This window comes from Cheilinus undulatus, linkage group 7 (genome assembly GCF_018320785.1).
Source record: "Cheilinus undulatus linkage group 7, ASM1832078v1, whole genome shotgun sequence".
In the NCBI taxonomy this organism is placed as follows: Eukaryota; Metazoa; Chordata; class Actinopteri; order Labriformes; family Labridae; genus Cheilinus; species Cheilinus undulatus.
In genome coordinates this window covers 28689089-28810984 of record NC_054871.1, presented here as the reverse complement: position 1 = coordinate 28810984, position 121896 = coordinate 28689089, and the positions used below count along the sequence as shown (strand labels likewise).

At 39.1% G+C, this 121896-nt stretch overlaps 5 protein-coding genes across 9 annotated transcripts; 4 read left to right on the top strand and 1 right to left on the bottom strand.

The window, feature by feature from the left end:
• Positions 1 to 304: 304 nt before the first annotated feature.
• On the bottom strand, positions 305 to 20805 carry atcaya (ATCAY kinesin light chain interacting caytaxin a). Of its 3 annotated transcripts, none has more exons than XM_041791666.1 (13): positions 20365 to 20805; positions 15371 to 15470; positions 9792 to 9850; positions 9424 to 9672; positions 8764 to 8937; positions 8490 to 8592; positions 8169 to 8300; positions 6711 to 6797; positions 5469 to 5567; positions 5233 to 5268; positions 5043 to 5114; positions 4895 to 4953; positions 305 to 2473 (listed from the first exon to the last, which is right to left on the bottom strand). In XM_041791666.1, exons 2-12 carry the CDS (start codon positions 15445 to 15447, stop codon positions 4920 to 4922), a joined length of 1122 nt encoding a protein of 373 aa, XP_041647600.1. In that variant the 5' UTR covers positions 15448 to 15470; positions 20365 to 20805; the 3' UTR covers positions 305 to 2473; positions 4895 to 4919. The 3 variants fall into 3 exon arrangements, with proteins under 3 accessions (XP_041647600.1, XP_041647602.1, XP_041647603.1); XM_041791668.1 differs by having other exon boundaries at positions 5469 to 5531; XM_041791669.1 differs by lacking the exons at positions 15371 to 15470; positions 20365 to 20805 and adding an exon at positions 12668 to 12844.
• A 1188-nt stretch (positions 20806 to 21993) lies between these two features.
• On the top strand, positions 21994 to 49090 carry zfr2 (zinc finger RNA binding protein 2). 2 transcript variants are annotated; one of them, XM_041791269.1, is made up of 19 exons: positions 21994 to 22127; positions 26100 to 26355; positions 26662 to 26776; positions 28551 to 28778; positions 30284 to 30624; positions 30819 to 31007; positions 31264 to 31504; positions 32193 to 32374; positions 32540 to 32659; positions 35286 to 35431; positions 36196 to 36322; positions 36416 to 36621; positions 38939 to 39107; positions 40079 to 40253; positions 44460 to 44548; positions 45142 to 45237; positions 46606 to 46717; positions 46985 to 47082; positions 47406 to 49090. In XM_041791269.1, exons 1-19 carry the CDS (start codon positions 22075 to 22077, stop codon positions 47577 to 47579), a joined length of 3117 nt encoding a protein of 1038 aa, XP_041647203.1. In that variant the 5' UTR covers positions 21994 to 22074; the 3' UTR covers positions 47580 to 49090. The 2 variants fall into 2 exon arrangements, with proteins under 2 accessions (XP_041647203.1, XP_041647204.1); XM_041791270.1 differs by having other exon boundaries at positions 22075 to 22127; positions 26100 to 26340.
• A 165-nt stretch (positions 49091 to 49255) lies between these two features.
• On the top strand, positions 49256 to 70239 carry matk (megakaryocyte-associated tyrosine kinase). 2 transcript variants are annotated; one of them, XM_041791179.1, is made up of 13 exons: positions 49256 to 49463; positions 49730 to 49764; positions 51125 to 51238; positions 51335 to 51447; positions 52888 to 53107; positions 56296 to 56389; positions 56736 to 56801; positions 59993 to 60092; positions 60293 to 60377; positions 61111 to 61184; positions 61284 to 61479; positions 63073 to 63159; positions 64952 to 70239. In XM_041791179.1, exons 2-13 carry the CDS (start codon positions 49756 to 49758, stop codon positions 65171 to 65173), a joined length of 1380 nt encoding a protein of 459 aa, XP_041647113.1. In that variant the 5' UTR covers positions 49256 to 49463; positions 49730 to 49755; the 3' UTR covers positions 65174 to 70239. The 2 variants fall into 2 exon arrangements, with proteins under 2 accessions (XP_041647113.1, XP_041647112.1); XM_041791178.1 differs by having other exon boundaries at positions 51332 to 51447.
• A 10241-nt stretch (positions 70240 to 80480) lies between these two features.
• Positions 80481 to 90546, top strand: rx1 (retinal homeobox gene 1). The gene is made up of 4 exons (XM_041792075.1): positions 80481 to 80620; positions 81464 to 81791; positions 87453 to 87706; positions 90051 to 90546. The coding sequence occupies exons 2-4, from the start codon at positions 81479 to 81481 to the stop codon at positions 90540 to 90542; spliced, it is 1059 nt and encodes a 352-aa protein (XP_041648009.1). The 5' UTR covers positions 80481 to 80620; positions 81464 to 81478; the 3' UTR covers positions 90543 to 90546.
• A 14388-nt stretch (positions 90547 to 104934) lies between these two features.
• On the top strand, positions 104935 to 118902 carry enc3 (ectodermal-neural cortex 3). Its single transcript, XM_041791917.1, has 4 exons — positions 104935 to 105162; positions 106331 to 107365; positions 107459 to 108238; positions 117527 to 118902. The coding sequence occupies exons 2-3, from the start codon at positions 106343 to 106345 to the stop codon at positions 108203 to 108205; spliced, it is 1770 nt and encodes a 589-aa protein (XP_041647851.1). The 5' UTR covers positions 104935 to 105162; positions 106331 to 106342; the 3' UTR covers positions 108206 to 108238; positions 117527 to 118902.
• The last annotated feature ends 2994 nt before the right edge of the window (positions 118903 to 121896 follow it).

Genomic DNA, 121896 nt, shown 5'->3' with positions numbered 1-121896 from the left:
TAGCTTTTATTTACCTATTCTCATTTACCTGAACTTATTTACTTAAATACTTAAACAACTAACACAAAGTATCTAACAGATAGTTTAGTCTGCACATTGTTCTTATCATGCTCATAAATAGTGGGCCTTCTCGTTGTTCTGTAAAAGGGCTGCACCCACCGTCCTAACAGGCCACTTAGCAGGTCATAAAGGCTGTGAAAAAAAGTCACAGATCAAGTGTGAAGACGGACATTAAGATCTCTTGTTCCAATTGTTAGTTTGAAATAAAAGACGCTTTTTTGTTTTTATGAGAGGAATGGTTTATTCTGCTTTTTTTTTTTTACAAGACAGTGCCAACCATGTTAATCCAAAGAACCATGAATGATGGATCACTTGTACCATTTAAATATATGCAAACATTTTACAGCAGACAAATGGGAGGCAAATCATTACATAATAAAAAATATTGTGCTTTTATTGTCAAACTGACTTTTAAATCAGTTACTTCTATCAAACCTTGCTTGTCATACTGGATGTCAAAAACCTGTAAACCATAACGAGTACATCATGAAAGGCTAGACATTGCATTTCTTCACATTTTATGGATTTCTCTTAAACATTTTGTTCAAAAATAGGCACTCAGTTTAACCAACAAATCTGAAACTGACATCACCAGAGCACTATGCACTGCAGAGGTGGTTTAATTCATTAGGGAAGAGAAATTTTAATTGAACTGCTCAGGTTTGGTTTTTGGTGTAAAACAATCAGAACTGAGTAAGACAGAAATGTGGAGAATTTTGCAACATGTATGCACCAGGAAGAAAAAAATGAAATAAAAAAAACCCCACTGAAGCAGCACTTTAGATACAGAGTTCTAATTTCTGTACAACAGAAGTAAAGGCATGTTCATCCTCTACTTATAGCTACACGATGAGGAACAATATATGTTCTACTTTGAACAAGAAACTATCTATTCCTAAACACTGATCATGAATTATTAAATATAATTACAATTCAATAGTGCAAAACAAGGCAGGCGACACAGTTATGCAGTTCTTTACAAAAATAAAGAATTTTTTCCTCCTTTGTCCTCATGCTACTACATATGGAAGACATCAGAGAAAATCAATGCAACCTCAGATAATGTACAATCAATTATGTAATGGGATGTTTGTGAAATGTTGTTTAAACTTGTTTAAAACATGATAATATGATGACCAAATGTTCATTATAAACAACCACAGAACCATGTCACAGATTCTCTTCATAAACCAAGAATACTTTGTCTTTTGGAAAGAGGATCAAAATGTTTTACTTTCAGATGTGGCATTAATAATTCAGCAATGTGGGCTTTCAAAAACCTTTTCTCTATGAAACAGATCTGTAAAAAAATGATGACAAAAAAGTTTTAATGTGTAAAATATATTTGTGCATTTTGTTGTCATTGTGGCCACTCTGACAGACTGAATTCTTCTATGATCTCTTACTGTATATTGCATACAATATATACAGTGTGTATGCAAAATATATTTCTATATGGACTGCGGATATATGTTTACATGTAGAATGCATTGTGTAAATACAGTAAAATTGAATGAAAAAAAAGACTATATTGTTGTGTTGGATGGTGCAAACATGAGCATGATTCTTGCAGATTATGTCAGATTGGTTTTCCAGGCCAAACAATGCTTCTTTTAAAGCACAAGACAACTGAGGCACATCCTAACACAAAGCACAGCGTGGATGTAAGTACATTTAGATGTTTTTAAAATGCCAGTACAGCAAAAGAGAGGGCTTTAAAGGCCACAAGAATCAGCGGTTGTGAGGCAAAAATAAAGATGAAGGCATCTAAAGCACTTAAAAACCATTCTTAATATTTACATTGAGCATTCGTTACCCTCACACATGAAAAAAATGTGTGTGACCAGCTTCACTCTCCTACCACTGACATTAGCTCTTCATCTGTTACACCATGTTACTGTTAGACATCTCTGGTCACTTCAAGTGTTAAATCCTCTATACATACAGTATGTACATGTTACTAATGTCAGGCTAAAGCCATTTGTCTGTAACCATGTTTGTATGAACTAGAAATGACATCCCCAGCCTATTCTCAGTTAAATTCATGAACATAAAGTACACCTGTAAAATTCATCAACCCATAGTAAAGACTAGACACTCCTTCAAATGAAGTTACAAATGTGAAACTGCTTGTTTACAGGTGGTCCATCCGTTGTTGCCAAATCAGAAATTCTTCTTACCTGACCTAACTTTTACACAGCAGTGAAGTCATTCTAAAGTCAGTCTTCTGTTAATCTCTTCTCTGACTGCCTACTGATGTAATATGAGCAAAAATACAGACATGTGGACACAGAGCAGGTTAAAGCCAGTGAGAGTTTTCATGGTGACAAACTCTGGCAACCTCCAGCAGACAGGAAGAAAGAGAAGAAGCGCTCACCATCTTGATCACAAATGACAAAACATCGGCTGGATTCTGGCCAAAAAGCAGATATAGAATTGTGAGACCACTGTCAGGAATAAGTTTTATGTTTTAAAAATTAATATATCTCAGTGAAGATCTAAATATTGATAAGGATACAGGACAACAAAACATTTTATCCATCATGACTCAACAAAAACACACACTAAAGAAAAATGCTGTTCTTCAAGGGCTCACTTGGAGAGGCCTCTGGCTGCAGACTGTAGATCTCAGACACTCCCTCGTGCAAACACTACTGTGAGACCTTTTAAGGAGTTTTTTTTATTTAACTCTATTTATAAACTAAGTCTGGTGCCTGAGACCTGCGGTCTGCAGCCAGACTGTCTTGTCCACTTGAGGCTTGTTGCAGAAGCACACAACACGTTAAAATGCTAAATGTTTTATAGCAGAAATAAGTATTGTTACAACATGGTTAAAAAAGATTTTGGTCAGAATAGTTATATCTTTATGGGCACTTTTTTTTTTAGAACTCATCTGTTTTGGTTTTAAGAAGGATATGATTTCTGTAAAAGTAGGGACATGGCTGAAAGTCAGCACGGTGTACCAGGAGACTTAAAGCGCTGTATTTATGAATTAATCAGCCTTATTCCATGACAAATATTATGTATACTGAAGTTAAAAGCAGCCTGATCTGAGTGTCGATCCTTACTCTGATCTCTTTCACCAAAGTCAGAGTTGAAATCCTTTTAGCCTTTTGTTCTGCTCATGTGAACTGTAACTCATAACTGCTGTTTGAGTCTTATGACTTTTCAAAGAGACCTACAGCAAGACAGTTACAGCATGCTACTGTAAATATCCGTCTGCCAGGTGACTTCAAACAGCTCATACAGTATGTACGTCATCAACACTTTGACACCAAAAGGCTTTACTTGCTTATGTATGCTGTATGCTCTTTGAAGACATTTTTTCACTGTAAATTTCACTCTCAGTTCTGTCCTTTAAACAACTTAGTCAACAGTTCAATGTCATTTGATCTGGTTAAAAATAAACATAAGTATTTTGGTTTTGTTGTTAAAAACAGTAAAGTCTCAAGGACCCTTGCATAAAAAGGTCAGAGGAGCAATAAAAGTAAAGAAAGGAGTAATCCTGGGATGTTGCTCTGAAAGGCTGAGAGCTGGCATTCTACTTAACAATGGAGAACTATCAACCAAATGAAAGTGAATCAGGATGCAAACAAAAGTTTAAAAAGACTAAAGTCAAAGCCCTTTACATATACCTAACCCCCTGCAGACAAATCCTTCCCTTCAAATTCAATGTCTGCTCCTCTAACAATGGAGGAGATATTTTTGTCTTCTTTGTCAATGACCTATGGTGGTGACGATATGTCAAATGCATTTGGGTTGATAATGGAAATTGAAAACTAAAAGAACACTTTGTTTGGTTTTCAGTTTCCTATCAAATAAATGTCTCATAAGCAAAAAAAAATGTTCAGTGTTTTAACAGTGTTGTAACTCCAACAACCACTGGCACTTTCAGCTGAAAAGTCACCAGTTAACACAGTCACTTGTTAAAACACAACACTTGCTTATGTAATTTAAGCACAAATTACTGTTTTCTTTCTTATTATTGTAATTAGTTGATTAAAAAAAGCAACAAATACATTAATAAAACCAGGATGAACATATTTTATGAAGCTTTTTAATGTCAAATAATAAATAAGTTTACAGCCCCTTAATGACAGCAGACTGGAGCAGATGCTGAGATTATCACCTCTTCATAAGAAATAGAGGATGTTTCGTGAATCAGGAATCGGTAAGTGAAAATCGATTCTGAATCATATTGTGACGCATAGAATTGGAATTAATTTAATTTGTAAGAAACTTAAAGATTCACATCTCTAATACACTTCATGACTATGGGTGCAAGTTATGGCATTCTCACCCAAACTTTACGATTTTCAAATTTTCAGAAAGACAGGGGATTCAAATCAGTTTATGAATGACCATGGTTCTTTTACACTTCATTCTTTGACCATAAAAATGTAAAAAAAAAAAAAAAAATCCTTGTTTCACTTTATTAATAAAAGTAATTCTTGCACAGTGAAATGCATGTTTTTCTCTAAAAACCCTCAAAATAAACACATGCAAACCATTCTACTGGCAAAAAAGAGACAAATTGATTCAAATTTTCCATATTTGTGCTGATTTTAAATTGCATTGTGGGATATCTTCAAGAAGCCTATAATGATGTTACTTAATCTAACAAAGAACTCATCTATTCTGTTTGATTATGAAGCAATTTTTCTGAAATGACTGACAGTGAAATATTAATATGATCTTTAACCTCACATATATCAATATACCAAAACACTAAAGGTAATCATAATCCGTCTGAATTGGGATTTTAAGGACTTCTCCTGTGAATTCTGAAGCAAAGAACCACATGTAAATGAAATACAAAGTTGGTTAATATCACCTTCAGCTGCAGAGCTCTGTCCTTCTCACAATCCTTGATCTACGATGACTGACTTTGGCCTGAAATGATATAAAAAGAATTCAGTGGAAAAAAAAGGATGACTGTTCTCACCACTGATGTGTGAAAATAAAATCCAGGAAGGACTTACCTCTCTGACTTTTTAATTGGCTCCTGTGGGACTGACTGCTGCTGCTCCTGGCTTCTGCGCTCCTGCTCCATCCTACACACACACAACAGACACACATTTATATTGGTCAACTACTGAAAGCATGTAGTGGCCAATTTACTTACTTTAAATGCATAGAAAAATTAGGATGGGAAATTATACGTTTCCTTACCTTTCCTTCCGTGCTTTAATTCTCTCCTCATCAAATCTGTAAATAAATTCACACTGTGAGATCTCCTGTTAAATCAGTCATCCAGGTAAAGAACTAAAACACTCTTCTTATTAACATAGACCTAAACACACTAGATGCCACCTTTTCTGTGTTAGATTTACATCAGTAATTCTTTTCATTAGATGCAGCAGGATTTGAGGCTCCTTGTCTCCCTCTAGTAGGTAAGAGATACTTACTGCACCACACTCTCAGGGACATGGACGTGCTCCATGGGTACGATCTCTGCCAGTTCCTCCAGGCTGTGGACGTACTGGATCTTATTCATGAACTTCACACTGGAGAAAGCGACAGGGCAACAACAACAACACAACCACTGTAACAGTCTGCAAGTCACAGATGTCACAGGGATACATACCATGTTATACTTTACTCAGTTCAATTCAATTCAACAACTTTATTAATCCCTCAACTGGCAGTTGGTTCAGAGCAGCTTGTACATAAAAACATAGATAAAAACACAGTGACAAAGAAAGTAACAGTAAGTGTAAGCTAAAATACACAATAAGACCTAAAAAAACTGAATACTGATATAATTTAGGCTTAAAAGGCACTTGCAGGGTAAAAGACTGAAAGAGATATACATAGGATCCTAAGGAGCATTCAATAATCTGATTGCACATGAAATAAATGATTTTAAATGGCGGTTAGTTCTACACACAGATAAAACATAACGACGTTCTGATGGCAATAGAGAAAATTCACAGATAAGTACACACTCAGCCTTACGATGGATCTGCTGGTTACAAAAGGAATTTAAATCTCTCTGTTTAACACCAATGATTTTATAACAGACTTTAACAATACTGTTCAGACTGTTTCTGTCCTTCACCGATACACTGTGAAAGCAGCAGACGGAGGAAAAACAAAGAAGACTCTCAATAAAAGACTGATAGAAATGACACTGAATGACAGGATTGACTGAGAAAGAATTCAGTTTACGCAAAAGATAAATTCTCTGTTGCCTCTTCTTGACAATAGTCTCAGTTTTCACATCAAATTTAAATTGATCGTCTAAATATGTGCCCAAATATTTGTATGACCTTACAGTCTCAACTTTTTCATTCTCCTTAGTTTTTGGAACATTTAAATTTGAAAAGTTCTCATCATTTACTGTAATGATGTGTCACTATGGGCTACTGTCTAAACACACATTAGTTAGAATCAGAGCTAAAATTAGTTTAGAAAGTCACAGAACTCGTTTCATTACCAAATTAAAATACCTGTATTCATGAAGAAGAAAAGACACAGCTTATCACTGCTACTGATACTATATAGCATCTCTATATTTGCAACACATTTTGTGGACGCCTGACTTCCAAGAAAAGGCATTACATATGATTTGGTTTAAACATTTGACATTTGTACATGGAGTATGAGAATAACTTTTGTTTCTAAATATAAGATATTCACAGTATTACCTGATAAATGGCCTAGATATAGCCAAGACAGTGCGTATGAACCAGGTTGGATGAGCAATGACCAGAGACTTCAGGTTCTTCCTTAACCTGTCATCACAACAAAGAAAAAAAAATTTAGTCCGTTTACTGATTAAAACTTCAAAGGCTTTAGCTAAAATGCTTTACTTTCTCTGCTGTGGAGTACGGAGGCCCTGAGAGGCAGAGGTGGATAAATGCAAAGGCTAGCCAAGGCTACAGTCTAGGGGCCCCATGTGTGCAAGAACACCTGGACTGGCCAGACGATGAAAAATTTAAATTCACCTTAGAAATAGTTTTGACCCATGAGAGATATTTATTTTTTGACTCGCTGACTTTTTAGATACAAAGGGCCCAATTTAGCCTACCAAATCAGCAGCTGTCCCCCTGCACCCATGTTAATTAAGTCGGTTTAGAGTCAATGACATCACCATGGTCACAATGTCAAGATGCCAAAAAACTGAAAACTAAAAGCTGTTACCAGGCTGCATATGCATTTTAAATTTCTTTGTCGCGTAGCACGACTGTTAATATTTAACGTATACTTTTTGCTGTTTATAATAGTAAATGTGTAGTGTAGCCTGGTTTTATGGACAAAGTTACCTTATCTAAGAAAAGCATGATGAGGAAGAATTGAAGTATAGTTTAGTGGTCAATGACTCTTTATATGCCACTAGGCCTGCCACAGATTTGGCGGGGCCCTTGACGAACTAAGAGAATGGGCTATCCCAGCTGTCATTGGGCTGGTTGGCAGTCAGTCGCAGGGCTGACATATAGAAACAGACAACCAAACACGCTCACACTCACACCTACGGCAAATTTTGAGTCACCAGTTAACCCAATGAGCATGTTTTTTTGTGGTGGAAGGAAACTGGAGTACTACTAGAGAACCCACGCATGCACGGGAAGAACATGCAAACTCTGCACAGAAAGGCCCTCACTGGGAAGTGAACCAGGGTCCTTCTTGCTGTGAGACAACAGCGCCTGCGCCACCGTGCAGCCCTTCTAACCCCTCTTTTACCACATTATCTGCCTTTTTTTGCCACTTTTAACCCATTTTAATTCTGTATTAAGGAGAGAGGTTTACATTTTGATTAAGACTATATAATACGGTTACTGTTTTTAGAACAACTTTTTTAACAGATTTAATGAGATAATCAAGTCAAGATTTCAATAAAACAACTTAAATTACCTTTAACATAGGTAATCTTGATAAAATAAAATGTATGGATGATCTCTTGGGCTTCTGTAGAAGCACAACACCAGTAATCAAAACATTTCTTCTTAATGTAGATGAAGTCTGCTCATCCTCTACTGACTGACATCAAGTAACTGACATCTTTTCTGTCTATCAGTATTTGTATATTTAGTGATTTAAATAGAAATATAGGGGGTTATATGTATTAATAAGTGATGCATTTCAGTATTTTTTAGTTTTCCCACCTTCTGTCAATCATTTGGTAACATTTCTTGAGCCAGCTGATCCCGGGCATCTTATTCCGAGGAGTGCCTCCATTCATATAGATGATCAAGTAATCTTCAGCAACGAGCATCTCCAGACTGCTCACCACATACCTGAATGAAAAAGTACTGTGTCAAAGATGTGTTGTGAGAAAACAGATGTATAAAAAACACTGGAATTAAAGCTACAGGATCACGACACAGATCCTTTAATAGTAGTGCACAAGTACTGTATCATAGGCAAAAGATAAAGCAGAAAATCTTCCTTCCTTTTACACTAAAAGTCAGCCGTGTCAGACTCACATGAAGAGGTTTTCCATGATGTAGTGGTAGTCTGGGCAGCTGCTGTCAGGCAGGTAACAGGCAGAGAAAACAATGATGGCATTGAGGCCCTCACCATAATAACCTGGTGGGAGGAAGTGCCAGTTAGCAGTGAATAATGATTCAACCATGTACTGCAACGACAGTAACAGGGTATGCTAATGTAACTTATTTAAAACCAGTGCTGCTCTTGACTTTATGATGCTAGTTTTATAAAGGTTTTTATTTTTTGGTTCATCCCGGTCTGTTCACTGACCTCCGTGTGTGATGACCCGCAGATATGGTCTGATGACCTGCATGTCAATACGATGCTCCTGCTCTCCAATGATCACCGTCCTCCACAGACGTCCGTTGTTTCCATTCCCGTCATCATCTGCTTGTCCTGAGCCGGCATCTGGACCTGCTTTAGCTGAGGCCACTGGTGTGTCATCTGGACTCACAAAGACAGAGACAAACTAGGTTAGTTAATACAAAAAGACATATATTACCCAGTGCATATTGTCTGTATTAAGGCAAAGTAAACCCCTATTTAGGATTTAGAAAAAATAAGTAATACATTTGTAGATTTACTTGTATGGTCAATTTGAGCACCATAATAGCCATTTTGACTTTTTATAAAAGAAGAATTCATATATGGCTTGTATGAAACAAAATAAGGATTAAAGCAATGGCAATCAGGGAATAAATTTAAGTACCAAGAATTTAATGAGTAGAGAAAGAGCAGAAGAAAAGTAAAAATGGATAAAACAGCCAAACATGTCATATTTGTATTCATACAGATAATACTAATACAGGTCTGAGTATCTGTCTATTTCTATGATTAAAGGACATTTTTAAGCTCATTATGATAAGTAGAATTAAATCAACTATGACAGTGGAAAATCCTGAGACATGAAGGCGACTTTATCAGCTCTACCTTCCCACTCCAGCTCGTTGCCGTTGGTGATAAACTCCAGCGAGTCGGTCTCATCAGGCGTGTCGATGTCATCAACATTAATGTCCAGGTCATCTGGTGTATCCAGGAAGTCATCTGACAGTAGAGACCCCTCACTCTGATCCAGGGAGAGGTTCATCTCAGGGGCCACCAGGGTACGGCGTTTTCTGTGAGATGAGGGTACACCGCCACCTCCTCCAGGGGGGCTCACACTCAGGGTGTCAGGAGGAGCTGCAGCAAGACCATGGGAGTAAAGACAGATCCAGAGAATATAGCAAATGTTTTAATGGGAGGGTTGTGATGGTGTTAACATTATTTATAAGCAATCCAACCTCCATGCTGCTACTTACATGTCCTGTCGTCTGTGAGACCGCAGGAGGGATCCATTTCTCCGTACTCTGGTAGTGGTCTAGAGGTAAACATACACGAGTCAGTCAACATAAAAAAGCATATGGAAAAAGTTTATAATAGTGTTTAAGATGTACATTAATAAAGAGTGACAGGAATCAAACTCAATACTCAACAAAGGTTCATCTTGGGCCTTTTAAACTTAAGAAAACATTTCAGTTATGATTTTGTCTTTAAAAGACCAAAATATAACAGGTTTCAAACATTTCATACTTAAATAGAAAAATTAAACCTTTTAGCTTGACAATATCTGGGTGTGGTTAATATAACAGCATTGTTTTTGAAAGTTACTTAAATGTATAAAAGTTCTCATATTTTCTTTGTTTTATTAAAGAGCTGGTAAAATGACCGAATCATCCTAAGATACATCGGCATAGTTTCAAACAAGATGTAGGTAAGACAATATCCATGTTATCAATATGATTTATGTGGATGATGGCCAGAAAAAAATAGATGCCAGGCCTAATTCACCGTAAAAAGATTGTTTATTATGAGAACCACTGACATTAATGTGCTTATTGGCCAAAAGTTGATCTATTTTAATGTTTAGTCTAAATAGGGAATTATCCCTTTGTCCATCTTATTCTCTGAAGGATCAGTTATATAATTAATAAAAATGTGATGATATTGATCCTGTTTAATACCATAGCACAAAAGTAGAGGTCCCTTTATTAGGTAATGCTGTGTTTTAATTAACAAAAGATAAATTATTAAGATTATAATTATGATTTTGATCATTAATATGATTAATAGCATTTGCTGTCTTGCATTTCAATTTTTGTATTATAACTTATTAATCTCTACATATTTTATTTAGTTCTATTATGTTCTTTCTATTTCATTTCTATTCCTTTCTGTCTCTTCCCAATATTTTATAAATGCTTTTACATTTCTGGTCCTTAGGTCTCCTTTAAGTAGTTGGTTCATGTGTTGCCTGGATTGGTCTAGGTTATTCTGGGTTTTTATGATGTCTTTCTAACTTGACATGTTTCCCGTGTATATAATTTTCTCTTGGTATTTTATAGTGCTGTAGTTACAATGCTGGCTGACTTTTTCATGGGTTCTCTGTAGGGTTTTGTCTTTCTTGTTGTGTTTTGCTGTTTGTGTTACAATGCTTTGTCTAAATTGTGATTCTTCTGGTTGTCAAAGCACTTTGTAAATCTCTGTTTTTAAAGGTGCTATACAAATAAACTTTATATTATTATTATTATTATTATTATTATTATTATTATTATAAAGACATGCTCCTTGACATTGTAAATTGAACAATTAAGTTGGAAACATTTGAAAAGTGTTGGAAAAGGTGATAAGCGAGGAAAACTCGTCAGTGTTACCCACTTTCCCAAGTGTTGTCAACATATAAAAGCAAGTTAGTCGGTGCACTGTTTTTGTATTTTCAGATACCATGGATCCAGAGTTAATTTTGACAGCTATTTTTGATATTAGTTGTTGCCTTAAAGATAGAATGTTCATTAGTTTCAGTCACATTTTAGTCATTTCTACCCTTTCATATTTAGTCTAGTTTTAGTTGAAAAAAAAAAAAAACATTTCAGTCCAGTTGAAGTCCATTTCAGTCTTAACTTTTATTCAAACATTTATTCTCTTTGCCTGAATCTGGTGCCAAACCATACTTGTGTGTGTTCTAATCCCAGCCAAACCTGGGATCCCTGCTTTCTACCGCTGAGAGGCAGAACAGCTACAGAAAGGTTGTGTTTTGTTGGAAACTAAATTACATTTTGGTTTCATTTGAGTCTCCTTGACAAAAACTAAACTACTTCTCACAAGAGTTTTATTCATCAAATATCTATGTTTAGCGAGTTTAGTCGAGATCTTTTTGATGCGGAGAAACAGGGAAGTTTTTTCATTTTCAAAAGTGAATGCAATACACTTCTTCTCCATGCCTTATTTTGCATGACATATAAGACATACATGGGGCTGAGCACTGAACCGTGTGGAACCCCTAAAGCAACTTTCACTATTTCAGATATATAGTCTAATGTTGGCCTCATGATAAAACGTAACACTTTGAAAAAAGTGTCGCTCAATAGACCAGTCAGGGTGTGGATGTCTGGGTGATGACACTGATCTGGGAAAGAATCAAAAGGGGAAGCATGCAGAAGAGGATGGAGACGCTAATTATCTTCTCTCAAGGGAGAAGTGAAGATTACATGGCTGCCAGGCAGGGCGTGAGGGGAGGAGAAAGAAAGGAGAAAGGAGGAGGGAAAAAGTGTTAGTCTGCATACTGACAAAGTGGTGCAGCTTTCTTAACAAGCTGCCTGTTATTTACTGCTCACATCCTACCAGCACATAAGGAAGAGCAGGAGGTCAGAAATGTGTTTGTGTGCAGATCAGTGTGTTTATTTCAGGAAATAATAATAATATCCACATCAGATGCTCAAGTATGTTTTCTGCATCAGCAACGACACCTGAAACTGTAAACAAAATGGTGCAGCTTCACGGCTAAATTCAAGGCTGGGATAAAGCCTGATTGCAGTATCTTTGCTGCATTTCTGTAAAAGCCAACTCCCCTCTCAAGGAGGATGGTGTGTGACAGTATGTGTGCTCCTCCTGAGCCAACATCTCTGGCTTTAGCCCAGAAAAAACAGGCACTGATGAACAGCTCAACCCTTTCCCCAGGGAACCCCTACAGTGATTACTGGTGCAACGCTTCTTTAGTCAGAAATGAACCCCCCTTTTTACAAACATCACAGGTTAATGGATTCTTTTAACAAAGCATGGTAATCTCCTTTGTTCTTGTTAAGGCTACAATGTCATCCAGCTACAAACATCAATATCAGGATGGAGTAATGGTGCTTACCTTCAGGAAATAGCACACAGAGGATTCAGATGAGCTTTTTAATCCCACACACCTTAAAAATTGAATTGCTAACTCATGCCCTGTCTTCTCAGCTGATAACACAGAGCCCAGAGCAGAGCATTTCTCACAGGCTACCTTATTAATCCATATGATACGTCTCTGTCTGTCTTTAACCAAAACCTGCCTCCATTTTCCTGGCGATGCTCTGTTGTTGATCAGTGATGTAGCGTCACATGACGTAGCCTGAGACCATTTAGCTGCACCTGCTCCCTGGCTTCCTGCCTCCAAATCTGACAGAAGAGGAGGGAGGAGAACAAGGAGGGAGGAGGAGGAGGGAGCAGTGTATTGAGTGTCATCACACCTCTTTCCTGCTCTTTTTCTGCCAATCAAGCTCCCAACATCAGCCTTTGAACCTCATATACCCACAACTGAATGCGTATTTTCCTGTATCTTTTTCTCTTCTCTCAGGCAAAATATCATTGTACCATTACAGAATGTCCCACTGTCCTCATTAAAGCAACAGTTACTAAAACCTTCATACGCAAAATTAATCTCTGCTAATACTTACAAAGTAGAACTATTATTAAGGATATTATAAAGATAATAAGTCTCAACAAGAACAAATACATGGTTAAATACATGACACTGTTTCTAAATCTACCCAAATAACCTCCTGGAGGCCAATTGCAGCCTGTGGTTCACTTTAAATGGCCCACAGCAAATTCTTGAAATAAAATTAAATATTACCCACATCAAAACATAAACATGTGCTTAACTGTTTTGTATTCTTCTTACTTATTAACACTTGGTAGTGCTGCTGTGTTAATATTGTAAACAAACATTTTGACAAGAAAAAAGATTATGGCAGCAAATAGAGGCGTGGACCGTGCTCACTTGGCCCACTATCTGGCCCCTCTCAAGGTCTGATTTACAGAACATATCAGGCTCATCATCTTTAAGCACCAACGCACCTTTGCTACGTGGACTGTTGCTCTCATAATTACCAAGAGCCAATCAAGTAGTAGCCAGGACTGACAAGGGCTCCCCAGAAATCCCTGACAATGATTGGCTGTTTGATGTAGGCTGTTTTATTCCTTTAAGCAAATGCAATTACTAATCATACAGGGCCTGTAAAATATTCACCCCCTTGCAGCTACCGAGAAGCATCCCCACAGCATGATGCTGCCACCACAGTGCTTCACAGTAGGGATGGTGTGTTTGTGGTGATGTGCAGAGCAAAGAACTTTCTTCCAGTTGACCATGACATCTCCCACATGCCTTCTGGTGAACTCTAGGGGAGATTTAATGAGTTTTCTTCAACAGTGGCTTTCTCTTTGCCACTCTCCCCAAAAGATTTGACTAATTAAGAACCTGGGGAACAGTTGTTGTATGCAGAGTCTCTCCCATCTCAGCTGCTGAACCTTGTAACTCCTTCGGAGTATTCATAGGTGTCTTGGTGGCCTCTCTCACTAGTCTTTTTCTTGCATGGTCACTCAGTTTGTGAGGACAGCCTGATCCAGGTAGATTTACACATGTGCCATATTCCTTCCATTTCTTGATGATGGATTTAACTGAACTCCGAGAGATGTTCAGTGCCTTAGAAATGTTTTTGTATCCATCTCCTGTCTTTTACTTTTCAGTTATCTTTCCTCTCCGCTTCTTAGAGTGTTCTTTTGTCTTTATATGTAATGGTAGCCAGGAATACTGATTAACCAATGAGTACACCTTCCAGATACAGGTGCCTTTATACTACAATAACTTGAGACACATTCACTGCATTCAGGGGATTCCCATTTCACTAAATGTGAGACTACTAGAACCAAGTGGCTGGATCTCCGCTGAATGAGGCCAGTCACTTTAAAGGGGGTGAATATTTATGCAGTCAATTATTTTACTTTACATATTTTGTTTAATTGACATTACTTTGTAGAAAAATGTTTTCACTGTGACATTAAAGAGGTTTCAAGTGTTGTTTCTTTTGGCAAAAAAAGCCAAATTATATTGGCCATGATTGATTTATAAAACCAATAAAAGGTATAAACATCCAAAGTAATGAATGCTTTATACAGGCACTGTATCTTCACTTACATTGGATTGTTTTAAAAGGTTTCGACACCCTTGCTCTTGAGGAAGGAAATTCAAAATAATTAAAGCTCCTTTGAGCTTTCAGATAGTTTGGAGTTTTGCGCCCCCTGTGGACAAAGCACCTCTTTGCTGATCCTTTTCTTGCACATGGTAAGGTAGTGGTTTTTACTGAAAAAAAACCTCATCTTGCCCTCACAATAAATTTTTGCAATCTAAAAAATAAAAAGGGGTTCTTTCTACAGGGTGAGTTCTGACACCTATCCCACAGTTTTATTTATTTTCTGTATTTAACTAAAGAAATAATCTGTGCAGATGGTCTCTCTTTTTTGGGTCATGTGTAGGCATCCACATAAACTCAGTCTGTTTCACAACCTGCTAAAAAGTCCTCACAGGAGCTTCAAGCTAAGTTATTCATGCATAGATCAAAATTTGCTGCATATTCATCAAGACACACAAAACAAGAACATGCCGCATCACTGTAGGCAAAACACAGCTTAAGAGATGTTTTGAAGGTAAATCCTTGTCCACGGCTGCCTCAGAGGTTTCAAAGTTTAAAAATCAGCCATCTAGGATGGTTTAGTAGGAGAAATGAGAAGGAAATCAGAAGTTTTCTCTCACCTGGGAAAGTCTTCATCCTGCCACTCGTCTTTTACTTCCATGTTCTCCATTCGAAGCGTTGCCTCTGTAGTGCCCATCCCTCAGAGAGGAGAGCCAGGGCCTGGAGGTGTGAGAGGAAATGTTTATTCATGGGCACCAATAACAGAGGAAAACTGGCATTTAATCAGTGTACTTACTATACATTTAGGTCCATAGCAGCTCTAAGAAACACATGTCCACATTATAAAAGGTGTTAATACAAATTATTTTCATGACAATTGCTGCAGATCACATGTTTTTTTATCCCCTGTCCCGGTGAAGCACATGTGAGAGGCATGTGACTGACTCGGACAGAGCCCACTCTCTGAGCTTATGTGTAATATTATTTTCATATTCCTGTTAGGGTGGAATTCAGGAGGCCAATGAGGAGGATGCTGTGCAGACCTAATCCTTCTTCAATGAACCTTAATCCCACTGCTCCGATCTGACTGCTCAGTATTTGATCTCCACTTACACTGATGCTTTGTGTAACTGATTATATTATTAGGAAAAGTTCAGATTCCTTTGTTTGTTCCCAGGAGAATGGAAACAATGTGATTAATATCTAAAATACAATTACTGAGTGGACTCCACTCAAAGAAGAAGCACTATCTGTATAAAATTTACTTTAAATCCTGGTTTCCCTGTAGCCTCTGGTCAATTCCCCTGTTGTTTTAGTTATAGGAGATTCCCTTTGCTTCAGGGTTTACACTTAAAGTGAAGATGTTAGTGCTTCTTTGGGTGTAAATAAAAGAGTCTATTACAGGTGACTTGCCTGCCAATCAACAAATTTTGAATAAACACAAGGCACTTGTGCCCTACAAAGAGGATTAGAGCTCAGTGATGAAATCCCTACTCAATTACTATTTTTCTCCACAAGTAAACCATGCAGACCAATGGGCAGCAAGAAACCAACACTTCACCAGGGTTGTTAAGTGGAAACCCTCCATCGTCTGTGTTTCGTCCTGCAAGTCCCACGACACCTCCAGAGGGCTGAGCAATGATCTCCAGTGTCCCAGAGCCACCCCTCTCCATGCACTCTCCACCCACCATGCCAACACGGAGACATCAGTATCTTACCTACCTTACTGCTACCGGTTAACCCTTTATGGGGCAAGGAATATTTATGATCACTTTGGTAGATCAACTCTCCCCCAACTCTATGTGATACAGTAAAACCAGAATTATTTTTCTCAGTCAATCACTGGAGATCAGTCAAGTGATATCACTGCATCCGACAAATCAGCAGTGGCTCAGAGCATCTCAAACTTCCTGTTTCCTCCAGAACTTGAAAAGTGCAGTTTTACATCCCTTTTGGTCAAAAACAAATGGCTCTAACATTGTAACTAAAAGCGATAATTTGATGAAAGTCTCACATTATAAACGTGAATGGTAGCGCTAAATTTCGTGATAGGTTTACACCGCTTTTCACATTATTATGCAAATGACATTTTTCTCTTATTTTCTGAAATATTAATGCAAAGGACAGTCAGAGTATTTTTCAAGTCATCAGCCATTAGAGCATAATTCAAATGTTTTTGAACAAACTTCATAATGATAACCATTATTTTTTTTAAATAAAAACCCTAAAATGCACTTTTCCTTGTTATTAAGCACGACAGAGTTTTAAAACATTTTTTTGGTTGTAAAGAACTGAAAATGGTCATTTGTTGAATTTGCAGATTTGGAGGTCATATTTACTGAAATCAAAGCTATTTCAATCAAAAACATCTTAACAGGCCAAGTTCCATGTTAACATAAAGACCACTTCTTTGATACCACCTTCACTATTCTTGCATCCATTGAACTTGTGAGTTTTTGGAGAGTTTCTGCATGAATTTCTTTGCAGGTTGTCAGAAGATCCTCCCAGAGCTGCTGTTTTGATGTGAACTGACTCCCACCCTCATAGATCTTTAGCTTGAGGATGCTCCAGAGGTTCTCAATAGGGTTGAGGTCAGGGGAGGATGGGGGCCACACCATGAGTTTCTCTCCTTTTATGCCCATAGCAGCCAATGACACAGAGGTATTCTTTGCAGCATGAGATGGTGAATTGTCATGCATGAAGAAAATATTGCGACAGAAGGCACTGCTCTTCTTTTTGTACCATGGAAGAAAGTGGTCAGTCAGAAACTCCATATACTTTGCCGAGGTCATTTTCACACCTTCAGGGACCATAAAGGGGCCTACCAGCTCTCTCCTCATGAATCCAGCCCAGAACATGACTCTGCCACCTCCTTGCTGACACCACAGCCTTATTGGGACATGTTGGCCATCCACCAACCATCCACTACTCCTCCATCTGGACCATCCAGGGTTGCACGGCACTCATCAGTCAACAAGACTGTTTGAAAATGAGTCTTCATGTATTTCTGGGCCCACTGCAACCGTTTCTGCTTGTGAGCATTGGATAGGGGTGGCCGAATAGTAGGTTTATACTCGACTGCAAGCCTCTGGAGGATCCTACACCTTGAGGTTGGTGGGACTCCAGCCGCACCAGCAGCTTCAAATACCTGTTTGCTTCTTTGTAATGGTATTTTAGTATCTGCTCTCTTAATCTGATGAAATTGTTTGGCAGAAACGTTCCTCATTATGCCTTTATCTTCACAAAACCATCTGTGCTCTGAATCAGCCACAAATTTATTCACAGTACGATGATCACGATTAATTATTTGTGAAATATCTATGTTTTCATTCCTTGTCCAAGGCATTACTAACCTTGCAAAGCAGATCAATACGTCCGTTTCCTTGTTTTTCACTGGCGAATCCATCTTGCAAAGCTCCCATCTGAACTGTATGGGCCCGGTTAGAAAGTGACAGGACCAATCAGCGACGAGGGGTAGTACTTTCAGGCGCAGCAGAGTCGTGACGTAAACAAGCAGCAGCAAGAGCTGGTGCAGTTATGGAGGAAGAGATTAGGGTGGATGCTGCTAAAGCACTAGTTTTATCAGAACTTGACAACATTTCTTCGTTAAGAGAAGAACAAAGAACAGCAGTGAGTTGTTTAATTTTCAAAAACAACAAAAGTCATGTACTAACATGTCTGTAGTTGCCATTTTTCACGTTATTCCTCAGTAGGTGCACACGCGCAGCTCGATAGCAGCTACGTCATGTGTTTTGTTGCTCTGATTGGCCCGTAGAGATGTGACAGACAGAACGTTCATCCAATCACACTCCAAGTTTTTTCAAAGCCTCTGCCTTTTCTCAAACATTTCCTATTGAAGCTTTCCCAGATCTGGCGTGTCAGGTTAAGGAATAACACTATTTGATACTTTCGGCAGCAGAGAGATCCTTTTTCTTTCCAATATTGCTTGAAACCTGTGGCCTGCTTAATAATGTGGAAAAGTGCATTATGAGGTTTTTATTTTTAAAAAATAACAGTTATTATGAAGTTTGTTCAAAAACATTTGAATTATGCTCTAACAGCTGATTAATGACTTGAAAAATACTCTGTCATTTGCATAAATATTTTGGAAAATAAGAGAAAAATGTCATTTGCATAATAATGTGGAAAGCAGTGTGGTTTGATTTGGAGTTCTAGCAATTCCTGAAATTTTAGCGAGAAAAATGGAGGAACCATATTTGGGTATACAGCAGTTTAGGGGGGAAATAATGCAGGATGATAGTACTCTGTAATAAAGCTTCATGTTGCAACAGGTTTGTAAAAAATAAAGAGTGATCCAGTGGTAAACTTTACAAATACATAGAGAATTTCATGGTATAACTAATAGAATAGATGTGATTTGTGTTCAGTTGTATAACCCTATTTCAGTTCTTTTATAATTATATGGTTTGTGTCAGTTTTTTTTAACTATGAGCTTTATGTCCTACTACCTTAATTTAGACATTTAATATTTGTGATGTTTTTATGTTTTCTGGTTGAATTAAAAAGAAAAATAAGTGGAACAAATTGTGAAATATATGGGATTTTAATAAGTTTTACAAAAGTACAACAGTTTTATTTAACTGAAATGGCATAAATCAATTCTGATTTTAATTTTGAGCCTCATAACTGCTTAAATTCACTTAGTTTATCATTTATTACAGGCCTCCTGTTGGAATTACAAAATAAAACTGGTGGTTTCACCAGTACTTAAAGTATTCTAAAGCTAGTCATGTGCAAGTAAATACCCTTATACTTTATATTTGTTTATATATGGTCACTTCATTGACCTTTATTTTTGCCATAATAATGGTATGCGACAAAAGAACAGAAGCATTGGAATGTCCTCCAATAATATTCCAGGGCTTCAATTTTGAATTTCCAAGTATTTCAATGAGTGCCCTATAAGGGTAAAGGGCAAAAAAATACAACAAACCCAATGTGATCCTTTCACCTTTGTTTGAAGTACACAGTGTTGATCAAAGATCAGATAGCTTCTGTAATAATTCAAGAGAGAGCAGAGTGGCTTTGGTGGTTTTGGCTGCAACACTTGTGGCTGAGTATGAACAAGCAGACAGCCAAGCCTCACATAGAGGAAATGATTCATTTACATTGAAGCCAAGCCCATTAACACATTACATACTTGTTTGGATCAGGTCTTTCCTGAATTCTTCATGGCAATATCATTGAAAAATAAAGCATCAGTGTGCTACACCATGTCAGGGGTAAGAAACCAGATACATAATACATTATCATTTAAAGAAAACGGTGGGGTTTGTTCTTTTAGATAAAAATAAATTGTAAGTCAATGTAACTGAAAAATTCAATGGCATTTTAAGCTTTATAGACCCTGTTCTGGTAGATCACTGTTGTGTTCATGTCTAAAAAGGCATGAAAATGACATGAATCTCCACAAATATGCAGCACCTCAGCTTCACAGAAGAAAATGTCCCCACAGCCTTTCTAGGTCACCACAAATGGAGCAGCCAATCAAAAACCTAAGCTTATTTCATATCTTAGTGAAAAATCTTATTTGCATCCTTGTGCAGTAAGTGGAAAATAAATGCATACACGTTAACTGATTGAATATACTCACATGAGCGGCGTGAGATCCCACTTAAACCTCTCGCTTCTCTGAGTCTGTGTCCTTCCTCCTCCTCCTCATCCAAGGATGTAAAGCATCTAGAGGGGAAAGTCCTGATATTCCTCCTTACCCACAGAAAAAGCAGGGTTCAGGCTGAGATCTCTCCTCTCATTCACATGCACACTCACTAGTGCACAGACACAGTCATACAGTGTCCCCAATGTCAGCAGCTAGCCAGCAGCAGGTGTCTGAAGACAGGGGGCACCTCTGTGCTGGACCCCCTCTCCTCTCCTCCTCCGCCTCTGGCCACCTTTGTTGGGGGAAAGACTGGCCGTGAAGAGCGAGCTGACAGCCTGCCTCTCCGCTCCTACATCCACGCCACGGAGACACAAAATTCCTTTAATCAGAATGCATCTGCTCTGGCATCGTGATCTCCCTCTTTCTGTCTTCCTATTTTCTCTGCTTGTTGCTCCAAATGCATTTCCAAGGACTCTTCCCACCCCAAAACATCAAATGAAACCCTCATTTCAATCTCCCCTGTATCTAAATCTCTCTGTAGACAGCCTTTTATCCTTAAAGCAACTTAGAAAAAAGGAAAAGATTCTCTGTGTCCCTGTACTCCATTAGATTGGCTATTCTTACTGCTGGTTCAGTGGTCCTCTATGTGGCTGCTGTTCCCTGGCAACAGCATCTCTCTCTCCCCATCCATAGCGTCACCCTAACTCTATTATACTCTACTATATACTCTACTATACCCTAACTCTCACCCTATAAATGAATTATTCAGTCCCACATCCATGCAACCAATCACATCACCCCTGCTCAGTTTTCAGCAGCAAAACTTACTCTGCATTTTTCCATTGCAGGCATAATTAGGTTTTGGTAGCTGTACTAATCCTACAAGCTGCAGTAGTAATTATATTCGGGTTAATTCTTTTATCTGACATTTTTTTTATCCCTCCTAAGATTTACAGCCTAATTTTCTCCTCCAGTCCACAGTTCTGTTCCACTGCCTCCCTGCTGCCTGCATTTTCAAGGTCGTTTTAAACCGTAAAAACTATTTGTAACATTAAGTCTTCCTGGCATTCTTTATCAAGGTGACACATGGCCTGTCTACTTTACTGGCTCACTGCCGGGCCTGGTATTTGGCTTAACATTAGATTGCATCTTCATTAACTTATCGGTGCAAGCGTGACTAGCACACACGATAACCAGCAGAAACCGCATGTAAAGGAATTACATGCGAAGCAAGAGAACTACCGGTAATACACCTCCGTTTTCCGTGAACAGAGGCGTCAAAGAGAATAAACGTGATCAATCGCCTTTTCATCTTTTTTTTTTTATTAGAGTGTTACATTTAAAATTTGTGGCGTCGCTCTCCGTTGTTTTCCTTTGCCTCGCTTTTTCTTCCAAGCCAAAAAGTGTAACTATTTCCCTGCGCATGCGTGAATGTTGCGCAAAATTAAAAAAAAAAAAACACAGCATAAATACAAATACATATTGAGAAATTATTAAGTCAGCCAATATAATACAACTGAAAGATATTTTTTTTATTTTTATGTCCTTATAGCATACGAAACACGATTTTTTTTGTCATACGCAGTTCCGGTTTAACAGTCGGCTGTTTTCATTGGCTGCAGTAAAGCAGCGAACTATCTTGACAGCTAGTTGCAAGGTTTCCACTGCTGTCTGCCAGGAGTGTACTGTACTGGGGATGCCAAGATGGCTGCAAGCAACTATTTCGGCTTCACACATGGTGCCGGTCCGCAGTACAGGTAATTCAAATGATGTGGGTTGATGTCAGCGTGTCTTTTAAGTCTTAAGTATCAGTCGCTGGTTTGTTTATGTAGAGGCAGCATCACCGGAGCGGTTTCACTGCTTAGTCAGCTAGCTAGTTCTGTTAGCTAGCGCTAGCAGGCTGAGTTCGCAGGCCAACGCTTCCCGACACGCTGATTGACATTAGGTTAACCGAGTACGGCTATAAGCGGTCAGAAAGCTACTATTAATGGTAAAGATTTAAAGGAGCTGTATGCTTAACCTATCAAAACAACAGTAATTCTCAATGTCATGCAGCTGGTTAGAATATCTGGGTGCTGCTGTGATGAGTGAGATTGTGTCCAGTGAGTTTCAGGATTAATGGGGCTAGCTGTGGTCAAGCTGCTGAAGGTCCGGCTCTCATTATGAATGCTATGCTTTCAAACGAGGTGCAACCAAAAGATGCTTGTGTTAAGGCAGGAAATTTGCTCCGTTCAACATTAAAATCTTGCACTGGCTTGTGTTTTTTGCAGTGGTTTATGACAGATTAATTATGCACCTTATCAGTTTGACATTATATTTGGCATAATTAGCATACCACATCACACATGTGATCATTGTTGCGGTTATCAAACTGTAAAAGTTTACAGTTCTGTCCTTGGTTTGGGTATGTTGGCAACCATTCAGACCAGCAATCTTGACAAACAGGAATGGCCTGTTCTCTCTGCACCACATATTGCCTCATTTATTCCGTTTCACGTCTATATCACTGTATACGTTTACCTCAGTTCCACCAAAGCCCATAGTACCTATGGCTTGTTTTGTTATAATCCTAAATCTTGATTTTCCATTAACATATACATGCTCAAGTCAATAATTCTGAGCTGCATATAGCGCAGTAAGGGTTCCATTTAATGCTTACTATTAAGAGTTTTACATCATCTGTTATTAGATTTGGAAATATGACTACAATTTCACAACACTGTTATTGCTAGTGTTACTAATATTGCAATTTTTCCAAGTTATCTTAAATGAGGCTGGTTTTAGTTTTATGAAATAGGATCAGACAGGGCTGCCTTGTGTACAAAATTGTTTCTATAGCAATCAGTGAGTATTAATTTGTGTACATCAAGTGTTATACAATGCAGGGATTCATGGTGTAAAATGTTTCATATAGGGCCAGCCTGCTTGCAGATTTTGAAGGTGGGATGTCTCATAACAGACAGCTGAATGTTCTGCCAAACTTAATGATTTTCTTCCCTATTTCGGGCAAATATCAGAAATGATATATCAGGCTTGTTGAAAAGTGACTAACATCCTGGCATGTGGAATTAATGTTATGTAATTACTGAATCTTGACAATTCTTGCCCAGAGTATGAGAAGCATTTCTATCTAGGGACTTTTACAGTGCTGCTTAGACGATGGACTTTTCATTATCATATTTTTTCCTGAAAATACTTAGATTTCTACAGCAGAAAATGAATCAGTCATGGTGGTATTTCAGTACCGACATCATTTACACCACAGGGATCATAGTCTCAATACTCCTAAGGACAATTATTTTCCCCTTTAAAGGTCTAACTACAAGGACTTTAAGCACTGAAATCTCTGTTTGGTCCAGTACTTGCAACATTTTGAGGCAACACAGCCAGTGGTTTTACCAACTGGATGTGTTGTCATACTAAGAGAAAAAAGTTTCAATTTCATAATAACCCACCTGCAATCAGAGTATTTGAAATGGAAGAGACTGAATTAGTGGAATTAAAAAATCTCTGCACTTAATTTCAGTTCATGTGCTTACAAAACAGGGGCGGTCAAGAGGAATCAAGTTAATTGCGATTAATTTAGATCAACAATAAGTGCACTATTTTTACCTCCATCAAGGAGGTTAGCCCATATGATCAGGTGGTTTTGTTTGTTCGTTTGTTAGTTTGTTAGCAACATAACTCAGAAGTCATGGATGGATTTAAATGAAATTTTCAGGAAATGTCAGAAATGGCGTAAGGAAGAACTGATTAGATTTTGGGAGTGATCTGGGTGATCCAGGAATTTTCTAAAGGATTCTGTACTATTGGGAGATAGGGCTAATGGCTGAGGTCTGCGCTGTTACCACTTTACACCAGGAGATGGTGGGCATGAGTAACTTCAGTCCCAGCAGCATTTTTTGGTGTGTTTCTGTTCAAAGTTTTGGAGTTAATAGAGTTTGAAAGACGCACGTCCGGTCGAGGAGATGAGTCGGAACGTAACAGAGAGAAAGACAGCGAATTGTAGTGAGAATACTCACAATGCTGGGAGGAATAGAGAAATATTCACCTTCTGCCATGACTTTCAGTCGTCCGGTGAGACCATGGGTGCTTCCGCCATGACAGTCTACATGTAGCGAAGCCAATGCTTTGCCTCACTGGCCATGGTTACATGATGTTTTTTAATTCAGAATTAATTATTCAGAATTAAATAATTCAGAATTAAAGTATTCTCCTTCCAGTTTACATGGAAATAGTAATTCCAAATTGAGGTTTATGTGGAAAACACGTTCAAACGCCTTTATTCAGTTCCGCTTAAGGTCTGGGGGTTGGGAAGGGTTCTGATTGGACAGGGGGCAAACATGAGGTATTTATGTCTACCAGAAGAAAACAAACTCCGTCTGCTTCCGTCCATCCACTCTTTTCATTATATCCATATCTTCTAAGGCTCTTATTAAATAAATAGTCTCAGCTCGAGTCCAACGCTTGCTTATGGCGGCTATCCTGGAATATGTGTCCGCTAGTGCAGAATATGTGCGTCATCGCAACAGGACAAGGGAACGAGCTTGCGCAGAACAACCGGAATTAATTTAAAGAGGAATGAACGTATACATGATTGAGGAATTATTCAATTCGGATTTAAAATCAGAATAAACCAGCCACTTACTTCAGATTTAAGTTTAATTCGGAATGGTCATTTTCACTCAAAATTAGGTATTTACAAGTTCTTTTTAAAGAGGATTTAATTTTAATTCCGAATCAAAGGGGAATTAAAGCCCTCATGTAAACATAGCCATTGTGTCTCCACCCCATTGGGGAGGGAGTAATCAGCGAATTAGAATTTGGGAGTGAGGTTTCTTCACTATTGGGAAAATCCAAAATGACACAAAACAATTTTAAATGCAAAATGTGGGGATTTAAAAATGCAGTAAAAAGGGTGAAATTTATTGCAATTAACTAAAGAAATTCTGGGATTAATAGCTATTCAAAATTTTAATCTTTTGACAGCCCTATAAAAAAACATAAACTCGTTTGACATGTATAGTGTCATTTTAAACTGGTATAAACATGGCATGCCTCTATCATATATTAATAGATGTGATTTAAGATGTCTTAAGGCCTCAGCTTTCATGATACCAGATTTAAAACTTGGATAGGATTCTAGTTAAAATTGAAGGATACTGATACCTGTTTTAAAACCGCAGCGGCAAAAATAGAAATCTAGTTTTTAACTGCAGAAAATTGCAGGCAAACTCCTACACACTGTGTCAACACTCACTAAAACAATGGCAACATTTTAATACTTGTGTAATTTAGACAGTTTTTTCCTTCCAGCTTATAAATCCTCTCACTTTTCCTGTGTTGCCATTTTGATTTTCAAAGTTGTGGTTACAAGACTCAGACATTTGCATATTTTGGAGCAGCCCTTTTATTTATTAAAATATCGCATAGTTGCTACTACATCCAGGGCAGATGTTATTTGAATTAGCCTACATAATTTGCATGTCAGACAGGGGAGTGGACTGCTGTTGATGTAGACTTTAATGTGCCAGAGTACCTTAGTAGCATAGCTTTAATTGTTTTTTTGTTGTTGTTGTTTTTTTGTTATCAACATGAATTGATTAACCCTCAGTAAAGACTCAAAAAGTCACTTCTGTGGAGTTGAATGTTATCCTCAAGATTCCTTTGAAAGCTGCCCTAAAGTTGACCATTTTGCTTCGCATATCTTCTTTTCCTCTCTTCAACAGTACCCAGCCTCCCCCAGCCTACTCCCATCCCTCCACAGCCAGTTACAGCGTCCAACAGGCTCCGGCTGTGGCTCATGCTGTAACTGCATCCTACTCTCCAGCTCCTGTCCAGGCAGCCCGGCCCGTGGTCTCTGCCCCTTACCCTGCCTACCAGAGCCACCAAGCACCCCCTGACTATGCTTACAGGCAGCCAGATCCCCCAGCACCCCCACAGCCTACCACTACCCCGCAGACGTACCAGGTATACTCGGACACGGTCAGTCTGCTTTCTGCTTCTCTTATGATTTCTGCTTCTCAGTTTCTCATAGCATGGTGTGGTCCTATTGGATGTTATGTTACAGCTTTTGTGTTGGGACATTTAATCAAAATTTTAGTCACAACAGTCACAGACAACAATGCATGCTCCTTTTGCATCAGCTATCAGATATTTTTTTCTAATTTTTTTCACAATCAGAGATATATCATCTTGATTATTAAGATTTAAGTTTGCACACACTCACTGAAATGCTTCAAGATATGTTGCTTTTTGACTGGGCTAATGTACCTCCGTTAACACCAACAGGACAACTACAGCTACGGGCGCCCTGCAGCTGTGACTACCTATGACAATAAGCAGTACTACCAGACGAGTATAGCATCAGCTCAGAGGACCCCCACAGAGAACTACTACCAGACAGGTGAGCCACTTTATTACTACTGTCACATTTTGGACCAAATGTCTTTGTTATTAGAGGTAGTAAGTGCGAATGTTAGAGGGTAATTCAAGGATTTTATACATCAGAGCTTGTTTACAGGTCTTAGAGAGTGCTGCTGCTCTACATGGACCTTTTAAAAACTTGCTATAAAGGATGTCTGCCCAAGGCAACTTTATTGACTGCTAGGGCTGGGTGATACAGACCAAAAATCATATCTTAATATTTTTTAGCTGACTGGAAATACAAGACACCGTATAAAACTCAATAATGTTTCTTTAGAGAAATAGCTAAAAATAGAGTAGTTTCTGAATAAATCTACATGATCCAAATGACAGATTTCACACAGGAACTTTTATTAACAACCAGCTACACAAAGTCAACGTGTGCATGAAAAGGGACATATGAATAAAGTACCAAGAATGAAATTAAAAATGCTTGTTAAATAAAACAAATAAAATAAAAATTCTCACTTTATTCCAGACTTTTTAAATGCATTATATTGTGGTCAGCAAGCATACTGTCCTAGCATCAACATTGTCAACAAGCATACTACTCTTACTGTAAACAATCTTTGTACATCAGCATGACAATAATGATATAAACAATTTTGTTTTACCCTAGAATATATATAAAGTTTATCTCTATATCTTACAAACTTGGTATATTGCTTAGCCCGGTTGATTGCTGCTAGCTAAAGACACAAAAATCTCTTACTCATAGACTGTTTCTAAGAACAAGATACTGCAATTTTGTCTCAGATGTGGGATGGACATGCTGAACTGTTTTCAAACTGCATTCTTTCTTCTGGCCAGCAGAGGGTGACTGCACTGGATCTGAAGAAATGCAATCTTGTAAAAGCAAACTGAGAAATATCTCCCAACTTCTCAATTAATGCCCTATAGCAGTGAATGAAACGAGGTTAGAACACATCGTTAAGGTTTTCAGTAAAATTACTGGTATTAAATTACCTGATCTTTCTCTGACTTTTTACTAGAGGGCAACATCTAAGGCTCAGGACATCACAAAGTGTCCCGATCATCCTCTTCATGTTGAATTCGAGCGCTTACCCTCTAGCAGGGGATTAAGATTACCAAAGGTCAAATCAAGCAGGATGAAAAGTTCCTTCATCCCTCAAGCTATTACACAACTAGATTTAAAATGAACAATTGTGATGCGCTTTATCTTCATTATAGATGTCTTGAGATGTTTTTCTAATGAAGGTTCTGCTTTCAGTTATTCTTTAATATATTTCTATTGAATTTATGCATTTCAATGTTTTATCTGAATTTGTGTGATTGTGTTTCTCATGTTTCATGTTTTTGCCTGGCTGCAAAGCAAATTTCCCTTAGGGGACAATAAAGTTTAAGTTTGCTGTGATCATACAGTCTGAATGTCTGAGATTGTCCATGATTTGGTTGCAGTATCTTTTATTATAATATCTAGTCATGAATTTAAAGCACAGGTACTCATAGACTTCAGGTTTGTGGGGAAATGGATCATAAGTCCTGGTATTACTCCCCTTGTGCATTTTGAGGGTAAAAGAATTCATGTGGAGTTTATCTGCAGCTCAGTTGCGCATGAAATGAAGATCCTTTGTCAAAATCTTTGACAAATTCCAAAGGAAATCATTGAATGTCTCAGACCTCTCTTGCTTTTCTTTCTTCACTCTAATGAAAAAATTGTGACACCCTTCTCTTTCCCTGCCCCATAATCCTTATACCCCCCACCTACCCACAATTTTGTTTTTTTTTTTCAGTTGGAGTAAAGAGTGCGTACAGTCCGGCCCCCTCCACCGTGTACAGCCAGCCTCCTCCCCCTCAGCGGCAGGTAACTGCCCTGAAACCTCTTGTTCCATCCAGCTCTGTATCTAGCAGCTACAACATCTACCCAGTGTCTACCAGTGTCCAGCAGCCACCAACACCGATTTCATCATACACCCTCGGCTCGTCCTTCGGCTCTACTGTTGCTGCTACAACATACTCAGGTAATGACGAATTAGAGACAAGAAAAGAAACAGAACTTTACTCAATCATGGGGAGTTCATATTGGCTTAGCATGTATTTCTCCCTGTACCTACCAATTTAATACATCTCAATTAAAAAAAAAAGGCTCAAAATCCAAAATATGACCTAAGGTTGCTAGTCTGCACACAGTGTTTCTGCCAGGGTAAAAGAAGACAAAAACAAATAAGTTTAACAGAACTGGAAATTCTCCTTTTTTCTCTGTTGTGAGTAACGCGGCAATGTTTTGCCACCTGACAGAAACTAAGAAGTCCTAGTTTGATAACCTAAGTCAAAAGACTTTGAGCAATACCATTTAAATTCTCTTTTGCAACAGATATTCTGCTCTACACATCATGCAAGCATTTAACTGTACATTTTTAAGAATAGTTTGCAAAAAATCCTACTTTGCTTAACTTTGCACACGCATTTCTAATCAAAAATGAGAAATTATATAAAAGTGAACATTTGCTCAATAAAACAGTTCAGCATGAATTTGAAATATGAATGAAAATAATTACAGACATTTTTTCAAAATTGTTACTGACTTCACTAAACATGTTTACTCCATGCTTGTTTGGCAGAGTCGTGTTTTGTTGTCATTATTGCCTAAAGGCTGTAAGTTAAACAAAAAATATTCTCAGTTTACTACTGTGATTGAAATAGATAAAAGTATGTAAAAAAAACCTTTTTCATATCTTTCTTACATTTAAAAGTACATATTTCTTTATTTATATACATATCTTGTTGGTAAACAGAGACCCCGGCCTTCAGTGTAGTTCTTTCAACTCACCAATAACCTCTGAAATGCACAACAGATTTCACAAACCAAGTTTTTTCAAGTTTGCAATAACTGCTCCTGTGCACCATATCTCTTCCCTGTCTGTGTGCTGTACATATGAACCACTGTTGTTTTGATCAATTATGATTTTTAAAGGCTGATAGGGATGAATTAATTAATTTCATGATTTAAAAAATTTGCATAAAGAGTGTGATCAACCAGACCACATTGATAATACCAGGTGTTAAATGCTCCTTAGTGGCTACTGTGGGGTTGGTAGTTTTAACTACTGCACTTAAGCTGCCAGCTAACCACTGACATGCTAACCAGTTAGGAGCCTGTAAGTCCCAAAGCTCTTTGATCTCTTCTCTGGTAACTCTGGTAGGATTATTTTCTTGTGCTAATGTTTTTTCTAAGGATGTTTATCGTTTTATATGTAAAGGTTGAGGGTGATAAGGGCGGATGCCGAGCTACAGGATAAGGCATTTCTGAGTGTTGAGACAGACTTATACAAACATTCATACTTTACAAGACTTGAGGCCAGAGCTGCTTATTACACCCATGATATCTTTCAAAGCACGCTCTGGGATTGTCTTGTTTGGAGGCAGCTTATAGCTTCATGACTTCTGGCTGTTTTTCTTCGACCCACATCTTATATGCTTTTCTTCTCTCTTAAAGCTCTTTTCTCTATCATCCTCTGTCCCTCAGGCATTAGCTACTCCACTTATGATTCAACCGGCTACACCTCCACATCCACCCCCTCCTATTACCAGCCGACCCAGCAGAGTCTCACTCAGTCGCAGCCTCCGCCTCAACAGCCACAGCAGCCACAACAACCTCAACCCCAGCCACCCATCCAGCCCCCACCCAAGCAGCTCACTAGCTCTTCCTGGAGCAATTCAGGCAGCAACATGGTGACAGCTCCGGCCATGAACACGTACAAAAAGCCAACGTTTCACCAGAACAAGCTGCAGAAGCCTAAAGGACCCCCAAAGCAGCCCCAGCTCCATTACTGTGACATTTGTAAGATTAGCTGTGCAGGCCCTCAGGTAGGATTATTTTATTTGTTTCAGAAAATCTTCTCATACACAAGCTTTATTATGATGTGCAGTGGGAAAAAAATCAATAAAATAATAACCTCAGAGACCAGAATGACTGTCTAATGCCAATGCAAACACACCAGAAAATGCTCAATCATAGATTAGATACTGACTTATCAATTGCTTTTAATTTAATGTATCAGACGTACCGGGAGCACCTTGAGGGCCAGAAACACAAGAAAAAGGAGGCAGCCCTAAAATCTGGGGGCCAGTCTGGTGCCAGCAATGGACCCAGAGGGGTTCAGACTCAGTTGTGCTGTGAGTTATGTGACGTCTCCTGCACTGGAGTGGACGCCTATGCTGCACACATCCGTGGGGCCAAACACCAGAAGGTAAGCTCAGCTGTGTTGACCCTATCTTCAAGTGTTTCCATTCTTATTATTGTTTAAGAAAATATAGGCAGCTGTAGAAGCTATTGATGTGACATACTTTCCGTATTACACATGATGATAGTGTCCTCATGTGTTGTTCCATCTGAGCTGCCAAGCCTCGGAACTAAACCTTCCGTAGGGATTTGGGATGGGATTAAGTATCAGCTGCTTTAAATGGTTGAATCTACCTTTGTGTCTCTTCTTTAAACATGAAAAGGTGGTGAAACTTCACACCAAGCTGGGGAAACCTATACCTTCCACTGAGCCAGTGCTGGTGAATTCTCCTCCAGTTGTCACAACTTCGACAGCTGGGAAACCTCCAGTCTCTACGTCCACTCCTGCCTCCGCATCGACCACTACCACACCCACTGTGACCCTCAAACAGGCCACTTTGAATACAACAGTCAAAACAGCGGCACCAGCCAAGAAACCAACTCCCTCCAAAATAACTGTTATTTGTAAGTCCACTGATCATCTTTGTGTATTTTTTACTGAAATAATGGCATAACTTCTGATCAGTTATCGATTATAACACTGTGTAACTCATACACATTACACACAAAATGAATCAAGTTCAACCTCATTACATTTCATAATTACGTTTATTGGACTTAATGCTCACAGAGAGAGGAGTACTGTTACTGTACACAATTTACTTCATCAGGATTTTTTTTTTTTAAATTGGAAATTAGTTTTGCTTCATGATTGTTCAGAAAGGTGTGTGAAAAGTTAACCCTGGTGCTAAACTGCAGGGATGTGAGGGTTTGGATAGTATTTTGTGGCCACTCTTCAACCTTTTCATTAACAAAATATTGAACTGTGAAGCAATGTCTGACCAAAACTGACCACTGTGCAGCAGCATGAATGTTGAAATTTTAGATTCGCCCCTCTTTTTAAAACACAATAGTGCATGCAAACTTAATATGATTCTGCTCCAAGGAAACGGCATATCTTACAAACTTAAAGTCAAAGAAAACTTGAAGACAATGAATTTTGTTTGTTTTTGCTGCTCAAAAGAGTGCTGGCTAAAACAAATACTGATACTGATAATTACTGATTATCATCAGTCTTTGTAATAGGATTCAAGGTAGAAATTAAAAAGTTTTGTTCCTTGTCCGATCTGTTCAAATACTGTCTGCTGCATAGCCAACAAGCCTGCCAGCACTCCAGCAGCTGCAGCTCCAGCAGCCGTCGTGGTGGCTGCTAAGGTGGAGGAGCCAATGCAACAGTCGTCCCAGAAGATGGAGCCTCAGAGTGAAGATGAGGATGGTGACAGAGCTGGAGGCCAGAGGGACATCCAGCCTGTGGGACATGACTATGTAGAGGAGGTATGCAGAAATCAATCGTGACTATTTATTGTTAAGTACCAACAGTGATTGTGAAAATGGTTGAACGTCACAAAGTATCGTATTTTCATTATTAAGACTAAAACTATATGTTTTGTTAGTTGTCTGTACTGTACCTTTTTAATCTTAACTGCTTTTGTATTTTAGGTTCGTAATGATGACGGCAAAGTGATCCGATTCCACTGTAAACTGTGTGAGTGCAGCTTCAACGACCCCAATGCTAAAGACATGCATCTGAAAGGGAGAAGACACAGACTGCAGTACAAAGTAAGAGATTATAAACATACTGAGTTGATTCCTATCTGATCGGTTATCTAGATCAAGATACTGAACAGACTTCAGAAGCATACCTTCAGAGTTTATCTGTATTTCAATAACAAGAAATGTCTAACTGTGTTTTTTCCGACAGCATCTGAATAATACTCCAGAGATACCTATTCGCAATGAGAAACTAGCACAATTTAGAATTACTGATCTCTTTCCCCTCCACACACATCAACAGTGTTTAATAAGGAGTGATGTTACACATAGTCTAATTTAACATCTACATTTATACTGTCACAAATGGTTTTATTGCACAATCATTTGAAATGTAAGGCCATAAAAAGTCTTCAGAAGTCTTAATTTTATCAGTAAGAGGTCTTAATTTTTAGAAGGCACATTGACTAAGTCTGTCTTCACTCTTTGTTTTCCAGTCAACCTAATACAATTTTAATAATTGTTTTTTTGCCTGTGTGCTTTTCCATGTTGCAATTTATAGCAAAACCCGTGTGTCAGTTGCCATTTGTGAAAAAGTTTAAGAAAAGAAAGAGAAATGAATTTGGTAACAAAGAGAGGACTCATTGTTATTAAAGGTTGGGCCAGAAAACAGAGGAAGACGGTGGCAGTAACAAGACGGCTCAAAGATTCTCTTGTCCAGATGTTACATACTTCATACTTGCTCCTTCATGTCTGCATCTCTTCCCCTCTCTCTGTAGAATAATTAACTGGGATATCCTTTAGAAACTGATATTTAGCATCATTGCTTTTAATAGAGAAAATAGCAAACTCACATTAACAAATCAGCGTTTTCACACATTATTTATAAACGCTGATGTACCATGAGATTAATCAGTGCGCACGTTATGGACCAATTATTAACACCGTATATTGACATTTGAACACAGAAACAAGACAAATCATCTGAAAAGCTATAAAACTAGTTATTGATGCAGGGAGAGAAAGAAAGACGTAGCATCCTACGATCAGGGTTTCTAAGAGTTTAAAACATTTAAAGTGTGTAATGTATCAATTATGAAAAACGTGTAAGGTCTTACTGCGCAACATTAACATTAATCCCCTTGTTTTGGTGAAATCTGTAGATTATACTATCTCATGTTTGGCTTTCTGTGAGGTTAGCTTTAGATAGTCTTTGTTGTTTAGTCGTTGAGGTGGTAAACAGACCTCTTTTGTGTGATTTGTGTTGATACTAAACTACCTTGTTTTAAAATGGCCACGTTAAAAATCATAAATTCAGGCTTACTAGAATGTCGCCTTTATAAAGGAAATTACATGATTTTTGGGTTAATAGTTTTATTTCTAACTGAATTTCCTCCACAATTTTTTTGCATAAATATTTACCAGAACTCTGAGAATTCAGTGTTGGATGCTCAATTCAAGACCCCCGAACCTCTCTTTTGTGTTACATTGTTTGCTATAGTTAAACTGGAAAAGCACTCGGAGAGCGCAGACCTCTGCCATTAGCGCTATCTCCCAGTAGTAAGGAATCCTTTAAAAAATTCCTGGATCCAGATGGTGATCTGACTCATCCCAAAATCTAATCAGTTCTTCCTTATGCCATTTCTGACATTTCCTGAAAATTTCATCAAAATCTGTCCATGACTTTTTGAGTTATGTTGCTAACAAACAAACTAACTAACAAACTAACAAACCCTGCTGATCACGTAACCTCCTTGGCGGAGGTAATAAACTCTGCACTGTTGTAAAATGCCAATACATTTCCATAACCTATTAAAAAATCATCCGATTACTAGTTGGTTTTAGAGATGTAAGAAACATTTTATACATTGTGCTACAAGTTTTTGTTCTGTGCTACAAGATTTTCAACCTCTGTGGCACCAGTGCTATGGGCAAAAAAGTTAATACACAGCTCTGTATTTGTCCATTTGCAGTGGTAAAATTATGTATTAATTTTTTTCTAAGTTGAGGTCATAAAAAGTTGAGGTCATAAAAAGTCTTGAATTCGAATTTCAAAGTGTGTAGAAACTCTGACAATAGTAGCATACAGATAGCAGTGAAGCAGATCTTAAGGTTTCTCTGTAAATTTGTACACCTGTCAGCACTAAAGAGCTGTGTTCATGAGAAAATGCCTGAGGGCTTGATGTTGTAATGCTGCAATGATCAGCAGATGGCAGCAGTGGGACAGTTTATTCCATTATTGCCAGTAAAGTAAGGATGTCCATGTTCACTGCAAGTTGGTTAACATGAATGCAACCGCGTTTGTGTTATAGGATATATATTTTAGTTTTCATGTTGTAAGAAATGTGCAAACATAGGTGTGATACCTCATAAATACACAATTAATGCTTAATTGATGAGAAAATGTGTAGCTGAGGAGAGAACAACTTTGACTCATTTCTTAAGGCTGTCAGTGTTTTTTATCTTTTGTTTGTTTTGTTGTTATGTTTGGTTAATTTGTCTGTTTATTTTTAAGTCACAAGAAATAAAATTCTGACTTTGAGTAGAAGAAAGCTTAGATGGAAGAAATGTTATTTTTACTTCTGTAGAAATGGCTTGAGAATCAGCAGGATTACATACTGTCCACATTCCCTTTTATTACATTCTTTTTCATTCCTCTTATCATGCTTTTGTCTTTCTTTCTTTGTCTTTGTAGAAGAAAGTAAACCCAGAGCTCCCTGTTGAAATAAAGCCCAGTAACAGGGCCAGGAAGCTGCAGGAAAGCAAGCTGAAGAAACAGAAGCAGAAGGCACAACTGAAGAGACAAAGAGACGATGAGCAGCGCTGGCACATGGAGATGAGGTCATAACCATGTTTAGTAAACAAAGATTTGAGTTAAAGATAATATCAGTAAAGAGGAAGTCCTAAAGCGGACCTGCTGACTATTAGTTTGACGCATGTACACATGCACAAAGGGAAATTCAGGCCTCATTGCCTCATTTTATCAGCCTTTGTTCTGTTTTCTTGCTCAGTCACAGTTTTGTTGTATCTTAAAAATGCATCCACATAAATTTCTATGAATTGAATCTATGAAGGGTTTTTAGCATAAAAATGTGCATAGACTGATAATGAGCCTTATACCAAGCTTTCTACATGTTTAACAAGTCATGTGCTTTATCAGCTGTCTTAAAAGAGAATTTAACTTTGGTAACATGGGATTACCCTCCAGTTTTAACAGTTTTCTTAAACAAATGGTAAAATAATCATATTTCCCTTGATTAAAGAAGTATCGTTAGGTGTTACACCATGACTTTCCAATATTGAACTTTTTCACTATATTCCTATTTTCTGAGACACTGAATTTGGGGTTTTCAATATTTGTAAGCCATAATCACAGACTTTTTAAGAAATAAAGGCTTGAAATATTTCACTCTATGTGTAATGAGTCTATATAATATATGGGTATCACTTTCTGAAATGAGTAACAAAAAATATTGAACTTTTTTATGATAACCTAATTTTTTGAGATGTACCTGTATTCTTCTTTTAATATCAGCCTTAACATTTCCCTGAGGGGATAAATGATCTTTGATGAATGACATTAACAGCGTCCCGCTCTCCTGCAGGCGTTATGAGGAGGATATGTACTGGAGGAGGATTGAGGAGGAGCAGATGTACTGGGGGGACCAGAGACGCAGACTGGCTCCTCCACCTCTGATGAGTCGGCCTGGTATGCCGGTGCCCCCTCTACTGGTGAGCCATACAACTGCAGCATCTTCATTTTTTCACAAACCTAATAAATCTTTGACTTGTATAGATTACTGCATTACCCTCCTCTCCCCAAAGACATGTGTGCGTCGACCAGACTCTCCCGATGACCGTCACATCATGGCTAAACACTCGACCATTTACCCTGTAGAGGAAGAGCTGCAGGCTGTTCAGAGGATCGTCTCCCACTCTGAGAGGGCCCTCAAACTGGTATCAGACTCCTTGCTGGATAAGGAGACTCCAGTTGTTACCACAGCTGCTACTGAAGGAGGAGAGGAGAAAGGGTAAGGAGCACCGTTCAAAGGAGAATAGACAGTTCTTACTGAGCATGCTGGGAAATACATGTTAGTTGAAGCTTGATGTGGCTGGGCTGCTGAGAGCATTAACAGAATTAAATTATGCCTTAGATTCAGTAATCTGGATTATTTGGCTCAGCACAGCATTAAGCCGGTTCTTACGGCTACCAAATGAACATCTGTAACAATTAATGTTTTGTGAAATCAGCCTAATTTAGCAATGTTTTAACTGGTGTATGTTAATCTTAACCATATAATACACAGAAAAAAAGTGTTTTTCATGATCTTTGGTAGCCTGTAAATATTAATAATAATATGGCATAACAATATGAAGCAGTAGGTGTGTCGTGGCCAAGCAGAGTAGAGAAAAGATCATCCATTTTCTTCAGTAGTGACTTTAATAATAATTTTAAAAAGGGTGAAAATAGCTGTCTTGCTGGTAAATGACACATTACCCCTGTCAGCTGGAGGTCCACACATAGGCTCTTTCCCGCTCATTCGTATTTTTTATGATAGGAGGGGAGGCACATTAACTGGGCATAGCTGTTGTGGTGATTTCAGATGCTGTCTGACAAGTCTAAAAAGAAAAAGTGCCCTGAATTTGTGAATCTGCTCTTGACTCAGGGACCCAGTGTTAATTTTTGGAGATATTATGCTCATTTTTTGTCCCCTTTTAGTCACTTTCACTCTTGTTTTAGTCTAGATATAGTCAACTAAAAAAAATCTACATTTAGCTCTGTTATAGTCAGTAAAAAAACTCCTTACATTTTAGTCAGAACTTTTGTTCAAATAATTCATTTTCTTTGATCAATCTATCAATACTTACTTTACTTTAAAATACACTGAATGAAATGCTGACACACTTTGAATTTTCTCACCTCATCTCTGCTTGTGTTTTGACAGACTTTATACACAGTGAAGAAATATAATAGACTGAATGTCCAACATTTTAGTCTTCTTGACAAAAACTTAAATTACTTTTCATCAGAGTTTTTATTATCAAAGATATATTTTTAGCTTGTTTAAGTCTAGTCTCCCTCATGGAAAGAAAGGGTAGTCAGCTAACATTTTAGTCATAGATTTAGTTGACTAAATTAACACTACTGAGCTAACTGTGTGAGTATGTGCAGTCATATGACCAAAATATGAAACATATCCAAAGTACTTCCATCTGGTTAAAGATATGATTTTACTGTAATCAACCATCAAGTCCCACTGAAGACAAAACGACAAATGACGCACAATCAGATTAATTTCAGCCTAATTTCTAAGTGAGCTGTGTAACTCAAAATTGCTTGATGCTGCATAGTTTTAGTCCCAGCTTTTGTCTAGTAAACACACACTACAATTTCAAGTTTCAGTTTTTTGGTAAAGCCTCATTCCTGTTTTAGTTTTAGAAAAAGTTTTGTGTTTTATTTTTTTATTTCAGTAATATTCTTCAACAGTTATAGACTTATTTGGTACAATTTTGACTTTTATAAATGGGCCAAATTCAGCCTTTTTTGACCTATGTTTAAGGGATGCACGATATTGGAGTTTTAGGATAACCTAATTAACAAATTTCAGTCCTTATAACTCTCTTTAAAGTGTAAGGAATGATGATAAATATAAATAAACAACCAATAAAAATGTATGCTTCTAAAAAGTGGGCAAGTAATATGAGCAAATGAGATATTTATCTTGTAAAATGAATAAATCTTAATAGAAATAACTTAGGGCTGTGTCTACCAAAATATTTATTCCAACTCTTTTCAAAACCATAAGCTCTAAGAGTACCTGAGAAGCAAATAATTTTCAGACATAAACATACGTTCTAATTGTGGCCCTTTGTGTCCAAGAGGGCAAAGCTTAAGCACACAGGAAGAGCTGAAGGTCCTGCATCTTTTTGTGTGTTCGTGTGTTGTTGCTAAGGAAATAAGTCTTACAGCACTACCTGTTGTTGTTCTGTGGTTTTTTTCCACCTCTTCATGGTACGTGAACCAAATATGAACATTTCTCAACTCTTCCGAAAAAGCAAGCCTACTTCAGATGCTACATGCCTCTTCTGACTCAAGGTGATTTGGATATGTCATGCAAAGAACAAAGCTGATCTTAGGAAAACACTCTTTAGTTGACATATAGCATTTATTTGTTTGAAACACAGGTAATATCTTAGGAAAAGACAATTTAGGAAATGCTGTACATGCATAAAATGAGCAGTAAAATGCCCATTAATATAGATACCTCATCAGAGACTTATTTTAACATGCATTGTTTTTAAAATCATTCATACATGTCTGTATGTCCTCAATTCAACTCTCGACAGCTCAGAGAACTCGGGACGGCTGCTTAAAGGCGTCATGCGGGTGGGGATCCTCGCCAAAGGCCTACTGCTCCGTGGGGACAGAAATGTTGAGCTCATCCTGCTTACTGCAAAGAAACCCACGATCTCTTTACTGAAAAACATTGCAAAACAGCTGCCTAAGGAGCTGGAGGTATGAAAACTTACCATTAACAAACTATTTTAGGACATTTTTTGAGGCTGAGGGATGAAAGGATTGAGGTAAACTGGAATTCACAACACTTCCGATATAAAATGTTTTGACTATTCTTAAACCATTACAAGATTTCCAGGCAAGATGAACTGTTAAAACCCCTTTAAAAGACATAGAAAAGCTATTTTTGCCAGCGTAAGCAGTAGTTCCTGAAAATCATGTTATTATTGCTGTAGATTTTTATGAAGAAAGAAAAAAAATATTTTTTGTCATTTGAGGCTTATGACTTGTCATAAGAGCTGGATGAGAAGTTCCCTCTTAAAACTATCGTTCTGCAGAAAGATGTGAAAACCAGAACACAACAGGAGAAAAATTCCCCTGCATACTCACTTCTCTTTTGGAAGTACATTCGTCATGAGTGAACATGGACATCTGTCCCCCACAGCCAAAAACACAAGTTTAAAGCCGTTGGAGAGATTTCCTCATGTTCACAAATGTCTGAGCCCCTAACCTTAAGACAAAAATACTCCCTTGAGTTCACTGGTATTTCCTATGAGACGATTAGACTGCAGATAAAAGGTTGTGATGTGTTGTAATTCCTAACTCTTCCTCCCTCCTGCTTTAGCTTTAATGAGTGTTGTATTAAAGGTGCTTTTGACTGATCTTTAGATTCACTGCCTGGTTATGACACCTGAATCCTACAGAGTGAGATGGGGATTTTGTTCTGTTACTGCCCCATTGTTGTCCCTAATATTACAAATACAAGGGCATAATGACTTGCTGACAGATATATTTATGGTAATGTCATGACCCTGTTTAAATAAAGGAACAATATTGAGACAAAAATTGCATAATTCAGGGTTAAGAAAATACCAAAGTTGCCCTGCTTCCTTGCCAAACAAGGCTAGTCTTTGCCCACACACCCCTCCTCCTCTGTAGTGAGTAATCCCAAGTGTCCTTTTAACCGGCAGACTTTTTCTGAAGATCAGTATGAGGTGCAGGCTCACCCCGAGGAGGCGAACATCGTGATATTTTCAAGCAAGGAGCCCAAAATGCAGGTGACCATTTCTCTCACCTCGCCGCTGATGAGGGAGGACACTGCTGCTGAGAAGGACAAGCAGGCAGGAGGAAAAGCGGCTGAGAAAGGTTAGAGAAGCCAAAGCTTTCAGTACCAGACAACAAAGTGTAAGCAATGTGTGTTAAAACACTTATATAAATATATAAACCCCTTGTTCCACCCTTCACCTCAGTAACAGCCTAAATTTTAGGCAGAAAAGCTCGGAGGTGGGACTTTTAACTAAGCCCACTTTGAAAGTTTTTTTCTTTAACCTTTGAGATTATACTTAACTCACGCATTCATTTGTCCCACTCCTTTCATTTCCCCCATTTTCTGCAGTTACACCAGTTCCCAATTTCTTTATTTCTTTTACCACAACATGGGAATCAAAAGCCGGGCTCTCCGACCTTTCTGTGCCACTGGGGTGTGTGTTTATCTGGTGAACACATGCTCACATTAAACCTTTTCAGAAGCTCTGATGATAAATTGAAGTGATGATCAGTGTTGAGATAATGCCCAGGGATGAACCTGCTTCTAGCTTATTTCCAGACATGAGAGAACTCCTTTGCTTTCTTGCCATGATACGTATGAGGGGATTTTGAGGTCCAGAGACTTCCCATCCCCTTGTTCTCATCCCTGCGTCATTTGGTGGCATTATCAGAGATAAGGTGTTGGAGTGTCATTGGTTGCCTCACAATGATCAGTATTACAATCATAAGATTCATTACTTTGCAAATTACTGAACAATAAAGACAATGTTCAGGATCACTGTGTTGCAAATACCCCTCCACCTGCTCTTAAACTGTCAGTATTTTAATGTGTTTTTCCCATTTAGAAAACATGTTAGAAATGTTTTCTGTGGCGGCTGTGTTTTATTTTTTCCAATTTTGTTTGGGTTTGTTGATCAGTATCCCTTATTCTGTATCAGCAGACCTAGGCAAGCCAAAGGCTAACCTGAAGACCACACTTGTTCACATACCACTAAGAATAGAGCGTTTAAACGAACCTGGTTGCCCATGTTTGTTAAGCTTTTCTAGAGAAGGGCTTGGGGGCTTTCACCTCAAAGAAGCATGATAAATATGGGCATTTGGTTCTCAGTGGTATGGTAGTGTAGACTTCACAAAGTGGTTTTGTTTTTGTCATGTATTTCCCCTGTAAAAAGTTAACATATTCTGTTGTTGCTACAGTTGTAGTATTTGGAAAATTTTGAAAAGCCCCATTTGTGAAATATTTCCTCATCACAGACATTAGTGACCACAATCAGTGTTTGAGACAAACCTGTCATTCACCATTTTTGTATATGTGTCTACAATCTGACCTCAATCCAACACAAAAGCAACAATATTTTAAAGTAAATCATGTTCTGTTTGAAGTAATTTAAAACCTTTGTAGTATTCCTCAAAAGTCTTTTTTTAACTTTTGCTTTTTAAGTGTTATATTTTACCTGCTTGGCATGTTTCCATAATTTCTGATGAGTAAAGAAACCCCTTCAGTAATACAGTGAAGTAAAAATAATTTAAGATAACACTGGTCTATAGTTTGAATATTCACAAAGGGATCAGGCCCATGTTATGTTTTATACTATAAATGGCTAAAAAGCTCTGGACAAATCTGTTTTGTTTAGTACCTGTGACTGTCATTTAAATGCAACAAAAAAGGAAATCCACAAAACTCAGTGTCTGACTTTGTTCAATGACATATCTTCATGTGAATAATATAATTTTTACTAACTGAATGATAAGTTGATGCGATAATATGTTTTAATAGAATTGTGAAGATTGATCTTACAGTCTTCTCTGTAAAATGTTTCAACATTTTCTATTAGTTTTTATATCAGTATATTTTATCAGTACCATATTATAAACTTGGCACAAAAAGTAAGGAAATATGTGTTTGGTAGATTATTTTTTGTTGTAACTATGCTTCTTGGCAATAACTTTTATACCATTGGAAAGCTTGTTTACTACCCTTTTAAAGGGTGCCACATTTGTAAGGAGCATGCATTCTGCTCATGTGGGATGAGCAGCAAAGCTGAGTATGTGTGTTGCGCCCATGTAAAATGTGCCAAATCTTCTCTGCCAGTGTGGATAGGGCAACTTCAGGCTGGTGTTCTGCAAAACCAAGTTGCGGCAGTTTGGAGTGAGCCCTAGTACCATCTCCAAACTGAAGGCCAAGTTCCATAATGGGGGATGTCAGAGACGGGCCGCGAAGTTGGCGTCCCAAGAAGACAACACCCCAAGGTGATCGTTTCCTCACCCTGTCAGCACTTAGGTACCGTAGGCTGTCTTCTACAGATTTACAGTCAAGGTTTGCAGGACAATATGGCTGACGCCTCTCTGCCCAGACAATCCGGAACTGACTGCCATTACTGCCCTTCACCATCAGGCCTGTTTGTGCTGGTGTCGGCAACACATGCACTGGAACCTGAACATGTGCAGGAACGTTATGTTCAGTGATGAGTCCAGATTCTGCCTACAGCAGTTTGTTCGTAGGGTCAAAGTGTGTAGAAAACGCGGAGAGTGCCATGCTGATTGCTGCACCGATAGAGTAACATCTTTTGGAGGAGGCAGTGTGATGGTGTGGGGCGGCATCTCCCTCACTGGAAAAACGAGGCGTGTCATTGGAGGCAATCTCAATGCAGAGAGATATCGAGATGAGATTCTGCAACCAGTGGCAATCCCATATCTCTACAGTCTGGGACTGATCTCTGTCCTCCAAGATGACAATGCTCACTCCCACAGAGCGGGGTTTATCAGAGACTACCTCCAGAATTTGGAAGTGGAGAGGATGGAATGACCTGCCAGCAGTCGTGACCTTAACCCCATTGAACACTTGTGGGATCAGCTTGGGCGTGCTGTTAGTGTCAGAGTGACCAACACAACCACGTTGGCTGACTTGCGGCAAATGCTGGTTGAAGAATGGGATGCCATCTCACAGCAGTGTGTGACCAGGCTGATGACCAGCATGAGGAGGAGGTGCCAGGCTGTTGTGGCTGTGTGTGGTTCTTCCACACGCTGCTGAGGCTCCTGTTTGTTAAATGAATAAATTGTTAAAATGCCAATATGTCTTGTTTCTTCAAACGTCAATCATCCAATCCACCAAACACCAAACAAAAGTCAATGGCAGAATACGCTGTTTGGCATTGGCAGAGAAGATTTGGCACATTTTTCACGGGCGCAACCCACATACTCAGCTCTGCTGCTCATCCCACAAATGCGTGTTCCTTACAAATGTGGCTCCATTTAAAAGGGTAATGAACAGGCTTTCTAACAGTATAAGATTTATTGCCAAGAAGCATTATTACAACAAAGACAAATCTACCAAACACATATTTCCTTACTTTTTGTGCAAAGTTTAGTTTTTGAATTGACAAGCCTGCATATAGTAAGAGGGGAAACAACTTCTTGGTCTAAATTAAGGAACATGGTTTTACATATGTCATGTAGGAGGAGGGCCAAACGAAAAATAACCTTCATAAGAAAAAAGAGACATGAAAATATTTCAAAATATTTGTCTCGATCTCACTTGAATCTTTCCCAGGTAATTTTGTGGCACAGCGTAAGTGTGCAGGCACACTTAGGTTTATAGCCTTTAATTAAAAAGTTGTCATGACTTTTTCTCAGCAGACATTTTGACTCATCATTGCTGATTCGTGATCCTGTTAAACCTCACAGTAAACCATAAATGTGAAGCAGTGTGCTTATCCCTGCAGGGCTGTAATAATGGTATTAGGCATTTATTAGTTGCATTATGTTTGATGAGTCAAGTTGTGTCTGTAGAGAAAGAAACTTCCAGGCAGACGCTGAAGGGATCTGTCTGACGCTAAAAAAAAATCAAATGATTGACACCAAACATGTATGTGGTTGAGTTACCTCAAAATCAAAAATTCAAATATTAACCCAACCACTTTTTTCTCTGAACACGATGGATTTCCTTCTTTTTTGCATTTTTCTTTTAATCTAAAAAACACTGGTGATGGTACTTTTTTACAAGTTTTGTCCACTCAGAATACCTCATTAAAAATAATAAACAAGGTTTTCGTGTTGAATGTTTAAATGCTTTCCCTTCACTCATATCTTCCCTTCATTATTTTTCTCATAACAAAAAGCAGTAAAGAGCCCTTAGAGTTTAACAGGAGTCAAGAAATAAACACAAGCACCCATTTGTAAACCTTCCATCCCTGATGGGTTTTTCTTATTTAAAAAAAAAAACAAAAAAAAAAAAACTTTATTGTTGTAATAATTGTGTATCAGTGGGAGTGTAACTCATGAGTGAGTAAATGTTTTCTCCATCAGATGTGGCTGAGAAGGATCCTCCCGATCTTCTGAATAAGAAAAAATGTCTGGAGTACCTGGCAGCTCTACGTCACGCCAAGTGGTTTCAGGTAAATTCATCAGCACAGCTCAGACTCTGTCCTTCCTGTTAATGCATGACGTTAACACAGAGTAATCGAGAATTTTACAAGGTTTGTTTCCTTTTTTGGAAGAGGACAGAAAAAGTCTAAACAGATCTGTTTATCTAGCTACTGGTTATTATTATGAAGGATAACACATGACCAGTCTATTTAACGTTTCCTCAAATGATACTAATCAGCTTATGTGCTTAATGACCAAAACTAAGTGTAATTCAGCCTTTGATTAAGTTATCTGTGATTATTGTGCTTTCCAACTACGATTTGTTTACTTCCAGCAATAACTGACTTCTTGTGTCATGGACTGTAGCTTGTTTTGTACATGTTTGCTGTATTGTTTTGACGTTTTTATTGCCTTGGTTTGAAAATCCCTTTTTTAGCTACAAATACATACTATAAAATCTAACTAAAATTAGTTTTTAAATAAGATGCGATTTAAATTATTTTCATAAAAAAAATACTCAGCTGGCATGATGACATTGTATCTCACCTCATAGATTTTACTATCCACCTAAGGAAATACCTTCTTGGGTTTTTTTTATGTGTTTTTCCCCTCTCTTCTGAAGGCTCGTGCCAACGGGCTGCAGTCATGTGTGATCATCATTCGGGTGCTGAGAGATTTATGTCAGCGGGTTCCTACCTGGGGGAAGCTGCCTGGCTGGGTAAGATACCTCAACTGTCTCTCACAGTATTGCTTTTCTGTGTTGTGTTTGTGGTTTAGCACTGCTATCACCAAGTGGAAGACTGTTGTCTGGGGGTCTGGTTTTTGGGGGGATTGAGGACAGGCCAGGGGAACAAATTTTTGCTAGAAAAGCCTGAAAAGTGTATTTTGCATAATATGTGACCTTTAATTCGACAGAGGTCCAGTCAGTTGGTGCTAGTAGTCTCGCAATTAGTGAAATGGAATCCCCTGAGAACAGTGAATGTGTCTCAAGTAACTGTCGTATACAGACACCTGTGTCTGGAGGGTCTAGTCACTGGTTAGAACAACACCATGAGGACAAAAGATCACTCCCAAGCAACTCAGAAAAAAGGTTATGGAATATTGCACATGTAAATCTGCCTGGATCAGGCCGTCCTCACAAACTGAGTGACTATGCAAGAAGGAGACTAGTAAGAGAGGCCACCAAGACACCTGTGACTACTCTGAAGGAGTTACAAGCTTCAGCAGCTGAGATGGGAGAAACTCTTCATACAACCGTTACCCAGGTTCTTCACCAGTCAAAGCTACTGTTGAAGAAAACTGATATTAAATCTCATGGAGAGTTTGCCAAAAGGCATGCTGGAGATTCTATGGTCAAGTGGAAGAAAGTTCTTTGGTCTGATGAGACCAAAAATGTGCTTTTTGGCCAACAGACAAGACGTTATATTTGGCAGACACCAACCACTGCATATAACCACAAACACACCATCCCTACTATGAAGCACTGTGGTGGCAGCATCATGTTGTGGGGATGCCTATTGGCAGCTGGCCCTGGAAGGCTTGTAAAGGTAGAAGGTAAAATAAATGTGGCACAATATAGGAGGATCCTGGAGGACAATCTTATTCAGTCTACATGAGAACTATGGCTTGGGAGATTTATTTTCTAGCAAGACCATGACCTGAAACACATAGTGAAGGTACATTAAAGAGGCTTGCCTGCTGCTGTCATGGTGGTCATGTTTGAAAGTTTACAAAGGAAACAATGCCCCCAAGTTGGGATTCTGCCTGTGGCTTTGCTCTGATGGTGTGAGCGTGTGCAGTTGTACGACCTAAATATCAAATCCATCCAACCAGTCGCGAGCAGCTGATGAGGCTGTAGTCAGCCATTATGGCCCTAGGGACACTGATCATCAAACAATGGACAGTCAGGCTGAAAGTCGGCTTGTAATCCCACTGTGTACACTTGGCTTTAGGGAACAAGGATTATGGATTTCTTTTACAATAGAAAAGAAGATATTAGAAATGGGCTGCACCTGTAGAGCTCAGATGGTGGAGGAAGAGCTTCAGTTAGAGTGTTGTCTTTTATTTCTTTGTGTGTGCCCTGAAGGCGATGGAGCTGCTGGTGGAGAAGGTGATCAGCAGTGCCACAGGTCCACTCAGCCCAGGCGAAGCCATGCGCAGAGTCCTAGAGTGCATCTCCACAGGAATCCTGTTACAAGGTCAGAAAAATACAAACAGTATATCTGTGATGTTTGTATATCACAGATATACCGTTTGTATATCTGTGATATAAGAATAAGTGGATTACACCCTAGGATTTTTCATGTACACTTTGTGTCCAGTAGAATAAGTATTTGTTTGAATTCCAAGTTTGTTTTCTGCCTTCTTCTTGACACTTGATCTCACCGCGTAAGCTTTTCTTCCTCTAGTTTCAGGGACTTCTTCCCATTTTTCAATTTTAACTTGTTTCTCTTCCCCTCCCTCAGATGGACCAGGGTTAATGGACCCCTGTGAGAAAGAGCCTACAGATGCTTTAGAAAGCATGATGCTTCAAGCCAGAGAGGACATTACCGCCAGTGCACAGGTAAAAATACAGAGCATTTATGCCAGAGCCTCTGAAAGGTCCCAGCTTCTGATTCATTTATAAATTAGCACATTTCATACTGTGGGTCAAGACAGCAACAAGAACAGTCTTCTAGAGATATTTCTGTAACCACCTGATTGTAGAGGAAAGAACTACAACCACAACTCTAATAATAAACCCTTCTCTCCCCCTTGTTTCCTGTGTGACTCATTTTCTATTAGGGGTCCAAAAAGATCTAAAAGACAAAATATCTTGTCTAAAAGACAAAATATCTTCTTTTCTCACCTGTGTTCATGTGACTCTGTTGTTTGCTCTGGTTTCAGCATGCTCTGCGGCTGCTAGCTTTCCGTCAGATCCACAAAGTTCTGGGCATGGAGTCTCTGCCGGCCTCCAAGGCCAGTGCTCGAAATCGCAAGCGTCGACGGGATGGCAGCGACACTGGCGAGGGGGAGGGAGAGGGCAAAAAAGACAAGAAGGAAGAAACAGAGAGTGGTTGACCTCTGCCTCCAGAGCGGAGGCGTTTACTAGTTTAGAGACTGGTAGAATGTCACATGTTAAAATTTTCTTATCTTGAAAACAATCTTAACACGCAGCTATATACATATGAATATAACTGACCGTACATGCTACATGTCTGCTGTTGAAATGAGAGGAATAATGTGTTGGAGAAAGTGACTGAATAGTGAGATTCTGGACTGCAAATCCCCTCCCCTGGATAGTAACTTGACTTTATTGTGTGCAGAGAATATTGGCTCTGTAAAAAATGAAAATAACTGATTGCACATTTACTATAGACCTTTATCCCCAATTTATTCAAAATAATCAGGAAGCGGCATAGTTTTTGTGGTATAAAACCCTCTACACAAACCAACGGCACCCATTTATTTGCTGCTTTTCTCTTTATAGAAGAGTCTGAACCCTGCAGCTCTTTATTTCAACCATCAGACAGTTCAGGACTGAAGAGAATTTGTGCACGATATTTATACACTGAAATGTATTGTTTTAGTTGTTTTATTAATAAGAAATGGGGCTTCATGCTTTGTGACTGTGAAAGAGATCAGAGGAGACAGACTGTGTTTGGGATTTACATGCATAAAGATGTACTGTGATGTTTATAGTGCCTAAGACGACACATAAATGATAATTAGTGTGATGCTTTGTGTGAACCTTGCAAAGGTTTTCCTGAACCCTTCTTCGCTTCCTCTACCAAATTCTCCTGTAAAAAGTTTCCACATTTATTCCTAATATATTTTAAAAACTTGAAGGGAAGTTGAAAGAGTTGTGAAATCCAAAGGCTCTGCATCCCACCTGAAAAAGGAAACACTAAAATTACTTCCTCTTAAATAAAACAGTTAGGTTCTTTATATGAAACGTTCAGACACTTTGCTTTATGAAGCATCTCCCCTAAGATTATTTTTGCAGAGGTCACACTGGAGCATAAATGTATCTCTGAACAGAGAGAAGTCTTATTTTGCAGTCTGTAGCATGCTGAGGGAATGAAGCACTTAAGAAATGATGATATTACTGTATGCAGCCATAATTTTATCATTCAAATATTAATATTCCTAGTAATCTTTTTTCTTCCAGAGTAAAGTTAGCAGAAGAGAGAAGCTTTAGTTCTAAACATAAGACTGAATATCTACTGTATTGATTAAGTAGTCCTTTGACTTTCTTCCTTGTGCCTGCATCATGTTTGTGTGTTACAACAGAATAAGAGGAACATTAATGATTGAATATTGTCATGATTTTATTACACAAAGATGTGGGTCAGGGAAGGGACACGTTGCACAGCTCTTTTGGCTTAAAAGTGAGAGGCTTATTGTGCAGTTTTTAGTTTAAATTTTTCATTTACCAAGAGCATCATATATAAATACTGCTTATTTTATTTTTGAAGGATGTTGCAATCTGTTTTGTATTGTTCAAACTGAAAGTGTGAGCGTTGCTGTCTTATTATTTGAATGTCTTTGTAGTGTTGCCTAAAATTAAGGGGATATATTAAAACACTTTTAAGCCATTAAGTCTCTTGTCGTCTCTCTATGTGTCCTTAAATTTGAGTCAAATCAAAATGTGACCGACTATAAATACACAGAAAGAAGTCAGTCATAGCGTCACGTCTTGCGTCGCCTCATGAAATATGAAGCACACTTTACTAAATATTGAGGAAGTAGGCAGACAGGCTGTCACTACAGCTGCAGAGCATGTATCGGTGATGAATAGCTCCAGAATCGGTTCCTGATTTATGTTTTCATTGATTAAATTTTACACTTGAGTATCACCACGGAGTGATACGAAGAGGACACAGCTGCTGTTAAGGGTTTTTGAAGTCGCCATGGTTTTGCTTTTTCCTTTCCAATATTTTCTCTCCCGGCTGTCCTGAAGAGGTGAGTGCTGCCTGCAGGGACTGAAACATTTATTTCGAGCTGAAAGACAACAGCACAGTGTCACCTTCCCCCCGTTTACTTTTGATTAATGCGACAGGAGCAGTCATGCAAATACCCGCTAACATCTTCCCTACTGTCCTCGGCACTGTTTTCCTCGACAGCAGCAGCTCTTTGTTAAGCATTCATGTGACAGCGGTGTGTGCTTCAGTTGTTGTAGCTCTAAATTTGATGTTAATTGGTGAAAATTTCCCCTCTATTTATTACAGAATTGTCCTACCGCCCAGCCCAGCCCATGGCAAAGGTAGGTATAATGTGACTCACAGCTATGCCACTTATTCAGTAGTTGACTTTAGATAGGCTATCAATACAAGTAGCCAAATCTAATCCAATTTAATATCAGGTGTGTTATTTAGATTGGACGACGATTCCAAGATATCAAAACAAATGAGATTTAAACAACTAGGAAAAAATGAGTCTGAATTATTCAATTAATTAACAGTGAGATAAAATGTGTTGAATTTAAGCGGGGAGATATGGTAAAAACTTGAAATTTTGAGCTAAACATACCTCAGTGTTTGTTTTTTCCACCATTTTCCATCATTATCTAAATTTGGTGCTACTTTCTTTAGTTAAATGTAAAGAAATCAGCATGTAATAATCAGGGCTTTTACATTAACTTTTCCTCTCACTAGCGACTAGTGAACTAAAATTTCACCAGCCAATTTTCTTTGTTGGAAAAACTTTTATAAAGGGGTCGACTGATACTGTTTTTTCAGGGTAGCTGCCATTACAGATTATTGGTAGCTCATGAGAACAATAACTGGTATTTGGAACCAAAATATTATTATTATTAAAATATACAAAATGTAAGGAATTTTCAAAAGTAAAATTGCAGTTATTTAGGGGGAAAACAGACCCCTTAATGTACAAAATAGCCTTATTGAAATAGGCATCTACCACTGGCCCTAACAGCCAAACCCAGTTGGACTAAAGCACAGGATGCATCACTGATAAATACAGCCCGCTTAAGTGGCTAACTGAGAGTCACCACAATACTTCTTATGGCCGAAATCTACCTGTATTTGGCTGGTTGGCAGGTGTTAATGTCAAGCCCTGGTTAGAATAAATGGAGATGTTCTAATGCAGTTTTTCCTACATACAGATTCCAACCATCCTCCAATCCACTCTTAATAATTGCCCGATACCAAGTATCTTTTTTGTTTATTTGTTAATTTTGAACCTCTTTTATGAAAATAATAATGATAAACATACCCAAAAATAGCATTAAGCAAAGAAGAAAACAACAGAAAACTACTGCATCCATTGATTGTTTTTCTCCTTCCTCTCTCTTTTATTCCTCTCCTCTCCCTTGAAGCAGGTGTAGGCTAAAGTAGTCCTACCCCTTTTATCCAAAAATGAAATAAAGTAATTTGAAGGTTAGTTATGGTGTTATATTGGTGTATTGCTTTGTATAAACTACCACACTATAGACAGTAAGAGTGCCTGATACCAGTACTGGTACGACACTGGCTGTGAAACGACTCTAAAAAAGAACTTTAATGTAGCACATAGAACTTTTCTTTATAGTCTTCTATATTGTTATGTCTTGCCATTTTAGGCAGCCATTTTTATGACAGGTTTGTCTTTTTATTCTGCTGCAGATGAGCTGGGCTGCTGGTACTCAGTGTGTAGCCAAAGGGGACCACAGGAAACCAAAACCTGGAGAACTAGCGTACCACAAAGGAGACATCCTCACTATAGTTGTCACCAGCACGGTACTTTCATGTGTTAAAGAAGCTACACACAATGTTTGATTAGAATCTTTTAACAGTGAAGTTTTTCATCATATGACGATTCCTCTTTCCCAGAAGAAGGGATGTTACGTGGCCAAACACAACAGCACCGGAGAGGAGGGGCTCATAAACTCCACCAATGTGCGTGAAAGAGAGGCTCTGCGTGTGGACCCCAGCCTCAGCCTCATGCCGTGCGTCTCCTTTGAATTTTACACCTTTTCATTAACGTAGACACTCGACTTTTATTTTTCCCCCTCACATTAGTTGAATGCACCACTTTGCACAAGCACAAGCACAAGTATCTCTGTGACGCAGACACACTAGTTTCTATTTTTAGCTGTTGCTTTTGTCAATCTCTAGCAAACATCTTGTGACCCAACAGCTAATACGTGTGATTTACAAACCAACTTCATCACAGGATGAATCCACTTCCTTTTTTTCTGGTGTGAAAATTATCCTTATTTTTCTTTTTTTAAAGATAATTTTGGGGGATTTTATGCCTTTATTTTTATAGAGCAGGACAGTGGACAGAGAAAACAGGGATGACAGAGTAGGCAAGAGACTTACAAGAAAGGAGCAACAGGCCTGGACTTGAGCCTGAGCTGCCCACGCACATGGGGTGCAACCTAACCACAAGGCCAGTAGTGGGGAACTGGGGGCCTCATGTGGCCCCTCCTCCTCACTCAGTGGCCCTTGGGTTGATTTCAAAAATCAAGAAAAAAATGACATGAGGAAAACATAATAAAACCTACCATGAAAATGTGAAAAATAGGAACATTTCTAAAGTTATCTTTCATTACATTTAGACTATATGTTAAGTTCTTTATAAGAAGTTATACATAAAATTTGATTATAATTGGCTGTAATTGTTGCTGGTAAAACCTTTTATGTGCATTATTAAATGAATTTGTTTAAAAGACTCTACAAGTATATGCAAGAAAAATATACATAAATAACCAGTGAATTTTCAGATTCAGAAAACTTTTTCAGAAAATTGGCTCAACATACACTGCAATATATGAACCAAAGACAACACATTCCTAAAAATTGTAAAAATGGATAAAACAAGAAAATTATAAAAAAAGCCATATTTAAAATACTTTGTGCAAATATACCTTATATGAGTAGTGACAACCACAACTGTTGGGGAAATTTTTATTGTTAATTTAAGATGTTTATGTTAGTAGGAATAAAGGAATTTCAGTAACTGTTTTTCTTGGCTAGGGGGACTTTATAGCGACGATCTGTTATTAGAACTTGAAAAGATTTGTGCAGTGGGTGTGTGAGATCTGCTGTGATGGGTTATGTTTAATTGATCAAAAAGCAGCTTAATTTAATCTTAAAAGTAAACATGGTGGATTAGGAATTGTGATGAGAGCTATATATATTTGTCCCCTATGTTAAGAATATAGGTTTCCATAATTAACTACAGAGTATGCTGCACTTTGTACATAATTGGTCCTGTGGTGGTTAGAATAAAATCAGTGTGACCTTTAGAGTAACCATAGTTACCCATCCCTGCATTAGGCCATCTGAGGTCCCCACTCTTGTTTTTTATCCTCATGGTTAAACTGTTTGCACCTGTATAATGCTCTGACATGTGCTCATCAGCACACTTTGTCTTTGAATAGCTGGTTTCATGGAAAAATCTCCGGTCCAGAGGCAGTGTGCAAGCTGCTGCCATCTGAGGACGGTCTGTTCCTGGTCCGAGAGTCCATCCGCCACCCAGGCGACTACGTCCTGTGTGTCACTGTCGCTGGAAAGGTCGTCCATTACCGGGTGATTTACCAGGACAACAAGCTGACTATTGACAACACGGAGTATTTCTACAACCTTATCGACATGATAGAGGTAAGAGGCTTCTAGTTTGATTCTGTGGAGTCAGGACAAATCCCTGCAGACCTCTCATGTTATGATGAAAAAAATCATACACATACAGGTACATCTCAAAAAATTTGAATATCATGAAAAAGATCAATATTTTATGTCACTCATTTCAGAAAGTGAAACCCATATATTAAATAGACTCATTACACATAGAGTGAAATATTTCAAGCCTTTATTTCTTGAAATGTTGATGATTATGGCTTACAGATAAGAAAACCCTAAAATTCAGTGTCTCAAAAAATTAGAATATTACATAAGATCAATAAAAAAGGATATTTTAAACAGAAATGTCAGGCTTCTGAAAAGTATGTTCATTTCTATGCACTCAATACTTGGTTGGGTCTCCTTTTGCATGAATTACTGCATCAATGTGGCGTGGCATGGAGGCGATCAGCCTGTGGCACTGCTCAGGTGTAATGAAGCCCAGGTTACTTTGATAGCGGCCTTCAGGTCATCTGCATTGTTGGGTCTGGTGTCTCTCATCTTCCTCTTGACAATACCTCATAGATTCTCTATGGGGTTCAGGTCAGGCCAGTTTTCTGGCCAATCAAGCACAGTAACACCATGGTCATTGAAGCAGCTTTTGGTACCTTTGGCAGTGTGGGCAGGTGCCAAGTCCTGCTGGAAAATGAAATCAGCATCTCCATAAAGCTTGTCAGCAGAAGGAAGCATGAAGTACTCTAAAACTTCCTGGTAGATGGCTGCGTTGACTGTGGACTTCAGAAAACACAGTGGACCAACACCAGCAGATGCCATGGCAGCCCAAATCATCACTGACTGTGGAAACTTCACACTGGACTTCAAGCAATGTGGATTCTGTGTCTCTTCACTCTTCCTCCAGACTCTGGGACCTTGATTTCCAAATGACATGCAAAATTTACTTCCATCTGAAAAGAGGACTTTGGACTGCTGAGCAACAGTCCAGTTCTTTTTCTTCACAGCCCAGGTAAGATGCTTCTGATGTTGTCTCTGGTTCAGGAGTGGCTTGACACAAGGAATGCCACATTCGTAGCCCATGTCTAGGATTTGTCTGTGTGTAGTGGCTCTTGATGCGCTGACTCCAGCCTCAGTCCACTCCTTGTGAAGCTCCCCCAAATTCTTTAATGGATTTTGCTTGACAATCCTCTCAAGGCTGCGGTTATCCCTTATGCTGGTGCACCTTTTCCTACCACACTTTTTCCTTCCACTCAACTTTCTATGAATAAGCTTGGTTACTGCACTCTGTGAACAACCAGCTTCTTTAGCAATGACCTTTTGTGGCTTACTCTCCTTGTGGAGGGTGTCAATGTCTGTCTTCTGTACATCTGTCAAGTCTGGAGTCCTCCCCATGATTGTGTAGTCTACTGACCCAGACTGAGAGACCATCTAAAGGCTCAGGAAACCTTTGCAGGTGTTTTTCAGTTAATTGGCTGATTAGGGTGTGATGCCATGACTTTCCAATATTGAACTTTTTCACAATATTCTAATTTTCTGAGACTCTGAATTTTGGGTTTTCATTATCTATAAGCAATAACCATCAACATTTCAAGAAATAAAGGCTTGAAATATTTCACCCTATGTGTAATGAGTCTATATAATATATGGGTTTCACTTTCTGAAATGAGTGACATAAAATATTGATCTTTTTCATGATATTCTAATTTTTTGAGATGTACCTGTATTATAATATTTAATGACTAAACAAGCCATTGTCACAATTTAGAGATGTACTCTAGGTGCATGGCAGATAAGGGACAGAAAGTCTAGCAACACTCTTAAGTACCAAAAACAGCTTGATTTTGATCAATTAATTTAAATTGTGCCCCAATACTGAAACCTCGACTCGGGGCCAATCAGACAACAGCCAACTTTAAATAAAAATAATTCTCTTTTATATATGACAAGATTAGGCTTAACTTTAAGCTCCTGTTAGAAACTTTTTAGTCGTGGATCAGTTGTGGATCAGCACTTTGTCCTGATTTCTGATCCAGTGATCGAACCCATTATTAGATTAATATCAAATAACAGTGTAGTATCAATGCACACCTGACCACAAGCTAACATGATTTACAATATGAAGGGACAATTGAAATCTAAAAGAGAAAAGGGAAATACCACCATGCTAGGAGTTATTTGTACACCCTTGTATACGGGCTAAATAAAGCTGGAAAACGTACAGTTGTATAATTCATGAGGCATGAGGCATGATTAATTTATGGTAGAACATTTGTAAGAATTTTGAAACTATACAATTTTTTTGCAGGCTAAATGTATAACATTGCCCTGCTCAGGCAAAATACACCTCCCTCACTTTCATGTGATCATATGTGAGGTCTATTATGAAGAGACGTGAATGATTGTAGCACACTGTTTGTAATCGTACTGCCTTTTCAGTACATGAAGATTTGATCATTCTGGGTAAAGGCTGCGGTTCTTTGTATTTTTAGCTCTACAAGGAAGAGACAGGAGAACACATGATAAACTATAAAAGTGCATTGCCCTTTTATAGTTTATCTGTTTACAGCCTGTTTCCCCGCCTGTGTGTGTGCTTTTGTGTGTGAGGTGAACTAAAAGCTTTGCTGCTGTGGGCTTTGGGGATAGACTCCATTGAGATGGGCAGCTCTTGTTCAGGAACATCTTATCTCTGAGCCGCAGATGGCTGAAGGCCCGAGTCAAAGCAGTGGGCTAACCCCAGAGAGGAAACAGAGGGAGCTACAGATGAATGTTGGGTTAGAAATGCTCTGTTGCACTGATGGCAGTCAGCTGACAGAGTAAAAAACAGACTCTGATGTTTCACTCTTTTGATGCTCGTATTTTAATGAGGAAATTATTTTTGTGATTTTAAACTGACATCAAAAACATCTTTTCTGCCTGTTTTTCTTGTGACTTCTAAAGCTAAATATAGATTAACTATGTACTCATATTTCTTTGGTAAAGCCACAGTGTGGAAAAAAAGCTTCCTGTGTACTGTAGAGCTGTTCTTTTAAGGCTTAGGTGTCAACTTCAATGCACTTATTATCCTCTCCAGAGCTTTGGAGCGTAATAACAAACCTTTACTGAAATTACATAAATGTTAATAGTGGAGATTAAACATAACCAAGATTAAAAAAAACTTCTGTTATAAAAATGAATATGTCAATTTAATACTTTTGAACATTTTATTGTCCTTGCAGTTCTATTCAAAGAACAAAGGCTCCATTGCTACTACTCTTCTGAAGCCCTTGCAGAAGCAAGGGACGAAGTCAGCTGAGCTGGAGCTGTCCAAAAGTAAGTAATGAGGGAAGCAGGTGGCCTAGTGGTTAAAGACGCTCCCCATGTACGTGGGCAGCCCAGGTTCGAATCTGGCCTGAAGCCTTTCACCGCACGTCTCTCCCCCACTCTTGACCCTGTTTCCGATTCAGTCCACTGTCCTCCTCTATCTAATAAAGGCACAAAAATGCCCAAAAATAAATCTTAAAAAAAAAAAGTAAGTAATGATAATGTTAGTCCCATGAAAAATGCATCTAGTGCATTTTGATAAATTGCATTGAATTACAATTTATTTGGGGGAATTTTCATACAACAATTAGACCTTTTATTTGAGTGTATAATTATGTAATCTGTATCTTTTCAGCTGGATGGCTTCTGGACATTTCAAAGCTCACACTGGGAGAGATTATTGGAGAGGGGGAGTTTGGTGGTAAGTTTCTATGATTTAAAATTATTTTCTTATTTACTCTTTTTTATTAATATTGTTTTAAATTTAAGAAAAAAACACATGAAAACAAAAACTGGTACGAGAATATATGGCAGCATGGCATGAGAAAATATCAATAGACGACAGACCACCTAAGAACAGCATTATAAACATACATGTTATAAACCAAGTGGTCTTGTTTAGTTCAGCTGGGTGGCATGCAGTTTTTTGTGTTTCTCTCAAAAGTTAGAAGATGTACCAAAATAATCAATCTGCACTGTTGTACTTCTCAGTGCTCCTCTGTTGGGGTACAAAGTGTAGCTATCTGAAGTAGCTGTCAAATCTGTGCCTGTGAATGGTGAGAATGTGGAAGTTGCATATTAGTTCCCCTGGCAGCATAATCCATCGACCCGCTGACTGTGAGGCTGAGATCAACCGCAGACTTGGGCTCATGCATATGGCAATGGGTTCACTGAGTAAGACAGTGTGGCTTTATGATATCTGAGCAGACTGATGGAAGTCAGTCTTTCAGTCCTTGGTGTTTCGGTCTTACTGTATACTTGAGAGGCCCGGATGCTGACTGATGACCAGAGGCGCCAAGTGGACTTTGTGACAACTTCTCTTTGACACATCTTTTGGTACCATGTGTCTAATGCAGACGTGCTCAAGAGAGCAGGGGTGGGAAGGGTCAGCTGCCTGATACAGGAATGGCAGCTGCACTTTTACAGACACCAGGTGCGCTTCCCTGGCCTGATCCAGCTCACCGGATACTGGGTGCCCAGGACCCGGTGGGGTGGTCCAGACGCAAGGGGTGACAGCATGCATCGTGGAGGTGGCAGCTGGGAGAATATCTGGAGAGATGAAGCATGGGCCTGGCGCAGGCCTGGAGAATGGCCATCAGGAGACCAGAGCAGTACAGGACCATCTCCAGTCATCTCCAGTTCTGTAAAGAGACCCTAAAGGTCCACAGAAAGTGCCCAAACCTGGCATGTAGAGCAGAACTGGGGGAATTCCCTCTTTCTCAACACATGATTAAAAGAGCCATTAAGTTTCAGGTTCACCTAGCACAAGCTGATCCTGAATCATACCATCACCTGGCCTTTCTGAGCAACAGCCTCTGCCCAGAGACTGACCCCCTTAAAAATATTAAAGAAAATTATCAGCTAAAAACCAAGAGCTACAAAATCTCTCCAAAACACAAATTAAAATGATTGACAAAGAAAACAAATCTAAATACATTAAATATAGGAAAAATGAAATAAAATCCTACAATAAATTAGAATGTTATTGTCTACTGAGAAGAGAGTAGTCTTTAGCTGATTATCTTGTGCAAAAAATTTTAACAATGTACAGACTCAGCGACCATAAATTAGAAATTGAAACAGGTCGTCCTAAAAACTGGAAACCTAGAGACCAAAGAATTTGTAAACATTGTGATTTGGTAAAAACTGAAGATGAAACCCACTTTCTCCTCATCTGCCCATCTTCCACCTTATCTGTATGAAGCTGTAAGAAAGAACTTTTTGAACCAAGTTACAGCAGCTGGATCACATGAAGAAATAATAAGACTGTGTCTTGCAGAAGAGCCTAAACATATACACCTAGCTGCACGTTTTGTTTCTGAATGTCACCAGATTAGAGATAGTAATAAGTTTTATAATAGTCAATAAATTTGTGTTTTGTTTTGGGTTTTTTTGTAAATATTTTATTATTATCAGTTGTGTTATAGTGCTTGTCATTATTATTATTTGTTTTTTTTGTTTTGTTTATGTACTCTGCTTTGGCAACAAAGGTTTTAACCATTCATGCCTTTAAAGCATCTTTTGAACTTTTTTTCTGAACTGACCAAGGTTGATTAAGTGCCAAACCGGCATATGCTCCCATACCTGACTTATCTAGAGAGTGGAGCTAGACTAATGCAGCATGTTGATTGGTCAAACAAATCTTCCTGTGAGACAGTGGTGACAATGGACAAACGCACTAGGTTTTGCTCTAAGCTGAACAGCTTTTCTCCCTCATTTTATCATACACATGCTTTTAAAGGCAATTCTGAGCCACTACTTAGTGGATTAACCTTGTGGGGTACTGGTTAGATTGAAATGACAAGTTATGAGCTATAGCAATGCTTGAATGAGCCAGTAGTAAGGGTCGTCTCTTTTATGTGAACAGTGCCAGCTCTGGTTTCCTTTCCTTCCAAAAGACCAGCTCTTATTACTAAGCTGTGTCAAAAGGTCCAGACCTCAAAAAAGAGCCAAAAATCCCATCAGTAGAAGTGAAGCTGGATGAATGATGGCCGTGGAAATACAAGAAGGATCAGACCACCTGGTGGAAACACGCCTGTACATGGTGCTGTAATGGACATTTATTACACGGAGTACACAGCTTAGGCAGGGCAATAAAACAAGTAGAGGAGGGACGCCAGTCATCATTTCAGCACCCTTTGTGTACTTGACTATCTGTGTGGTCTTACAGATGGTTAAAACAAGGCATCCATAACTTATCATTCACTCTCAACATTGAGCTTAAGTGCTCATTTTGTAAAACTGAAAAAGATATTCCCTGTCAAAAAACAGAAAAGTACTCAATCCACTGAACAGAAAGGCACCTTTCTGGTGAAATGGGTTCGTTCATGAGGTTATTTTTGACATTTGTCAGAGAAAGACCCTCATCGGGTTTAATAGAAACAAACCAAGATTTATGTGTATTAGTACCAAAAAATAATAAAGTAAATTCTGTGAGACCTTTTTCCAGAATTTAAATATCAGAGGGAAGCTCTAACTACTATGTGAATAAGATCTGACCTCTGCATTAGTATTGTACAGCCTGTTTCTTCCAGAGGTTTTCAGTCAGACTATTGCCTTAAATAATTCACAACAGAGCGTGGGCAGTTAAGATGTTAAAAGGATTGAAAAGGCAATATTGTTAAATGCTTAGTTTGACAATCAAACATCATCCATTTTTGGGGGGGGGGTTTTGGGGCATTTTGTGCCTTTATTTGGTAGAGGAGAGGATAGTGGATAGAGTCGGAAACAGGGAGGAGAGCAGGGAGAGACATGCAATGGGGGGCCTCAAGCCAGATTCGAACCCGGGCCTCCCGTGTACAAGTGGCGCACCTTATCCATTCTGCGACCTGCGCCCCATCATCCATGTTTTGATAATAAGACTGAGTTCTGCTGTGTGATTCTTATCCTTAGCTGTGTATGAAGGAGAGTATATGGGCCAGAGGGTGGCAGTGAAGACCATTAAATGTGATGTCACAGCTCAGGCTTTCCTGCGGGAGACCACAGTCATGACGTAAGTCAAACACATCCTTTATGTTGATGTTTTACTGGTCCGCCTAAAAAACTTTAAAATCAGCCTTTATAGGTTTCTTAAATGTAAGGAGGAATTCACTTTCTCTGTGAGTGATGATATAATTGTGAATACATTGTGTATGTGAAGTCTTTCAGATATTTTTTTCCTGCTGTCAGTGTTGTTATATTCACTCCTTCTAGGAAGCTGCAGCATAAAAATCTGGTACGATTGTTGGGTGTTGCTCTCCACAAAGGGCTTCATATCGTCACAGAGCTCATGACTAAGGTACAGGAAACATCATCTCAATGGCAGCCAGCAACAAGATTTTACAATCCAAACATATAACACATCTCATTTAGTCACAAATTAAGGCTGAAATCCCTCATAGTTTGCAAAACAAAACAAGGATTTTAAATCATGTTAGTGGCTGGTGGAAATCCCTTGATGAAGAGTATCCTATACAGCTGTGAAGAAACTCTGCAGCTAAATCTCTGAAACCTGCATTTTATCTTATTTTGGCAGTTGAAGGTGTTAGTGCCAAAAGAAGGAGAAAGATGTTTTACTGTGTTTCTTTTGCCAACACATTCAACTGTGTGACCTCAAATTTTAAGTCTTTTTAACTTAATAAATGTATTTTCTACTACTTTTCTTAATTCAATACCAGGGTAAAACCTCTTACCCAGAATAACCTGTTGCCACTACAAGAAGCAAATGATGCAATGCTATGTAAATGATGGCAATGCAGCTTTAAAGAGTCACAGTATTCCTTCCTCTCCCGCTTAATGACATTGGGCAAAACTGCAGGAGCTCATTGTGTTTGCTGGGCCTCAAGTGTGTTTATCACAGTTGATTGTTTTAAAAGCCAAAAAAAACCTGATTTAGGCCCTCAATAATATATGACCAAATTAAGATCATGGTGAATTTAGATCTATCAGAAAGTTACCCCATACTCACTGTGTTGTGTTTTATTGTATATATATATATATATATATATGTTTTTTTTTTTTTTGGGTGGCAGGGAAACCTTGTTAACTTTCTCAGGACGAGGGGACGTTCAGTCGTAAGCTCTGTTAAGCTCCTACGCTTTGCTCTGTGAGTTCAAAACTGAAACAAAATTTAATTTTAACTTTGTTCAACAGCTTACAGTCAATAATCAAATATGTTTGTGTGGGTTAATGTGCATGTTTCCAGTGATGTGTGTGAGGGGATGGAGTACCTGGAATCAAAGAAGTTGGTGCACAGAGACTTGGCAGCTCGTAACGTGTTGGTCTCTGACGACAGCGTGGCCAAAGTCAGTGACTTTGGTTTGACAAAGTTGGACTCAAAGGCGTCTGATAATGTCAAACTGCCTGTGAAATGGACCGCCCCTGAAGCTCTGAAGAAAGAGGTTGGTGTGAAGAGATACTGTTACTTTCCTTTGTGGTTTCTATGATACGTCTACCCTTGTAGTCTCTACATCCTGTCCTGTTCTTTTACATGATCACTGGTATTACTCTATAATTCTGGCTAATTACTCAAACAGACTTTCTTCACTGACACCCTTAATTGACCTCGATATCAGAATAATAGTGTTTAAACAACATTTGAACCTATTTTTAGGGCTGTCAGTATTAATACATTCATCACATTTAATTTACCCCTTCAGGGTGTTGAAGCCTTTTTATCATTTTTGTGTGGTCATTTTTTTGATTATTATAAGTAATGTAATGCTAACAACATAGATTTTGGAAGGTAAGTTGTTTCTCATTTGAATTCTCAGAACCTGTAACGGATCAATAATAAGCTCTGCACACTTTATGTATACACTCAGGGTGTTTTTTGACAGAAAATACCAATTGAAACACATTAAAACCAAAATTTTTGATCCTCTGGCTATCACAGTAAATAAAGAAAAAAAAACGGGAATTTTATGATTAAAGGCCTTTATTCTGGAGTCAGTACTTCATTTTAGCAGTTTCTCCTGGTTGTCACAAAATGTCAGCCATTTTTCCATATTTAGCATGAGGGAAAATAGCATGCTTTTTCTTTGTTTCCTCTGGAGGCACATCATAATAATTCTCCAAAATCTTACAGTTTTAAAAATAATAATTGATGAAACCAAGGTTGTTGGTCATTATTAATATATTCAAGGCTGTAAAAATCTACTTCAGGAAATGCAATATGCATGTAGTATGTAAAATATTATATTTATCTATGGCATTAAATTTTGGCCATGAACACCCAGAGTATAAAAATGTAAGAGTCAGCATAAAGAAATGAATACAATCAAATTTGTTGCACATTATTAACATATTCGAAGCTGTAAAATCCCAATATGCATTTTTACATTAGAGAAATATCCAGGTTTTGCATTTTCACTGGCATCTAAAGGGGTTAAACCCCCTGGTGTTCATGATCAGGTCCTATCTTGATAAAACAAATTAATGCACAAGAAGTTGGAGAAAAATATTAATGTATATTATTTAATTGTAATTTATGTATCCTATCTTTTTTGGTCACAAACCCCCTGAGTGTAAAAAATTATTTCAATCCATCTAAGAGTTAAGGTGCATCATAAGTCTTCTTGTTATATCAATTAGTTGCATACTTTATTGTCCCTTTTATTTACCTTTTCAAGCCATTAAATGTTCCTGTCATAATATTCAATCTACCCAAACTTAACTATTTTCTTTCAAAGTAAAAGCAAGTCTGTGTCCAGACAGGAAGCCAGTTACCCTTTGTTTAAGACAGAGCGGAAACTAAAACAGTTTGCAAAAAGGGGAGTCTCAAAATGTGACAAAAAAGATGAGATCTATCCAATTAACCACAGAAATTCAGAGATGAATCACAATCAAAAATTTTAATTGTCTGACAGCCCTAATTTTAAAGTATACACTGTGAAAAAAATGTATACTCCTCATTAGAACTTAATGAATAAATGTATTTATAAACTTGCATTTATATACATTTATATCTCTATAAATTTGCTTCTATCATGCAGAAGTTCTCCACAAAGTCAGATATTTGGAGCTACGGTGTTCTTCTGTGGGAGATCTTCTCTTATGGTCGTCAGCCTTACCCAAAGATGGTATTTATCAGCACTGCATTTCTCTGTTATATGAACGTGTTTTTAATGTGTATTTGGTTTTATGAGTGTAGAACAAAGAGGTGTGTATGTAAAAGAGAGTAAAAACAACAGTAAGATAAATAAACAGGGTTGGGATTAGTTAGCAGGTGTGAAAAGAAAAGAAAAGTCAAAGAGCTGTCTCTCTCCAGATATCTGATTTAATAAAGATAAAAGGTTAAAAAGTATAGAGTAAGAGAGGATTTTATTAGAAAAGGAAGCCAATATCTCTCTCTGATGTCAGTCAGTTAAACATGAAGTCTCAGTTAGGAAATATTTCATTTTGTATGAACACTGGGAGCAAGGATGGGAGTTTGGCTAACTTAATAAAAAACAATTTACCTACCAGGACCTCTTAATTTAACTATTAAAAAAGTATGTTAGTTGATACAAATGAAATGTTGAAACAAAAATTGTTGAATAATTTTTGTGAATAATTTTAAGCACATAAGATTATAACAGTCTGACTTTCAGAGAGAAATTGCAGCCCTTTATCTAGTTTGTGAGTAAAAGTAAAACTGAGTTGGAGAAAGGGCACCTTGTAAGAAATCTGCAAGAGAAACTGAGAAGGAATTCTCCTGACTCTCTAGACTCTCCTGAAATCAAGAGGAAAGAGTTTCAAGCTGGTTACGAAACTCTGTTTCCATGGCATGTCATGGTCTGTGTCTGTAGCGGATGGCAGAGTGGAAAGCTGCCAGGTTCGGTGGTCAGAGTCATCATATCTGAAACGACTCAGTGTGTCTGAGCAGGAAACCACCTTAATCACTGACATCATACGTCACTCCTGAAGAGATTTAGCAGAGAGCGTAGGCTCAAAGAATATCTCCTGTTGATGCACATTGTGATAGGAAGAATAGGAATAAACTTATTGTTCTAAGTAATTAGTTAATCTACTTTATAGGAGGAAGGTACACTGTGTCATACGTGTCCACATCAGATCAGGTGGGTGTCTGTTGTAACAGAGTTTGACGTCATCAGAAGCCGGATCACGGTGACACTACGACGACGACACTGTCTGAGAGCAGAAAGTAGGCTACTTAAACACAGCTCGAGATGTAACAGCAGACTCTCACAGGTAATCTTCTGTGAGGTGATTTGTGTCTTGGTTGATGGTTCAGTGAGGACAGGAGGATCAGGCAGCATTAATCGGACAGATAATTAGCCCTGCTTCAAGGCTTGAATTTGTCTTTTGCACTTTTCATTGGGTGGCATCGGTTTAAATACAGATGATTACATCCTAATTACAGCCTATTTAACACATACGCAGACTAATTTATGTGGGCCTGGTAATTAGTTTTCCACTGGCAGAGAGAGCTAACAGAGAGTCCAAGACTACATTCAAATGTCCAAATTTGAACATAGCTATCTATTCTGCTAGAAGAATATTTCGTTTGTTCCCTTGTATGTCAAACGGAGAATGCCATAAATCCTAGGACGTCCCACTATATCAGGTCACATTTTATGTTATGCAAGCAGCAGCTTGTTTTTGGCTTCCCTTTGCAAGGGAAAATAAATGACATAAATTGAGCCATTGAGACTTTCACAAATGTGTGAATGAAATACAATAATTTAAGGTTCAATGTTTTTATTAAGTAGTAACTCCTTAATGTATAACTGAACTAAAAATGTTTCAAATATTTAATACACCTGTAGGCCATCATTTATCTCTTTACACAACAAACTAGTGTCACCACACTTTGCACTTTTGCCCCTTTAATCCTGCCTCCACCCTCACTCCTCTCTCTGTCTTTCACAGTCTCTTAACGAGGTGAAGGAGAAGGTGGAGGAGGGCTATCGCATGGAGGCTCCAGACGACTGCCCCCCTGGTGTTTACACCCTGATGAGGATGTGCTGGGAGCAGGAGCCACGCAGAAGACCTGCTTTCCACAAACTGAGAGAAAAACTTGAACGAGAGACAGGTAAACTCAGCCTGGACCAGGGATCTGAGTGTCGGGAGGGGGTCAGGTCCGGATCTTGATGCTGATCTTGATATGGACTCTCAGATTCAAAATGGTGGGACAAAGTGCAACAAAAAACACTGTAAACACCACTTTTTTTGGTGCACATCACACAAAAGGACCTGCTGCATCAATGTTCTTATGGACTTAAAGACAGAAGGATCCGGATTTGTGGATTAACGTCAGTGAACACAACATATAATGATGGCCACTCTTCCCTGACCTCAAGATTCCTCTATCCTTCTTTTCTTCTTTCCTTTTCTTACAATCTGTGCCACACTCTCACACCCTTTGTGCTTTACTAACAGGCTGTTATAGGTTCACACTGCTAGGATGGTCATGAAAACAACAAATTAAAAAAAAAAAATTGAAAAAAAAAAAAACGAGAGGAGAGGGACCTGCTGATACTGACGCTGCCTCACGCTCCATCCCATTCCTAAACACAGTACACTTTTTTGGCCCTTGCACAGATGGAGGAGATGGACTGTGACACAGTGTGCACATGTGGACGCAACATGTAATTGCGGACTGTTTCTGCCAAATACAGAAGTTAACATTTGAAGTGGATGAAAACGTTTCATCAAAGTTTTCCTTAAACCAAAATGTGTGTTTTTCACATTTAATGCATAACATGAGAGTCTGTCATTAGTCAGTTTTTTCATCGATGAAATTTCATCCTTAATGGCTTTTGATGATCTCCAGACATAATTGTTTGTCAATAGGTACCAATTGACCTGTCAACAGTGGTGACCTCAATTGAGAACTGGTCACTATTTAATGCTCTGAAACCTTCAGTTGAGGTCAGAAAGCACTGAAAATGCCACGTTTAGTGAGATTGCAGGATGTTGACCTCAACAATTGGAGTGCTGCAAAGAGGGATTAATCAGCATGAAGTTGAAGACGCAGTGGGGACCTCTCAAAGTGTCACTTCCAGGGCCTAAACAGGTTTGGAAGGTTTGGTAGTGTGAGTCGGAGGCATTGTGCCTGCAGAAATCGTTTCTTGCCTGCAGTCAGCCTGCGAAATGACCTTCAGGGGGTTAAAGGGACGCAGGTGTCCACCCCAGACTGTTAGGAGACGACTTCATGAAGATGGCTTGGGACACAGAAGACCGGCTGTGAGGGTGCCTCTTTCCAGAGCACACAAACTGGCACATCTGCAGTGGGCCACAGAACACTGCAGGTAGACACTGAGTAAGTGGGGTACAGTGCTCTTCACAGATGAGTCCAGGTTCTGCATGAACTTCTTGGACAGGCGTAGGAGGGTCTGGCATTGCCCTGGGGAGAAAAATTTGCCACAAAATGTTGTACAGCATGACAGTTTTGGCAGATCAGTGGTCATGGTCTGGGGAGGCATCTCCATGGGTGGAAGGACAGAGCTTTTCACCATCTAAAATGGTAGCCTGACAGGCCAAAGGTATAGGGTTGAAATCCTTACACCACTTTTGCGACCATATGCTGGTGCAATGTGGCAAGAATTCATGCTGACAAGACCCGCCCACAACAAGCAAGGCTGGTGACGGAATTCTTGGAGAAAGATGGCATCTCAAGGATGGAGTGGCCAGCCCGGTCAACCGGCTTGAACCCTATTGAACACATTTTGGAGCAGCTACAGTCAAGATTGCTAGCATGTCAGGTCCCTCCAAGAACCCGTGTGGAGTTGCAAACAGCATTGCTGGAGGAATGGCAAGCCATCCCTCAACAGATTATCCAAAACCACTTCATTACCATTGTGACCACTGTCTTGCCTCCTTGAGGCACTCCAAAGGCTGTATAATGCTGCACTGCAACCAATAATGTGCAAGAGGCGTTTCCAGTCCATTGTGCCTTCAGGTAAATCACAGAAGTTCTGAACAACCAACAATTTTTGGTTGCACTCTTGTCTTCATGAATGTGTGAGAAGCCACTTCACACCTTGTGACAAACAATTATGTCTGGGCACCACCAAAAGTGATGAGGCATGAAATTCCATTGATGAAAACATTGATTAATTGTAGACTTACATGTTATACATGAATTATGAACAATACCCATTCTTGTCTTAGGACAACTTTGATGAAATGTTGTTATCCACTTCAAATGATAACTTCTGTATTTTTTAAACATATAGAGTGCTAAAGGGCCATACTGGACCAAAACAACTCCAAACAAAATAATGAGTGAAAAGTTGCAGTCATTTTCTCGATGTATTTCTCCATTGTAAGACAAACCTGGTTGAGCTTGGCGCAGTGGGGATCAAGGTGGGGACAAGAGAGGGGAGACAGTTTTGTTTCAGCATGGGACAGGGCAACGAGGCTGAGTGTTAGTTCACTCTTAGTATATTTGTCTAAACATAGTTGTATTAATTTGCCTTTAACAATGATACCCCGTGGAAGAGACAAGATGCCTTGCAGGCTGCTGTATAGGCCAGTCTTTCCCTGACTTCAGTGCGCTGAGCCCCAAATAAATCCCAATGACTTACACAAGACCTTCTGACTTTATCTTCTACAACAGAAGTACATAATTCAATGGTATTTTAAGTCTCTTAAACATCTGAAACAGACCCACACCACAATGTACAGATGCTGTTTGTGCAGTCTGCTGACAACATGCATGAGTATCCCATCAGTGGTAAAAAAATCATGTTTACAGCTTCACAATTACATTAGAGGCGATAACAACTATAAAAACTAAGGACAGATTTATCCAACTAATTATCATCATCTATGAGCCAGAGCCCAGTGTATCACTTACTTGCTCTAAAACATCAATCTCCATTATTGCCCACTGAGCAAGGCCACTGTTGTACATTAAGAATAAACTCGAGACACACATTCCTGTTGCTGCTTAAATTTTACTGTTGAGCATCAAGGAAATAAAGAATAATAGTTTCTTGAATTTAATCACTGGAACCAAATCTGATTGTATCCCAGTAATAATGCTCAGCATTATGCCATAGACACAGCTTAATATGAAAAATACTAGATTTTATTGCATGTATACAGTGAGCAAAGACTTTATTTAAATACTCAGAGGCATTTTGCTTGTGTGCAGAGAAGATTTGGAGGGTTTCATTTGCTGCTCATACACCACAAGCTTTCTGCTAAATCTCCCACAGCACAGAAGACCCTTTGACTTTTATGAAGGCCAGACGTCAAAGGTTAACTTTGGCTTTGCAGGGGGGGGGGTTATTAGGAGTTATTTAGGAAACCGTTGATTGTAACATATAATATATTTAAAATAGGTAGAATGTATTTTGATAAATGTTCTTTATGATGATTGTTTGTCTCCACTGACTTTATCTACTCATTTTCTCTTTTTTCACTATTACTATTCACACACATTGCATGCCTCTGTCTACTCCTGTTGTCTCTATGCCTGTGTGACCTTTTGTCGATACTCCTAGGTTTATAAAGGTTGAAGAGTTTCTCTTGTAATCTGCATTTGGACGAGGTTTATTTAAGGGCGTAAATAACGGTCATAAATATCGCCAATAGTGTCAGGCGCCATGAGAAACATGCACACGAGGAATAAAAAGACAAAAGGGATCGTCCTCCAGTTTATTGATCTCTGATGATTGAATGTTAAAATGATCGTCAGTCTGTATAGGAATTGATCCCCTCCGATATTCACTGCTCATCTGCCCACACACGCCTGTGAGGGACCGGGCGTTTTTCTGCCTGCTGTGGTGAGAAGATCAAGAGGGAGTTTAGTTTAGTTGGTGCGGAAATGAGCTCAGCCCTCGCTGATTTTAGCACGTTTTCCACTGGTTTGTCAGTTTACAGTGTGGTACACGAGGGATTGCAGGACTTTTTCTGTATCACAAGTGGCAGACTTTTTGCGAGAATTTAAAAAAAAATTGTGCGCAATTGCAGAAATCTCGCGCCGAAATCCAGCACTCGTTTAACTATCTCAAATGTAAAACAAGCGGGGCATCGGTTCATTGACAACTTTAGTGGATAAATCAGTTGCATTGGAGAACTCTCTGTTATGATACTGAGTCAAAGCATCCCAGCAACATTAGACCCCAGCTCTGACACGGGGAGGAGGGAGTGGGGCTCTCTGGTCAGTGCACGTGTAGGTTCGCTCAGCTCATGTCATGGAGTCAGAGGGAACGAGCAGAAATTAAATACATTCATGTAAACAAGATAAATAACATAAAGCTATTACATTTATTTAATAAATGGGCCGGGTATAGACCTGTTCTATAGGAAAAATGTGCTTAAATGACTCCTGTTGTGATCTGGCGCTATATAGAAAATACAATTAAATAAAATTGACTCGACGTTTAAGGGGGCGGGGCGCCCCCCTAATAGAATGATAGGGGGAACACTGGATTGATATACTTTAAGAAAGTTAGCTTCATAAATTTTTGACACTTTAATGTCAACTTACTGGTCAGCAAACGCGGGGCAGATTTTGATTGATTGACTGATTGATGAATTTTTCATTGGTTGTGTAAGACTAAATCCATGGAAAACACTTTGTAGTACCCTGTCTTTCCTCTTTATTTGATTTTTAGTTTTAGGAGTGACTTTTTGTTATACAATGTCCTCCTGGGAACTTCCAGGATATTGTCAGGTACAAAATGTTTTCAGATTTCCTAATCTTAAGGGAAAAAGGATTATGCCTGCAGATGATTGTTTTACAGTGACTCAAACACATTGTATTTATTGAAATCTGTGTATCACTTACCTCACAATATGTGAATTTAATGTGCTTTTAATTTAACAGCATTTAAAGTTGTTTTCTAAGGGGACTAATACATATTTGATTCAAAATAAGCTCTTCTTTTTTGGTGCTGCAGTCACGTCATATCACCAAATTAAAGATGTCATTTGTGTTAAGTATATGTAAGCCTGGTATTTGTCTCTGTCTCGGGAGACTGACCCCAAATTGAGGCTTGATCCTCCATCTCTTGTTATGACACAGTGTAAGGCGGTTGATGATTTGTTCAATCTGCTCTGTTTTTCTCTAAAGGGATGAGCAGTGATTTTTCTGCACAAGGTTTTATAAGGGAACCACATGTTTAAAAAAAAAGATATAGGATTTGCTGTTTTTAATAGAGGATGAGTTATGCCTTATCAAATAAAACGTTTCTTTCTGTAAATATGTTAAGTTGTTGTCATGCTGTTTGTCAGAATGTATTTTTAACACTTTTCAGGTAGATGTCTTTAACTTCTTTCTCTTTTAAAGGTTTTATTTTGGTGCTTCTGTGCCTTTATTTGAGGGGTAGGAGTCAGAAACTGGGGAGAGACCCTGGCCACTCTTGGAGGACTAAGCCTCTGTATATGGTGTGCAACCATCTATTTTCCCATTCGGCTAAAAGCTCATTTAAATTTCACTCAACTAATAGTCTAAAGAGGAGAAAGAACTTACAAAACAGTCAAATTCCTCACGGGGTTGTTCTGTTAGCGGGTGTAATGTGAGCCTGATATTGTGCACAGGGTGGCTAACATTAGCAGCTAGCGCCGCCAGCCTTCATTCCTCTTGCAGATTAACATCGTGCTTTGATATGTGGCTTCTTTTCACTTCAGTTGAGTAGTTATACTTGAGTTCAACCCTCGAAAGCCTACATGCCACTTTATTTCCATTTATTACTTAAAAAACTTTCAAAGTGATAGGTAATTAGTTTCACTGACTCGTAAATGTCCCACCAGATGATTTGATAAACCAATTTAACCGTTTAACTGCACATCCCTAGTGCAACCTAACTGCTCGGCCTTCTGGGCTCAAGGTGTCCGTGATGTCTAAATCTGAAAATCAAAATAAAGGGCACCCATAGCCTAGTGGTAATGGTTTCATGCTAGGCTGCTGTCCTCAGTGGGCGGACTGGATTCAAAGTATTGAGAACTGACTGATGGGAAATTGGTAACAACCAGAGGGGGAAGACTTGCTTGTAGTTTATCGTCTGATAAATATCTCTAGACTTTATTTATATTGCCCTTGGCATCACACCTTTAACATCCTTTATAATTTTGGCCTTGAGGGAAACTCTTTCGTGGCTGCAGGGGAATTTTTAGCTGTAATACCTTGAATGGCCTGGGCAAGATTTGAAGCAAGCCTCTGTTGAAACATCCTGCTCCAGTCATACTTCCATAGTGACTCACTGACTTTGACTCCCAGCCTTAATGTTTTGTTTTTGTTAAATATTTGATTTCAATAGGTCCTTGAATCCCTGTGTAAAGTAAGTCATGAGTGCTTGATAATTTCTCTGACCTTCTGGGGTTTTCCTTCCTGCCTTCACCATGTTAAAAATGGGTAAAATTCTGTTGCTATGCTAGTGTATCCCAGATTTAGTTTTTCCTTTAGTGAGTATATTTGGCCACGACTTTAGCTCTTGAAGAGCTTATCAGCTGAAGCAGCAGCTTGACACTGAGACAATGACCTGTCAGCTGTTGATTTAAGCAGTTCCTCAAAAGAGGGAAAACAAAAACATTCAATAAGTTCATATGTGGTAAGACAGAAAGACTTTCATGTTATTTTGACATCGACATGTTTGATGTGACTTTTAGCCCATATTTGATAACTGGTTGTAAACTCTTTGGTTTAATTCTACATCTTCATCCTGTAGACACCAGGAGACATTACTCCTTGTGCTTCTTTCCAGGTCTTTTTGAAAGCAATCCTTAAATTCTGCTTGTTCTGGAGATTTTTTTGCTTTCAGTCTGGTCTGGTATCAAACCTTCCTACTAGGGAATGGTATCAATACCAGTTGCCTACCGTGACTTGCTAGGTGGATGCCGGCATTGCTGTAAAAAATTAACTCTTGACCTTTTTCTTTGGTTTTTCCATGCACAAAGTAAGAATTTAATGAGACAAACCAATCAGAGGAATTGTTCAGCTGACTATCATCCAGTTATGGTTGTTTGTTAAAATGTGGCAGTAAATATCACCAAGTTAAAGTAGAGGTTTAACATTTATTTCAATGTCGTTGTCTTATGTCATGTCCTATATCCTTTTTTGCTGGATTACATTACAAAAAAAAAACAAAAACAAAAAAAAACAAAAGGAAGTAATTGCTCTTCTACTAGATATTAATTCAAATAGAAATACCATAGATGTCTTTCTAAGAGCATGTTTAATAGCTCTCTTTCTAACAAAGTCTCTTCCAGTCAGCCAATGTGGCACCCGCCAGTTTCTGAACGTGCAGCAGTGTGAGTAGGGATGAACTAAACTGGCTGCTAATGGGTTAAGTGGTTAAGTTGGTTAAGTTTAAGTCGATCGTGATCACATCAGAAGGTCTAAGGCCAAGGGGAGAGCAGCAGTCTGGCCCGCTCTGGCAGTGCAGGTATTAGGTGTAAGGTGCTCTTCCTAGAAAACTGTATCATTCCAGAACCTGCTCATGACCTCTCTCGTAAAACCCCCACCTCACAAAGCTGAACATATGGTTTGTGCTCAGGTGGGTTTCTTTGAAACATGGATGTAATCCTTCTGGCTCTATGAGAGTTAGTCCAGATACATTTACTCACACTTCTGTGTGAACATGAAACAGAGATAAAACCTTTTAAGTTACCTGGGTTAGGTTTATGATTCTAGGTCGTTTGATTTTATTGGAGCTTGTACTTCATGATATATCAACAGTGTTATACTTTTATCACGTCATACTGATTTAAAAGAGTTTGATCCTAGATTTAAGATTTGACATAAAAACTTGATTATCATATAAAAAAGCTATTTTTTTCCAGATTTTTTCTTTTTAAAAGTTGAACATCTTTTTCTGGTTTTATCTGATGGAATTATTCACAAGCACCTCATTGGTTACTGTCATCTTACATCTTGGAGTCCACATTTGACTTCACACAGCTGTCAACCGAATAAAGTTTTTGATTGTGATTAATCTTCAAATTTTGTGATTAATTTTTTTTTGTCACTTTTTGAAATTCCACTGATTTCCATTTAAATGTTTTTGTTTCAGTTTGGATTTTTGTACAGTCTTAAACTAAGAGAAAGTCACTTCTGTTTGGATAAAGACCTTTAATGATAAAGAAAAGGAACTCTGGGTATTTCTAGGATTATGGCATGAAAGGATCATGTTATGGATTAAAAAGGAAATAAGGGAACAGTAAAAAATACATTTTTAATATCACAAGGTGAAGATGAGTAGTTACTACCGAATGTTTTTAATAGTGACTGAGCCAATCCTACATTCTTAACATATAAAGCTACCAGCAAATAATGCCGACAACAGAAATCTCCTTTTAATACGTTTTCAGTTTTTTTGAACTGTAAACTTACAAACACCTCTCATCATATTGGCTCTCCTGAATTGAAAATAACTTTTTTACAGAGTCAGGGACTGTCTTCATTTTTGTATCGAACATACTTTGCATTATTTGGAACTGAAACATGACTTCATAAAATGAAAATGATGTGTGTGAGCATTATTGATAATACGTTTGCTCATTTTTGCTGAACAACTATTGGATTTGTAGTTGTTTTAAAGGTAGATCCCCACAATTCTACCCAGCAAGATATATAAGGAACAATAGGAGATTAGCAGATCACATATAAGGCTATAAGATTTTATGCATTTCTGGATTAGTCAGAACTGCTACTGACGTTTTTCCTTTAATTCCCATGCTGATTTATGGTCAGTCACAACCACAAGAAGCTTGCTTTCAAAAACTCTTTCAGTGAAAACATGACAAAGCTTTAAAACAACAGTTTATTTACATCAAACAAAGTTAAGAGACTCTCAAGCTCCCTTTAACACTACACAAAAGTTATTTTAAATTCAAACCAAAACAAAATAAGTGTGTGTCATCTGCAAATGCTACACATTCAAAAGAATCAGTGACATTGACATTGCACATATCATTAAAAGAAAGTATTTAACAGTTTTGGATCAATCATCGATCTCTAAAATACTCCACAGGTAACTTTCCTAAACCCTGACAGCGACAGTGTTATTTATTACTTTGTACACACTCTTGTTTTTTGTCTTGATAGCTTTACCGCCAGGAATAAGCTCTCCTTCATTTCCCTGCATTTTAGGATAGATCTGTTAATTATTGTGTCCAATCAGTTGATTAAAATGAACTCATGTTAGTGGTAAATTACATTGTTCATCGCTTTTTATACTTCCCAATGATAAAAAAAATATTTTGGTATTTTTTTTTATTTTCTGAATTCAGTTAAAGACACAAGGGCTTCATCTGCTCTGAGGTTGTCAAATTTTGATTCGCACATGTGAACTTAAGTCATAATAAAGGACTTGTGAAGTAGCTTTTTCATAGGCCTTTTAGTAAAATAACGTGTAGATCTATTTTTTTGGGTTTTGTTCATCAAACAGTTAAAATCTATGTTGATTTTTGTCAGCATGGCTTCTATTTTTTCTTTCATGTGGGTCATGGGGGTTTCAGCAGTTATAAGGTACAGATGGGGGACACCTCGGAAAAAAGGCTGAGAACTTCTGGCTGAAAGGATAATAAGCTATAAAACTACAGTAAAAAAACATTTTTTTTCACTTTTAACCATGTTAACAATAAAAACTTTTTAATTATACATTTGTAACAATACTTAATCAAAGTTGTTGATTTTGTGAACAGTATAGAAATATTAATAGCGTGAAAGTAAAATACAATAAATATCTTGGGATTACCCTTTTTTTGATCAGTGACCTTTTGCTAGTGTAGGGGAAACTTTTCCAAGAATGCATTTTTAATCACGGTCTGCCATCAAAGACATTTAAATAAATTCTGAAAAAAATCCCTTAAGGTCAAGTTGAACGGTAAAGTTAAAATAAAATAAAAATAATTTATTTGCTTTGTTTGAAAGACATAAATATTCCAAAATTATAAATTATTTAGGCTTGAAGTACTCCTTTACTTAAAGCGTTATGGTGGATCTAAGTTTCCTGGCGGAGACTGCAACAAAAACTGCCTCATCAGCCAACATCACTGAAACTGAATTAGCTAGAGTGATGCTGCTGATGCTGGCAACAGGGGAAAGGAAAAATCCCAAGTGTATAAATAACAGTAAATTCGAGTGATCCAACCTATAGCAGGCCACGGCAACAGTTGGCAGAAACAGTTGGTTACTTAACCAAGAGGTGCTTTGAGGACAGGATATAATTAGCTCACAACATATGTTTGTGTTGTTATAGCTTAGCCAGAGCTGAAGACCTAAAGAGAGGAGGTAGGTAGGTCTACAGCACCAGGTAAGCTATAACAGAGTTAATATAAAAGTAATAATAACATTAGCAGATCTGCCTTGTCCTTTATTGGATTTGGTTAGTTCACCGACTCCAATCAATGATAGTGTTAACTGATAGTCCTCCTGAAAGCTCTCCCTGTTGCTGGTTAAAAGAGGAATTACACCGAGGAGAACAATGAGGGCCCAGTGCAAAAGATCCTGTTACTGGGATTCTGGGTATAATCACAAAATATAAAACATGATGACATTTTTTGTGTGCTGGTGCCCCACTGAAAGTGTCCTTTTTATTATTTTTGCCCCTGCCTCTGAAACATCCTGAGTCTACCACTGTCTGCAGTACTCATCAGGGCTCTTTGCTGAAACACATCTGTTGCTTATCTGAACATTGCTGGTCTGTATGGTGCCAATTTTAACCAGTGTTAAAGGACACTTTGCCAACTGCTACATTTTCCTGCAAGTTTGCTTGTGATTGTGCAGCTGAAGAGTTTCACTGAATGAATGATTTTTTATTTTACAACTTACCCATGTACAGTTGTGTCTGGTTTTTTTTTTTTACATTACCAGGCTGCAAACATGTTTATTTTTCCTGCTGGGAATTTTAATCAGCAGATTTTGTTGCTTCTGCACAAGCTTGGTGCTCCAGCTGATCAGACCATTGGCACTTTGAGCTTTATAATTAGTACACATTGTTAAGCATTAGTACATCGTTAGGAAAGCATTAGAAAATACTGAACTCATCATTTATAAAGCATTATTAACAATTGATGTCATTTATAAACACAGCTATAAAGCTTCTTTGACGCATCAGCAAAAAAAAAATATGTAAAAGAAATATAAATAATGGCTGATGCTCTAAAGATGATGAGCTAAGTACTAACAAATGATTTACTATTACCTTATTGATGCTTGAAGTGCAGTTATTTTTGAGTGTTAGCGACTCTTGATGTAGTTGTAGGTTACAATATTCAGCTGTATGGCTTTTGTTTCAAGATTAAACACAGGTGTTATGTATCATATGGTTTAGTAAGCAATATGTGGCATTTCAGTGTTTGGTGAACGAATGTGTGGTTCATATAGCTCTGTATCAGCTGCTTCCATCTTGGCCTAATAGCTCTAAACCCCTTGCTTCTTTTTGAGAGGTACAGTTATTATTGGTCTGACCTCATTCAGGGTGGAGAAAACATTTTTGAACTGGAGGAGGACTGGATAAATACCAAAAATATGTTTGTAGAGCTGTCCCAGTCAAGAAGTAGTTCTTTTTAATCCAAATAAATTCCCTTATCCCTTATCCTAAGCAAAATATATAATTCAGGGCTCGTACAGTTTTTGTGTTTCGGTCCTTTACTGATAGAGCTCTGCAGCGCCGTCCAATTAGAGTGCATTTGAGTGTGTGCATGTGTGCGATTTTGCATGACAGAGAATCACATGAATTTGCTTTCCCTGTCACACCACCATCTCACCCTTGCTTTCCCCTTTTCCCTCTGCCTCTCCACCCCCCCAACCCGCCTCCCTCCACTTCCTGCAGTAAGCTGACACTGCGCATTTACACGTTAGCTGCTTTTACCTCTAATAGGATCAGAGGGACTTACATTGTCATCTGATAAAACTAAGAAGCTTGATAACTACACTGCTCCTGCTTAACCAATTTATGCTCAATTAGCAAAACAGAGAAACAATGGAAGGACAAAAATGTTTTAACAAGATCCTGACATGTTAATTGAGACCCTTCAACCGCCATTACTTGTTGGCAGGGAGAGTACTTTTCAGCTCAGAGTTGTGACTCCTTTGGGAATTAAGGAAAATCATGTCACTGAGCTACACAGCAGTCTATCAGATGGAGACCTGGATGATGCATGCTTCATTGTGGGATGCCTCCATATATGATGTATTGGTATTTAAAACTGTATTAAAACGTCAATAATGAATTCTCCAAAGTAATAAGCTTCATGATAACTATGCCACTAATTGGCCATAAATTATCTCTCTCTTATTTAATGATTGCCTCTTTCTATCAGGTCAAAATTTCACTGATGATTTTTGCATATTTTTATGAAAACTTTCTTAGAATTGTAGCTTTCTCTGTGCATGCTCTGTCCTAAGAGTTTGGGGTTTCCTTGAGAACTTTGAATATACTTTAAAGTTTAAAAATTGATATATTAATTGTATAACAAGCTTAAAGTATTAAAGCAATCGCTGCAGTACCTTAGTTGTAGTACATGTCTAGGCTCACATTATTATCATTGTAACCACACTTATTTCAATCATTGGGAAACAGATGTAGAAAAACTGACACAAGTGTACGTGAGGAAGAATACATGACTGGAATGAGGTGAACTTTAAGCTTTTCTTTATTTTTAGGCCAAGGATTTACCTCTGAATGCATTTATGCAACATGGCCCTTACATGGACATTAGTAAGCAGAAATTTAAAGTTGGTCTGTGCATTTAGCTCACTTGTTTCAGCTCTCTTCTTGGTCTTAGAAACTCAAGGGAAGACTCAAATACCACATCAAGGATTCCTTGACTTGAATAATTTACTCTACTATTCTTTTATGGCATTAAATGATTTAAAGCCTTTACTCTGGACATGAAAACTATAAAACTATATTGTCATTCTTATTTTTGTATTTATTTGTGTCAGCTGTATGATATAAGATGCTTCTTTAACGGTAGATATGTGTGATGTCACAGGAAATCTCTTTAGCGTCTTCAGTGTCATGGCGGATTTCAGTGACACTAAGCTGAGGTCAGCTCTGATCTCTACAGCCACTATTGATGCAGGTTTGCAAGCAGACACAGACTCCAGTACACCAAGAATAATCATCCCCAAAATTAATGGAAATTGTGATTATACGGAAAAGATTTTGTATTAGTGTAGGAGTTTATTTCTTGTTCACAATAACCCAAAATCAGTCTTGAGGAGTCTGTTTCTTATCATGTGATATTTAATGGTCAAAGGCAAGAAAATGCCACCAAAAGAACTCAACAAGTATGGGTATTGCTGCACAATCTTCTGGCTTTGCTCATTTTTTTTTTTTTTTTTACTTTCTGGGGAGCTGCCATGAACCTCAGTGTGCCATTGAATGTGTCCTATTACATCATCCTCAGCATAGGTAACAGTATGGTGGTTTCTCCAAGAGTGCATCAATTTAAAAGCTTTAAAAACAAGACTTTACTATTGTACATTGGCTTAACTCTTATTGGTTAGTGTCACAGACAAAATTTCCTTATCTTTTAAAGCATTATTAGGGCAGTCAGCATTAACCCATTAATGGTAATTAATGAAGGTCCATCATTGGTGCGTTAAATTTTTCATTGTCGCATTAATCACATGCTTTATTGTTACTTTTAGCAAACTTCAGTTAAGCTGCTGTATCGTCGTCCAGCAGCCACAATGATGTTAAAAAAGTCCACTCCTGCCCCTTAATGTCTCATTTCAGTTTAAAAAATCGTAGACATCTCAACAGACGAGTCAAAGGTCATCTACACCACCCGTTTACCTTTGCCTTATTTCCTTTTTAATACATTAGTTCTTTTTTCCATGGTTAAGTTCATGTCATAGTCTTTACTCAAATACCCCTTTTTCTTTCAAAATAAAACAGGTATGTATCCAAACAGGAAGTCACTCGCTCTTAGTTTAAGACAGGACAAAAATTAAAATCAAACAAAAACAGTTAAAAAAAAAATTGAGTTTTATAATGCAACAAAAGGAGGAGTCTAATCACATAGAATCTGAGATTAATCATGATAAAGAAAAGTCTAATCATCTGTCAGCCCTAATTATGATATAATGGCTGATTTAACAGTCTTGGAGGCCTGTTTTTGTTTTTATGAATGAAGAACACATTCTTTAAAGCAAGCTCAACTCAGTTTTATTGATTTTATTGTGTCAGTGCATTGTTTTGGTTTAATTTGAACCCTGAGAATGATATCCAGGAAAGCACTGTTTGTTTTAGTTTGTCTTAAACTATTAACAGGGATTAACAGTGGCATGTTGCTTTCTGTCACAAATCTGCTCCATAAAGCATTTCTGTTGGCTGCAGTTTTGATGTATGATTTTAATCACAGCAGTTTATCGCCATCATTGAAACTAACTGAATATGGGGTGCAGATGGCCTTGTGGTTAGGTTGCGCCACTTGTACGCAGGCAGCTCAGGCCTTTCCTTTATTTCTCTTCCCCACTCTCTCACCCCTGTTTCCAATTCTATTTACAGTCCTCCACTATCAATGCGAGCATAAAAATGCAATTTTTTTAAGTTTTACTCCAGTTCTCTTTTTACAGTGTATTATAATGAAATAGCTGTAAACATTTACCTTTCACAGTAAATGTTCTACAAAAGACTTGGAAATTAAGAAAAACCTTGGAAAGTCAGCACCTTTTAATATGATAAAAAGCTGCAGGGGTATTGGGCTTCATGTTTATCTCTTTTTCTATGTTTATAATGAATGCATAAACTTACACAAAAATACCTTTAGACAAAGATTTAACAAAGACCGATCACACTGAGGGAATTCCCAAAAATTGACTTCTGATAAAGTTAGATATTTTTAATGAATAAGTTCAGAGTGATGGAATGGGATGATTGGAAATCAATGTTGATATTTATTATTGAATAGCTTTTTAATATAAAATTAATGTTAAAAACATGTATTTATTTGTTTTATGTAACTATTGTCAGTGCTGGTGTTAGTTCTGAATATATTTGTATAATCATCATAATCATAGTTTCTTTTTTCCATGTATAATTCCAGATAATAACGGGGTTATGTTGATGAACCCAGTGAAAACTTTCAGCTTGTCTTTTGTCTTTAAAACAATAAATTTATGAAAGAAAGTCCTGTCTGGGCTTCATTAGCATGGGCCTCCTACCGTGGGCCTGAATAGAAATGTCATTTAAAACAATTACTTGGGCAGAAAACAGCTGCCAATCACTCTTAAAGGGGAAGGATTCCAATTAATAACCCTCTCCTAATCCCCTTGTTTCACCTCCTACGCTCCCTCAGCTACGTCCACCTCTCCCTCTCTGTCTTTCTCCTCTTCCACTCTCCTCTCTGAGCCGCAGCGCATGGCGGTTGATCGTTGCAGCTAAACCCTTTTTTTTTCCCCACAAGGTTGCTTGGTTTAGTTGCACTTTATTGGACAGTTTTCTGAGTTATCTGTCGTGACTTTTTGTTGCACAGAGGCATCATTTAGAAAGAGATGAGAGGAAGGCAGAGACGGCTGAGTGATTGCGAGCGGAGAACACTGTGGGTTTGGGAAGAGTGAAGTTTTCGAGGAACAGGTGGAGCACTGGCATCGGCAACTTTTACACTTAAACACATAAACTCCAAAAGGTGAGCTTCATTATGTTCTTTTTGCATTGTTGTCATGCTTTTCAGAGACACTAAGCTTCATTTTTTGTGACTTGTTTGGCAAATAAAGATGTGTTGGTCCAAAAAGACAGAAGTGGGTTCACTGTGCACTACACAGGCAAGCCTTGCTACTGTAAAAACTTGTTTTTTTTCAGCCCACACTGAAATCTGCTCTTTTACATGTCTTGAGATGTAGAAACAGATTTACCTTTCTAGTAACATTATATATTCATTAAAACTGATTTGCTTCATGTCTTCTTTCCCAACAAATTTTCCATTGAACATAAACCTCAGTTGTTCTCAAGCGGCATGCTCTACTTTATCAATGATTAGCACTGTTTAATGAAGTTACTGTGTAGAGTTAGGGATGGTACTTTGCTTTATTTATGCTTATCAAATTGTACTTTTATGCTTCATGAGTTTACAGTATGTAAAGTAAATGGTTTCTGTGTATGCTCTGGTTTATATTAGGCTTCTGTTTTGACAGGGTGTCAAGTATAAGTTTTAGTTTTCAAGAGGAGTGTTCTCTTTTGTTCTTAAATCAGAGACAGTCTGATGTTAATTGATAATTTCAGATTATTCATGAAAGTAATGAACGTTATTTGCCCATTAGCTGTAATCTTTCTTTTAAAAAGTTTCCCTCAGCCCACTCTCCTCTATGCACTGTAGCTTCTCTTGCTGTGGGATCGACTGGACTCTGGTTCTCTGCAGAGGAAAAGCTTGTTTAAATGTATAGAGACATGGGGACAGTCCCCATGCAATCTCTGACCTGTCGTGCACCTTTAGTCCTGCTCTCCAACTTTTTCATCTCTTCTGGCTCCTCAGTGCCCAGACGCTCGAATGCATTTATCACTGGATACCATGAGCATGGTGGACGACAGCTGCCTCTCACCCAGCAACTTCCATGAGATGGGAAAAGGTGGGGGCATCACTGCAGGGGGCCGCGTCCACAGCATTGATGTCATTCTAGGTTTCAGCAAAGACCAGGACCCCCTGCTCAGCCCTGCCGGGGCCCCGCGGCCCCACAAAGTGGACATAGAAGGCCTGGCAGAGCCTGGGAAGCAGCAAGAGCCCCAATCACACCCGACCTACAGCGGGCACCTTTCCTCGTTGAGAAATGGGGCCGCGGAGCAGCAGCAGCAGCAGTATCATGGTGAGTCCAGTTGTAAGACATGGATGGCATGCTGGCCTCTAACTTAATAACACTTTGTACCCCAGAGTCTCTTTTTAAATTAATCTGCACATGCTTGTGGTCTTGAATGTAAGCTCTGGATTCAGAGTTCAAATATCTTAATAGAGGAGAGTTGAGTCATCTACACTGAAGTCATGATATTGATGCTCTTCAGCACACAGAATAAATCTTACTTTACACTGATCATAAAGATATTTATCTCCCAACAAAGTGTCTGTCGTGATAATAAGATAAACCATGTTCAAGAGCCGAAATGAGCCTCTCATCTGAGGAAAAGCTTCAAAGTCTGACTATGTTTGAATTTTTTCATAAGGACTGTACATAAAGGCACATCATGTACTAAAAAGACACACTTGTTCAACTTTCTGAAGTATATGACAAAAAAATGACCTTCACGGTAATCATGCAAAGACATACTTTTAAGACTTTCAGATTTACTGCTTACTTACTGTTGGGCTGTGGACCGATGTATGAAAAACTACAATAATGAGGCCTTATATAGGGTCAGTGTCACATCTAAAACTGTGAGTAGATGAAGTGTTGACATAATCTCAAAACCCTCATCTTCAAGTCAAGTAAGCTTATAAATAATACAAAATTACAAAATTGTAGCACCAGAGGATCACATCTTTGTGTGCAGCATTTTTCTCTGATTTATGACTCCTACTGTTGTCACGTAAAGTCTCCTGCATTAACAGAGTAGGCTGAGATTGAGAGATAAAACACAGAACAAGATGGTGCAGGGGCTTTATGTCCCCAAACCCAATCCCATCCCCTTGTGGAATTCCCCTAATCTTCTCTTCTGTGCAGATTAGATTTTACAGTAGTTCATTCGGGTGTTATTGTTATCGTCCGCTCCTCAGAGTCAAATTCATCACGTTTAATCTGGAGCTATTTTCACATACAGGATCAGGCAGGTGGTTGATGATTTTGATGATTTTGTTCTGGGGCAGAAAGAATCAAATGACATTTGGATGTATCCTGTGGAGGAAAATGTGTGTGTGTGTGTGTGTGTGTGTGTGGGGCATTAGTTCCCTTTGATTAACGTACATCAACACTAATGACATCACTCCATTGTGTGTAACTATCCTGTGAAGTCAGCCCAGTTTCCCCCTGGATGAGCAACTTTTCTGTGTTTGGTGTCAGTCGAACCCCCTCCCCTCTCTGTGCTGAGACGTTCTGCCGGCTGATAAACAGTGGGCAGCCTTCAGACCAGCGGCTGTGATGGTCTGACAGGCCCAGAGCTGGTCACTGAACCAGACCTGACCTCTGCCTTTGTCCGAGCCTGGCCTTTGTCATAGCTGCTTAATGAGAGGTGGATAAATGAACCCCTAAAAACCCTGTGCTGCCTTCGCTTCTGCTCCCGTTTGTCAGTTGAAAGACCACAATGACCCCCTCCTTTATCTCCATTAACATGTCTCTGCCATACGTACAGACTCACATTTACTTTTTTATGCTTTTAACAGAAGAAGTAAGAAGGCTATTAAAATTGTAAAAAGAAAAAATGTTTGGGTCGGTTAACAAACATGCAAAAACTCTAACATAGTTTAATTTCTAAAAATTATGAAAATAATGGAGATTTGAATATATTAGTGTGTTCCACATCCCATACTTCTGTTATTTAAACTTAACCACAGTGTACCTCAGTGCAGTACATCCATTACTACTTCTTTTTTGAAGGCAAATTGCAAACAGACTATAGGTGGTTATCATCAAAAATTAACAGGTATTTTAACCCAGTATTACATATGTTTATCTTGCATTTTATTTAAACATTATTCCCCTAAAGAACATGAAATTATTTTACCTTAAATGCCTTATGCTTGATTGAAATGTTACGCCATTGTGAGAAGCATGTTAGCTAGCATGCTAATGGTACCAGATCTGCTTTATCATCAAAATGGTGTTCATTGAGCGTGCAGAGTGTCCATCATTTCACTCTGATTTGGAACGACTCTAACAATGTCACAGTGTCATTTAGCAGACAATTTTGTCCAAAGTGCCGTACATCTAAGAACAAGTACAACACAAGCAAAGATCTAGACAGGAGGACACAACAGCAGTAAGTGCCACAAAGTGCTTCAAGTCTAATTGGACACATGTAGTGCAAAAGACAATGCACATGGTGTATAGAAGCATAAATATTATTTTGTGTGTGTGTGTGTTTTCCTAAAACTATAAACATCAGCAAAGAAACAACAAATCATCAACATAAGGCATCTCATTATAATTATCAATTGCCTTGTCTTCTCCAACATAAATCACACCAAAGTACCAAGTGCTGGGTTGTTCACAAAGAGCTGGGCATACAGTTGTTAGAAGTATAGTGGGACAGTGCAAGCCAACTGTCCTGGGAGATTAATTCTACCACAGGGGACAACAGGGGAGAAGAGTCTAGCTCAGTGCACCATTGTATGGTTCTTTAGCTTTCTCTTGAAAGTAAAAAAAGGAACTCTGCAGATCAAATGAAGTTGGGTAATTCTTTCCACCATTCTGGGACAACAGAGGAGAAGAGTCAAGCTAGTGTTGACTTAGGGCCTTAATGTGATGGAAGTACCAAGCACCTTTCACTGGCTGAGTACAGCAGGCTAGAGGGTGAGTAGACCTGGATGAGGGGATTCCAGGTAAGCAGGAGCAGTTTTTTAATAATGGCTTTGTAAACAATGGGTGAAGTTTTGAATTTGATGTGAGCTGCAACTGGAAGCCAGTGTAGAGAGATGAACCGTGGGGTGACATCTTAGATATTTAAAATGATAAACTTTGTCCATGACAAAAACTAGACTAAGACTGACAAAATAGATCTGTGATGACTAAAAATGACAAAAACTAAGTTTAGTTTTCGTTAAGATGACTAAAACTAGACTAAAATATAATGTAGTTTCACATTCAAAATCTGTGATATTTCTCCACTGTGGGTAAATCCGTCAAAAAACAATGCAGCTGTAGCTATTCTGCCTCTCAGCTGTAGAAAGCAGGGACCCCAGGTTTGGCAGGGTGCATAGAACACACTACGATGACTCGGTACCAGATTTAGGCATGAAAATAAATGCTTGGACTGAAAGAAAAGACTAAAATGTGAGGACTTTTAATGGACTAAAACTAGACTAAAATGTTTTGAGTTTTCGTTGACTAAAACTAGACTAAAACTAAAAAAGATAGAAATGACTAAAATGTGACTGACACTAAAATGCATTTCATTTAAAGACTACATCTAAGACTAAAAATAAAAATAGCTGCCAAAATTAACACTGGCTCAAAAGAACTAAAATGGTCTAACATCCACTTGGTGGCACAAAAGCAGCTCTTATAAATGCTATTGTTAACATCAAACCAGATAGGCAATGTCATATTTCCATTGCATGGGATATATCTCACATTCATCTGGGAAACCTCCCATACCATGTGTTTGGGAAGGAGAAGTGCTGTCGTAGTTTATGAATGGTGGAGCTTGTTAGTGGATAATACTCATGCTGATGCTGGTCAGGAGAAGTTCAAAAACACTTCTGTGAAAAAAAAGCTTTCAGTGTGGTTGTTTGCTCTTGGTTTGATAAAGAAATGCAGCCCAGTTCTGATAAAACTACCACAGTAGCTACATCCCAGCTAATGGATCTACCAGCAGCCATTGTATAGACTGCCTGAGAGTACGACTAAAACCTTGCCTGTTACTATGGCAAACTCATGCTGAAACAGGTCGGGAGAAGAGCAAAAACATCTCTTCTGCCATGAAGAGCTTTCAGTGTGGTTCTTTGAGTAAAGAAATGTGGTTCAATTCTGATAAAACTGCCACTAGACTATAGCTACAGCCAAGCTAATTGCTACACTGGCGGCAGCCATTGCTACAAGCTTACTGCCGCGTTCTCCTCAAATGCTGCTGATTGGTCAGGTCCATTCTCAGACCTAGCACAGTTGTTTCAGATTGGAGCTTTGCAAGATGGGTCTGCCTGATGACAGACATGGAATCTGATCAGTCCATCTGCTTTGCAAGGTTATGCTATTGTTGCTTTTTCTAATAAGTTTTCTTTCATCATAAGTACTGAAATAAAAAAAGTAATACCTTTAAACACATCTGTATTTAACCCAAACATCATGTCACTCATGTCATTTTGAGACCCACAAAAACTATGCTCCAACCATCAAGCATGCATGGTTGTGTAAATAATTAATTGTTAACTGGCATGTTCTACATATTAAAAACAATGCTACGGTGGCTAACGCTAATGATTTGATTGCAACTTATTTCTGCTGCCCCCAAGCTGACTGAAACAAGATAAGTAGGTGTAAAGTGCAATTTTTCACTCTTTTGGACAACTTTCAGCAAAATTTGGAAAAAGTATATTTAGTGTTGCACCTTTTACAGGGTGATACCACAAAATGTTTCACAAAATATGACCACAGAAGCTATCAAAACCATTTAAGATGTACCAAAAAACAGAACTGCAACTGTGTAAAAATACATCACAACTACTTCTGTATAAAAGGTTCAATATTTACCTACTTCTACATAAGATAAAAGTAAATGTGATTGTGTTATTTAAAAAAAAAAAAAGTCTGTTAAGAACTTTTTTTCGGACCATGTATTGTAAAATTATTTTGATTATACTGAAAGACAAGGTTTTCTCTAGATTTAATCATTTGTGCTAGTGTCTATCAAATTCGAGTTGAATTTTGGTCCCACATTATTACCAAATAATTTCATATATCAAAAAATGTACATCTACTGCTAGAGTGTTTTGACGTCCAACTAATCTACCTTCTGTGATTGAAAACATAGACCAAACAACCTGTAAGTATGGGGTGATCCAGGTCTGCTCCTGCAGACAGAAACTTTTAGACTCTGAGCTGCTCCACCACAGCAACTGATCTGATTGATCTTTGCTGATTCGGTTACCTGCTGGTTAGACTGATCCGTTCAACAGGCTTCCCTTGGTTTTGTCAAAGACTTAATTCTGATCTCTAGCGATTTTATGGAAACAGAAGTGTTGAATAAAGATACTGTGAATGGGATATTAGAGTGCAGAGGAGGAAAAGAGAAATAAATGATGAGGAGTGACAGCTGCAGTAAAACTGCTGCCAGTGGCTGGTGTAATAAATGTTGACAGGATGTGGACATTTTCAGGTTTTATATGGGCCCTGCTTTAGCTACAGACAAATACACTAATGCACAATATCTAGAATCAGTTTTATAGTTTTAGTCCCTAGTTAAGAAGACTATTAATAAGATGACATCACTTTAGTAGAGCATGTATTTGACGTGATTTACAGATCAGTGTGTAAAAACAGGAAATGATGATGTTTCCTAACATCTTTTAGAGAGCACTTTACATTTTGAGAAGATAAACACTGGAAACAACCTCCCTAAATCCGATTAGGAATGTTTTTGAGCTTCATAGAAAGTTCAGGGGATTGCTTGCTTCACTGACCTACAGTAGCCTATTGTTGGAGGTGTCAAACTAATGTCTGCTCTACTGGAAAGAGGGAGCTCCATTCTTCATCTGAACTCACCATTCTGCTTGGTTCTTTCTTGTAATCTTTCATTCATGCGGTTTCATCTGAATTTTCTATCAAAAATGTAAAAAGAATGTGTATGTATACCCTGATTCATTTCTCTTGTATACTGAACAGACACCAGCTTATTCACAAACAAGTGTGACGAGGAGCTGAGTGAACTGAGGAAGAGCGTAGAGAGTGATGAAGGCAAGTCACCAGAGTCGTGCAAAGACGATCAGCCCAAGAAAAAGCACAGACGCAACCGCACCACCTTCACTACCTACCAGCTGCACGAGCTGGAGCGTGCCTTTGAGAAGTCCCACTACCCGGACGTGTACAGCCGTGAGGAGCTCGCTATGAAGGTCAACCTTCCAGAAGTCCGAGTTCAGGTAGGAAGAGCCCCAAGACAAGTGTCATGACTCCAAACAAATGTTGTCAAATACTCCTTCCTATTTAGTGCACTGTCATGTGTCAGCTTGTCTTGGGAGTTAAACTGATGGTTTTCTTAAAGCTGTTTTGTCTTTAGCTTAGTATCAAGGGTTAGGAGATTTTAGTGGACATTTTAACAAACATGATTCGTATACCACACTGTTAAAATAACCACTTTGCCAATTAGGATGCATGGTATTGTATTTTTGCAAATATCCAATATGGCTATATTTAGAAAATCATCTAAGCCAATATTATGTGGATATATGAATTTAGTTCTGACCTAAAAAATTCTGTCTTTAAAACACACTTTAAAGTTTGGGAAATGAAGATGAGCAAAGAAATAGACTTAAACTGACAGAGGGCTGTTGGTCCTACCAAAACACTGACTTATTTATACATATGGCCAATATTTACAGCTGATTAAGGTTGATATTAATAGCTGATTAAGGTTGATATTTCAGCCAATATTTACAGCTGATTAAGGCTGATATTTCAGCCAATATAGGCAGATATTTACAGCTGATTAAGGTTGATATTAATAGCTGATTAAGGTTGATATTAATAGCTGATTAAGGTTGATATTAATAGCTGATTAAGGTTGATATTTCAGCCAATATTTACAGCTGATTAAGGCTGATATTTCAGCCAATATAGGCAGATATTTACAGCTGATTAAGGTTGATATTAATAGCTGATTAAGGTTGATATTTCAGCCAATATTTATAGCTGATTAGGGTTGATATTAATAGCTGATTAAGGTTGATATTTCAGCCAATATTTACAGCTGATTAAGGCTGATGTTTCAGCCAATATAGGCAGATATTTACAGCTGATTCGGGTTGATATTAATAGCTGATTAAGGTTGATATTTACTGCCAGTATTTAGAGCCATCCATCCATTTTCTATGCCGCCTGTCCTTGGTCGAAGGGGGGCTGTCATTGGAAGGCAGAGTACACCGTGGACTGGTCACCTGTCAATCGCAGGGCTGATATATAGATACAGACACCCAGGCACACTCACACCTACGGCCAATTAGAGAAAGCTGGAGCACCCAGAGAGAGCCCATGCATGCATGGGGAGAACATGCAAACTCTGCACTAATCTCAGCCAAGATTAGAAAAAAAAATGGTGTTTTAAAGATTTTCCAGTTGATATAAAAGTTCAGTGCAAAAGAATACATTGTAAAAAAATTATGAATCTCTTTGCAAAAAAGACACAATTTAAAGTAAATGTGCAGATTTCTTTTTTAGCCATATCCATATACCTTTAGCATTGATTTGAAGTTTCCTCAGTGAGTTAGGGAACTAATTTAGTTGTAGTCTTGTGACCGAGAGCTCCTGTGAGGACTTTTGATCTGGTTATAAAACAGACTGTAATCAATATTGATGGGGTTTTTTAAAAGATTTTTTGGGGCTCTTTTTGCCTTAATTAGACAGGACAGCTAAAGAGAGAGACAGGAAACATGGGGAAAGAGTGGGTACAGATATGCACCAAACATTTTCAAGATTGGGATTTAAATCTGTGACCAGAACAGTAGCCTCTGTATATGGGTGCCCACTCTACCTAGTGAGTTATCCTGGCACCCATCGCTGATGTATGCTCATGGACTATAAAAGCCAGAAGGACCATCAGCATAAAGATCGATTATTTTTGTTTTTAACGCCTTAAACGAGGGTTGGTGTAGAAGCACGCTGCAGAAACAGTCTGGTTAGTACATTTCCGCAGCTTTGATTCTCAACATAAACTTCAAGCTCAGACTTTGGAAAAGCAGAAAAAATGATCAATTTACCTGCAATATGAAACTAAAGTCTATCACAGCTATATGCAACAATGTTATGTGTTTTCAGTGTAGGTTTTGATCCAATACTGGTCTCTTCTTTCACACATTAAAGACAAACAGTGGTCACCATATAGAGTAGTCATTGCACTCAGGAGTTCAAACATATCTAACCAATCTTTTTGGTAATAAAACAACTGAGGGTCATGCACAAAAAGCTCAAACTACAACTGTCCTTCAAAATTACTATTAGATATATTTTTTAGTTTCTAATAATATGAATAATATTTTTATATTTTGCCATGTAGTATGAAGGCATTTTACACAAACCCTAATGTGTGCCTGGGGTTGTTGTTTTGGAGGACAGTTGCTGTCCTCATTTTCTGGTTACCAGTTACTCCGACACAAGATAAGCTGAGCAAAGCAAACCCAGAGCTTCCAAACAGCTCCTGTATGTGACCCTACAAAGACCGAGTTGCTTTTACTCATCACTCCTCCTGATTCTGTTGATCTTGTCCTGCAGGTCTGGTTTCAAAACCGAAGAGCTAAATGGCGTCGGCAGGAAAAAATGGATGCCAGCAACATGAAGCTCCACGACTCGCCCATGCTCTCCTTCAACCGCTCGGCACCCGTTCACTCCAGCATGGGCCCGATGACCAACCCCCTCCCCCTGGACCCCTGGCTGTCCTCCCCCCTGTCCAGCGCCACACCCGTCCACAGCATCCCGGGCTTCATGGGTCCGTCTCAAGGCCTTCAACCGAGCTACCCCAGCCACAGCTTCCTCAACTCCAGCCCTCATCCTCCTCACCCTCATTCTCACCCTCACTCTCATCCTCACCCATCTATGGGTCAGGGGATGCAGAGTATGGCTCCTCCGCCCTACCAGTGTCCTGCACCATACCCTGACAAGTACCCACTTGAGGACGTGGACCAGCGCAGCTCCAGTATTGCTGCTCTCAGAATGAAAGCAAAGGAACACATCCAGTCTATGGACAAGACCTGGCAACCCATGTGACGAAACAAACATTGCAGCCCATGTGAATGACGCTGGGAAAGGGAGACTTGAAGCTGTTTCAACTGTTCAGGGTAACACAAACAGACTAAAATGCTGGAAAATGACATTTCTGTTACCCAGAAAGCTAAGGAAATGCTTTTGAACTGTGAAAACTGAGACATTTCTTTGGACTTTCGTTCTATTTTTTGTATTTTTCCTCATCTCAAGGACGAAAAACAAACTCAACTCCACAGAGTTGTGAAACTTTTAAACCTTACGTCTGTTCTCCCCTTAAAGTGTTTAATCCTGCCTTGGTTGCTTAAGAAGAAATGCTATCTTTGTGACCCTTGCTTTCATTGTAATTTACACTAAAGGATCAAGGATATTTCTTCTCTGTTCAACCACATTATACAGTAAAAACAGCAGGAGATGCACACTGGGATGTGGATCCATATTCACAGATTGTTTAGTGAAAAGAAGAGATTTTTAAATATCCCTTGAGAGCTCCTTTAAGATCGTTAAGAAAGAAAATCCCCCTTTTATGGTGATTTTCATCATTTCTAATAATCATTGACAATCAAGTCAGACAAACACCCACAGTGAAGCTGTTCATTTCTCCTTTGTTTTTAGTTTTTTTCACTAAGTTTGTGTTTTACTAATTAATCCAATTGCTGCATTTTCATGGGTCAGCTGATCAGAGTCAAGTTTCTGTTTAATGTGAGAGCAGCTCTTACAGAAATCAGGCAGATCTAACTAATCTGTGTTTGTTCAGCTCCTAAATATAAGTTTGACTTTGTTCATCACTGGCTTCTTTTTAGCTCAGATAAACTGTTCAAACTGGAAGATGAGGCCTGCTGATGATCAGAGAGGCCTGCTGAAATTATGAGAGGGAAAAAAAGGATAGTGTGGAGGTTCAGTTTTCTTGAATCAGAGATATGATGGCATCTTCAAAGTGGACCACAGCTGAGAATAAACCAAAAACAGTTCTGCACAATAACGGTCCTTTTCTGATCCGTGCCGAGGCGATTAAAGAGGAACCTAGGAAAGGAAAGAAGGAAGTATGAAAGGAAGAAAGACGGGCTGGTGAGCAGAGTAACCCTCTTTTTGCTTGAGTGGCTGTTGGAGGAGAAGACCTGTTGGCAGCTCAGTGTTGGGTGACTGCGTGTACGTGCAGGGCAGCAGAAAGAGCCCTGTGTGATGCGTCACCCCACATAGTTTAGTCTTTGTTCGGCACAATTGATCCAAGTGTATCCTCTTTGTCTGAAACTGAAGGGGGTTTGGGGGTGGGGGCACTGCACTAAAGTGCAGACTGCACTAAATAGGCCCTTGTAACCATTTTGTCATTGAAGATTTTTTTTGTCTCAATCAAAGGAGGAGAAACATGGATTGTAGCTCCTACAATCATTAGTGACACAGTATCAGTCTTTACCATCTGTTATAGAGTCCAGCTCTGTTTGTCTTAACCAGCCTATGTATTGAATAAGAGCAGTGCAGAGGATTACATTTTTATTTGGTTTATGATGTTTTAAGAAGCAGATTGCATCTCACTTATTGACTAAATAAGAGCAGAAAAGTTAGTTGTATGATAACGACACATGTTAACTTTTTTACTGTTGTGGAAAAAGAGGAGACAATTTCTTCATTTAAAGTGCAATTTCGAAAAACTTGTTTTATATCTTCTTTGAGAGCAATTTCCCCTTTTAACTGCCCCTTTGTATTATGTTGTAAACATGATGTGAAAGTTGTGTTAACAGTCATGCATCCATTTTTAAAACAGTAGCAACAAAAATAAAATAATGCCAGGCTTGATTTGAAAATTCACCACCCAGAGGGTTAAAAAACATGTTTTTATATCTGCTGCTCGTCACTTATCCTCATGTAGTTCTGTAATGTTTAGTGATGTTTAGCCTCCCTTTTGGACACTGCCAGGACCTCGAATGAGGATTTCCTTTCACATGAAGATTTCCATTAGGATATACATAAATGTGATTATGGACCAAGAAAAAGCCAAAGGTTAGATATGAACTAGAAGATGACCAGTTTTAGTTGTTTTTTTTATGTGAAATGTGAAGAGTATTTTTCTGTTTGTTTCTTACATGTTTTAGATCTATCCGTCCTGTAGTGTTTTACTGCTTTTGTCTGAATCATTATGTCCATCTTATTGAAAAAAAAGATTAAGACTATGAAAATAAATATAGTTTGATAGAATATGTCTCCCACATTTTTCTCCACAGTGCTTTCATGTTGACCTGTGCACTCATTCCCACACAGTCGCTGCTTTTTTTTACTCCACTAAGTCTAAAGAGCAATCCAAGATTACTACAGTATAATCGTTATCATCTGACATACATGGGCAGAGACATTTTTCTTTCTTTTCCTCTAACACTTGTGCCCTGTCTCTCTCTCTCTCTCTCTCTCTCTCTCTCTCTCTCTCTCTCTCTCTCCGTCATATAAGGGCTCTTTCTCTCTCTCTCTCTCTCTTTCTTTCTTTCTTTCTTTTTTTTTTACCCCTCCCGATCCTCTTTGCTGTTCCATGGTTTGGTGGCAGGGTGCCAGCCTGTTAGGAAGATGAGACTCCAATCAATCAGGGCTTCCCAGGGGGGCCTCTGACTGCAGGGCCCCGATCCCTAATTGCCCCCAGGCAGGGAGGCAGACCGGCAGCTCAGCCGCTGCAACACATGTTCACAAAGGGACTGGTGCCGCCGTGCGAGCTGGCCTCGTCAGCGTGTGAATCACTTTCTTGGACATATGGAAGCCTGGATGGACCCAAGTACAGGGGACATATGGAGAGGCTGATGGATAAAACAAAACTGTGGTTTATTGAGATGTTCTGAAGTGATAGGTGCTGCATTAAACTGAATGAATTGGACCTCTCATGAGGACCATTACATCCCCCGGTTGAGTTCATGATTCCTGAAGGGAAAACTTGATCTTTAACCATCCAGTCACCATTTTAAGAATTTCTACAGCTCTGAGAGTGTTTCTTGAATCTTCAAAGCCTTTATTAATAGTTTGAATGAAAATATATTTCAACTGTTTCAGAATAAACAAGATTTTTAACCTGTTTCCTGAGTTGAGCCTCATTCTTCTTGGGAAATCCCAAATTTTCTCAGGGGAAATTTCTGTGAAATATTTTTAGCAATTATAACAGTTTTTCAATTTGACAACAGCCATATTTTGGGACTTGGTAAGTTCTGAAAAACACATGTAGTGCAAACCACTTTCACTACTTCTGTTTACAGAAATCAACAAGTAGTGAAAGTTGTCTCTGAGCAAACATCACACTCAACTTCCTCCAGAAAACAAGGCACAAAATAAAAGACAATGTTTGTGACAAAGTCAAAGAAGGAGAAAGGAAAAAAGATTAAGCAGTAGAACAGTGTGGGAGAAAGAAAGAGGGAGAGGTAGAGTGGAGAAGAAGAGGGGAGGGAGGAAGGGTAGAATGGCTGCTCATCAGAGTTAATGATGTAGAAAATCCCCCAATTAGAGTGTTTTCCTGTGTTGCAGGATGAGTTCAGAGCAGGGTCCTCTGACAGCCTAAGGATTAGTACCCATGCCGGGCCGGGCTGAGCCGAGCCGGGCCCGCAAAGACACTAACTAACTACTGGACAGCTTGGCACTGCTCAGCTGGGGCCGGGTCAGGGCTATAGCCACAGCCAGGGGCCAGGGTAGGCATGCGTTTAGCATCGAGTGAGTGGCACAAAGAAAAGCATGGGAAAAAGAGCAGCAGTAGGACAACAGGGGAAAATCCTAGTTAAGAGTCAGTCAGAGTTTTATGTTCATGCAAAGCTAAACTACAACTTACTACTAGTAGGTTGTAATTAAGACCCAGAATTTGTCAGTCAACACAGCTTTTTTTTTTTGTCATGGACATGGTTGTAAAATCTTAACATTTTCTCAGCCTAGTGCTCTTAGTTGATAGATCTGGTCAGGAGCAATGTTACATATGCGCTCATCCCAAACATAGCCTAATCTAGGCTGGACATCTGGATAGTACAGAAAATCAATCAGTCCAACATGCTGCAAAATGTCAAAAACACATCACAAGATGGTAAAAGCCATCTTGTGGTGGGACCGAGGAGGGCAATCTTTCTGATCTGATACTTAGGACAATACACTGAAAACACCACTCTGATAGAAGCGATAACTTTTTTACATCGAGCATTTTATAGAGTTTGATAAAATGAATTCATGAGGAGGTGATGTAGAGATCTCACCTTTGACATCATGGTTGGGGGAAAATGGGACTGACGTGGTGTCAAAGATTACCTTCAGACACTGGTTTTATTCTGACCTTTGTCAGAACAGCAGCTTCATGCTGGTGTACTGAAGAATTTTCCTGCTGGTTGTTTCTCGGCTTGTACTGAAGACCAGCAAAAATGCTATGAGTGGATTATTATCAATCATCGTATTAGATGGAGTAAGCCAGATTTAATTGACTCTTGTATTTGTTTTAAGGCACTAAATGCCAGAATGTTTACATTCTTCCTTGCAGCCAAAGTTCATATGTGTTGATGACAGAGAGCATGTAGGTGAAATGAAACTTAAGGTCTAAGTTTCTACATCCTAAGTCTCACTATAACTGCCCAAAAGAATTTTCCATTAATATACCTGGAATTTTTCAGAAAATCACTGACAAAACTGACAAGGAAACTCTAAACAATACTCTTGTAAATAAAATCCCCAATTTCAAATGCTTGATACATACATAAAAAAAATTTGAAATGCTGAAATGCTTGGAATTCTGCTGGAAATTTGTGAAAAAGTCAGCAAAATTATTAAAAATCCTGCAAAAATTCACTGAATGTCCCTGATGGATTTCTTTTCAGGAATTCCTTAAAATTCACTGAAATTTTCAGACAATTTTCCTGTTGACTTAAATGCAGGGGAAAATGTAAAGTATTTTTTAAAAATCTCTTCTAATTTCCCAAAATTATTATTATTATTATTATTATTAATAATAATAATAATACATTTTATTTATAAAGCGCTTTTCATACAACTGAAAGACACTGTACAAAGCAGAAAAGATAAAATCACATTAAACAAACCATAAAAACAGACAAAGTCTGGAGTGAGTTCCAAAGAGAAGGGGCAGCTATGGAGAAAGCTCTGTCCCCCCAGGTTTGGTGCTTGGTTCTTGGGGGGTGGGAGTGTGATGGTGAAGGAGGTCAGTGAGGTAGGGTGGGGCCAGAGCATCAAGGGCTTTGAAGGTAAGGAGCAGGATTTTAAATTGAATTTGGTAGGGGATAGGGAGCCAGTGGAGATTTTGAAGAATGGGGGTGATGTGATCACGGGATCTGGTATGGGTGAGGAGGCGTGCAGCAGAGTTTTGGATATACTGAAGTTTACTGAGAACTTTGGAGGATGTGCTGTAGAGAATGCTGGTACAATAATCTAGTGTGGAGGTGATAAAAGCATGGATCAAGGTTTCAGCAGCAGAAAAAGAGAGTAGTGGCAGAGACGGGCGATGTTTTTAAGGTGAAAAAAGGCGGTTTTGGTAAGTTGAGTGACGTGCTGTTCAAAGGAGAGGTTATTGTCAAAAATTATGCCTAGATTGCAGATGTGAGAGGAGGGGGTGAGGGTAGAGTTTCGATAGTGAGGTTGAAATCTTGAATGTTCTTAGTGATGGATTTAGGGCCAGTGGTTATGATGTCAGATTTACTGTCATTTAGTGAAAGGAAAGAGTGTTCATCCATGATTTTATGTTGTTTAGGCAGTTTGACAGGGTTGTAAGTGAGCTGGTTGTAAGTGAGCTGGTCGAGATGTATAGTTGAATATCATCTGCATAACAGTGGAAATTGAGGCCATGGAGACGGATGATGTTGCCGAGGGGAAGCAGGCATGTGACAAAAAGGAGGGGACCAATCACCAAACCCTGGGGGACACTTTGAGACAGGGGAGCTGTGGAGGAGGAGCAGTTATTTATTTGGACAAATTGTTTTCTGTCTGTGAGATATGATCTGATCCAAGATAGGGCGATGCCGGTGATGCTGAGGGAGTGTTCCAGTTGAGAGAGCAGGATGGGGTGGTTGATAGTGTCAAAAGCAGCTGTGAGGTCAAGGAAGATGAGGATGTTTAGATGTCCAGAGTCAGAGGCAGGGAGGAGGTCATTTGTTACTTTGATAAGGGCTGTTTTGGTGCTGTGTTGATGACGGAATCCAGACTGAAAAGGTTCGTACAGGTTGTTATTGGAGCGGTGAGATTTTATTTAAGAGGAGACAACACGTTCCAGGATTTTTGTGAGAAAGGGGAGGTTGGAGATTGGCCAGAAATTGCTCATGGAGTCAGGGTCGAGACCGGGTTTTTTAAGGATGGGGTGACGGTGGCAAGTTTGAGAGAGTGGGGGACTGAGCCAGAGCTTAGGGGGCAGTTGATAATGGTGGCAATGAGAGGGGAGATGGCTGGGAGACAGTTTATGATTAGGTTTGAAGGAATGGGGTCCAAAGTGCAAGTAGATTTCTTCAAACTGGAAGAGATGGTGTAAAGTTCAGTTGGGGATATGGGGGAGAACCGAGCCAGTGGCTGGGTGATGACACAGAAGGGTGCAGGCAGGGAGGGAGGGGTGGGAGTGGTAGGGGGCGGGAGGGTGGCAAAGCTGCTGTAGATGTTGTTAATTTTGGACTGGAAATAGTTGAGGAAGGTATTGCATTTGTCGACTGTAAAGGAAGAGGACGTATTGTCACTGGGTTGTAGGAGTTTATTGATGGTAGAAAAGAGAGCTTTGGGATTGGAGGAACCAGAGTGGATTCAACTTGAGTAGTAGTTGGACCGGGCTGTGTTTAGTGCATGCTTGTATTGTTGTAGATAGTCTGAGTAGACTTGGAGATGAACAGTTAGACCGGTTTTTCTGTGGAGTCCTTCTAGTTGGCGTTTGCATGATTTCATTTTATGTAGTTCAGGAGTGTACCGGGGGACGGAGCGTGTGAAAGAAACAGTTTTAGTTTTAAGGGGGCCAGATTATTGAGACAGGAGGTGAGTGTGTTGTTGTAGTATGATACAAGTTCAGAGGGGTTGTCAGACGGCGGTGGAAGGGAGGCAGTGATAAGGCTTGTGACTGAGGCTGAGAGAGAGGAGGGGGAGACTGGTTAGGTGTTCCTGAAGGGAACATAGGGAAGCCTATGAAAGGAAGAAGCTGAGATATGTAGAGTTAGGAGCAGAAGCTGAACAGCAAGGATAGAAAGTTAGGACTCGTCCAGTAGAAGTGGGATGTAGAGGGTTTGTAGCCAGATCAGGCGTTTCATTACTTAGAGAGCTGGGAGTGCAGGGGACAGAACTTGCGAAAGACAGTTAAGGAGATGTCAGATGACGCAGCTCAGGCCAGTCAGGGGATCTGGATGAGGAGGAGTAATGCCAGCTTGGGCAAAAATGAAAGTTGACGAAACAACCTAGAGCACAACGCCACGCCAGGCCAAGGTGTGTGTTCGCCCACACAGGGTACCACACCCTTAGCTCTGCCTCCCCCACCCTATTGCTAAGCTTGCTCTCTCTCTCTCTCTCTCTCTCTCTTTCCCTCTAATCTGTCTCATTTTCCCTCTTTTTTATTTTTGTTTTTTTTGCTCTTAGTTTCTGCTTAGTTTGTTCTATAATTGTTGCACTTCAATCATGAGTGGTGTTAAGGAAGGTAGTATTGGCATTGTCACTACCTGGAGCTTGCATGTATGGAGCCTGGGTCTGTTGAAGGTGGCATGCTGTTGAGGCTGTGTGGGCCATGTGGTAAGATAGATAAGATGATGTCTCTGTGTTGGCATTGTGGGTGGTGAGAGCTGGCATGGAGAGGGGTGGTCCTGGGACGCTGGAGATCACTGTTCAGCCCTCTGGAGGTGTCGTGAGACTAACTGGATGAAACACTGATGAAGGAGGGTTCCCACTTGACAACCCTGGTGAAGTGCAGGTTTCTTACTACCCATCGGTCTGCGCGTAGAGGCAAACAGTAACAGATTGGGGACTTCTTCACTGAGCAATGATCCTCTTTATAAGGCACAAGTATTGTGTGTTTTATACAGAATCTCCATTACTTGGAAAGTTTCTAAACATTCCAAGGCAGATTTTAGAAAATTCCACAGACATTTTCCCAACAGTCCTAGTTGTATTTCAGAAATTTAACAAAAAAAAAAAAAAAAAACAACTCAAAAATCTGCTGGGAAAATCCTGAAAATTCTAGGAAACATATAAAACGTTTCTGTGAAAATTCCCAAATACTCTAGAAAGCTTCTGAAAATTTCTAAAACAGTTGCAATAAATTACAATTAAAATTGAATTAAAATCTCTTTCTAGGTTTCTGAAAATGTATTGGAAGATTCCAATCATTCCATCAAAAGTTTACAAAGCTTTGAGGATAATCCCAAAATACGTCCTGAAAGGCTTCCATGACAAGTTTCAGAAGATTATACTGAAAATTCAGAGAAAAATCTCTTAAATACTGGCAAATCTCCCTGGAAAGTTTCTGTGAAATTCTCATAAATTCCTGGAAAATCTGACAAAATTCATTAAAAATTTCTGAGTACATTTTTTTTTTAATTCCTAAAAACTCCTTGTGAGGATTCTGAAGCATTCTGTGAATATAAACAAACTCTCATTAATTCAAATGCTATGATGAGAGTAAAATAAATGGGTAAAGACCACCCATTTATATTTCCCTTAAAAACAAAAGCCTGTACACACACATGGGTTTCCCACAAGGTGGAGACAAACTGAGCGAGAACCAGACTTAGACTAAGGTAGATCATTTGATTTGGCCTAAATGTAAAAACACAAATGCCTCTGTTGCTGTAAAATACATTAAATACAGGTTATGAGTTGATCAGGGGATGGATGGCTGGATTAAATACATCTCAATCAGACAGCTGAAATCCTCTGAGGATATCATAACATCATAGACATGCTAAGGTAACTTCACTTTTATCTGTTGGAAGACTTTACATTGTGAAAGTCAATCAACTCAATCATCATACAATCAACAGCCCAGGACAAAACATGCTAAAGACACCACAGAGCTATTGCACGAACAAGATGAACGAAATGAAGAAACATGAGATAAATATGGTTGTGCCATCTCTCTACTGCATGCAAACAGGTTGGCCACAAGGTGGAGACAAACTCCACTGGGTTTTTTAAACCAACTACAAGCTGAAACATTTGAATTTATCTGAATGTAAAACTCTGTGTGTCAGCTCTGAGTCAGGTCTGGGGTCATCTTTGTTTTATCATTGTTGTATATTATCTATATCATATAAAATACTAAACAGATGAAATGGTTTGGTTTGATTAGAATATAATGAACAGCTCCAGATGTCTCATAAAATCTATGCATGCACAAAGGTTCACCACAAGGTGGAGACAAACTCCACTGAACTTTTCAAGCTGAATCAACTTATGGTTCATAATCTGCAACTACTGCTACTACTACTTCAACTACTTATAATAATAAATAGATAAATAATAAGAATAACAATAATAATAATATAACAATAATAACAACAATTATTATTATTACTGTTATTATTAGAACTTAAACCTAAATATAGTAGAACAAAACAAATGCACACATTAAAAAACAAAGAACACAAACATCAACACAAACCCCAATGAAGAACTCAAATAAAAAACCCGACCAAAATGTTGAACCCAGACATCATAAGAGCCCAAACATCAAGACATAAGAACCTAGATATCATGGGACATCTTAGGAACCCAGCTACATGCGTTCAGACCAAAGCGTCTGGTTTAGTTTAAGATGTTTACAATCAATAAAACAATATGAAGAGATGAAAACAGTAAGAAAAGAGTAGACAAAATTAAATCAGATAAGAGAAATAAAATGCAAGATAATAAAAACCATTTAAGCAGTTAAATAAAGGGAAAGGAACTGGCAACAGAAACATAAAATCAGTCAAATAAATATGCAATAAAGGCAGTAAATGAAAGAAAAAAAAAACAAAACAAAAACAAAAGAGGTAAAATCAACTTTAATGGAGAGAGACGATTATATAAACAAAATAATTGCAAATAAATTGAAGCCAAAAGGGAAATTAATAAGTTAAAAAGAGGATGACGTCACATAAGTGCTAAAGAATAGTTAATTCGTTTTGCAACCATAAATATCACTGTGATCACAGTTGTCTGTATAAAAAACAGATTAAACTATAAATGAGTCATATTCATCCAAGAGTGCAGTTTTAATCAGTAGTTCTGTAGTCTCATGGTATGAGTATTTAAAGTAGGGTATTTGTTCTCGCTGGCATTTCTTGGTGCTAATATTAAAATCATTTAGCCGACATATCTGTGTAAATGTAAAAGAAATAGTTAAACAACTCTGAAGCCATGTACTTGTCAGCCTGGTTAACTATGAGTGAAAAACAGGAGCCAACAGCAGAAATAGAAAGTCATCAGAAGCCTTCGCATTGTTTAGTGTTGGGGCTCGGCCATGTGGATGACCCCTCTAAGGACCCCTCTCCTTATATTTCAGACAGGATGACCTCACTGAGGAGACCACCTGCCTTGAGTGAATAAATACGGGGGTACAGTGAGTCTGCAGGCAACAATGGAGTGACGGTTACAGTGGACTAAACAGACCCTCTGTCTATGAGAGGCTTGATTCATTGCTGGGACCATTTAAGAATAATGTCTGGTTAGTGGTTGGTGCTCTCCTCGCAGTTATTAATGAACAGTTAAACAATGCCACACACAAACAAAGGCATGCAGACACATATGTCCTCAGACCAGTTTGGCCTCAGGCCACAGAGGGGAGGAGGGGAGGGTTGGGTTAAAGTGCAGCAAAATAAATTAACCCTAGATGACAATCATGAGTGCATTAATCTAATCTTCTTAAATTAAGCATGTTTGTGTATATGAAAGCATTTGGCCATGTGAGCGACAAGAGAGGAGTCTATCAATCTAGAAACAACATTTAGGAGAATGAGGAGTGTCCATGACTGTGTTTGAGACATGGAGGTCATCCTAAACTGTTAGCAGGTAGCAGTCGACAACCGTCATGTTAAATAAAGAAACAAAATATGTTTGAGACATGTTTCAGTCATCTAGTCAGAGACTGGACACGGTGAGAAAATGTGGGATAAAAGACATGCTGAGTGAAAAACACACACACGATCACTTAAACACACAAACACAGAAGAATGGAGCACTAGCAGCTTTTAATCTTAAAAGCAGCTGTTAAGAGGGAGGGGAGACCTAGAATGAGCTATTATCTTCAGAGTATCTGATCTGTATCTGATTCATGTTTACCTTCTGCAGTCAATTTTGCATATCTGATAATCATCTTTTTTCTGTGTTGACTTCTATGAGTCAGTTTTCCCTCACATAACATCTTTAAGGTGATTTAAATCTACCTGTTCCTGTTTTATTTTACAGCCCTTAAATAGAACTGGCCTTCATGCACAACAACAAGGCATTAAAGATGGCACACCTGCATAGAAAAGGCCACAATTGATGCCGTTGATAACTAGAGATGCAACAATTACAAAAGTCATAGCCAATGCTGATACCTATTCTCCAAATAACAATTTAAACACAAGGCTGATTCTGATGCTTTTTCCATTACTTCCTTTGATATAAGACTCCAACAATGCCAACATTTGCTCTCATGCTTGACCAGGAAACATCAGTTTGTCCAACAGGTCACATCTTCTACCCAGTAATGAATCTCCTCTCTGAATCAGCCATTGGCTGTGCTAAATGCCTGCATTAAATCATTTTGCCACAACAGATGAATATCTTCAACTGACATGTGGTTCATATCCACATTATTTGCTGATGGCTGATGTCTACGACAAAATAATGGCTGATACCAATGATGTATCTGTACATCCCTATTTATCACACACCTTCCTTGCATCAATAAGGAATCTTAAACCTGGAATCTGTTCTGTCCTTCTTGAGATCTAGCCCCCCCTTCCCCTTTTTTGTTATCTTGGATCTCACTAATAGCCCCATATAATGCTAACTTTCAAATACTTGGAAAATGCACAGACTTGTACACAGGCAGCCTGTGAAATTCCTTGTATGTACTGACTGACTTGGCTGGTTCTCAATTGACCTCAGTCTTGTCACGATAACTCAAAAGAGCTTAAATCCTGCAGAAAATGCCAGGAATTTAGCTTGAGACTGATCTCATGGTCCTCAGAGGGACTTTAACCTGCCATCATATGATCCCTCAGACTGCTGCTTATGTGGTGCCTGGCGCCAGGAATGCTATTTAATATTCAAGATGAGTCAAAATCATTTTCTGTTTGCACAAAGATCCTATAAGCATGCTTTAGAGGAATACTGCTAGAACACGAGCCATGTGTGAATGGGCTATTTGAATTTCTTGCTTTTCAGAGCTTGTATATAGACTAGATCACTCGGTTAACTAAATGGGTAACTGTATAACCTGATTCACTAACATGTTTAAACTAATTTAAATTGACAACTTTTAGGCAAGCCTCATGATAACCTCAATATTTCTTTTCAAAAATAGAATGATAGGCTTTTAAGGAGCCTATATGAAGTACAGTGAGTGACCGTGCAAGACGGAAACTAGTAAGAGAGGCAACCAAGACATAAGAGGAACCAAAAGCTCCAGCAACTGAGATGGGAGAGACTCTGTATACAAAAACCAGTCAAAGCCGTATTGTAGGGTGGGATGTCGCAGAAAACTCATATCATATCTGGACTAGAGTTTGCTGAAGGAGACTCCATGGACAAGCAGAAGAAAGTTCTTTGGTCTGATGAGACCAAAATGGTGTTTTTTGGCCATCAGACAAGACGCTATGTTTGACAGACACCAAACACTGCCCATCAACACAAACGCGCCATCACCACTGTGAAGCACGGTGTCAGCATCATGCTGTGGGGATGTTTCTCAGCTGTCAGCCCTAGTAGGCTTGTAAAGGTAGAGGGTAAAATGAAGACAAAATATAGGAAAATCCTTCTTATCTTATTCAGTCTGCAAGAGAACTATGTCATGGGAGAACATTTACTTTCCAGCAAGACAATAACCTAAAGTATAAGGCAAAAGCTATAAAGAAAAGGTTTAAAGACAACAAGGGTAACATTCTGGAGTGGCCGAGTCAAAGCCTAACCTTGCAAAGCAGATGGATACGCCTGATTCCTTCTTTTTCCACTTTCGAATCCATCTTGCAAAGCTCCCATCTGAACTGTTTGGGCCCGGTTAGAAAGTGACAGGACCAATCAGTGATGAGGGGCAGTACATTTGGGCACGGCCGAGTCGTGACGTAAACAAGCAGCAGCAAGAGCTGGCGCAGTTATGGAGGAAGAGATTAGTGTGGATGCTGCTAAAGAGCCTGTTTAATCAGAACTTGACAACATTTCTTCGTTAAAAGAAGAACAAAGAACAGCAGTGAGTTGTTTTCTTTTCAAAAATGACAAAAGTCGAGTACTTACATGTCTATAGTTGCCATGTTTCGTGTTACTACTCAGTAGCTGCGCACGCGCAGCTCGATATATCACGTTTTTTGTTGCTCTTATTGGCCCGTAGAGATGTGACAGACAGAACGTTCAGCCAATCACACTCTGAGTTTTTTTCAAAGCCTCTGCCTTTTCTCAAACGTTTCCCATTGAAGCTTTCCCAGATGGATGTGTGAAACAAATACATCTGACGTGTCAAATTAGTCAAAGCCCAGACCTCAATCCAATAGAGAATTTGAGGCAGGACTTGAAAAGGGATGTTCCGATCCCTGTGCAAACCTGACAGAGCTTGAGCAGTTTTGCAAAGAAGAATGGAGTAAAGCGGCAGTGTCCAGATGTGCAAGTCTGAATGAGACCTACCCACACACACTCAGTGCTGTGGTTACAGCCAAAGGGGCTTCTACTAAATACTGACTTGAAGGGGGTGAATATTTATTCATTTATTTTACATTGCATATTTTTGTTTAATTTACATTCATTTGTAGAAATCTTTCTTTATTTTGACATTAAAGAGTTTTTTGTTTAAAAAAAACATCAAATTATATTGACCATAATAGATTTACAAAATCAATAAAGGGTAAAGCTCCAAAGGTGTGATTTTTTAATAGACACTGTAAATATAAGTCAGTATATCTTGAACAGAACCTCCCGGTTAACTCGCAGCCTGCTTGGTACTTTTGCAGAAATATTTCCTTTTTTCTATAGAGACTTTCTAGAGAGATTGCCTTGATTTGAACTGGTTTGATTTTTGATATTTGATACTTTAACATGATGACTAAGATGAACCCCACAAAGCCAACGATTTAAGCCGTCTTTCTGACTGCTATTTATGTTGATGTGTAGGACTAAACAAGAGTTGGATTAAGAATAAAGAAAGCTTTTGCTGAATTGTTGTTTTTTTAGCTCATTGGACAATAGCAGTGAGGGTGGGAGGAGCTTGTGTGAACACTACTGCTGGCTCCTCTCTTTCTCTGCTCCTCTCTCCTCTGCAGGCTGCGTGGCCACTAACCGACAACGCTTCAAACTCCTGACTCTGTTTTATATCCTACTTCAAGCTCTCGACACGGACAAATGGCTCAACATTTTCCTAAAAACCGAGGAGACGATATAAGTGTGAAACCTGACGGCGTATTCTTTTAAGTTGAACCACAACTTTGCAGATATCAACAACGGAACAAGTTGTTTCCTCTATAAAGGAGTCTCTCCTACCAAGGTAAGCCTAAACCTCAAAGAGTATCGATGGCCAAAGTACGTGTTTGTTGGAGGTTTCTCCAGCTTCCGCAGTGTTAGGAGTTTAGCCACAGGCTGTAACAGTGGGTCCTTTGATGTTGGCTGGTTGTAGCAGCCTGGGTGTTTGCTGCTAACTTGGGAAGAAAGTTGAGCGCATGCTAAAGTGCTGACCGTAGTTTCACATTTACTGCGCAAGACGAATTAGATTTCACACTGCGTCCCACCACGGAAGTCCCGTCCCTCTTTCAGGATTTAAATAGCCGACTTTAACGTATCTGCTCTAAAACGCTTTAAAGTTAACGATATTTATTAGGTTGTTTTTAAGTTGTGGGCAGACTGCTGTGCTTTAACATATAGGGTTTTAGTATGGTGAAATTGCCTTGTGGTAACATGGCTTACAGCCCTAAATTCAAAAGTAATGCGGCAAATTCCTTCAAGCATTCATTAAAGTTCCTCTTATTCAAAATTCATGCCATAGCTGCAGGCCTGTCTACATGTATTAAACATGATCAAAAGAAAACTGATTTTTCATCAGTTGCACTGTAGTTACATAATTTTTCTCCCTCAAGGAGTTGGTCTGAGGTGTCACATCTTATGTGGGCTTGAAAGTCTTGCCGTTGTCACCATCTTGTTTGAGCCAGCTGAGAAGCAGAATAGGCGAACAGGAATTTCTTGGCTCCTGCTGTAGCTGAAGGTGACTCACAGCCCTGAAATGTTTATAGGGGTGGAAAGAAGTGATAAAGGACAACACACCTAGGTGCTGTTTCTGTTATTAATCACTGAAGAGAGCATGAAAGCATCTTCATGGAGCTCATTTGAGGATTCTTTTACTAGGACTGTTTTATTTTTTTTACAAGTGTAAATGTCTGTAACAGGTAGTACACACTCGTTTTCAATGGGAGTGCTCCTTATCAGACCTCCTTTCATCTCTACAGTCTAAAGTTCATTTCCGTTGTACCTCAGTGCACTGATAAGAGTTTTATTCCTGAGCTGTCCATTCACCAGCTGTTGGCATGGTGGATTTTGTTATCTTAAAATAGGAGGATTTATTACAGCCATTACATCTAAAGAAAGTTGACTCACCCTTCATGAAATCTCTTGCCCAGTCAAACTGTCATTCATGTGTTTTTATTCTTTATTTCCGTCTACAGGTTAAAGTCAAGATGTCTGTCAGCAACCATGAAAATAGGAAGTCTCGCTCCAGTTCCGGCTCTATGAACATCCAGCTGTTCCACAAGACATCCCATGCAGACAGCCTGCTGACGCAGCTCAACCTGCTTCGCAAACGTAAAGTCTTTACAGATGTCGTCTTGAAGGCTGGAAACAGATCGTTCCCCTGCCACCGCGCCGTGCTGGCCTCCTGTAGCCGGTACTTTGAGGCTATGTTCAGCGGTGGTCTCAGGGAGAGCCGTGACGCTGATGTAAACTTCCATGACTCTCTCCATCCAGAGGTGCTGGAACTCCTGCTCGATTATGCGTACTCAGCCAGGGTCATCATCAATGAGGAGAACGCAGAGTCACTTCTAGAGGCTGGTGACATGCTTCAGTTTCATGACATCAGGGACGCAGCAGCAGAGTTTCTAGAAAAGAATCTCCTGGAGTCAAACTGTTTGGGGATGATGCTGCTGTCTGACGCCCACCAGTGCCAGAGATTGTACGAGCTGTCATGGAGGATGTGTCTGGCGAATTTTGCTACTCTCTTCAAGACAGAGGACTTCCTCAGCCTGCCCAAAGACAAAGTCCAGGAGCTGATCCTCAGCGAAGAGCTGGAGGTGGAGGATGAGAGCCTGGTGTACGAGGCTGTCATTGACTGGGTGAAGGCTGACATTGAGCGTAGGCACAGCGAGCTGCCCGAACTGCTGCGGTGTGTTCGCCTGGCGCTGCTTCCTGAGACGTACCTGTTGAAAAACGTCGCTTCAGAGGAGCTGGTGATGTGTCACAAAGTAGGTCGTGAAATTGTGGAAGATGCTGTGCGATGCAAAATGAGAATCCTCCAGAATGACGGAATTGTAACAGGGTTCTGTGCCCGGCCAAGGAAGGTGAACCAGGCCCTACTTCTGCTGGGAGGACAGACCTTTATGTGTGATAAAGTCTACATGATTGACAACAAGACCAAGGAGATCACCCCCAAAACAGACATCCCCAGCCCCAGGAAGGAATGCAGTGCTTGTGCTATTGGTTGCAAGGTATGCATGAAATTTATTAGATTAGATTAGAATATTTTCATCTTTAACTAAAGTTGTATTGATACATTCTTAATGTGTTTTCTCTTTTGTTAGGTTTATGTTACTGGAGGGCGTGGCTCTGAAAACGGGGCCTCCAAAGACGTGTGGGTCTATGACACATTACATGACGAGTGGTCCAAAGCTGCACCAATGTTGGTGGCACGATTTGGACATGGATCAGCAGAGCTCGACCACATGCTGTATGTTGTTGGAGGACACACTTCTCTTGCAGGATCCTTCCCTGCATCTCCATCAGTGTCACTCAAACAGGTGGAACAGTACGACCCTCAGACCAACAAATGGACCTTGGTGGCTCCGCTCAGAGAGGGTGTGAGCAATGCCGCTGTCGTTGGTGCCAAAAACAAACTCTTTGCTTTCGGAGGCACCAGTGTAAACAGAGACAAATACCCAAAGGTACAGTGCTTTGACCCTTGTCAGAACCGGTGGTCCGTGCCAGCCGCCTGTCCACAGCTGTGGCGCTACACTGCAGCGGCTGTGGTCGGCAACCATGTGGTGGTGATCGGAGGGGACACTGAATTCTCAGCAAGCTCTGCTTACCGGTTCAACAGCGAGACGTATCAGTGGTCAAAGTTTGGTGATGTGACTGCCAAACGGATCAGCTGCCATGCGGTGGCATCGGGTAACAGACTGTATGTGGTTGGAGGGTACTTTGGAGCTCAGAGGTGTAAAACATTGGACTGTTATGATCCATCTTCTGACTCTTGGGACAGTGTGACCAGTGTACCCTACTCCCTCATTCCTACTGCCTTCGTCAGCACATGGAAGTACCTTTCAGCATAGAGAGAGACGCGCTGACTCTCTGAGGTTTCTACGGTAAGTGTAGCTTCTTCAGTGACACAAATAACATGCCAGTTATATATGTCATACATACTGTCCCTTTTATTGTCACATAGCTGGAAGCTCACTCAAACGGCAATATTAGTCAACAGCCCCAGGTGAATGTCAGTTTGAGCCAGACCAAGCCAGTTTTTAAAATCCCCTCACTATTTCCAGGGTTGCCAGTGGTTACAGTTACACATTATCTAGCTGCTGTGACGGCTGAGTGTTGGATAAACACAGTGAAGTCTGGGTTTAAGGAGCAGGAGGAATGTCAGCGGTGCCGGTAATTACAGAGCGAAAGCTACAACTCAGGACCTCTGTCCCCGACAGGAGAGAGCTGGAGAGGCAGGGATCAGGTCTGTGCTTGTAGGGCCAGGGAGACATGGGGGCTGGTGCTCTGCTGGGACCGACGTGGACAACTTATTATGAGTTAGTGCTTTGAATAGTTGTTGCAAAAGGTGATGTGACACATGGGGATTGGAAAGCTTAAAGCCATGAGCTCAAGCCTCAAATAAAAGATACAACAAACATTTTATTGTTAATTTATGTTCAATAAACCATGTAAATCTCAAACTAACATCCAAACAAGAGCTGAATAAAAAACAGGCTTCACTTTTATATGTGCTGCTGAAGAACATCAGGGCAGGATTCAACTATCTATTTGTCAACTATCACAAATTCAGGTGGGGAGAAAAGGGAAATTAAGCGTAGGATCTCCCCAAAGATATTAAGTATTTCTGACAGTAATGTTACATACCGTATCAGTGAGGGATTGCTCTGCCTGAAGGATCGACAGATGGCAGTTTTCACGGCTTCATGTAAGATAAGAGGTGAAAATATATTTCCTGAGGTGTTTTTTCTTTCTGCTCAAGTTAAATAGGATCTTTAATAGTTAAACAGGTCTTTTCCCCTAATGACAACACACACTTTGTTTAAACAAAGTTGTCTTTAGCTTAACTTGTGTTGGTCAGTTTTGCAACATTCACACACAGCATGATAAGAAGATTGATATATCTTTCATATCTGCTGCCTAAAAAGGCTACAGCTAGCTGCTAATTAGCTTTGCTTAACTTAGAAGCTGTAGACGAGGTAATGGTTATCCTCACTCCTTTAGATAGGGGAAAAAACTGTCAATGTTGTTATGAACCTTAATGCTAAGACAAGCCAGTGCTTCATGTTTTGTTTATCTTCTTATAAACTTTTTCCAAAAATAAGATTTTTTTTTCCCACAAAATGTAAAACCATTGCTTTAAACTAGACTGGTAAAGGCAACTTTCTCTAATCAAGGCTGATTCATCTAGAGCTCACCTCTATGTCATCCGGCTTTTCCATCATCGCCTTTTGCTCTTTTATTATCACTTCTATGGTACCATTTTCTCAGTTTTTCACTGAATTGATGACTTTCAGTGTGTGTCAATAAGATACAATAAAACACTTTATTTTCCCCTTAGTGAAATGTATCTTGACTCCGAGTGCTGCAAAAATGGCGCTGCCATATAACAACACATTAGTAATAGAACAATAGCAACAATGATCTAGATGTGCAGAGTTGCACATATCAACAAAAGATTGGATTACGCAACCCACACATATTGCACCGATTCTCATAGAAGTAGAGCCTCTTACTTTTCACTTTCTGCTCATATTCCATGTTTATTCTGACGAGTTTCTAGTCACTGCCTCCTTTTAGCTCTGTCAATTCATTTCTCATTTGCAATGTGATGTCCTCGAAAGTTTTCAGCTTGTTTTGCGTTCTTTGAATCTGCTGGCTAAAACCATCCCGACTGCTCTGTAAAGAGGCGTGTTGTTGCTAGCTTCAGGCTTGAGTGTGTTTTTCTCAGTAGTCGAGCATTTTCTCTCTTTACCTTGGATGTCTGGGTTTCTGTTATACTTTGTCTTTGTTGGACCTCTACTCATTTTCAAAGAACCCAGGTCCTTTTGTTTGTGTTCCTCAAGTTTTGGCGGAGATTGGCATGGTGGAGCTCACGGTTTAAGCGTCTATACTGCTTGACCATCCCATCCTGTTTCAAGTTAACAGTATGAAAACAAGTGAAGTTGGAAATGAGGGTTGAAGTAATTTATTGTAAGAAATATAAATGCCATCACTGTCACTGATACTAGGAAAACTACAATAAATTGCTCTGTATACTTACTGAGAATGACAGTTACATCACATTTGGATATATTTGCTCCCATGTACTGCAAAAACTTTTTTACTGACTGGGATAAAGGAAAATTAGTCCAAAAAAAGCTCCTTTGATGCTGCCAAGAACTTTGAAAGTAAAGCTGAGCAGAAGTGAGTGAGCGGGGATGGGCTTATGTGTGTCTTGTGTCTACAGTAAACAGCTGGATATAATGGAGCAAGGGGTTTAATGTTATGAGGCTGCTGGTATAAACTGCTGTCTTCATAGTCGCCTAGGTTTTCTTTTCCAGGATGGAGACAGACAGGCGGGCTATGAAAGATCAAGAGCGTAGCATCCTTATGAACTCTTTCAGCTCCCCCCGTGCTGACTGCCATTACGTTTAATTACTGCAGACATGGAAAAGGCTCTGGTTTCCAGCATGTTAAGGAGGGTGTGCTACTAACTATCAGCTGAAACAGGGGGCAAGAGAGGAGACGTGGAAAAAATTTAGGGGGCAACAAAGTGACACAGAGATGGACACATTGACACCCACAGAAGATATGAGGAGGAGTGAAAGTAAGACCAGAAGAAGCAAAGCTATATTTTGCGCTGTTTGGCAGCCGAGACTAACGCCTATCTAAAAATACTCTGCTCCTGAGGTTGTCAACTTTCAGCTTGGGTCAAAGAGGAAAATAATTGTCTGTCAGTATCTGAGTCTGCACCTTTCATGTCTAAAAAAAAATCCCTAGTCAGCTGCTTAAGCATTCAGTAGTTGTAGTGTGAGTTTTTAAGCAGTTGTGAAACCACTGATTTTTCCACTCTGCCTCACACAGACACACAGAGGCAGTCACATTGCTGGCATTGACTGTCCTTTAAAAAGCCAGCCAGCCATCCATCCTCTAATTTGGGAGGAATGAAGGTGTGGCCTGCATTCCTATTAGTAAAGATTTGTTAATGTCATCTCATGGTCCAGGCTTTCTGTTTTCCTGTGGCCTGTATTGGCTTAGCAGCCTCTCTGCTCTTTTTGTCACCACCTCCTGCAGTAGTAGCCCCGTGCTTTTCCTCCAGATGTGACTGACCACAGACTAGAGAGCCAAACCAGAAGCCACAGTTGATGTAAAAGTATTTGTGAATGTTAAAACATTATGGTTAGTTTTTGTTATGGTGCAGGCATGAGAAGCAATTCAATTTTAAGCTAAAAACAAAGACATTCAAACAAATTAAATTAAGATGTTATGACCAACAATCCCAACTGTTGCAAGCCAGGCTTTTGATTACATATCCACTTGTTTTGAAGCTAGTTAGCAGGGCTGCTGTACTGTAATCTGGCCACTTGTTGATGCCAGACAGGATGTAACCAGAGATCTCTGCACAAAGTTCAGTGCGGTCTCTCCGCTTTAAGTGACTAAACTATAACATCCCTAAAGATGACTGCTATCTACACTCAAGCCCCTCCCTAACACCCCCCCCCCCCACGCACACACACACACACGCATGAAATAATCACGGACATGAGCAGCATTCTCCATTTTTAACGGCTTCAACCGACATCCATGCGATGTGGGCACAGCTTTGTGTGACGGGGTCCACCTGGAGGGGTCAGAGGCCACAGAGGGAGTCCTTGGCGGGCTCTCTGTATCCCCAGACAGCTGCTGTAAAATGGAAAGGTCGTTGTGGGATCATGGAGGAGGAGTGCAGAGGCCCCCAGTCACTCAATACTAATGTTTTATTAATGCCTGACTGTGAGGGCCACCAGGAACACAGACTGAATGAGGCTTTTATGGTGGCATCTGTGTACAACAAGCCCCCCCCCCCAAACACACACACTCAGACACACATGCACAGTTATAGTCAGCACGTGCACACTTCGTCTCCGGTCCCTTGAGTAATCAATCTGCCACATTACAGTCCTTGGCATGGATGCTTAAATTTGCATAAACCTAATGGTGTTTTTATTGGTCTTTTCTCCGTGCTGCGGGTAACAAAAAGGAAAAGGGGAAAAGATGCCTAAAATGGCTGAATAATCACCCAGACTAATTTGATTACACCCTTGAAAAGAAACGAGCTGTCATACAGTTACAGGGGCCTCTTCAGAGAGCCAGCTGGGATGGGACCGAGTGTGTTTGCGTGGTAATTAATATGAATTGCATAATATTTGCACCTCTGAAGTAGCGCGCCTTCAGCCACAGAGACGCCCTTTGTTCTTATCTTAAACTGGAGTTTCTGAAAGGGTTCATCAAGAAATGCCTCAATGTAATCTGCAGCTGCTTCATCAAGATCCTTGTGTTTCTGAGCTCATGCCGGAGTCTTTTATTTGTCCCTGAAAACAACGCAAACTCATGTAAATGAAGTGACGTGATGTATGCGTTAGTCAATACAGTAAAAGTCTGGGTGGTCATTAGTAAACATAGCACAGACTTCGTTAGACACAAGGGACAAATAAAGAAGGAGGACTCACTAGTGTGGTGCATCGCGCATAATTGGGCCAGTGGAAGATGCAGATGGCTCCCAAGTGCAATTAAAGGATAAACATAATGTGACAAAATGTACGTGTATCTTTATTTCATGTGTACTTTTGGAATCACTTAAAAGTTTGATTTGTAGAAGATTTTTCATTGTTGAACACAATCTGGCATAACTCTGACATGGAGGAGATGGATAAAGATGAGAGCAGACAGACTGAGGCAGGTTAGACCTTAGAGTGCCAAAGCCAATCACTTCATGGAAGCTCCAGGCCATCTGTTTGCTCTGTTAAAGAGCACAGAGACTCCCTCCGTCCTCAGCAGCACACTATGATTGCTGCAGTGCACCAAGGTATTTTACACCTGTTAGCACAGGTGTAAAATACCTGTACCCCCTTTAGGCAGATAGAGGTCAGGTTTGTGAAGGTCAAGATGTTTATTTTAGTACAATAAGAGTGTGAATATTGTTTGTATAAACATTTTTTATTCAAATTAAGGGAAAAAATTGTGGTCAGATCAGTGTTTTGGGTAGTAAATCTAAACATGACAGGTAATAATGACAGGGCACTTTATTGGCAGAGGAGGCCACAATTTGCTGATGATTTTTTGATTGTTGTCCCAATAATGGCAGACACATAGCCTGATTTCTTCAGCCAGTGTGTCTTAATGGGTTTCCACAAAGTGGTCTGATTTGGTTCAGTACAGCTTGGCACTATTTATAACAGCATACCATTATCTTGTTCATGTTTCCACAGTCAATTTTCTTCCAGGCTCGCCTAGAGTGATGGGAATGCTGGATCATTTAGCTCAGCTAGCTAATAAGAACCAGACTTTTGCCTCTTCATTTGGTACCATTAGGGATGTGCATTTCTCACAGCCTCACGATATGATGCATACACACACTAAAGAGGCCAGGATATAATGTGCCTTATGATAGGCATGCAGTCTGGGCAAATGAAGGACAAAAGCTCTTCAGCTAAGTGGAAAACATGGTGCGATTTGCATTTGTCGTCATTACTGCTGTCGCATGGGAAGTGAAGACTCTTTGACGAATCAATGGTCTGCAGTGAGTCCAGCCACACTTTTCAGAGTCTGATATGTACATTTGGTACCCAGAAGGAAGGAAACCAAACTGGTACAGCTCAACTATTTTGATACCTTCCTCAACTTTTTACGGATAATTCCTTTCTGTACCTTACCAAACTGAACCAGACTACTTGGTGGAAATGCCACTTTTGTGAAGTACCCTGTAATATCCCCTGTCTGGGCACTGTAGATAAAGATAAATGACTAAATATAAAGGTGCAGCCTTTATGAAATGGTGATGTTGTTGCTGAAGTTGAGTGGAGTGTCCCAGATTCTGGGGAACACTCTTCATCTTCTCCACTTAAGAAAGATTAGACCAGCAGCAAGACTATAGAAGTGCAGGCAGTGACCCATTCATGTATGGGGGGGGGGGGCAGCAGCAGCAGTGGAAACTTCCATCAGGCCTACTGAAAGTGCTCTAAAGACAGGCAGTCTTATACTTTACCCCCTTTTTAAACCTAACATATAATTTTTGTAATATTTAAAATATAATGTGTAAGCTTTACTGGTGCTGGTAGGTTCATTTTTTGTACTCAAAACAAGAAGAGTTCTTTCCCCTGTGTCCAGTTACTAAGTTGTGTAAAAAGTTTTAAATGTTGATAAGGGTTTGGGTATGAAAAATAGTACAGAACCTTTGGCACATTTCTTCTTTTAATGAGCTATGTTTTAGTTTATATTTTTTTCGGGGTTTTTTTGGGGACGTCTTTTAGTATTCAGTTTTGTTACTAAATAGGTCAGTTTGTAAAGCTTTATACCTCGCTATTGTGCTGCGTCCTACTGTCAGGCTCCAGGCAGTAGATTCACAACAGTAACAGATGCGTTTGGATCAGCGGAGGCTTCTGTAGTATCAACCGGCTTTGAGACGGATGGAAATTAGCACTCATTAGGTTATCCAAACAAGCCCCCCCAGCAGAGCACGACTGCAACTGTCAACAGACCAGAGAGCACACAAACACTGTTCATCTGCTCCGACAGGCTTAAGTTATCATCAGGAATATGCTAATCAGAGGTAAACATCTTGCTGGGCTGCTGTAGTATAAAATGGCTCCAAAACAACTCAGGAGGAATGTTATCTGAGGTTGCAAAGGAAAGAGATATGCTTCTGAGAATCCATTGCTATTTTTATTTGGAAAATGCTGCCATACTTCAACACAATCTGATATCCAAGCCAGAAGAAAGCCTCTTAAGAGTATGAATTTTATCTGTTCAAAGCAGTTTGTTTATGTGGATGTTTTTATTAGAGCCATGAGAAGCTTATTTTTACAGATTGGGGTCCTCTCTTCTGCCACCCTGTTATTTATTACTTAGTGATAGGGGTATAAAGGTACATGTATTTGTGCCGTACCGATTCATTACAAGCCTCTCGGTACAGTACAGACATGTACCAAACAGATACATGTGGAGTGAAGCGCATACACAGACGGAAAACTAAAGAACGACTCACTGTCACACTGTCCTGGCAACCACAGCAAACGCCAGCAACAGCCTGAATATTCCCCAATAAAAGTGTCCTGTTTAGGAACACTTTGTTTCCAGGTAAAATACAGCTGTGGACAAAGACGACAACAGTAGCACTGAATTATTCAGCAGGTGTGTTGCTGACAGCACGTCATCCAGCGGATCAATCAAAGCCTTTGAAAAGGCTCCACTCAAACAAGAATATCACTGTAATGAGGACGAACAATAAAAAGTCTCACCAGCCAGTTATGAACTACCCATAATTTTAGATGTTTTTATGATAACAGTGGTGCTCTACTTTGTGAATCAAATTAATTCTAAATGCGAACCTTCAACTGTGAGCCTCGGGGGAGGGGGAGAGTGGACTCCATCATGTCTGCAGCTGTGTCATAGGTAAAGTTATCCTCAGATTTCACATGGCTCTAACATCTTTATCCACCAAGACAGGCGGTGAAAAGTTCTCCCAAACTTTGTAGTAGGTCCCATTGGTTAAAAAAATAATCCAGTGCTGAAGTCCATGTTGAAATCAGCAGGATAGACATTAATTAGCATACTTAACAAGCTAACGTACACTTGTGTGATGATGTTTTTAAGTTGGCTGGGAAATTTTAGTGTTTAAAGAATGGGTGTCAATATATCAGTGAAAATAACCTAGTAATTCAAAAATGTATTTATTTTAGTGCTGTCAATTGATTAAAAAATTAATCAAATTAATCACAGAATTTCTTTAGTTTTAGTAATTTTAAGATTTTTAAACATTCTTATCATCAAGTGTTTATTTTCATTATCTTAACTTCATGCACAACTCTTTGAAAGCGCTTTTTACTAAAAAAAAATTATTATTATAATTATCTATAAATTGATTTTTAAAATACTACCATTTACTTGTATTTTTGGTTGAGATAAATTAGTACAAGTATGGTGTTACCCCGAGGTAGCTGTGTTTGCTGACTGATGTTCAGTGGTCTCTCGTCAGTGTAATAAATGTAGGTTGGGCCAGCTGCTCCACTTTAGTTGCCTTTTTAGCTGTCATACAGTTCACTGAATCTTGTAACAGTAGTTTCTTGCAGGTGTTCTGTGGTACGTGTCATTCAAGGTGACCCGGATGATGTCTTGAAGCCCCTTGTCGTCAATGATGTTGATGGTCTGCAGTCTCTGATGACCCATTAGCAATAGCATTAATCAGCTTAGATGTTGTCATTTTGGGGACAAATCCAGGTCTGCTGGACTGCACCAGTGTAGCTTGGCGTTATGGCTTGATCCTGTATTGTTGTTAGAGTCTTTGCTAACATTAGCAAAGATGCACTTTGCCCAGAGGTGGTACTTCAGGCTTGTTGTGCTTCGGTGTAAAAACAGTTAATCACCGCAGTATGTACACACAACTTTTGTTTTATTCAGACTTCCATTAGGCAGCTTATTAAATTGAAATTTGCCGTGAAGCAGACCTGGGTCTGTCTCCTCAATCGTCAAAGCTGGCTGTGTTTGGCCCAACTTTAACCTTTTCACCCCAGGGATGTAAACGTCCACGCAGGAGGACTACAGGAGGAAGTTGTGGTCAAACTTAGTCATATGATTAAATTGCGTAATTATTTTTTTAACGCGTTATTTCCAGATTAATCACAAGTGTCAACACGTTTATATTAACAGGCCTAGTTTATTTATTAATATTTTTATTAATTGAAGACCTTTCGGAAGGAGGTTGCAGCATTATTAATAATTTAAACGTAATTTATTCAGCCTATCTATTTTTATACAATTTAATACACTTTAAGAAAAAATCTGTCATGTATTTGCTTTAATTACCGTGCTGAAAATGTACCAAACCATGACTTCAAAACGGGGGTACATACTGAACTGAAATTTTTCCATACTGTTACACCCCTACTTAGGGACATAAATGGCTTGAGTGGCTTAATCCCACATGCCAGGAGGCCGGTGGTTAAATAACGCTCCATCCGGCAGCATTATTAACGCTTTGTGGGTAAGCCTGATAAAATGGCATGGTGATAAGCTGATGTGTAGTCTGCAGGAGCACCAAGTGTCCCCACATTCCTCTTGGCTCCCTGAGAATGTCCAGGCCACCCCTCTGGTCATGTGGCTGGTCCCCATACAGCAGCACCTAAACATTAATCTCTCTGTGTCTCCCTCCACAGATCAGCCACGGTGTCTGGTATGCAGGCATGCGTTTTCCCCCTCGACCAGGAGGAGAGAGTGAAGAGTTTGTGTATTCCTGTTGTGGCTTCAGAATCACATTTTCTTCAGCTGCGACGGCCTGGAAACAGCCCAGAGACTGGAAGTCTGCGGCCTCTTTTCCACCTGATCTGATTTCTGATACTTCTTGTGTAACTTTCCCATGTAGCCTGAGCTGGACTCACTGCTATGAATACTGCACAGACTCCATCAGTCTCTTGATTACATGTGAAGGAAACATCCAACCTAGATGTGTGCTCTGGTCCACAGACTTTTTTACAGTGACTGTCTCAGCCCCACTGACTCACTCCATCTTCAAACCAGTAGATTACCAGTTTAACAGACTCCATAAGGATCACTCTTGATGACATGAGATCAAAAAGAAACCCTGCTGTCCTTTGTTGTGGTTTCCTTTTCCTCCTGACACTGGGCATTTACTCAGGTGTAAGTTATTTGGACTGCTGATAGACTGAATTAGACCTTTGCTGTGCCAGGCGTATAGGGGAACGAGAGAAGACACTTGGGAAAGTGTATGATTTTGTGCACAGAAACAATCTTCCTGTCTGTATTTTTAGACTTTGGACTCGGGCTTCCCTCAATTTTGGTGAGCTAAATTTGTATCTTCCTCCTCGACTAAAATACACACTCCAAAGAGAGAGGATGTCGCCAATAATGGCTGAAGAAAATGCTACTTTGGTTCAAGTTTTTAAATGTTTTTGTCTGTTTTATGTCTCAGGGTTATGTTGTGTTTCCTGTAATTGTACAAGGAAGGGTGACATTTTTCTTTTATTTCAGTTTCTTGTGAATGTATTATTTTGTGATAAAATAACTGTAATGTTGGAGTACATGTTTTGCCAAGTGAAAAGTGTGATTGTGTTCAGAAGTGTGGTCATATTTTTAAACATAAGTGTTGCCAAAATCTTAACCACATAGTTTCATTTTGATCAAAATAACAAAAGCTAAATACTTTAAAAGTAGACGATACTTTGTAGCTGTAGATATTTTTATGTTCTTTTTCAGGACCTTTAATGGACGTCTTTTTGTGTACAGTTTGTTTTGTTTTGTCATTTTTAGAAGCCTTTGATTTTGCACATTTTGTACAAAGAAACTCTTTATGGTCTTAATATTTGTATCTTTGTCTTAACCCAGCACGGGTAATGTGAATAATCAAAGCCTTTTGTAGCATTTTTACCCCTAACAATCTTCATTTGCCTTGTGTGCAAGTATGCGGTTTTCCAAATTTATCCAAGTATATGTTAGATTTACTGATACATTAAGCTCTAACTGAAACATCTCCTGTTACTTTGTGCTCTGCAGCTCGTATTTCTTCAATAAAGTATCAAGGAAAAAAAAAAACTAGTTTGTCCTCTGTTTTTCCAGGGAGTGGATGGAATTGTGCAGCTGTGTCTTTACAAGAGAGTGACTATATAATCACACAGGTGTTCTTAACATGCCTGGAATAGTTTCCAAACCCAGGTCAGAAGTGGTTTTGGTGTTTAGCTGGAGAACACCTATCGTCTTCTGATGTTGGATTTCACACAAGGTCATTCTCCCTCTCCCTAATTCCCCTCTTGTCAGAGCAATATCACACACTTTAGCTATCTGGTATGTGAAGTGTGAGTCTGCCTCTGTGATGGAGGATGCACAGACACAGAACTCTCAAACCTGAAGGACTTTTCAGCTCAGTGCCAGTCTGTTGATGCTCTTCCATACCTCTGATCAGACCAGGTGCTGGGTGTGGAGAAGTCTGGTTGGCACTTTTTTCAGACTGGAAGGAGGAAAACCCAAGAGGAATACGTGGTAATTCTGGCAGCCATTCTAGTTGTTAGTCTTAATAATATGAAAATCATTATTAGTTATAATTGCCTTTTAGTCATTTGTACCCTCAGATGCTGTAAGGTTTGCTGTTACCAGATGCTGTTGTTGCACTATTTTAGTGCTCTTGTTTTATGTTTCTGATTTTTGCATTCATAAATGTGAGTGTTTTTTCAGTCGATCTTTTGCACCAATAATCCTGGTCATTTGAGTTTCTTTAGAGATATCAGATTATGAACATTCAATGCATACAAGTATTCATAGACAGCACTCACACTGTTTCAGGCTTCAGTATTTCAACTGATTCAGTATTATAGGTGTAACAGTTTCCAGGTTTTTCTAAGTGAATACATGTTAAAAGACATCATAAAAATGAAGAAAATAAGTTGCACAGAAGTTCTCCAGCTCCAGCTATGGCTTTCATAGCACAGCTGATCTCAGCAAGGCCTCATCAGCTGACAGCCAGCTGATTTGCTCTTAGCACTCTTTTGGCTAATTGCTTGCATGCTGCCTCATTTAAATTGCTCTTGCCTGGCTACGCTTTGTCGCTTTCTCTGCAAGCTGCCCTTGCAGCCCTCCTCCATCCCAGCTCCTCCTTCATTCAGATTCAGACTTAATCAATGTCCTTCTGTTGTCACTGGTATATGCTCTGCTTTGGAGGTTTTTGCTGCTTCTCTCCCTGCTTTATGCTTTCCATATCAGGAAGGAAAAGCAGGAACATGTGCTGTTCCTGCTTAAAGCTTTCCACGTAGGCTTGCAGAAGTACAGGGGGATCCCAGAGCAGCCACAACACCAAATATAAACTAGATAAAAATGCGATTTCAGCTGAAAAAATCAATAGTGTAGATGCTTACTCAGCATCCCCACTAATGATATTATAATGATGAGTATAGTTCAAAGAGTGAAAGAGGAGATAGGGTCCAAAAAACATACAGGAAAAAACAAAATGGCCGACACAAATATCAATAGTGTGGATGCTTACTCAGCATCTCCACTGGTAACAGCAATAAGTGCTAATTAATAACTGCTAATAAAGAAGTATTTGTTACTGCAATTCATATGTTTCATGACAAAGTGGTCCTGACTGAACCACTATAACCTCTCAATGGAAGTATGATTACAAAGGCAAATTAACAGTTAGCCTTTTTAGCACTGGTTAGCACACAGCATTTGTGATGATATCTGGATTGAGATGATTCCACTAATAATGAAACTTGGGGACTTGAAATGTGGACACATTCAGTTTTTGTGTGCAGAGAAGGCTTCAGCGAGGTGATGTTTGTGGAGTCAGAATAAAAGCCATCATGGCTACAGTTGTATGAGAATAGAGCAGCAGAAAACTTGTGGACATATTTCTCCATAAAGTCAGTTGTTTTCTAACTTGAGCTCATTGTGGATGTTTTCTTTAAATCTATACAGTTTAGGCACAACTATTAACTCTGTTACATTCTCTCATTTCAGTCAGAACTAGGATTTTAAGTACTGATTAGCAGGACACCTCAGGAAACATAGTTGGTCACTAGCAGGTCCATATGAGACATTGTTTTTTTGTAACTATTAAGTACTCGAGTTCTTGTTCAGTAGATCACATAATGAAGTTAGTTAAATCCCATACCTTTTGACACAAAGCGGACTTTGTGCCTACAGTCGGTTACTGTTTACATGCTAAACCAATTTCATTTACAAAATGCAGTCTGGGTGTCAGAAGTTTTCAAACTATGCCTCCACTCATCTCTCTGTTGAACTGAGCTGAGAACTGGTGGCCCAAATAAACAACTGAACCTGAGGGTTGATTTCCAGTCTCTATCCCAGTCTGAGTTTTGTCTGCCATCAAATACCTCCTGCTTCCCTAACAACAAAACCACTCTCCCCTGGCTCTGTCTCTCTGCCGTTGCCACCAATCATGCGATCAGTCCATTAGAATAACTGGGATGGTTCAGGCTTTGCGGCAAGCCAAAGGTTTTGAACTGTTCCATTCAAAACCCTGGATTATCATCTGAGATAACAAGAAGCACAGACCCCACCATCCGAGCTCTTCTTATGTCTGGGTCCATCTGGCTTGAAAACAAGTTTGAGGTGCTGGGGAAGCAGTGGGGGAGCTGCGGCCTTCCAAAGTTCAGGTCAGAATCCAAATACTACTAAGATTTCTAGTATGAAAAATCAACATTGATTTTAGGTGTAGAAGAATTAATTGTCTTCGAATATTTGTTGGACAATGAGTATTTAAGTCTTGCCTGTATGGTTTTAAAAAGTCACAGACTATCCATACGTTAACATCTTTAACAAAGTCTACATTTTAATTGGATGATAATCACCAAATGAGATATCATCTAGACACAACAGTGTGTCATCAGCATATGAATGGATATACATGTATGATATATGTGTCTTTGTTATTGTACTTAGTGACAGCATGTCTAAGTTAAAAAGCTGTAGTCCAAAGACTGATCCTTGTGGAGCACCAGATAGAAGTTTTCTTCCTTCAGATTAAAAATTTCCTCAAGAAATGTAAAACTTC

Bases quoted from the DNA above. Each gene is read 5' to 3' on its own strand.
- atcaya (XM_041791666.1), bottom strand. From the start codon at position 15,447: ATGGGCACTACAGAGGCAACGCTTCGAATGGAGAACATGGAAGTAAAA. The intron at 9,673-9,791 runs GTAAGTAGCAGC...GTCTTGCTGCAG, and splicing joins TCTCACAGACGACAGGACAT to CTCCTCCTGACACCCTGAGT. The intron at 5,115-5,232 runs GTAAGGAAACGT...GTGTGTGTGTAG, and splicing joins ATTAAAGCACGGAAGGAAAG to GATGGAGCAGGAGCGCAGAA.
- zfr2 (XM_041791269.1), top strand. From the start codon at position 22,075: ATGGCTGCAAGCAACTATTTCGGCTTCACACATGGTGCCGGTCCGCAG. The intron at 26,356-26,661 runs GTCAGTCTGCTT...TAACACCAACAG, and splicing joins ACCAGGTATACTCGGACACG to GACAACTACAGCTACGGGCG. The intron at 31,505-32,192 runs GTAAGTCCACTG...TCTGCTGCATAG, and splicing joins CTCCAAAATAACTGTTATTT to CCAACAAGCCTGCCAGCACT.
- matk (XM_041791178.1), top strand. The intron at 51,239-51,331 runs GTACTTTCATGT...CCTCTTTCCCAG, and splicing joins CTATAGTTGTCACCAGCACG to AAGAAGGGATGTTACGTGGC. The intron at 56,802-59,992 runs GTAAGTTTCTAT...TCTTATCCTTAG, and splicing joins TGGAGAGGGGGAGTTTGGTG to CTGTGTATGAAGGAGAGTAT.
- rx1 (XM_041792075.1), top strand. From the start codon at position 81,479: ATGCATTTATCACTGGATACCATGAGCATGGTGGACGACAGCTGCCTC. The intron at 81,792-87,452 runs GTGAGTCCAGTT...TATACTGAACAG, and splicing joins GCAGCAGCAGCAGTATCATG to ACACCAGCTTATTCACAAAC. The intron at 87,707-90,050 runs GTAGGAAGAGCC...CTTGTCCTGCAG, and splicing joins TTCCAGAAGTCCGAGTTCAG to GTCTGGTTTCAAAACCGAAG.
- enc3 (XM_041791917.1), top strand. From the start codon at position 106,343: ATGTCTGTCAGCAACCATGAAAATAGGAAGTCTCGCTCCAGTTCCGGC. The intron at 107,366-107,458 runs GTATGCATGAAA...CTCTTTTGTTAG, and splicing joins CTTGTGCTATTGGTTGCAAG to GTTTATGTTACTGGAGGGCG.